This window comes from Aquarana catesbeiana, linkage group LG10 (assembly GCF_042186555.1).
Source record: "Aquarana catesbeiana isolate 2022-GZ linkage group LG10, ASM4218655v1, whole genome shotgun sequence".
Taxonomy (NCBI): domain Eukaryota; kingdom Metazoa; phylum Chordata; class Amphibia; order Anura; family Ranidae; genus Aquarana; species Aquarana catesbeiana.
The window spans coordinates 45,106,136-45,239,682 of record NC_133333.1 but is presented as its reverse complement, the minus strand read 5'-3'; the positions used below and the strand labels follow the sequence as shown (position 1 = coordinate 45,239,682).

Genomic DNA, 133,547 nt, shown 5'->3' with positions numbered 1-133,547 from the left:
ATTTTCCACCATAATTTGCAAATAAATTCTTTCAAAAATCAGACAATGTGATTGTCTGGATTTGTTTCCACATTTTGTCTCTCATAGTTGAGGTATACCTATGATGACAATTACAGGCCTCTCTCATCTTTTTAAGTGGGAGAACTTGCACAATTGGTGGCTGACTAAATACTTTTTTGCCCCACTGTACATCAATAGTTAGATGGAAGTACTTATTGAACAACATAGACATGTTGCACATTGTGTTCAATCATACATAATGACATACATTTTTGGCAGGATCAACATGAATGGAACACATTTGAACATGGTGTAGGGCAAAAAGAACCATACATCTACTTAGTATAGTGGTTAATATTAGTTATTTGAGACACAATTAGACTTAAATAGAAAATGTAGTGTAGCACTAACTCACGATGGAGCTGCTGATTTTTTGCGGGCTGTTACCGTCACCTTTTTACCTGAAATTTCACCAGTACCGGGTCTAGGGTCCCGTTGAGCTTATTATCAGACAATGTAGGCACCAGTCACTTGAGTACTTTTCCAATGCTTTAATGGGAGATAACTGGAAGAAGTAGCAGGAAAGAGGTAGAAGAAGAGTTGCAGGGAAGTTCAAATACCTTTTCTTGGCGTAGCACTAAGAAATTGAAATCTTTGGGATAAATATATCCTCAGCTCAGGATTAAATCTTTGCCTGCCCGGATAGGTCTCTCCCGCCAACCTATCAGCAGGAACGTAGCACGAACAAAAAGTCTCTGCCACAGACTTGGATGAAACAAAATTGTACGATACCCTGCCACAGGATGTAGTAGTTTTCGATGAACAGCAAACACTGTACCAGAACCTTTAAGCCGACCCGGCAGTACTTGTGCGGTAGAGTAGTTTAGGATGCGTCCTCCAATCAAGTCACCAGGCCCTTCTTAAGACCAGCCTTGCATGGTTCCTTCCAAGATGGGTCCTCCCCTGGATCTTCCTGATTTTCCGGCTTCCTCCCGCAGGACAGACAGCACAGGACCATCCCAGCGATAGCAGGCCCCAGACAGGCTTCTGGGTCCATCCGCTTGGCTCCTGCAACGCAACCCTCCGGGCCTGAGGGCCGCGAGCTAGAACTCACTAACACATGCCTCTAGGCCAGGAGGGCCACGAGGTAAAGCTTTTCGAAACATGGCGTCTGTCCCATAAATACCCTCTCCCAGAATGCAACCCGAAAGACCACCTCCACCGAGTTGTCTCCGGGACAGAAGAGCACTCATATACTTCAGCCTGTTTCTTTCCAACACCGATCCATAGTGACAACGACACCCACAGGCAGAATGTGGAACTGCACGCAACACAGCCAAACTAGAACAGAGGCTAATCTAACTGTAAATTAAATCTGAACTATATACAGAACAGATGATCCACTAAATTTACCTAGAAGCGGTAGATTGAAAAATCTACCAGCGCTACAGTAGTCACATCCAATGATATATATTCTAGCAGGATCAAGTAGTGTATATATATTATCAAATGGTATTTTAGTATTATGGCAGGATCAAATGTAGAAATACATCAACAATTTAGATAATACTTATAATGTGCAATATATCTATGCTGTCCAATGTTTACTGACATACGTTTTTGGCAGGATTGCCATGAGTGAATACATTTTTGGTAGGATCAACATAAGCAAAACACATTTAGACATGGTATAAAGCAAAGGAGTAGAAATCTGCTTAGTATAGTGGTTGATATAGGTTATTAAAGACATGATTAGAAAAAGTTCAGTCACATCAAGTAATATATATTCTAGCAGGATTAAGTGGTATATATCACACATCAAATGGTATTTTGGCAGGATCAATACAAAGCATTTCTTGTTGAAATATACTGTGCGTGTTTCTATGTTGGCAAATTTTATTGTTCCCTTCCTCCCGAGGAGAAACCTTCGAGGAAGGGTTTAAACCAGATTGTTTCATTTAAACCAGGGGGCTGGGTAGCTTTTCATCTATGAATCCACCGTGATTCTATTTGCAATAGGATTTTGTTCTAGTCCCCTCCTCTGGGACTTGCATGTACTTGGTCCAAAATTAGGAACTTTATTTTCGGAAATTTTACATCATAAACTAATGTAGTATGTCGACCAAGAGGGAGGTCAGGGTCGCATGTTTGTATACTCATTATATGTCTATATGCCCTTCTCCAGAATTCTAATTTCGTTTTGCCAACATAGAAACAGGCACAGTCGCATAGAAGCAAATAAATCACTCCTGAGGTTTTACAATTAGAAAAGTGCCTTGGGTAGAGGTTTGGCCATTTGGGAGAGTGGGATTTTTTTGTGTGAGCATGAATTTACAATAATTACATGCCCCACATTTAAAAGTTCCTTTATACTTGTAATGGGATTTATTCATCTCTCCTTTGTATTGACTGGTGACAAGCCTGTCCCTAAGAGATGTAGCCCGTTTAAAGGTGAATAGTGGCCTAGATGGAACAAACTGTCCCAGTGCTGGGTCACATTGAAGCATATGCCAGTATTTGTTTATGATAGTTTTAATTTGTTTATGCTGATTGCTATATCTGGTGATAATTCTAATGGCATTTGTGTCATTTTTTGATTTTTGAGAGTATAGCAGTTCATTCCTAGATTGTAACGAGGCTTTTTTGAAAGATCGCTTTAACGAAGCATGGGAATAGCCTCGTAACAACAGTCTTTCTCGTAGTTTGTTGGCTTCCATTTTATAGACGGTGTCATTTGAGCAATTCCGTCTTACTCTGAGGTATTGGCTGAATGTGACCCAGCACTGGGACAGGCAATTAACAGCAACAGCTGATTGGTAGGAAGAGGATTTTTATACTGATAGCCCAGCATACCGGATGTCTATCACACTCTGCTGTATGACACCGGTCTGTGCTGTTAGAAGTTTGCTCATCTTTGGAACATTCAGGTAAGACATCTCCTTTGTCCTTTGACTGTTACCACTCCACTTTTGTGCTACTTTAATGTCATACTAAAACACTATCTAAAATTAAAAGAATGCTGTTATCCTATTTTGGAAAACTAAAGTAATTGAGAGTATCATTAAGAGCATTCTACCAGGGCTCAGTGCTTTTTCATTTCCCAGTAATTGGTAACAAATTATAATAAACAAATCTACCCTGTTTCTAAAGGTTACAACTAAACAATAAACATGTTAGCGCATCTGTGATGTCTATATATAAGATTTAAAAATTTTAAAAATTACCAATTAACAGGTGATTTTTCATTTCTTGCTTTTATAATTACTCTATACACTAACATCATCAGTAGCCGGGCCGCTAAATAACTGTCAGGTATGATTTATCGTCTGCACACTAATAAATTACCTTTAATAAAATAAAAACTATAATAAAATAAATAAAAATAGTGTCTGTAATTTCCAGAAAATATGACATATTTTTTCTATTATGCCTTTTTTTGCAGGATTTGCCTCTCGGCCTCAGTGTATTCTCAGAAATACTATATCTTTACGCCCCCTACTGGCCTCCCTTCCTCTTTTTGTTGGAAGGCCAAGGGAGGATCTAACCCCTCTCCCTCACCAAAGATATTTTTGAATGAATTTTTTCATCTCAATTCTCTCCCAATACGGATACCAAACAAGTTTCTAACAACTGAAAATCATTGCTTCCTCTTGGAACCAAGAACTTCTATGGTTGACAGACCGTGTCCCAGCTCTTTGCTAAGCAGTCAACACTCAGCAAGCCCTACCGGGACAGTGCTGCATTATAATAAAGAAAGATTAATGCTGCGAGTGTTCCTTGAGTCTGTCCTTGGATTGTATTCTTAATGTGGTAAAGTTTAGCTTTAAGAATAAAGGCAAAGCTTGCATGAATGCAGATAGACATTGCCATTTGGATGGCAATGTCAAATGAACTATGGGGTTGATTTACTAAAGGCAAATCCACTTTGCGCTACAAATGCACTGCAAGTGCACTTGGCAGTCCACTTGGAAGTGCAGTCGCTGTAGATCTGAGGGGAAGATCTGAAATCAGGGGAAGCTCTGCTGATTTTATCATCCAATCATGTACAAGCAAAAATGCTGGTTTTTATTTTCTTTGCATGTCCCCCTCAGATCTACAGCGACTGCACTTCCAAGTGCACATCAAAGTGCACTTGCAGTGCAAAGTGTATTTGCCTTTAGTAAATAAACCCCTATGTATCTGTGCCAAGCAAGAATGTGTTACATGTATATAGACATTAAATCATCTGCAAACAATGATAGTTTCTAACCCCCTAGGTTCAGGTTGGGAACGCAGGCCTTTTCCATTTTATTCCAAGCCTAGATGGATATGGTGGTAAGTGGGTCTAAATGAATATCAATTTACACCCACCTGGCCATAAACTTACATCAAGCTTCTGATCAGGTCAACCTGAAAAAACTGGCAGGCGGACCTTATCAGAAAACCTATGTGAAAGGACCCCAAGGGTAACTTGTCAACTCGCTGTTGAAAAGTCCTTGCCTATGGGTATTCCATTTGTAGGCCTAACCCTCTCAAAATGCCTGTCCATCCCTTGTATATTGTCTTTTTTTTCGTAATGAAATCATTAGTAATTGTCTCTAAATGTGTCCATTGCCTTTTGTAGAAAAAAAGTTGGTAAAGTGGCTTGCATTTCACAAATATGATTCTCCAATTTTTATTACATCCAATAAAGAAGACTATAGTATAAGCCATATCTACTTTACATAGTTAGTCTGGTTAAAAAAGGTCACAAGAACATGAACGACACTCCTGATGTATAGAGACATACAGTACTTGAACAGTAAATGATCTACTAAAAAGGTCACAAGTCCATCTAATTCAACCAATAGAAAAAAAAAACATCCATATGCACAATACAATACCCAGAGGCCTATTGAAGGAGCAGTGGCTCCGAGTGCGTAGCCTTCTCTCAAGCTCTCTGCTAGCCCTCCTCCCTGGACGATCCCTCCCCTGGATACCGAACCCAGAAGCAGACGGAGGACCTGTGACGTCATGCACGCTTCACGTGCGCTCCACGCCGGCCCCTAGTCTCTTCCTGATGGCCACAGAAGGAGCTCCCGGATGGTAATCCACCTTCTGCAGCCCAGCATCCCTGCAGCGTCACCACCACAGGATCAGAGGGAACACTGAGGACCACATACTCATACAGATGAGCCTTTTATATGTTTTTATCCTGTAAGTGTGTTTTTACCTGGTGTCATTAAACATCATTTGTTAATACTACACTCAGGTGGCGCTTCCTTCTCTACCCCTCTCTCATCCATCACAGAGCCAGCTCTCTGAGGAAACAGCAGCCGCCTAGCCTACCAGCCTACTTTAACCATTACATTACCGGTTACCACTTAACCCTAGAACTTCCAGCCTGTCCCCTATGGACTAAGTTGCCCAGCCCTTTATATCTCCTGTTATATATGGACTTGTGTGTTTGCGCTTACAGTTACCAATACTCTGTACAATACAATACCCACAGTTGATCCAGATAAAGGCAAAAAAAACCCCAATAAAGCATCCAATTTGTTCTAGCGGGGGAACAATTCCTTCCTTATTCTCCACGAGAATATAACCTGGATCAACTACAGTATCTCACAAAAGTGAGTACACCCCTCACATTTTTGTAAATATTTTATTCTATCTTTTCATGGGACAACACTGAAGAAATGACACTTTGCTACAATGTAAAGTAGTGAGTGTACAGCTTGTATAACAGGGTAAATTTGCTGCCCCCTCAAAATAACTCAACACACAGCCATTAATGTCTAAACCACTGGCAACAAAAGTGAGTACACCTCTAAGTGAAAATGTCTATATCGGGCCCAATTAGCCATTTTCCCTCCCTAGTGTCATGTGACTTGTTAGTGTTACAAGGTCTCAGGTGGGAATGGGGAGCAGGTGTGGTAAATTTAGTGTTATCGCTCTCACTCAACAGGACAAGGTCCACTCAGATGATGTTGTAAAACGAAGCGTACATCGAGGCGCATCCCGGTCACATCACTTTCAGTTAATCTATACCCGGTTTTTCATCACTACGGCGGTCGAACGCACGCCGATCACCGAGCAGAGGCCTGGCTGTTGCAGACCCTCTGTATGGTGACTTTCTGCTGTTATCCCCAGTGCTGGGGAAAGGCACCTGCAAATGTAAGCAGCCACTTTTTGACACATTTTTATGTTGTTTTAAATAAACGTTATCACGCTATGGTCCTGTTTCCATCTATTTTATAATGGGCTATCGTGGAGGAGAGGAGGATATACACATATAAAGGTTTCCAGAATCATCTCCTTTGGGTTTCCAGCAAGCTTACTGCTCCACTATAAACAGTCTGGTTTGACCTTCTTTTTAGCTAAAGAGGTCATTTTTTTTGGTGAGTAGGCATTTTGCTCACACACATCGGGTGATATATTTAAAGACCTTCCACTGGTGACGGTGTATGGAATAGAGTCATATCACTAAAGAGATTTATGGACTTTGAATTTTTGCAATATTTGTTTCATCATTATCATCACAACTGAAGGACTATTACTATTGACATTTTTTGACACTATGCACTTTAAGAGGTTTGCTTAATCACGCATGTTTTTTGTTATTCCTTATATTGTTATAATAATGTTTAGTACTATTTAATAGCGCCCCCTACACCCTGTTTTCCACTCAGAAAAGGCCTCGCCATGGTTGACCAAAGAAGTTGAGTGCACATGCTCAGCGTCATATCCAGAGGTTGTCTTTGGGAAATTGATGTATGAGTGCTGCCAGCATTGCTGCAGAGGTTGAAGGGGTGGGGGGTCAGCCTGTCAGTGCTCAGACCATATGCCTCACTCTGCATCAAATTGGTCTGCATGGCTGTTGTCTCAGAAGGAAGCCTCTTCTAAAGATGTTGCACAAGAAACCCTGCAAACAGTCTGCTTGTCTTCAGCAAACTAAGGACATGGATTACTGGAACCATGTCCTGTGGTCTGATGAGACCAAGATAAACTTATTTGGTTCAGATGGTGTCAAGCATGTGTGGCGGCAACCAGGTGAGGAGTACAAAGACAAGTGTATCTTGCCTACAGTCAAGCATGGTGGTGGGAGTGTCATGATTTGGGGGCTGCATGAGTGCTGCCGGCACTGGGGAGCTACAGTTCATTGAGGGAACCATGAATACCAACATGTACTGTGACATACTGAAGCAGAGCATGATCCCCTCCCTTCGGAGACTGGGACGCAGGGCAGTATTCCAACATAACGACCCCAAACAAACCTCCAAGATGACCACTGCCTTGCTAAAGAAGCTGAGGGCAAAGGTTATGGACTGGCCAAGCATGTCTCCAGACCTAAACCCTATTGAGGATCTGTGAGGCATCCTCAAACAGAAGGTGGAGGAGCTCAAAGTTTCTAACATCCACCAGCTCTGTGATGTCAATATGGAGGAGTGGAAGAGGACTCCAGTGGCAACCTGTAAAGCTCTGGTGAACTCCATGCCCAAGAATTAAGGCAGTGCTGAAAAATAATGGAGGCCACACAAAATATTGACACTTTGGGCCCAATTTGGAAATTTTCACTTAGGGGTGTACTAACTTTTGTTGCCAGCCACTTAGACATTAATGGCTGTGTTGAGTTATTTTGAGGGGACAGCAAATGTACATTGCTACAATGTAAAGTGGTGAGTGTACAGCTTGTATAACAAAGTGTAATTTCTTCAGTGTTGTCACATGAAAAGATATAATAAAATATTTACAAAAATGTGAGGGGTGTACTCACTTTTGTGAGATACTGTATCTCTGGTGTTAATACTTTCTATATAGAAGTATCCACTATTTACATTTACTTTGGTTTGGATAGTCCATGTACAGTATTATTTTTGCCTTTGATATTCCTTATGTAATATTATCCTGAAAAATGCTACACTACAAAGTTGGACTTCCTAGTTTATGACTTTTGTGACGATTACATTATCCATAGTTCACTTCACAGATGCTCTGCTGTTAACGCATACAGGATCTGGATGCAGTTAAGCTAACAGTAGTGTCATCGCAGGTTCATATGTGTCTTCCTCTCACTCTTCATGAATATTTCAGCAGCCCATGTGTTTGTCTGGGTTTCCTCTGGTTCTTTGGCTTCCTCCCACAGCCCAAAATACACTAGTAGGTTAAAAGACCAGCCCAGGCTAATATAAAAAATGTAACTTTTCAGTGTTGAGTTGCTGCAGATTTCACCCTGACATTTATTTTGTGCTTCTGAGTTGAAATGGTTGCCATAAACTTCACAGGGAAGCAATAGTCATTTACTGTTTTTGCGTATGTAGCGCTGGTAGATTTATGATCTACCATCTGATAGGTAAATTTAGTAAATTGCTCATTAAAAGAAGTTAGATTTGCCTCTGTTCCAGCTTGGCTGACATTGTGTGTGGAAGCGTATGGATGCTCTTCTGTCCCGGAGACAACTCGGTGGAGGTGGTCCTCCGAGTTGGATTCTGGGAGAGGGTATTTATGGGACAGACGCCATGTTTTAGGGTTGTTTTACAGCCACCTGCTGGCCCTCCAGGCCGACAGGTATGCGTCAGAGTGCTACCTCGTCGTCTTCCGTTCCGGAGGCCCGCAGCGCTGCGGCGCGTGGTTGGGCCCAGAAGCTTGCCTGGGGCCTACCACAGCAGCCGAGGAATGGTCCTGAGCTGTCTATCCAGAGTGAAGAAGCTGGACAACCGAGGAGATCCCAGGGGGGACCCGTCATGGAAGGATCATGCAGAGTGCTGGTCAGGAGAGGGGCCTGGTGACTCGGTTGGAGGACGTATCCTAAAGTAACTTTACAGCATAGTGTTGTCGGGTTTGGCTTAAAGGTTCAAGCACTGTGTCTGACATTCACCGCAAAACCAATACATCCTGTGGCAGAGGATCGTACGGGTTCATCTCAAGCAAATCTGTGGCAGAGACTTTTGTTCGTGCTACATACTGGCTGCTAGGCAAGTGAGAGAGGCCTATCCAGGCGAGCAAGGATTGTGTCCCACAAGGGGAGCGCATTCTACTGTAATATTCAACTCTAAAGGACATTAGTCAGGAATCCTACAGGAAGGTATTTGAGCTTCCCTGCAGTTTCCCTTCTGCCTCTTTCCTGCTAATTCCTTCGTTAATTGTTCAATAAAGCATTGAAAACTTTCTCAAGTGTTGGTGCTTACATCGTCTGGAGGTAAACTTAACGGAACCCTAGACCCGGTGCCGGTGAAACAGAGGGAAGCAGAGTGAAGGTAACAAGCCCGCTTAAACCAGCAGCTCCACCGAGAGTTATTGCTACACGTAAATGTGGTCAGTTTAATGTAATGTTTTTAAAAAACCTTGTTTCTGTGTATAGTTTGAAATTAAATATGTACACGGGTAGCCATTAGAGATGAGCCCATGGTTTGAGTCGAACATCGGGTGTTTGTTTGTTCTAAAACGAATCGAACATATGGGGCATTCGTGGGAAATTTGAGCGCTGCGGAATGCCTCATAATGCACTGCATGATCGCAGTGCATTGCTGTATGATGATTGGCCAAAGCATGCACCTGACCTGCATGCTTTGGCCAATCACAGCGCGCTCTGCTGAGAGAGCCATAATTGGCCAAAGGCAGGGTGCCTTTGGCCAATTATGGCTCAGGGCCCCACACTATATAAGGCTGTTGCTTACACGGCGGCCGTATATTGTAATGAATCAAGAGAGATTAGGCAGCTTAGTTAGTGGCGTACAGGCAGTATATTTGATATATACAGCATATACAGTCTAATATATAGCTATATATATAGATAGATAGATATCTATATATATATATCTATCTATCTATCTATCTATATATCTATATATATATATATATATATATATATATATATATATATATATATATAGAGAGAGAGAGAGAGAGAGAGAGAGATAGAGATATATATATATATATATATATATATATATATATATATATATATATATATATATATATATATATATATATATATACAGTATCTCACAAAAGTGAGTACACCCCTCACATTTTTGTAAATATTTTATTATATCTTTTCATGTGACAACACTGAAGAAATGACACTTTGCTACAATGTAAAGTAGTGAGTGTACAGCTCGTATAACAGTGTAAATTTGCTGTCCCCTCAAAATAACTCAACACACAGCCATTAATGTCTAAACTGCTGGCAACAAAAGTGAGTACACCCCTAAGTATAAATGTCCAAATTGGGCCCACATAACCATTTTCCCTCCCCGGTGTCATGTGACTCATTAGTGTTACAAGGTCTCAGGTGTGAATGGGGAGCAGGTGTGTTAAATATGGTGTTATCGCTCTCATACTGGTCACTGAACATTCAACATAGCACCACATGGCAAAGAACTCTCTGAGGACCTGAAAAAAAGAATTGTTGCTCTGCATAAAGATGGCCTAGGCCAGTGGTTCTCAACCTGGGGGTTGAATGACAATTTGCCAGGGGTCACCGAATCCTGGGCTGTTCCTGAAGCCTGCACCACTCTCCCAGACTTTTCGCGGCCGCCCAGCAGGGCTGTCCCTGGAGCTGGTGGCTGCTGAGCTGGGCTGTTCCTGGAGCCTGCCCGCTCAGCCTCTTCACAGCCGCCCATTCAGTTCACGGCATGGCTGGGGGGCAAAGACTAGAGGTCAGCTGACTGGTGAGGAAAGTGGGAGGGGCTGACTGATGAGGAAAGTGGGAGGGGCTGAAGGAGATCCTATCTCCTGATGTTGGCATTGGTGTTACTGCTACAAGACCCCACAAAGTCGGAGACGCAGTGAATAACACTACCTGTGATTATAGTTGCCATTAAAAGTCCCTACCATTTCTCAGATCAGCAGATGACCTTGATCAAGAGCACCTAAGTTGGCTGATCAGAACTCCCCCCAGCACTGCCGTTCATCCCAACTCCCACCAGCACTGCCATTGATCCCCTCCCAGCACTACCGCTCATCCCATCTCCCCCCCCCCCCCCCCCCCCCACCAAGGAGTAAGAGAAGGAATAAAAATAGAGAATACATGGAAGGGAGAGGAAAAGAAGGGGAGGAACAAAGAAAAATGGAGAGAAAGAATAAGAGAAAGAACAAGAAAGACAGCTAGAGAGAGGGATGGGGAAAAAAAACAAGAAATTAGGCTAGAGAGAGATATAAGGGAAAGAAAGGAGAACAAAGAGAAAGGGTGGTACATCCTAAAATGTATCATAAGGGGTTTTAATACTGTACGAGTGGAAGGGACTCAGGGAGCGCTAAATGTCCATGGGTTAGGGACGCAAATTACTTGTCTTGCCTTGGGTGCTGACACCCCACGCTACAAAAATAATTTTACTGTTAGGGGTCCCCACAACTTGTGAAATTTTATCAAGGGGTCACGGCACTAGAAGGTTGAGAACCAATGGCCTAGGCTATAAGAAGATTGCCAAGACCCTGAAACTGAGCTGCAGCATGGTGGCCAAAACTATACAGCGGTTTAACTGGACAGGTTCCACTCAGAACAGGCCTCGCCATGGTCGACCAAAGAAGTTGAGTGCACGTGCTCAGCGTCATATCCAGAGGTTGTCTTTGGGAAATAGACGTATGAGTGCTGCCAGCATTGCTGCAGAGGTTGAAGGGGTGGGGGGTCAGCCTGTCAGTGCTTAGACCATATGCTGCACGCTGCATCAAATTGGTCTACATGGCTGTTGTCCCAGAAGGAAGCCTCTTCTAAAGATGATGCACAAGAAAGCCCGCAAACAGTTTGCTGAAGACAAGCAGACTAAGGACATGGATTACTGGAACTATGGCTTGTGGTCTGATGAGACCAAGATAAACTTATTTGGTTCAGATGTTGTCAAGCGTGAGTGGCGGCAACCAGGTGAGGAGTACAAAGACAAGTGTGTCTTGCCTACAATCAAGCATGGTGGTGGTAGTGTCATGGTCTGGGGCTGCATGAGTGCTGCCGGCACTGGGGAGCTACAGTTCATTGAAGGAACCATGAAGGCCAACATGTACTGTGACGTACTGAAGCAATGCATGATCCCCTCCCTTTGGACCTCGGGACGCAGGGCAGTATTCCAACATGATAATGACCCCAAACACGACTCCGAGATGACCACTACCCTCAGCTTCTTTAGCAAGGCAAAGGTGATGGACTGGCCAAGCATGTCTCCAGACCTAAACCCTATTGGGCATCCTCAAACAGAATGCGGTGGAGTTCAATGTCTCTAACCTCCACCAGCTCCATGATCTCCTCATGGAGGAGTGGAAGAGGACTTCAGTGGCAACCTGTGAAGTTCTGGTGAACTCCATGCCCAAGGGGGTTAAGGCAGTGCTGGAAAATAATGGTGGCCACACAAAATATTGACACTTTGGGCCCAAGTTGGACATTTTCACTTAGGGGTGTATTCACTTTTGTTGCCAGCAGTTTCGACATTAATGGCTGTGTGTTGAGTTATTTTGAAGGGAAAAATTTTCACTGTTATACAAGCTGTACACTCACTACTTTACATTGTAGCAAAGTGTCATTTCTTCAGTGTCGTCACATGAAAAGATATAATAAAATATTTACAAAAATGTGGGGTGTACTCACTTTTGTGAGGTGTGTGTGTGTGTATATATATATATATATATATATATATATATATATATATATATATATATATATACATACATACATATATATACACTGAATATCTAATCTACGCTAAATGCAGTCAGTACAGGCAGTGTATTTGATATATATAAACAGCCTAGTATATACTCTGCATTTAGTGTAGAATATATATTCCATTTAGAATCTATATTCAGGCAACCCTGTGCCAAATGTATTTATTTTTTTTAATCCAATTAAAAAAAGAAATGGCGTAATACATTACAGCCGCAAGCAATTTTAAATGACATTTTTTTCTTTAGAAATGTAATTTTGCTGTAAGACTGTTATGAACATGGGGAAAAATGTGCTACTTTACATGCAGACTAAGGGGACCCCCCCCCCCCCAGGCACGATATTTAACTACTTCAATACAGGGCACTTATACACCTTCCTGCCCAGACCAATTTTCAGCTTTCAGCGCTGTCGCAGTTTGAATGACAATTGCGCGGTCATACAACACTGTACCCAAACTGAATTTTTATCATTTTGTTCCCACAAATAGAGCTTTCTTTTGGTGGTATTTGATCACCTCTGCGGTTTTTATTTTTTGCTAAAAAAAACTAAAATTTTGAAAAAAATAAAAGTTTTGCTTTTTGTTTCTGGTAAATAAGTAAGTTTTCTCTTTCACTGATGGGCACTGATAAGGCAGCACTGACAGGCACTGATTAGGCGGCACCAATGAGCGGGCACTGACAATGGGCACTGATATGCGGCACTGATGGGTGGCACTGATGGGCACTCATGGGTGGCACTGATGGGCTCTGATGGGCACTGAAAGGCTGCAAAGATGGGTTCTTATGGGTGGCACTGATAGGCAGCACTGCTGGGCACTGATACGCAGCACTGATAGGCATACCTGGTGGCACTGGCAGTGGTAGGCATTGTGAGTGGGCACTGATTGGCAGCTGCCTGGGCACACATTAGAATTTCCCTGGGGGTCTAGGAGGCATACCTGGTGGTCCAGTGTGGATGGCTTCCCTGGTGGTCCTGGGTGGGATCCGAGGGGGGCTGTGCTGATAAACAATCAGCACAGACCCCCCCATCAGGAGAGCAGCCGATCGGCTCTCCTCTACTCGCGTCTGTCGGACGCGAGTGAGGAAGAGCCGATTACCGGCTCTTCCTATTTACATCGTGATCAGCCATGATTGGACATGGCTGATCACATGGTAAAGAGTCTCCGTCAGAGACTCTTTACCTAGATCGGTGTTGCGAGGTGTCAGAGTGACACCCGCAACAACGATCGCCGCGATGCGCGCCCCCGGGGGCGCGCAGTAGCTCAATTTCCTGCGGATGTCATATGACGCCCAGTTAGGTTATTGAAACCACTTTGCCGCTGTCATTCTGCTATATGGCGGGCAGCAAGTGGTTAAAGGAATATTTCATTTTTTTTGTTTCACTGATGAGGCTGCACTGATGAGCACTGATAAAGAGGCAGCTGTGATTGGAGCTGATCACATGGTAAAGAGCCAATGTCATTGGCTATTTGCCCTGATCGGTGGTTCACTGTGTCCAAGGGACACGGCTCACATACTGATCGCCGGGTGGACGTCATATGAAGTCTCCCCGGAAGGAGGAGCATCCCGCCTGCCCATCAATCTGCTATGGGCAGGAGCTGGTTAAAGCACCGCTCCCTTACTCTATCCAAAATGAAAAAAAAAAGTTTAATTTTAAATAACTGAAGTAAAAGCAAAATATAACTTGATGGACATTGTAACTTCACAGAGATGTAGTGTCTCCTGGATAGTACAGGATAGATGTCTAGCATGATGGGCCTACGTAAATACAACATCTGTATACACCCCATGCTGTTGTAAGCTTCAATCAGCACAATAAAACACCTGGACAATCTGGAACTTTCGTTGTAATTCAGCTGATTTTCAACAATGAGGCTGCAGGGGGGGTCTGGTATTTTGGCACATTCCGCAATTCCTAAAACTCCACAGGGAAAAACAAAGCAGGAGACTGATAATCTGTTGATTTATGTAATTTCATATAAGCTCGTGTTCTGGATGTTTTGAGTTATGATTAAATAGAGGATATAAACATTTTAAGAGTTGTGTTTAAAGGGTTATCCAACCCATAACTGATAATTTAGTCTTTGGTAGACGCTGGAGTGCTAAACCACCTTGTAGATTCTTCTAGTCACACTTCAGACCTCTACACCTGAGTTTCCAGATCTGCAAACTTTTGGATTAGGTGTTGTCATTATCTTATATCATGGAGACTGTAACAGGAGGAACAGGGTTGTTAGAAAGAAGTTTGCTTATTAGAATCCAAGATAAAGAAAGTCAGAGGCTTTGTTGACCTACCAGGCAACACCAATAAATATAATAGCAGTTTGAGAGGATTAACCTTTAATATGAGCATTTTACAGAGTGTATTAACCTCTTGCCAATCCCCTAATGGATATATGAAAGTTCTGCTTTACTTGTGTGTTCACAGTGCCAGCATGTAGGGTGCTGGAAGTCTGTTCCCAGTACACAGACAGAACTGTCACCAAGTTAAATGTGTAAGCAGGCTGCCATCTTTCCTGCATGTTGCCCAGGCATGCAGTTGGGCCCCATCTACAGACAGAACTTCAGGTCCATGTCACTAGTTTTAGCTCCTAAGCTCACACTCTGTACACATGATGTTAGTCCTTCCTGTCACATCTCCTGGTCAGAGCCCACATTAACCCTTTATTCCCGGAGCACTTTACTTGTAGGCCTACATTTTGCTTGAATCAGGCTAGGCCTCAGAAGTCCAACCGACTCCCCAGGGGCTCGTGCCACAAGCAGGTTAGCTCTTACCGCCAGGAGGGTGAATCCTAGTGACTAATCACCACCACCCATTCCTGAGCTGACCAGATTTGTACAGTTAACACATTTGCTTCTTCTCAATAAGGCTTAACCCATGACACCACAACTCCAATGTTCTCCAGCTTAGTCAGGGATAAGGTAACAAGTGAATTTGCTTTAAATTGTATTAAACATGATACAAACAATCCACAACACAGGGACACAGTAGGCAAGTGCCTATTGTTTGCCATTAATGTATTAATATTATTATTATGCCAATATTATTGTAATTTTGGTGCAATGTTACTTTAAATGTTCTGGCGAATGCTGTGGGTTGGGTCGTGTATGACTACTTCGGTAGTTGTGTCAAATCCTGTGTGTTTGGGGTATATTAGGAGGACTGTTCAGAGAGAAGCACATTAGAGACCTCTTGCTTCCTGTATGTACCCTATTTTAGCACAATAAGGGATTTTGCATCATACACTGGATTGTGCCATCAGCCATTGTTTTTGTTTTTTTTTTATGTTTTTTTAAATAGCTTGCAATCTATTTTAAAAATGACCATAGAATTCATGTTTAACTAAAGGTCTACTTTTATAAGACAAAATAACCCATCCAATCCATCAGAATATTATTTCAGTGGTTCACTTACAGTGAACTGAAATCTGACTGGTTGCTATTGGTTACATTTCTTTGACCATCGTCATTGCACTTTACAATGCATTTAAATAGGCCCTACATAAAACAACCAACCAACTAACAGCTGCAATCTATACTAAGGATAAGTCTAGTAGGATTACTTCCACACACTAATAATACTCTTACTGGAAACTGTATTAATCATTTTAAATTCCTTTAATCTCTTATCACACCTGACAGGAATTTACTTCTGTATTCCAGTATCAGTGTCTTAATTGCTGCATAGATAAGTTGAACAAGGTCATACAGTACAGTAGGCGCAGTTCACAAAGCTAACACCTGAGGAGATAGCTATTTTAACTGAATCAACTGCCACTTTTGTTTGAGTCCAACAAGATGGGAAAATTACAGGAAGATAAAGGTCAGGTCTTTGGGGAAGGAGAGAAATTAATGACGATTTGCAAATCATGTTGGGAGATGCTAACCCTAAAATCCAAGGAGTCATCCTGGTTTTTTCACCCCTCGCTCCATCTCCAAACATGATTTACAGGTCGTCATTGATTTCTCTCTTTCCCGAAAGACCTGACCTTCCTCTTCCTGTTTAGTCACCAGGTAATCTGAATTTCACAATACTGTTGTGATACCTTCATAGGTACCTTCGGTTCTGTTTCAAAATAAGTGCCATCATTTACATATGGGTAGTGCATAATACACATTCTTTTTTTTTTTTTAATAATAGGTCTATTTTTTTTTTTTTGCTTTTGTTTTTTTAAAAAGCTTAAGGTAAATATAGTCATTGTACTGCACTTGCAAAACTCAGTGGAGTATTGTCCATATCAGTGTACTGTATTACTTGTATAGCAAACCTGCTATTTTGTCCTTAATCGGCAAACAAAATGTCTGCTATAACAGGGACTTTGAGGTTCTATATTTTCTTTGCATTATATATCACAAGAATATTCACCTTAATCCTAAACCATGAGAGAACCAGGAATGCTGGGCTATACTGGGAATACAGGCTTACTCATCTGAACATGCTAACTGCCTGACTGCCAAGGTGAGCCTCAGGCTTAAGGACTTAGGAAACCCATTTTCTTCCATATTTATTTCAAAGGGCACCACATTCTAATAAATAAACTTTGGTTTGGAAAGGAAAAAATTACTTATCAGGTTCCAGGACACAGTTTAAATGAAATAGAAAATGTTATTACAGTTCTCAGAAAGTTAAGAACAGGGTACAATTATTTTATACAAAACACTACTATAGATATCCCCTCTCTTAGAAAGTCAGATAAAACGAGTGTCAAGGGCACTCAGAATGTCAGGACCAGGCAGATAGTGTCTTTATTGGATGAATGAAGTGGTCTTCAAACACTTAGGGCTGCACTCAAAGAGGGAAGCAATCTCTAATAGAAAACAGATAAAACAAAAAAAGGCGCCTCTAAGTGCAGAATTAAAACTTTTAATATCCCCAAACAAGATTAAAAACACTTACAGAATCAAGGATAAGAAGAGACATAACATGGATGTATGAAGCAGGTGAGGTCCCAGTGTATCACAGCTTTCCAGGGATAACGATATGCAGAAGGTCCCAGGATAACCAGCAGGTGAACACCCCAGACTCTGGGAACACTGGTGAAGCAATCGCATCATCTGAGTCAGCATGGAGCATGAATCCCTGAAATGACGTCAGCGGGCGGGGACAACAACCAGCATGGACCACAAACAGGAAATATGTCATCAAAATGGGACGCGTTTCGGAACTCTTAGAAATTCACGCACAGAAACGACAAACCCCTTCTTTATAGATTACAATATATATATTACTATATACTATTGAAATTATGAAGTGAAGTTATGAAGTGAAGTGATGACTACCAATGTCTGCCTGGGGTGTCTTCAATGTGGGTACAAAGTCTCAATGTGTTTCACAGGAAATCAAGCTTCTTCTGAAGTTATGGGGAGCGAAATTAAAACTAAAATTTAAAAACCACCATATTATACAAATGTACATACAAATTATAGGAATCTATAAATACTGTGACATACAGTAAGGCTCACCAAACTGTCAGCAGGTCCACAATCAACGGGAAGACGCATCAGCCAAAACAAGCGATAACTCCCCCTGGGGCAGGTGTGAAGACAAAAAAAGGCGATACCTTAGGCATTAGAAAAACAACAACAATATAACTGGGTGACTTCAATAAGTGTTCAGGCTACCTAACCCCAGGGCTTCAGTAATTTTAGCTTGTTATTTTACCTATAGGATATACCTGTAGGGTTGTAATACATTGGAAGTCACCTGACTCAATTCTAATGGTTTATTGTCTAAGGGGCTTGTGGTTTCCGTGGATGAATTTCTTAGTGTTTTGTTTTAAAGAATTTTACCCTGTTTTTACATTTATGAGAATTGTAATAAATTTTTCTATTTTATTTAAATTGTGTCCTGGCAAATGAAAAGTTCAACTTTCCTTTCCGAACCAATATTTAACCCATTAATGCCTGACGTTCCATTATTTGAACGGTAGTGATGTGGGAGTTATTTATACCCTACTGGCTCAAGGTCATCGCCAAGGTCTGATTTTTCACACATGTTTGCCTCCTGAGGGTACATGTTATTACATGGTGCACAGAGGTAGACACTGCTGCAGATACTGTCGAGCTGGGAGCTTGCCAAAAAATGTTGTAAATTTTGTGAAGCATATTTGAAGAACCATCCAAAGACAGGTAAATACAACTTTACTGCACAACATCCTATACTAGTAATTTTGTTTTCTATTACTTCCTTACTAGTTATGCTATTGTACTGTAAAATGCAAAATGTCAAACCCATAACTAATACAACAATAATAAATTTGGTATTTTCTTGTTCCATTTTTGGAGCACTTGGGAAAACCACTACCGCTAGGACTAATATATTTTTTTCCATTTTTTTATTTGAAATCATTTTACAAGTCTCAAGATGCGTCGAACTCTAATGCCTCGTACACACAATCGCATTGTTGGCCAACAAAACCGTGGAATTTTGTCCGAAGGGCGTTGGCCAACAATTGTGTGGCCGTTTGTATGCAAGACAAGTTTGAGCCAACAATTATGAACGTAGTGACGTACTACGTAGTTTTTCAGCTCTTTAGCGCCACCCTTTGGGCTCCTTCTGCTAATTTAATGTTAGTAGAAGTTTGGTGAGTGTTGATTCGCGCTTTTCATTTCGCACTTTTCATTTTGCGCTTTTCATTTCGTGCTTTTCAGTTCGTCTCAGATCGGCCGTTCGTCAACCAGACATGTTGTGGAATCGGAGGAGATAACGTGTTATTGGCCTTGGAGTTATTGCTTTGACATTATTTGTTGGTTGAATAATAATGATTTGATTTGGTATATTTTCTATATTTTTGGATGCATAGAATGCACTTTTTGGTTAAGTTCTATTGGCAGATAGCATGTCTAATTTTATTTGTTTTCTTTTTTTAATGCACAATAAAAAATTGTGGAGAATAATACTTGGCTATTTTTTTACTTCAAATGACAGTTTGGGAGTAGGAAGTTACATTTTAAAAAATACAATGTGAAATTGACAAGGGACACCAACATAGTTGTATCTTTGATCTTAAAAAACTATGGGATAATGGTGTTGTGGTAACTTGCCCAAATAAAAAAAAGCATAATAATATTATTCTTGATATCACTAGAAAAAAAAGCCTTTGAAAATTTGTTTGCAATAACTCCATCAGTATCACCAGTAAAGCAGCTTCATTATTATCCCATTATAGAAGAAGAGAATTGTGCTCTGCATTTGGAGATTTCATAATTTGCCACGTCACGAATGTTAATTCTCCATTACAAACACTAGTTTACAAGACCGACCGCTTCTGCTTTTGAGCATGTGTGTTTGTACTTTGGACTTTTGTCCGACGGACTTGTGTACACACGCTCGGAAAATCCGACAAAACACATTTGTCCGCGGAAAATCTAATTCTTGTTCCTTGAATTTTTCTAGGTAACATTTGTGCATTTCATTTCCTCTCCTGTTCTCTCCTCTCTTGCTCTCTCCACTCCTTTCATCTCTTGCTCTCTCCACTCCTCTCTTGCTCTGTCCTCTCCTGCTCTCTCCTCTTACTCTCTCCTCCCCTCTCTTGCTCTCTCCTCTTCTTTCCTCTCCTGCTCTCTCCTCTCCTTTCCTCTCCTGCTCTCTCCTCTCCTTTCCTTCCTTTCTTGTTCTCTCCTCTTTTCTCTTGCTCTCTCCTCTCCTTTCCTCTCTTGTTCTTTCCTCTTCCTTCCTTTCTTGTTCTCTCCTCTCTTCTCTAGCTCTCTCCTTGCCTTTCCTCTCTTGCTCTCTCTTCTCGCCTTTCCTCTCTTGCTCTCTCCTTTCCTCTCTTGCTCTCTCCTCTCCTTTCTTGCTCTCTCCTCTCCTTTTCTCTCTTGCTCTCTCCTTTCCTATATTGCTCTCTTCTCTTGCTCTCTCTTCTCTCCACTCCTCTCTTACTCTCTTCTCCTTTCTTGCTCTCTCTTCTCTCCTTTCCTTTCTTGCTCTCTTCTCTCCTTTCCTTTCTTGCTCTCTCCTCTCTTCACTTGCTCTCTCATCTCCTTGCCTCTCGTTCTCTCCTCTCCTTTCGTCTCTTGTTCTCTCCTCTCTTGCTCTCTTCTCTCCTTTTCTCTCTTGCTTTTTTTTTTTTTTTGCAATGCACAGCAACATGTGCATGTGGTGCTTTGCCATTCAATCAATTGCTATCAGTAGAGGACAATGCAAAGGCATAGCAGCATATCAAAGCACACATCCCTTGCATGTGCAAGCAAGTAATGTGTCAGGAATTCCACTGGAGGGAAACAATCAGCTGTCAGCTGACCTGCAAGTTCTCTTCTTTGGAGGAAACCCCAGGAGGTCAGTTTATGAGAAGTGTAATATGAAGCGGACTGCAGCCACAGGAGCCCCCGAGCCTCAGGAATGAGAGAGGTATGCAGAATGAAAAGACTCAGACACCAGTGATGGACAGTAATGGAGGTAAACCAACACATACGGTAAAGACATAAAGCACAAAGCAATACATATTTATAAAGGTATTTTTAATATATTTAGGCCTACACATAAAACATTTCACTATTAAACAAGCAAACGGCCACACATATTTGTAAAGATCATTTAAATTGTAATACAACAAAAGGCTGGCTGAATATTAAAGTTCTTTGCTCTCTCGCCTTCTGTTTGTCTTCTTTCCTTCTATCTCTCTCTCTCTTACACTCCCTTCTTCCCTCGATTCCCCTTTCTCTCGCTTCATCGTTGCCTTCTCTCCTTCCCTCTCTTGCTCTCCCTCTTTTCACCTCTTGCTCTCTCCTCTCCTCATTCTCTAGCCAATCCTCTCCTCTTTTGCTCTCTCCTCTCCTTTCCTCTTGCTTATCTTTTCCTCTTGCTTATCTTTTCCTCTCTTGCTCTCTCTTCTCCTCTCCTTTTCTCTCTTGCTCTCCTCCTCTCCTTTCCTCACTTGAACTCTCCTCTTCTCTCTTCTCTTGCTCTCTCCTCCTTTGTCCTCTCTTCTCTTGCTCTCTCCTCTCCTGTCTTCTCTTGCTCTCTCCTCTCCTGTCTTCTCTTGCTCTCTCCTCTCCTGTCTTCTCTTGCTCTCTCCTCTCCTGTCTTCTCTTGCTCTCTCCTCTCATTTCCTCTCTTGCTCTCTCCTCTCATTTCCTCTCTTGCTCTCTCCTCTCATTTCCTCTCTTGTTCTCTCATCTCCACTCTTGCTCTATCCTCTCCTTTCCTCTCTTGCTCTCTCCTCTCTTGCTCTCTCATCTCCACTCTTGCTCTATCCTCTCCTTTCCTCTCTTGTTCTCTCCACTCCTTTTCTCTTTTGCTCTCTCCACCCCTTTCCTCTCTTGCTCTCTCCACCCATTTCCTCTCTTGCTCTCTCCTCTCCTTTCCTTTCTTGTTCTCTCCTCTCTTCTCCTGCTCTCTTGTTCTCTCCTTTCCTCTCTTGTTCTCTCCTTTACTCTCTTGCTCTCTCCTTTCCTCTCTTGCTCTCTCCATTTCCCAGGCTCTTGTTAGTCAGCTAAGGCCTGGTATGGGTTGGGGCTGCTGTTTTTTTTTTTAGATGGTTCCAGAATGATTGTGCCCTCTTCTTCTGTGTTGCAAGCAGTAAATGGAATCTGCTCAGCCCAACATGCATTTCTGGAGGTGCTCTGACAGACTTAACCACTTCAATACCGGGCACTTTCACCCCCCTCCTTCCCAGACCAATTTTCAGCTTTCAGCGCTGTCACACTTTGAATGACAATTGCGCGGTCATGTAACACTGTACCCAAATTACAATTTTGTCATTTTTTTCACACAAATAGAGCTTTTTTTTTGGTGGTATTTAATAATGGCTGGGGTTTTTATTTTTTACACTACAAATAAAAAAAGACCGAAAATTTTTAAAAAAAATGCATTTTTCTCTGCGGGGCTCGGCGGGGAGAACTGTCACAGAGACACGCGTCTTTGTTTACATCCCGACGGCTGTGATTGGACACAGCCATCAGGTGATCAGGAGGGCCAATCACAGCGCTCATATTCTGATCTCCGCTCAGCTGGACCCTGTGATCAGAATATTCACAGGATTGAGCCGCAGCTCACCTCATGGCCGTACTATGAGCACTCGTTCTGAGTGACGTTCCTGAACGTCCACTCAGAACGAGAAAAGGACCACCCGGCCGTTTATGTGCAGTGGCCGGGTGGGAGGTAGTTAAAGGAGGTGCCTGCAGATTTTCGAATGGGGTATTTATTTTGGGCTGGAGACCCATTTGGGTTGTCTCAGTAAGTAAAAGGGTCCCAAGCTTCACTACAATAGAGAAGGATTGGGGTGATGACAATGTCATATTTTAAGCCAGTCTCTAATGCCGCGTACACACGATCGGATTTCTCGTCGGAAAAAGATATGATGGCTTTTTCGACGGGATTCCATTCAAGCTTGTCTTGCATACACACGGTCATGCAAAAGTTTGCTGAACTTACGACCGTCAAGAACGCGGTGACCTACAACACTACGACGAGCCGAGAAAACGAAGTACAATGCTTCCGAGCATGCGTCGAATTGTTTCCGAGAATGTGTAGGAATTTTGCGCGTCGGAATTGCCACAGATGATCGCATTTTCGGATTGGAACTTTTCCTGACAGAGAAATTGAGAACCTGCTCTCAATCTGTTGTGGCTGGAATTCGGCCAGCAAAAGTCTGATGGAGCATACACACGGTCGCATTTTCCGATAAAAAACTCTCATCGGTCTTTTGCGGGCCGAAATTCTGATCGTGTGTACGCGGCATTAGTGGTGGTTTTAGGTGGTACAGTTGTCTGCATGTCCTGTCTCTCAGGGCCTCTATGGTTGGCTTAAAATATCATGAATAATTATTTCTAGATTAAGGTATGCTATTAGGGTATCTGTTAGATTCATCAAGAGTGCAGTTGTTTATTGCAAAGGAAGAACTCCTGATTTGCTTTGTGTTTTTCTCCTATGAAACAACTTTTTACTGTTTTCTTTTAGTTAATGGGTAGTACCTATGCTGCAGTGTACATCTCCTGCACTGGCAGGCTGTCTTGTAGGTCTCTCTCTGTTGGTGATAGTAATAAGAGGTTAGCCACATATAGGGGAATTTCACCTCCATGTCATTCAGAGTTGGTCCTGGTGATGCTGTGGTCATCTAGAGCCCAGGGCGAACACGCCAAACTGTGTCAGATGTATGAGCATTATGTGTCCGCAAAAATCCCCTCCCCCCCCAAAAATTGAGCCCTAATCTGCATGTTTACCCTCTAAGCATAAATTCACCCTCCTCCAGTACAAATTCACCCCTCTGGCAGCTCAAATCATTTCTCCTCCCACCCCCCCAGATAAAATCTTTCCATTCTACATATGCTCCCAGTCCAATTCCACCCTCCCCCTAAAATAAAATCCCCCTTCCTAGCACAAAACCTCTACCCTTCAAATTTCCCCTCTGAACACAAATTCTTACTCCCCCCACTCCAAATCCCCCCTTCCAGCACAAATTCCCCTTCCTCAATTCCCTCTCAGCACAAATGCCCCACCCCCCATCATCCCTTCCCTACTAGCACAAATCTCCCTCTCGAAAAACATTTCCCCTCCCAGCACAAATCCCCCCCCCCCCCCATACCATATTACCTTTTCTAGCACAACCCCCCCTCCCAAATCCTCCCTCTCAACACAAATCTCCCCCCCCCCCAATCACCACTCCTAGCACACCTCCCCAAATTTCTCCTCCTAGAACAATTCTTACCTCCTGCTACCACTCAACTTCCAACTCCCAACACAAATCCTCTTCCCCCCCCAATCTCAGTGTGGTGCCCCTGCACCTCACATCATACCACAGTGCCCAGGGCAGCCACCCCTCCTGCCCACCCTTTGTCCTGTGGTGATGTATATGTTGAAGAGTTGGACTTGGGCTGCTGTCTTTTCTATCTTCACGTGCATGCCAGGAGTACCCTATTTTTTTTCCTATTAACCTTTATACTTCAGCTGTTCTCCATATATCAGCTCTTGATGATATCATAAGTTTTTCCTCATATTCTATTCTCCAGTAGTTTAGTGAACAGGCCTGTGTCCACACTGAATCGAAGGCCCTATTAATGTCTACAAAACAATCAAATATTTTCCCATATTTTGTATTATTGACATTATGATGAGGCTGTGCAGGATGTAGAAGTGATCTGTGGTGCAATGGTTTTGCATGAACCAAAGACGTTATGGTGTGTTAGGAGGGTGAGAATTCTTTTGCTTGGAATGCTGTTGAACAGTTTTGCCAGCGTGCTACTGACACCTATCCCTCTATAGTTGGCTGGATCGTTCTGCTCTCCACTCTTAAGTACGGTACACACTGTGACCAACGCAGGTGTCAGATCCCTGCCCTCCTCGCTAACTTGCGTCGAAGGACCGGCCAACCTCACACTACGCTGTGACTTACGTAACAATGCCACTCTCAGCTGCGCCCAGCACAAAGATTTTTCAGCTTGCGGGACGACAATCTAGGTGCCAGCAGCCTGAGACCGATTGTCACTGGGCTAATTACGCAATTAACCCTTTAACTGCCACCACCCCCATTTAAAAGACCGAGCCGGGGGAGACTCGTAATTTTAGCAATACCAATTATGATTTTAGAATAAGCGTCTGCAACACACACTGCCACCACAGACAGGTCTGCTCAGAGGCCTTACTCTATGACAGTAGCGCTCTTCAAGAGGCAGGTTAATTTATAGCTTTCATTAAGAGCTTTAGAGACAAGGTTAACACTTTTCAACATAAGGGTTTATTATGAAAAGGTCAAAGTTGGTGCAAATAAAACATTTACAGAAAAAAAGATGTTTCAAAGAGATAACAACAATATACAGCCACAAAGAAATAAGGTAGAATTGGGAAGGAAGAATACTTGCAATTAATGTCCAAGGGTTGATCAGAGTTCGATCGATGAGCTGAGTAATCGGTTCTCAAACTTGGCAGATGTTCCTGCTTGGATGGTAAAAGGAGAACTGACCATTGTCTTGGCCTCTCCTCTTTTCTGTCAGATCAAAGGGGTGTTGAAAGCGACCAGTGACCAATTGTCTGGTCATCTTGTTTAGGGGTTGGTTGCTGGGAGGTGTCTACACTCATGACCATGTCCCAGGAACACTTTGTGATACATATTTATATCGCTGAATCTATAGTGTTTACAGACTGCAACTATCCATATTATTGTTCAGCGTGAGATTTCCTTCAAAACAGACATAAACATGCCATGTCTCCAATGTCTAGTTTACCTAGGAGGAATAAGGGGTACCAGTGGTTTCCCATATGATCTGACATAGGGGTGCCTGGACTTGAAATGTTAAAAATCATCTGAGGAAACTAAATATGTCCATATTACGGCTGGAAGTTATGAAATATGAAGAAATTTCATACTTATTCCACTATTTAAGCTTTAAGTGCACTGAGGTATTTACGACTGGTATCTGCTGCTTTTCTGAATTGAGTGGGTGACAGTTTTACGATAGGCCTGGACATCTTGCCAGGCCAACATTAGCTGTTTTTACAGACCTAGCCTGGTTCTGCTTTCTCTGTTGCGATAACAGCTCCTTTTGAAGGATGAAGCCTATGAATTCCTGAATGTTAAACTGTTAACCTAGCTGTCATGGCTGCCCTAAGGATCTCAAACAACATGGCCACTAGCTACAGCTTTTCATGTGTCCAGTACGTGATATCGTTACACACACTATAAGAAAATTGGAAGAAGAATTCCATACGAGGCACGATTGTTCGATGTTCGTATAATGTGTACACAACTTTCCACATCTGATTCAGACTTTCCAAGCGAAAATTTCTGAAGGGACAAATGCCAACATTTATCTCGTATATGAACAGAACTAACGATTTTCGTTTAATGTGTACTGTTTTTATATAAGAAAAATCAGATGCGAAAGACTTCATGATCAGAAACAAGAAACAAAAAAGCCTTTATGGTATGGGAATTTTTGTTTTCACTTCTGCTGTGAAACATCGAGGAAAACTGGACGATCGTTTGCCCGATTTTTTTTATAGTGTGTACCCACCTTTATGGGTGAGTGTTTTGAAGCCTTGGTTCTATACCTGAGGACAGGAACCAAATTGACCTCTATATATTGCAGCATGTATTTCTGGAGAGCTATATATAATGATCTACGGTGAAATTTCATTGATCCCACAAGCTTTTTCACTTTGCAGTTTTGAATTTTCTCAGCTATTTTCTACAGTGTAATCTAGTGAGATTTTTCCTCCATAGCAATTAGTCTTGTAATGACGGGGTTTTTTTTTTTACACTTAGATCCTTTTTTAGAATGTCTTTGTGGAGGTTCTTGATATAGTTGAGCCAGATGTTACCGTTTTTGGATATGGAGGTTGCTTCTCTTGGTTCCTGATACAATATGATTCCATATTTCCAGGAAGATAAGGTTTTCCCAAAGTGCATCTTGCCTTTTTTTTTTAAATTTATAGATAGTGTTGTTAGGGTCTCTTTAATCTATGATATTTGAATTCATGAAATGTTTTGTGGCAGTCCTTTGCTGCTCTTTCCACACCTGTGGGCTTACTTCTTAGATGTTGTTGTAGAAGATTTCAAGTTGTCCTTTGATGACGTCAACTCTGTTATTTGCCTCTCTGTATTTATGGTAGACTGTTTGGACCATTTAGATGATGCTGGCAAGTTGTAAAGACCAGTTTTATTGGGTTTTGAAGATAGGTTGTTTGGAAATGTAATATAGCTTTGGTCTAACAGGTGTGTTTGTGGACTAGCTGTAAAGGCGCTGTTGTGAGCTGGCTCATATCTGTGATGGTGTAATCTACTATGCTACTGCCATATGGGAACCTGATGTTTATCTTATCAAAGAGTCAGCCTTACTACTACACACCTTTTGTTCTATTTTTGCATTCAATCCAGCAGGCTGAACAAAAAAAGAACTGAAGAGCTCAGGAGGAACTGCTGTGCTAACTATGCGATGTTAGTACACTGATCCCCCCGCTAAGCTATTGTGTAATGACATGGGAACGGCCCCCCGCCAGGACACCCCGGTCAGCGCTCTCAGCCATTTCGGTCATGCCTCATCGACAGAAGTCGACGGTCGGACCACTGCCGTACACAGGCCGAATGTTGGCCCATTTCTGTTGAACTGGCCAATGTCATCCAAAATTCGGCCCGTGTGTACTAGGCTTTAGTTCTGCCATTGAGTATGTAAACTCCTATACTCAGCAGTTTTCTTTGTTATCTTGTACTGCCATAGCAGTAGAAAAGGACTATGTAACCTCTGATGGGAACACATATACACTATATTACCAAAAGTATTGGGACGCCTGCCTTTACATGCACATGAACTTTAATGGCATCCCAGTCTTAGTCCGTAGGGTTCAATATTGAGTTGGCTCACCCTTTGCATGTTTGACCATTCTTCCAGAAGCACATTTCACTTTTACTTGCACTGATGTGGACCAGAAGGCCTGGCTCGCAGCCTCCGCTCTAATTCATCTCAAAGGTGTTTTAACGGGTTGGGGTCAAGACTCTGTGAAGGCCAGTCAAGTTCCTCCACCCCAAACTCGTTCATCCATGTCTTTATGAACCTTGGTTTGTGCACTGGTCCAAATCATTTGGTGGAGGGAGGATTATGGTGTTGGGTTGTTTCTCCAGGCTTGGGCTTGGCCCCTTAGTTCCAGTAAAGGGAACTCTTAAGGCGTCAGCATACCAAGACATTTTGGTCAATTTCATGCCCCCAACTTTGTGGGAACAGTTTGGGGATGACCCCTTCCTGTTCCAACATGACTGTTCACCAGTGCACAAAGCAAGGTCCATAAAGGACCCTGACCTCACAAATACACTTCTGGAAGAATGGTCAAACATTCCCATAGACATACTCCTAAACCTTGTGGACAGCCTTCCCAGAAGAGTTGAAGCTGTTATAGATGCAAAGGGTGGGCCAAATCAATATTGAACCCTACGGACTAATGCCCTGTACACACGGTCGGATTTTCCAACGGAAAATGTGTGATAGGACCTTGTTGTCGGAAATTCAGATCGTGTGTAGGCTCCATCACACATTTTCCATCGGAATTTCCGACACACAAAGTTTGAGAGCTTGCTATAAAAATTTTCCGACAACAGATCGTGTGTACATAAATCCAACGCACAAAGTGCCACGCATGCTCAGAAAAAAATTAAGAGACAAAAGCTATTGGCTACTGTTTATAGTCCCAACGTACGTGTTTTACATCACCATGTTCAGAACGATCGGATTTTCCACCAACTTTGTGTGACCGTGTGTATGCAAGACAAGTTTGAGCCAACATCCGTCAGAAAAAATTCATGGATTTTGTTGTCGGAATGTCCGATCAATGTCCGACCGTGTGTACAGGGCATAAGACTGGGATGCCATTAAAGTTCATGTGTGTGTAAAGGCAGGCGTCCCAATACTTTTGTTAATAAAGTTTATATATGATCCTATCAGAGGTTACATAGTCCTTTTCTATTGCTATTCTGGTATTGAGATCTCCATAATAAAAATAACCAAATGCAGCGCTATGTGATATATCATTCACTCAGGTGAATAAATATATATATCTATATAGATATAGTATCTCACCAAAGTGAGTACACCCCTCACATTTTTGTAAATATTTTATTCTATCTTTTCATGTGACAACACTGAAGAAATGACACTTTGCTACAATGTAAAGTAGTGAGTGTAAAGCTTGTATAATAGTGTAAATTTTCTGTCCCCTCAAAATAACTAAACACATGTTAATGTCTAAACCACTGGCAACAAAAGTGAGTACACCCCTAAGTGAAAAGGTCCAAAGTGTCAATATTTTGTGTGGCCACCATTATTTTCCAGCACTGCCTTAACCCTCTTGGGCATGGCGTTTACCAGAGATTCATAGGTTGCCACTGGAGTCCTCTTCCGCTCCTCCATGACAACATCACAGAGCTGGTGGATGTTAGAGACCCTGCGCTCCTCCACCTTCCGTTTGAGAATGCCCCACAGATGCTCAATAGGGTTTAGGTCTGGAGACATGCTTTGTCAGTCCATCACCTTTACCCTCAGCTTCTTTAGCAAGGCAGTGGTCATCTTGGAGGTGTGTTTGAGGTTGTTATCATGTTGGAATACTGCCCTGCGGCCCAGTCTCTGAAGGGAGGGGATCATGTACTGTGACATACTGAAGCAGAACATGTTGGCATTCATGGTTCCCTCAATCAACTGTAGCTCCCCAGTCCCGGCAACACTCATGCAGCTCCACACCATGACACTCCCACCACCATTCTTGACTGTAGGCGAGACACACTTGTCTTTGTACTCCTCACCTGGTTGCCGCCACACACCGCTATGTGCCCGGCTGGACCCCATTCTGTTACTGGGAGTGAGGTAACAGAGCTACACTGGACTAATGGAATGGGCACAGGCCAAGCACATCCCTCCTAATGCAAACATACAAGTTACAATGTGTAGTGACATGGGGACAAGTTGCTTTTTAGAGGAACTCTGCATTTTACTACTGCACACAGTGATGGCTCATCTCTAAGTCGGGGAACTGCCTTAATATTTGATTCTTCACATGACCAAATGACCACATTACCTCTGCCTGTTCCTGGGCATTGGTGAGTGTTACCCCGCATGCACGGGTGCAGTAGGCCCCCCACTAAAGCAATTATATTTATATTGCTTTTTGAGCTCAGTCACATTGCTTTGTTGCATAATGTGTAGCACCCTCCTAGGTGGGTGCTAGAAGAGAGTATAGTTTTTGATCTTTCTGCTTACCTGGAAGATGGTCAGGAAAAACTTAGAGTGCTCTCTGCCTACCAGAGAGCAGGATCTATTGGTTAGGTCTGCTCATTGTAGTCAGGTACAGCTCAGCTTGTTTTGACTGTCCCCCACTGGTCCAATAGGGAGGCATATTGGCAGAAGGAAAGTGCTGCATTGCATGGTGGGATACTGTATATAAAGCCAGAGTACATGTGTTCAGGGTGAGTTGAGCCGGGGAACAGAGTTCAGGAGTGAGGGGGCAGTTGCCCTTTCCTCCGAGGAGGCAGTTGTGCGGCCGACACAGGGGCCTAGAGATAGAGAAGCTAAACCCAGAGGTCCTGCAGAGCTGACTAGAAGGGAGACACCAGGAAGGATCTGATTCTGCGTACCGTGAGTACAGATCTCGGTCTTTTGGGCCTGTCGAGTGAGGGCTGCCCCCTTCAGCTAGAAGAGTCAGTCGATGGGTGTCAGTAAAGGGGATGCTAGAGAGTGTCCTGAAGATAATTTAGTGCATCAAGTCTGCTGCTAGTGAGAACAAGAAGACTTAATTACTCCATATGTGTAAATGTATGGTAAAGCAGTGTGTCTACTTTCACACATAATTTGGTAAGGTCAAGTGAGAGTTGTCCTTACCTATCGTGAATAGTTCCAGTTGGAGTATCCCACTCATTCCCTCTCCCATCCAAGTTCCAAATAAGATACTAAAACACAAATGCCCTGGACTGGTGATTGAGTAATAAGCAAGCGGGAGTAAGGGTGAAACAAGCAGGTACTCTAGCAACCAAGCAGGAACCCCTAGCAACCAAGTGGGAAACCCTCAGCATCTAAGTGGGAACTAGTGGCAACAACTGCAGGTAACCAGAGAGAGGCCTGTGAAGTCAACACTCAACAAGCCCTACAGTGCTACAATGTGTTTAAGAGGGTCTTTCTCTCCTCTAAGTCTTTGCTGTGTGGTGGTCTTAATGTCCATCTTAGGTCAGATGGTTTCCCTTATTTCTGTCCTCTGCATTTCTGTGTTTTTTATTTGAATGTATTGTTCCTGTTTAGGTTTAACCACATTCCGACTGTTAACAGTAAATATACTGTGAGCAAGTGGTAGGTGCAGACACAATCGCGTACCTGTACATTGACTCTTTGTTCTGGGTTTGGCAGGGTGCAGTGATTGGACACAGCAAGAGTTTGGCAGCTGATTTCAGCCAATGACTTTGGCTGAAGTCAGGTGACTGGCTGTGGCAAATCACACACAGAACTCTGTGTGCTTAGGAATAGTGATCTGGCTGTTTCTTCTCCCTGAAAAGCAGTAAGAAAAAAATAGCAAGACCGTAAAGAAAAAGCACTAAATATTACACATTGTTAGGCACACAGTTAACCCCTAGATGTTAAAGCGGAGGTCCGCCCACCCCTGCAAAAATTAAAAGCCAGCAGCTACACATACTGCAGTTGCTGACTTTTTTAATAATGGGACTCTTACTTGTCCTGGAGTCCAGCGATGTCGGCACCGCAGTTGATGTTTCCATCAGTTGTCGGGTGCTGCTGCCACCATAGCCAGTAAGGGAACCCGGTAGTGAAACATTATGGCTTCACGCTGGGCCCCTACTGTGCATGCACGAGGAACCTGCTGCGCTCTCCTACTGGCCTGGCGGCGGGAGAGGAGGGAGCCGGGCGATGACGTCAACGGCCACGGCCGAGACTCCCGGAAGTGGGGACAGGATACCAGTAAAATACAGGTATCCCCTCCGCCCCCCCCCCCCCGAAAGGTGCCAAATGTGGCACCGGAGGGAGGGAGGAGACAAATGAGCGGAAGTTTCACTATTGAGTGGAACTCTGCTTTAACCCCTTCCCAGCCAGTGTCATTAGTACTGTGTCAGTGCACAGTATTATCACTGATCACTGTATTAGTGTCACTAGCAATGTCAGTGGCAGTTAGTGACCCTCCCAAATAGTCCGCCACCCTAACACAGTCCCACTATAAGTGACTGAATAATGCCATTATAGTATAGCGTCTATAGCTGCGTAAATTCCAGTATATATACCATAGTTTGTAGACTCTATAATTTTCACACAAACCAATTAGCATACACTCATTATATTTTTTAGTTTTTTTCAACAAAGATACATTTTGGCCTCATTTTATGAAGAAATTCGATTTGTTTTTTAGTTTTTGTTGGATATGTTTTATAAGCGAAAATTTTGAAAAAAAACTGCAATATTTTCTAATTTCTGTCTTTTTTTTTTTTTTTTTGTTTATATAATAATAATAATAAAAAAGAGTTTTGTTTGTGTGAAAAAATGATAAAAAATGTAATTTGCATTCAGTGTTACTTTACGCACAACTGCCAGTTAAAGTAGCACAGTGCTGAATAGTAAAAAATGGTCTGGTCATGAAGGGGGTAAAACCTTCGGGAGGTCAAGGGATTAAAGTGTTATTAAACCCACAAGAGTAAAATCAGTCTATATATGCAGTAAAGAATGCTTGCTATACTCGCTGTGGAGCCTAATGGGTTAATCCTCTGCATTGTGTAAAAAGGCTGTTTGCTCCTGTCTCCTCTGACTGTCCCCAATATATTTCTTGATAATACAGAGTCAGGGGACAGGCTGCACATGCTCAGTTTGGTGTGCATTGCTGGAGTTCTTTTTTTCTTGGAAGGGTGCATGTGATCAGCACAGGGCCAAGCAGCGCTGTCCAGATAGAGGGTCGGGGGTCCTGCATCCTGATAGGACAGTCATTAGAGAATGCAAACCATAGGTTCACTTTAAATTCATGCATTTGGATCCTACACCCAGTGTTTTAATGTCAATGTTGTCATTGACTTGTTGCTTAGTTTAGTAACAGACATACTAGGGTTACAGACCAATGCTACTTCATAAAAGGTTCCAGCTGGCAGCAGCTTCAGAAATGATGAAGTTGCATGGCTCATATGACATAAATCTTCACTGCACACCTTAATAATATTTAAATATACCCTACTTAGAATAGTGAACTTTAATATACATGTTGGTCCAAATTTGCGAAGAAAGATAAGACTTGTTTTTCTTATTGTTTTTTTTCCATTTCTATGACAAAAAAAAAAGTGGTGATTAAAGTGGTTCTAAAGGCTGAAGGTTTTTTACCTTTATGCCTTCTGTATCCTCCCTCTGATCCAGCGATGTTCACAATAGCCTTGGCTGTACCGGGACTCTACCCCCTCATTGCCTGAGACAGCAGCAGGAGCCCATTGCTGTCAATCACAGCCAGTTAGCCAATAAGGAGAGAGCGGGGGGGCAGGGGCGAGATGCGGCTCTGTGTCTTTTAGTCCCATAGAGCAGCGGTTAGGGAGCAAGCATGCAGCGGTGCCCCAAGAGCAAGGGGTTTTCTCTTTGGGACAATGCTCGAGGGGGAGGAGTGCCGGCGGGGGGCCAGAAAAGAAAAGGGATCAGAGCTGCTTAGTGTAAATAATTAGCCATGTTCCCTCCCTGGTGTCATGTGACTCTTTAGTGTTACAAGGTCTCAGGTGTGAATGTGGAGCAGGTGTGTTAAATTTGGTGTTATCGCTCTCACTCTCTCATACTGGTCACTGGAAGTTCAACATGGCACCTCATGGCAAAGAACTAAAAAAAATAATTATTGCTCTACATAAAGATGGCCTAGTCTATAAGAAGATTGCCAAGACCCTGAAACTGAGCTGCAGCACGGTGGCCAAGAATATACAGCGGTTTAACAGGACAGGTTCCACTCAGAACAGGCCTCACCATGTTTGAACAAAGAAGTTAAGTGCATGTGCTTAGTGTCATATGTAGAGGTTGTCTTTGGGAAATAGATGAATGAGATCTGCCAGCATTGCTGTAGAGGTTGAAGGGGTGGAGGGGTCAGCCTGTCAGTGCTCAGACCATACGTCGGACACACTGCATCAAATTGCTCTGCATGGCTGTTGTCCCAGAAGGAAGATGATGCACAAGAAAGCCTGCAAACAGTCTGCTTGTCTTCAGCAAACTAAGGACATGGATTACTGGAACCATGTCCTGTGGTCTGATCAGGCCCAGATAAACGTATTAGGTTCAGATGGTGTCAAGCGTGTGTGGTGGCAACCATGTGAGGAGTACAAAAACAAGTGTGTCTAGGCTACATTCAAGCATGGTGGTGGGAGTGTCATGGTCTGGGGCTGCATGAGTGCTGCCAGAACTGGGGAGCTACAGATTATTGAGGGAACCATGAATGCCAACATGTACTGTGTAATACTGAAGAAGAGCATGATCCCCTTCCCTTTGGAGACTGGGCTGCAGGGCAGTATTCCAACATAACGACCCAAAACACACCTCCAAGATGGCCACTGCCTTGCTAAAGAAGCTAAGGGTAAAGGTGATGGACCGGTCAAGCATGTCTCCAGACCTAAACCCTATTGAGCATCTGTGGGGCATCCTCAAGTGGAAGGTGAAGGAGCGCAAGGTCTCTAACAGACACCAGCTCTGTGATGTCATCATGGAGGAGTGGAAGAGGACTCTAGTGGTAGCCTGTGAAGCTCTGGTGAACTCCATGCTCAAGAGGGTGAAGGCAGTGCTGCAAAATAATGGTGGCCACACCAAATATTGACACTTTGGGCTTAATTTGGACATTTTCACTTAGGGGTGTACTCACTTTTGTTGATAGCGGTTTAGACAATAATGGCTGTGTGTTGAGTTATTTTGAGGAGACAGCAAATTTACACTGTTATACAAGCTGTATGCTCACTACTTTACATTGTAGCAAAGTGTCATTTCGTCAGTGTTGTCACATGAAAAGATATGATAAAATATTTACAAAAATGTGAGGGGTGTACTCACTTTTGTGAGATACTGTAAGTGCTTTTGTACTTTGTTTTAATAAATGTTATACAGTTTTACTTATGAGTCGTCTTTGCTTCTGTCCTTTCCAGTGTTAAACACTTCCTGCCTGTGCACGCAGGAGTGAACGCATACGTAGGTTGTGAATGTTAGAGCGAGAGCACAAGATCTCCTCTGTAACACTAAACTGGTAACCTGTAAACATTTTAAAAGCATAGCCTATGGAAATTTTTAAGTATCTAAACTTGCGCACACTTGTGGAATGGCACCAAACTTCAAATGTGACGTTAGGTATCTATTTACTCAGCGTAACATGTTTTTTTTTTTTTTATATATTTTACCAAAAATTGAGTTAAATATTGTGTTTTGTTGCATTAAAATTCTTTAACGTGTTTGTTTTTTTTTTTTCCGAAAAAATTGCATTTGAAAAATTGCTGCGCAAATACCGTGTGACATGACAAATTGCAATGATAGCCATTTTATTCTCTAGGGTCTCTGCTAAAAATATACATATATAATGACTGGGGGCTCTGAGGGTTTTGTAGCAAAATTGTTATCGAGGAATGCCAGAATTGGTCCAGTATGATGTAAAATTTCGATTTCATTTTAGGCTGGGTTCACACTATAGCGAACTGGAAGCAGGAAAATGTGACCGTCTCTTTATGGAACAGGTTCACATATCTCCGATGCAGCTCCGTGCAAATTTGCACCGGAGCCCTGTGCGCCTTTTGGTCCGTTTCAGGTCCAAATTTAGCCCAAAATTCCTTCTGAAAGTGTGAACCAGGACACACAGGGCCCCCTGCTGGAAGCCGCATCAACATTTAGTGTGAACTGAGCCTAAAGCCTCATACACACGATCCGATTTTCGGCAGACAAAGTGTCAGACTTTTGTCCAAAGGGCGTGTGCCTGGATTTTGTCTTGCATACTAATGGCACACAATTGTCGGCCAACAAACACGAACGTAGTATGTGAAATTTCAGCTCTTGAGCGCCACCTTTTGGGCACCTTCTGCTAATGTCGTGTTTGGTGAGCACTGAGCATGCGTGTTTGTACTTTCAACTTTGGTGTGACGGCCTTGTGTACAAACGATACGAAAACCTGACAACAGACTGCTGTCCGCCGAAACTTTACTAGCCTGCTAACCAACATTTGTTGGCCCGAAAGTTGGACAACAATTGTCTGAAGGAGCGTACTAACGGTCGGATTTTAGGAAAACAGTCTGTCATCACACAATTCCCTGCTGAAAATCTGATTGCGTGTATGAGGCTTTAGTCATATTCTTTTGATTAAAATGTAATTTTAGTTTTAGTCGTATTTTAGTCATCTGATTTGTTTTAGTCATATTTTAGTCTACTAAAATAGTGTTAATTTAGTAGACAAAATGAACACTGCCGGTATTGAGGCGGTTAAAGAACATGATCCTTTATTGTGAAAAATGCCTGGCTCGAATCAACGAGGAGCCACCTGTGGGGGGTCTGGGCATGGTATAAGGATACTCCCAGGGTAGACCCCAGTTGGAGTCAAATCGAAGAGGATGGAAACCCCCATCAGACATAGACGTTTTATTATTTTTCCAAACTGAAGCCTCGGCTATGACTCCATTAGCAACAGGCAAAAGCAGACAGTATGACGGGAGTTGTCTACCTTGAAATGATGGGGACTTTTTTGTCAACGGGAAGGGTCTGATCCAGATCCTGGGCACACTATGTTACATTCCAGTAAATAAAGTTTAAAAAAAGACATTGACATCCAAGCAGACTGCCTTTGCTCAGCGTTTCTTGTTATCCCCCATTAAATCTTTCAATGCAGGTTCATTATTTCCTTCCATGCTGCCCCTTCTATGCCCTCCATTCTCTCTGAAGGTCCTCCTCTGTTCTCTCCTGAGCCTCTCGTCATGAGCTGTAGTTCCACCCTACCCATCCTTCATCCCTTGGTCTCTCCACACCCATTCATTTCTCTGCTGATCCTACAAAGCTTGTGTCAGCCTGACAGCTGCTCCCAGCCACAGACTCTGTGAACACAGTGAGTACAATCCGCCTGTATTTCTGATGTCTGCTGGGGCTCAATGTTTTGCTGCATGTTGTGTTTGCAGCCCTCTAATCTGTGTACATCTTTCTCACCTTCAAGCAGACTCCATGTTTTAGTAAACCTTTCCTTCCTATATCTGTATGGCTGATCTGTACAGTCTAGGGATTTCATGAAATTCAACATCAAACAAAGCAGCACAAAAAGAACTGATTTGCAGAGAACATCAACCCAACAATGACCTGATGTCTCCACTACAGTCAGATCAGCAAAAGATACATTGTTATTGTTGTAAATTGGTTACTGTGCTCTTGTATATTGATCTATTATCAAACACATAAGATTGTGTTATAATAATATACTATTCTGCAATATATTTTAGATTCAGGCAGCTAGCGATGAGTTGACCAGATTGGCCAAACCGAATTTGACTTATGGCCATACATCTTAATCTTCACAGAATCAGATAATAAAATCAGATTTATGAATTATTTTAAATATGTTACAGGTATTTATATGGCACCATCAGTTTACGCAGCGTTTTCCATATATATAGTACATTCACATCAATCCCTGGCCTCAAGGAGCTTACAATCTACGGTCCTTAACTACGGTTGCCACCTCATCCCTTTCAACCCGAACACATATGAATTACACAGGTTCTGAGACTAATTTAGTGCAGATAAGGCCCCAAGTGAGTTTAATTACCACCTTAATGAGCCACAGAACCTGTGTAATCAATATGTGTTTGGGTTTAAAGGGATGAGGTGGCAACCCTACCCTTAACCCACATTCATACACACACATACTAGGGCCAAGTTAGACAGGAGCCAGTTATCCCACCAGCATGTCTTTGGAGTGTGGGAGGAAACCGGAGTACCTGAAGGAAACCCACACTGGGAGAACATTGATAATGCAGGCCATAAATGGGTCGAATCCCAAACTCATTTTCTTACGAAAATCAGAAATTTTGTGCGTTTTGTGATCTGATGGTGACACCATTGATTTTGAGATTCGACCAACCAAGCCTTCAATTTCAACTCGTGTTGCTACAGAAAAGAAAATTAGTGGCTGGGAATCCTTTTTTTTTCTTTCCAGGTCCACAGCACATGCGCATTTCTTTTTCGATTATATTTCTCGCACAATTTTCCCATCAATAATTAGAAGTTTGTTTGTTTTTTCCAACATGCCCGATCACTCAAATTTGATGACCCTACACGAAAATCGGCCGTTGCTGCAACCCACTAATGGTGCGAAATTCAAACGAAAATTTTTATTTACGATTTTAGAATTCAACTCATGTATGGCTGGCTTTACTGTTTCTTTTTTAAATCAGAAATTTTGAAGGGAGGCTGCTTGGATAGCGATGAGTTGACCAGATTGGCTAAAAAGGACTTGACTTATGGTGGCCATACCGGTAGCAATCCATTTACATTATCCAATTCTGTGAAGAATAATTTATTTGATGTATGAATTATTGAAAAAGACACATACTGTGTCATCGATCGATAAGAGCTGATCAATTTCACAGCTTCAGCCCCGGAAAATTTTATCCCCTTCCTGACCAGAGCACTTTTTGCGATTCGGCACTGCGTCGCTTTAACTGACAATTGCGTGGCCGTGCGACGTTGCACCCAAACAAAATTGACGTCTTTTTTTCCCCCCCAAACAGAGCTTTCTTTTGGTGGTATTTGATCACCTCTGCAATTTTTATTTTTTGTGCTATAAACAAAAAAAAAAGCGACAATTTTGAAAAAAAGCAATATTTTTTGCTATAATAAATATCCCCCAAAAATATATAAAAAAATTTATTTTTTTTCCTCAGTTTAGGCCGATATGTATTCTTCTACATATTTTTGGTAAAAAGAAAATCGCAATAAGCGTATATTGATTGGTTTGCGCAAAAGTTATAGCGTCTACAAAATAAGGAATAGTTTTATGGCATTTTTATTATTATTTTTTTATTAGTACAGGCGGTGATCTGCGATTTTTATCCTGACTGCGACATTATGGCCGACACATTGGACCCTTTTGACACTATTTTGGGACCATTGTCATTTATACAGCGATCAGTGCTATAAAAATGCACTGATTACTGTGTAAATGACACTGGCAGGGAAGTGTTTAAACACTAGGGGGCGATCAAGCGGTTATGTGTGTCCTAGGGAGTGATTCTAACTGTGGGGGGGGGGGGGGCTACAACTCACATGACAGTGATCACTGCTCCCGATGACAGGGAGCAGTGATCTCTGTCATGTCACAAGGCAGAGCGGGGAAATGCCTTGTTTACATAGGCATCTCCCCGTTCTGTGGCTCCGTGACACGATTGCGGGACATCGAGTCCGCGGGCACCCATGCTGTACGCAGCGGGCGTGTGCCCGCTAGCCCCGCCAATTAAAGGGGGACAGGTACGCCCTTTTGCCCACTGCTGCCATTGTGCCGATGTATATTGGCGTGCAGAGGTCGGCAAGTGGTTAAACCAAATTATTCTGTCTGGTCAGAATGGAAAAATCCGATCATAAGAAAGTAGATATATCATTTTAAGTATATGGCTCATGGAATGCTCTTCACAATCTCCTAATCCCGTGGTTCTCAACTCCAGTCCTCAGGACCCACTAACAGGCCAGGTTTTATGTATTACCTTGGGCAGATGCAGACTAGAATACTGCAATCACTGAGCAGCAAATGATATCACCTGTGATGTATTTCAGTTATCTTGCAAACCTGGCCTGTTAGTGGGTCCTGAGAACAGGGGTTGAGAACCACTTGAAAATATGACCGTATATAAAATCGTTCTGTGTATGGCCAACATTAGAATGAAGCTGGTCAGATGTTGATAAAATGTGTACGATCGAATTTTAAAAAAGCTCCTGATTTGGGATAAAACGGTAAACAATTAGAAAGCAGGTTTAACTAAAAACCCACCCAGATTTATTTTTTATGTTTTTAGGTTTTTCATTTATTTATGATTGAAAGTTTAGATTAAAATTATAAAAGATGGAAGATTGCCATCGATTTAAAACCCACCCAGGTTCATTTTGCTTGCTTTTAAATTAGATGTGCATTAGGTTTTTAAATAATGTAAGCGTGGGGGATGCAGGTCTTTTAAACCCAGTGGAGTATGTAATTGGCTGTTCCGGAAGTGCAGCCTCTAACCTGAAAGGGGACCAAGCTGTGAGCCTTGTGAAGTCATTGAGCTAAGCATCGCATGTTGTTGTTCTTGCAGAGGTTTCAGCCCGCGGCTCTAGGTGGGGGTCATTAGTAGCCACATGTGAATGTTTTTCGTGAGCATCGAGCATGATGACCTAAAGCAAACATCATTTATAAAATTCTGGTGAAGTCATACCTCCCAACTTTTTGAGAGGGGAACGAGGGACACCTATTAGCAAAAGTATGTAGGGATAGGCCCCCCTAAAGGAGATTTATACAAAAAAAATGATAAGCTAAACCCACAAGTGCTTTTTTTTTTTTTTACCACTACTATTCCTTTATATTGGCTTTTGAAATTTACAAATGCAGCCATTTAAAAAAGTGTTTCTCAGTGCTAAACCTTTAATCCAATTTCTAAAGATATAAAGTGCATTTTATATACAACTATATAGATCAGACCAAAATGAGGGACAAATGAGGGGGAAAGAGGGACAGAGGGACATTGCTCCAAATCAGGGACAGCTCCTCGAAATCAGGGACAGTTGGGAGCTATGGTTACAATGTAAGTAGAAGATTATTCACCTGAAAGCAGATAGTTAAATCTGAATTGAAATCATATGACTGTAGATGCATACGCCCTGGAGAGTCATCTGACTTTACAGCTACAGTAAGAAACGAATTGATTAGTACATTGTGTATCATACAGAGACAGCTCTGTCTGTGTATATAAGTAAAGCAGTAACCGCACTACAACATGATTGCAAAGCTGCAAACTTATTAGAAAACATTCCATTAAAAGGAGAAGTCCAGCCTGAGCTTGTTTGGCTGGGCTTCTCCTCTGGGTCACAGGAGACAGTTCATTTTGCACTCCTGTGACCCATTTTCAGCAGAGAGCGGGCTGAAGTTTTAGAATGAGAAATTTGGGTATGTTGGCGCTACCTAAATATAGTTATTTATATATATATACTGGGATAGCCTAAAATATAGCATCCCCTAATCGTATTTATAGATCTTGTGAGGTGTGCAGTATATGTGAACCCCCCTTCCAGTATGGGTGGTCCCACAGCTAATAGATATGTCCCACTGCTCATATACTTTAGAATTTCTGACAAACAACAAGTGTCGCACAGCTTATTAACTCCTACAGCATCTGGAAGGGAAGCCAGAGGCTTTATCCATACTGTGCATTTATTTATAACCATATAACAATGTGATGATAGATATATATATATATATATATATATAGTGCTATCCTGATCTGATACCATATGCGTAATTGACATATATTACACTTGCATAGAACGGAACAAATATAATAGCTTAGGAAATCCAACAGTTAAATCTTCAACATGTATTGCAACAGTCCCATATGTTGATGTTATATGATATATTCAGGTTCCCACAGGTGACTTTGGTGCTGCAACAATTTGTCAGGTGACTCTCGTGCTCCCCCTTTGATTACTTACTCACCAGCTCCCAGAACCCCAAAAGGGGTATGATGCTTTATGGTGTAGTACGCTGGGTCACTTCATTTGTTGTTCCGTCTGCCAGATAGTTCTGTTGTAGTCAGCTACCAGGACCCACACCGGGGTAGTCCACCTGTGTTGGGGGATGGGTCGCCTTGCTCCTAGTTTTTGTGCTGGATGTCTCCTATGCTTTTCAATCCTTGAAGGTGTAGCTTCCCCTCATATATTGTAAGAAAAGAGAGCTTCCATAGCGTGATACAGTTTGACCACTTTATTTAAAAACCATATACACCCGCAAACCGGGGATATTTTGACATAAAAAATGAGTATGGATAAACAATGCTGGACCAGCAAGGTTGATTAAACAAAAGGTTTAAAAAGAAAAAAATATTAAAAAAAGAAAAAAATTATATATTAGAAATAAAAAGTAAAAAAATAAAAATAAAAAAAGTGAAACTAAAAAGTCCAGGCACTATTATATGATTCTGTCCAAGTAGGATAGGACAGCAATGATTGCCAAGCCAGATACAAAAGTAAAAAGTCCCTCCAATAGGCAAAAACAGCGTAGTGGAGGTGTATATGCATCAGCTGCTAAGCAGCGTCTTCCTCCCTCGTATGCCCTGGAGCAGACTGACAGAGCGTGATGCCGTTGTGCGCGCTTCGTCACATGACGTCCTCAGCAACGGGCTGAAGTTTGCCCTCTGCTGACGTCACAGGAATCAGTCCAGGCACCGCGTCATCCCGACAATAAAGTCGGGTTCCACCAGGTGCCTGGACTGACACCCTGCTCAGCCTGAGAGTCTGAGACGGTCACTCCTCACCCCTCCACAGCTCAGCGCTCCAGTGAGCGAGGAGGGAGAAGAGCGGAGAGATGCTGACTGACAGGCAGCAGCTCTCTGCTTGGAGAGCCGAGAGAACCGAGCCATTGGTGATGTTCGATTGCTTGGTTCTCAGCGCAGAGGCACCGGGGGACAGATGCAGCTTACCAATTACTCCTGAACTTCAGGTTATCTTTCTTCTTTTTTCTTCTGGTGATCCAGCTAGTAAAGCTGGCCATACACCTATAGATTATCTGCAGATTTTCTATGGTTAGATAGAAAAAGTGCAACAGATCTCTCCATGTTCACTGAACTGTGTGGATGGAGGAATCTCCCACCTTTTCCATCTAACCATAGAAAATCTGCAGATAATCTATAGGTGTATGGCCAGCTTTAGTCTGCTGTTTTTCCTTGTCAAAAGAAGTTTATTGAGTATACAATGTTATAAAGATACATAAAGTAAGTTTACAAGGATCTATAAAGTAAGTTCATTGTTTTACAGTAGGGTTTATATAGGTAAATATCATGAAATTTCAAATATTAAACATTAGGTTCACGTAAACCTAAATTAAAGATATATATATCATTTCCTTAGTTACTTTTGTAGGTATTTAAATTATTCTGCTGTTTTTCAAAAGCACACGCTCTCCAGCAGAATGTATCAGTTTACATAGATGACACAACCCACTTAAAAGCTGACAATTTTAATCAGCTTGGCCAGTGTCATTTACAGTGCTGTGAAAAAGTATTTGCCCCTTTCTTGGTTTTTAATTTTGTTTGGCATATTTGTCACACTTACATGATTCAGATCATCAAATACATTTTAAAATTACAAAAAGATAACCCGAATAAATGCAAAATGCAGTTTTTAAATGATTTAATTTATTAATGGAAAAAAGCTTTCCGCACCTGCCTGGCCCTATGTCAAAAAGTAATTTCCCCCCTAAACCTAATAACTGGTTGTGCCACCCTTGGCGGCAACAACTGCAATCAAGCATTTACGATAACTGGCAATGAGTCTTTCACATCTCTGTGGAGGAATTTTGGAGCAGGGTAGTTGTATCTCTTCAGGTAACCTGTGAGGTGTCTATTGCTGAAAAGCAAGCCGGGTGCCAGCCTTGGTCCAAAGCCAAAGAATGCGGAAAGGAAGAAGAAGGGTTTTTTTTTTTTTTGCAAAATTGTTTTAATCCAGCCACATTGGAGGGTTTTCCCGCATGAACGGGCTGTTTAAGGTCATTCCACAGCATCTCAATTGGATCTAAGTCTGAAACTTTGACTAGGCCACTCCAAAACCTTGGGTGGACTTGCTGGTGTGTTTTTTGAATCATTGTGCTGCTGCATAACCCAAGTGCACTTGAGATCAGGAACTGATGGCCAGACATTCTCCTTCAGGATTTTCTGGCAGAGCGCAGAATTCATTATTCCATTAATCATGGCAAGTCGTCCAGGTCCTGAAGCTACAAAGCAGCCCCAGACCATCACACTGCCACCACCATGTCTGACTATTGGTATGATGTTCTCTTTATGAAATGCTGTGTTAGTTTTATGCCCATGTAACGGGATGCACACCTTCCAAAAACTTCAACTTTTGTCTCATCAGTCCCCAGAATATGTACCCAAAAGTCTTGGAGATAATGAAGATGTTTTTTGGCAAATGTGAGACAAGCATTTGTGAGGCCTGCAATTCTTTAGATGTTGTTCTGGGATCTTTTAGGGCCTCCTGGATGAGCTGTTGTGCTCTTGGAGTAATTTTGGTAGGCCGGCCACTCCTGGGAAGGTTCACCACTGTTCTAAGTTTTCTCCATTAGTGGATAATGGCTCTCCCCCTGGTTCACTGTAGTTCCAAAGCCTTAGAAATGGCTTTGTTACCCTTTCCAGACTGATACATGTACATTACTTTGTTTCTCATCTGTTCTTGAATTTCTTTAGATCATGGCATGATGTGTTGCTTTTTTAAATCTTTTAGGCTGGGTTCACACTAGAACACACAGCAGCTCGCAGCAGGTGTCCAGTGCGTCTCCATTCACGGTTTCAGGTCCGATTTCAACCCGAATTTTGAGCTGAATTTGGACCTGAAACAGACCAAAAGACGCACGGGGCTCCTGTGCAATTCACACTGGAGCCGCTGCGGAGATGTGTGAACCAGATTCATAGAGAGCCGGTCATAATCTCCTGCTATGTGAATTGGATGCGGTTTTTAGGTAGTGTACTGGTAAACGCTTATCCATTTATGGGAGGGGACACGTATGGTTTATCTCTCGGGGACCTCAGTGGTGATTGCTCAGCTACAATATGCTACAGATTATGACTGTTAGGCTGGATTTACACCTCCGACGGATGGGGCTCGCAGCAGGGGTCCGGTGAGTCCCTGTTCTCCGTTTCAGGGATGAATCGGGGACAAATTTTTTCCTGAATTCGGCTCTGAAATGGAGCCAAAAAAAAACGCACAACGTTCCTGTGCAAGCCAATCCACAGCCGCAACTGAGATATGTGAACAGTCTCTATATAGAGCCGGTCACAGTCTCCCGTCAAGCGAAATGGATGCAAAGAAACATTTAAGTCATATAGGTGTGAACCCAGCCTTAAAGATATATAGCCGATATATAAAAACACAATTTAAAGCAGTTATGTATTCATTAAAGGGGTTGAAAAACGTCTTGTAGTGCACCAGAGCACTCCTTTTACTTACCTGAACCAGATCGTTCCTGTGTCGGGGATGAGCACACCCGCTCCAGCCAGTGTCTCGGGTCCTGATTGTATAGATTGAAAGCACCGCAGCCATTGGCTCCCCGGTTGCTGTCAATCAAATCCAATGATGCGGGAGCCAAGCCCTGCTGTCTGTGTTAATGGACGCAGCAGCAGGACACGGGAGCACGCCCACACGGGGCGGGGCACTCGAGAGGAGGAGGAGCCAGGAGCGAAGCTGAGGGACCCCAGAAGAGGAGGATCGAGGCCACTCTGTGCAAAACCAACTGCACAGAGGAGGTAATTATGACATGTTTGTTTAAAAAATAAAAATAAAAAAAGAACCTTTAGTTATCCTTTAATAATTCATTGAATTTACTTTTAATAAATATTTATACATGTATCTGAATCCATCTTTCTATTGGTCTCTTGTAATTACACATGTACAGCTGAAGTCGGTCTGGGAGAGGGAGGAGCAGTATACTAAGCCAATCAATTTCGGTTGCAGGGCACATGTACTGACATCAGTAGAGAGCAAAGAGATGACCTCACCAGTGCAAAAAACAGAAGAATGGGAAGGAGATCTCAGTAAATGAGCCTGGACTTGCTCTATGGTTTTACTGATACAACATCCTTTATTAAAGACATTGAAAAATATAGATTCCCTAACAAGAAAAACTACTAGGACGTACCATGGCGTGGTACCTAAAAAGTCCTAGTAGTTTTTCTTGTTAGGGAATCTATATTTTTCAACCTTACCATTGGGCTTGTTACTCCTTCACTGTCCATTCTCAGGCTGAGGCACGGAGGTGATAAACCGCTATTGGTTAACTACAGCAGAGAAAAATGAGGTCCGCAACCCGGCTCTGGCACTGTTTTGTACTTCTTGCGCTGCCTGCATGAAATTACACAAAGTTTGGCAGGAAAAATGGCTCTTTAAAAAAATTAGCTAATGAAAGGCATGTTGCCCAAAACTGTTGCCAACATGTTCTGTCATTAGTCAAAAATAAGACTTTAATGTGCTGCAAACTCTTTTTAGACTTTCTTCTGCACATTGAGCCTAAAACCCCTTTCACACTGGAGGTGTTTTTCAGGCGCTTTAGCGCTAAAAAAAGCGCCTGTAAAGTGCTTGAAAAAAGCCTCAGCTGCAATCACAGTGTGAAAGCCCGCGGACGCCACGCTGGAGGTGGGTTTCCAGCTGAAAGCAAAAAAACTTCCAAAGTCAGCCAGGGCTTTCCTCACCCTCGGGATGGTGTCACCCCTGTAGCGGGTGGCACCCGGGTGCAGACCGCACCCCCCTAGCAACGCCACTGCTCCTGCCCATTGAAAACGGCTTTTTTAACCCTTTTTTGGCCGCTAGTGGGGGTTAAAAACACCCTGCTCGCGGCCGAATAGTGCCTCTAAAACTACGGTAAAGCGGCGCTAAAAATATTGCCGCTCTACCGCTGGTACCCGTCTGCCCCAGTGTGAAAGAAGCCTTAAAGTGCCTCCACTCTGATTGAAGAAGCAACAGAGACACCTTTGGACAGCAGCATTGTCCATCTGTGTGTGTATGGGGATGGGGATGAGAGGGGGGTGTAGATGCACTAACAAATTGAAGCCAAACTACAGCTAACACTTTTATAAGCAATCACAGCAACAGGTTTTTTTTTCACTTTTGGGATAAAGGTTTTATGTGAATAAATATAAAAAGCTGATCGTTATAGGCAACTCTGTTCTGTTACAGGTTTGAGACAAACCATTTACTACTGACAGCTTTCTCTGTTAAAAAAAAGAAAGAAAAAGAAAACAAATGCAGCCATCATATCTAATGATTGGTAAGCTGCACTATAATAAATGTTTGCTTTAGGGTTTAATACCGCTTTAAGGAAAATGAATCTGATTTAATGCTATCAGCTGAACAGGCATTTGCTTTTGCCTTTATTTAATTCTATCATTCCAACATTTATATTTAACTCAATCAGGGTAATATCAGTCATGAGACGAAGCAATGGAGTGCCTCATATTGTATCATGACCCTGCACCATGTACCAGACAAAATAAAGGAGTGTTTCTCTTTGTACAGCAATCTTATTGTTGGCGGTGGAGGGAGCAGCCTGGGGAAAGCTGACCTAAGTAATGAGTAATGGTCCTCATTGTCTGCTGATGGCCTAGAGCTTGTCCTTCCGCTCCTTAGGTTTTTCTGTCCCTCAGTACACTTGTTCCTTGTGTGCTTTCTCATTCATTTGCCATTCTCAGTATTTCCTATCTACCACCTTTCTAATATACTGAAAAGTTTAGAGACCCCTTCTCTATATAAGGGCCACAATGTATATTTTACAAATATTCATGGACCGAAAAAAAATCAGTTTTATACAGTTAATGAATAAATTGTAAATTAAATATTAATTTTTACTTTCTTGGTAATAAGCATGATATGATTCAGATATGATTCAGAACAGTAGAGAAAAAAAGCTTCAGTAAAACAAAACAAAGAAATTCCTAATAAACTTGATCCCATCATAGTTACATAGTTACATAGTAGGTGAGGTTGAAAAAAGACACAAGTCCATCAAGTCCAACCTATGTGTGTGATTTATATAATCAGAGTCCCCCCTTACATCAGTGTCCCTTCTTACATCAGAATCCTTATAACAGTCCATCTTACATCAGAGGGCCAGATAAAATCTTGCAGTGGGCCATGGTTTGGGGTCCCCTGATAATAGAGAACACGCAAATGTAGGATTCCCCAAAACTGCTAAATTCTGTCTAGAATTGCTGATCAAATCAGCGTCCACTACCTAATTTCACTGCCATGGTTTAAACATATTTTTCAACCAGTTCAACCTGTGTGGGTGTATATGTTTTTGTATCGCTTCCATTTGCCATATCCCTGTACACTGTCTTTGCTAAGATGCTATCTATGAGTTTTTCCTCTAACACCACCAATTGTGAAAGGGAGTTCCACATCTTACCACTCCAACAGTAAAGAGCCCCCTGCGTAGTTAAACTGCTTCTCATCTGACTTCATTGAGTGGATTTGTGTCTTCTTGTGTGACCTGAGACTGAATAGATTTCTCCCTATGCTAGAATCACCATTTGAATATTTGTATATTGTGATCATTATTATTATTATACAGGATTTATATAGCGCCAACAGTTTACCTAGCACTTTACAACTTGAGGGTAGACAGTACAAATACAATACACTTTAATACAGTAGGAATCAGAGGGCCCTGCTCCTTAGAGCTTACAATCATATCTCCTCTTAAGCGTCTCTTCTCTAGGGAGGGAGTTTGATGTTTGTAGTCGTTCCTCATAGATGAGGTCCTCTTATCAGCTTGTAATTCTCTGGACGCTCTCTAATTCCAACACATTCTTCCTGAGGACTGGTGACCAGAACTACACACTATACTCGAAATGTGGCCAATACAGTGATAGAATTATAGTGTTATCTCATTAGTAAAGAAATTAGTGCTGGAGGTATGGAGCAGAGAGCGGCTGACTGACAGTCACTTCCTACAGGCTGAGGACTGAGAGCTGAGCGATCAGCAGTATTTGATCCTTTAGTTCTCAGTCTTATGCCCAGTACACACGATTGGATTTTCTGTCAACAAAACCATGGAATTTTGTTCGAAGGTAGTTGGCTCCAACTTGTCTTGCATACACACGGTCACACAAATGTTGGCCAACAATTACGAACATAGTGACATACAAGACGTACGGCGAGCCGATAAAAAGGAAGTTCAATAGTCATGTGATATCTCCATTACAAAAGCTAGTTTTACAAGACCGAGCGCTTCTGGCTCGTACTTGATTCCGAGCATGCGTGAACTTTTGTGCGATGGACTTGTGTTAACACGATCAGAATGTCCGACAACAAAGTTTTGTTGGCGGAAAATTTGAGAACCTGCTAGCCAACATTTGTTGGAGGAAAGTCCGCCAACAAATGTTCGATGGAGCATACACACGGTCGGACTTTCCGCCAACAATCGTACATCCAACATTTCCCATTGGAAAATCCGATCGTGTGTACGCGGCATTAGCGTTGGCTGGGGACAGCTGCAGCTGGGATCGGTGCTGCTTGAATGTTTAATTTTATTCCCATACTTGTTCTTCAACCCAAACCTCTAAATCCGGGGTGGGCAGGGATGTGGGCAAGATACAGCCCACTACAAGATTTTTTCTGGCCAGTGGCAAGTGTCAGTGACATATCCTCAATGTGCACAGATTAGGGATTCATGGTCTCTGCTTTGACTTGACATAAGGGGAAATTTGATGGGGAACCAGATGTAAGGGGGGACTTTGATGTATGGAAGATGCTGATGGGGACCCTGATATGAGGGGGGACTATGATAGAGGGAGGACTCTGATGGGGACCCTGATATAAAAGGGACACTGATGGGAATACTGCAAAGGGGGACTCGATTATTTACAAAACTGTTTTTTTTGGGGGGGGCCACAAATATTTGTACAGCTACTATGTGGCCCTCGTACTGACAAGTTTGAAGTCCCCATGCAGACACATCAACAAGTTCACTTTATACAGTAAGTACATGCAGAGTCTGGAAATACTGATTTTCTTTAAGCTCCCATAGGTGTCTGAAGTAACAGAGATGCAGAGACGTACCTTTTACTCCCAGGTATGGGAAGCAGGTTGGCAGTAAACCCTTAAATGCCTATCTCTGCCCTCAACCTAACTCCTAACCTTTAGCCTATAAGCAAATATGGTAAAAGGGTAATGGAGTATTTGTTTATTGAGGCATATGTGCAGTAAGGCAGCATAGTGGTTGTGGTGTGTTACGTCTGACTATATGGTTTGCATTTTCTGTGTTTATTCCTCAATTAATAATTGCATTTGCTGCCTTTTTCTGAACCAAGTGAAACAGAGCAGATTCAGACCACACTGGATTCAGCTTGACCTTTATCTCATCACTAGTCAACAGGCATTTTTTATGTACCTGCAGAAAATAATACTTAGCCCCCCCCCCCCCAAAAAAAATCAATAAATCTAATACAGACATCAGTTTTATGGACTGTAATGCCCTGTACACACGATCGGACATTCCGACAACAAAATCCATCAGATTTTTTTCCGACGGATGTTGGCTCAAACTTGTCTTGCATACACACGGTCACACAAAGTTGGTTGGAAATTCCGAATGTCAAGAACGCGGTGACGTACAACACGTACGACAAGCCGAGAAACATGAAGTTCAATAGCAAGTGCAGTTCCTCTGCTTGATTCCGAGCATGCGTGGCACTTTGTGCGTCGGAATTCTCTACACACGATCGGAATTTACGCGAACGGATTTTGTTGTCGGAAAATTTGAGAGCCAGCTCTCAAATTTTGTGTGTCGGAAATTCTGATGGAAAAAGTCCAATGGAGCCCACACACGGTCGGAATTTCCGACGACAAGCTCCGGTCGCACATTTTCCGTCGGAAAGTCCGACCGTGTGTACAGGGCATTAAGCTACCATATATTATAGTATATTTTAAAGTAGCCACAACAAATGTATAGCTATAATTAGGACTGTGCATCACAAGATGCATTTTAAGGGTGAATCATATTTTCTTAAAAAAATAAAATAAAAATACTGATCTGTAAGGCTAATGAGATGGACACATTTTAGAATTGGGCGTGAAATGTGGCGCTTTGGAAACACACTGGTAGGACACACAATACAGTTTCATGTTACAATATGCTACTTGTGCCCAGAAAATTCTCATTGAAATCCCAGGCACGCAGGCATTGTTCAGAGGCCCTCTGTACAGGGGGAGGGGAGAAGGTACCAGGATAAAAGAGAGAAATGTGTGCATTCTGTGCATTCCTTTTATTCCATAGTAAAATGAGTGGAGGGGGATCCCAAAACAACACTGTTCCTAGCAACGTAATAGATAACCTTGATCCATCCCTAAAGGGATTTCAATCACTTTTGTGAAATTAGCCCTTAACCTGTCCTCATGCACTGTGTACTTAAAATGTTACTAAAGGCTCATTTTTTTTCTTATTAAAATAACAAACATGTCTATGCTTACCTGCTCTGTGCAATAGTTTTGCACAGAGCAGCCCCGATCCTCTTTTTTCTAGGGTTCACCCGCCGGGTCTCCAGGCCCCTCCTCTTTGATGGGTGCTCCCACAGAAAGCTGCTTTCCATTAGAGCACCCATGTGTGCTCGCTTTTTTTTTTTTTTTTTTTTTACCATGTTCTTGTAACAGCTAACCACTTTTATTAATAACTGTGATATTATCACTAGGCTTCTAAAGTTCTTGCAGGGGCAGATGCTGAAAGCTCAGTTCCTAGGCATTTCCCCAGAACTACATCTCCCAAGAGCCTCTTCCTTACATTCTGAATGTTGACAGGCTATTGGAAGTCAAGGCAGCAGCACTATTTTGCTGGCAAAGAAATCATTCTTTGTATGCAGAGGGAAAGAAAGGGATGGAGGATAGAACATCAGTTCTGACAATGCTTGTTGGGATTTCATTGCAGCAGAGTTGTCAGCCAAAACAGGAAAATAGAATATTTTTAACATTTTCCCAGATATACACTATAAAGTTAACCTATCCCAAGAGAAACACATAGGCTGCCATTGCTGTCTGACTGCTATGCTGACCCAATGGCTTTAACCTCTTCAAGCCCAAGGTATTTTATATGACGTCCTTGACTTTGTACGGGTATATCTGATGCCTGCAGCTACAGGCATCATTCAGATATCGGCTTTTTCAGCCGCCCCTCCCGCCTCCCTCCGGTGCTTCTGCTTTCATCAGTGAGTCAGAGACAGGATCCGCCGGCCCCGGATGGTGACAATAGAGATTTCAGGCGGACCAGATGGTCGCTGGAGTCTCTATGATCGTTTGGAGGCCGGGCGCAATGTTATGACGTCACGCCCCGGCCTCTGCATTCAAATTAATGGCGCCGCCTCGGCTGGGAAGCTGAGATTGTTTTATTTATTTATTTTTTTATTTCAGGCTTCTCAGTCTAGAGGTGAGATGTGGGGTCCTATTGACCCCATATCTCACTGTAAAGAGGACCGATCATGCCATATTCCTATTACAAGGGATGTTTACATTCCTTGTAATAGGAATAAAAGTTACCAAATATAAATATATATATATATATATATATATATATATATATATATATATATATATATATTTTTTTTTTTTTTTTAAAGTGTCAAATGAAAAAAGATAAGTAAAATTAACAATAAAAAAAATAAAAATAAATTTAAAGCGCCTCTGTCCCCGTGTGCTCGCACACAGAAGCGAACGCATACATAAGTCCCGCCCACATATGAAAACAGTGATCAAACCACACATGTGAGGTATCGCCGCGAATGTTAGAGCGAGAGCAATAATTCTAGCCCTAGACCTCCTCTGTAACTCAAACCATGTAACCAGTAAAAAAAATGTAAAATGTCGCCTAAGGTGGTTTTTAAGTACTGAAGTTTGGCGCCATTCCACGAGCGTGTGCAATTTTGAAGCCTGACATGTTGGGTATCTATTTACTCGGCGTAACTTCATCTTTCACATTATGCAAAAAAATTTTGCTAACTTTAATGTTTTTTAAGCATGAAACTGTTTTTTGTTGCTGCGCAAATACCGTGCGAGATAAAAAGTTGCAACAACCGCCATTGTATTCTCTAGGGTCTTTGCTAAAAAAATATATAATGTTTGGGGGTTCTATGTAATTTTCTAGCAAAAAAATATGAATTTTAAATGTAGGAGAGAAATGTCAGAATTGGCCTGGATGGGAAGTGGTTAATATAATGAGTCACAGGCCTGGATGGAGCATGCAACAGTCATCACTCAATATATTGAAGAATAAGGGTCAGCATGACAGCCAGATAAATAGCATTTTCAGAAGGAAAAGGTCAGCAAAAGCAACTGTGTAATTTTAGCAAGTAGATATTTTTTGTTATTATGTTTAAAGGAAAAGTACAGCCAAACCTCGTTCGGCTGTACTTCTCAAGAGGATCACAGGAGTGCAGTTTGTTCTGCTAAAGCCCACTGTCGGCTAATGTAACAGAGCCGGTCCAGGTTGGAGAAAGATGGCGACCATATGGTCGGGATCCACCCAGAAGCCTGGACGAGCACCTGGCTCAGCCTCTCTGCGAGTTGCTGACCTGAGCCAGCCACTCCCGTCCCCTCCACAGCCCAACGCTCCAGTGAGAACTGGAGGGGCATCCATTGAACTTGTGAGTTTTTGGACAGTTTCCGCTTAAATATGTTTGCAAGATGTCAGAATAGCCTCCCAGAGCTGCTGTTTGGATGTAAACTGCCTCCCACCCTCATAGATCTTTTGCTTGAGGATGCTCCAAAGGTTCTCAATAGGATTGAGGTCAGGGAAGGATGGAGGCCACACCATGACTTTCTCTCCTTTTATCCCCATAGTAGCCATTGATGCAGAGGTATTCTTTGCAGCATGAGATGGTACAGAAGATGATTTTATTGCGGAAAGCATAGTTCTTCCTTCTGTACCAGGGAAGGAAGTGGTCAGTCAGGAACTCCACATACTTTGCAGAGGTCATCTTTACACCTTCTGGAACCCTACAGGGGCCGACCAGCACTCTTCCCATGATTCTGGCCCAAAACATGACTCTACCACCGCCTTGCTGATGTTACAGCCTTGTTGGAACAGGGTGGCTGTCCACCAACCAAACACTACTCCATCCATCTGGACCATCCAGGGTTGCATGGCACTCATCAGTGAACAGGACTGTTTGAAAATTAGCCTTCATGTATTTTTCTGCCCAATGCAGGGGTTTCTGCTTGTGAGCATTGGTTAGTGGTGGCTGAATGAAAGGTTTATGCACAGTTGCAAGACTCTGGAGGACTCTACACCTTGATGTCTGTGGGACTCCAGAGGCACCAGCAGCTTCAAATATCTGTTTGCTGCAATGTAATGGTGTTTTAGCTGCTGCTCTCTTGATCCGCTGCATGGATCTGGCGGAAATCTTCCACAATATGCCTTTATGTGCACGAAACCCGTCTGTGCTCTGAATCAGCCACAAATCTCTTAATAATGCGATGATCACGCTTACGTTTTCGTGAAATATCTAATGTTTTCATACCTCGTCCAGGGCATTGAACTATTTCACTATTTTCGGCAGCAGAGAGATCCTTTTTCTTCCCCATGTAGAAACTAGATATGGATAAAAGGTTTTCAAACAATAGCCCACATTAATTGAAAAACAATCGTGTAGGGAAGCAGAACAATCGGTCACTAAGCTCTGAGGTATCTGCCTGTTTAGCTTACAGGGAAGGGAACAGGAGAGTTTTGCACATTGCACTCCTTTCAAGTTGAACCCAATGGAATACACTTGGGCTTCTAAGGTTCTTATTAAAATTGTTTATTAGAAGAATTAGTCTCAGCTCTACTTTACCTTCTGCAAAAAATATTACTGCCATTCCAAGAGGTTTTGGGTGGTGAATAACTGTAATGACTCATCTAAAACACACACTGTAAGAGACTCTAATATCCTAGCATGGGCCATAAAAAGCTATTGCATGTATTCTACAAGAAAACGACTTTACAATTTCAAGACGCAACTTATATCATCTGTCTAGTGTAAAAGAGGGAGTGTTTCTTGTTTGGCCTGTCAGTATAGATACCGAAACTGAATAATGCCTACTAATGAAGCATTTCTAGGAGGAATGTTGTACTCCTACAGAAGCATTCTATTCATTGCGCAATTCATTAATTCTAGCAGAATAGCCCAGTGCATATGATCTCTCTTGGATTGGTGCCTACGTCCCACATTTCTGCTCAACATTCCTGCCCCTTGGCATTCTAAACTCAAAATCCCATAGTAACACATTGTGAATAGACTGTTTCTTTAGCAGGTGATGTACCAATCAAATGATACCAGGATTGTGCTAAGTGTCCCAAGAAAGCTGATCCATCTAAAGTAAGTAGTAAAAGCTCCATGGTCACGTGCAGGGGTGACTTTGGCCTCTTTCACATGGCCGATCTGTTCAGGTCTGCCTGTCAGTTTTTTAGGCGGACCTGAACGGACCCTCCATAGACATCTATGGAGCGTCGGATGTCAGCGGTGACATGTCCGCTGACATCCGACCCGCTCCGAAAAAGTGTAACAGAGGAAAAACCTACTTTTCCATCCGTTTTCGGATCGGTGTGCAGCGACGGACCTGTCATCTTTCTGCTCAGCGGGGATCGGCGGAGCGATCCCCGCTGAGCAAGCGGATATTCACGGGGCGGATCATCACTGATCCGCCCCATGTGAAAGAGCCCTTAGAGCTCTAAAAGTGAACATCTCACGGGAGGTAAATGGGAGTTGTCATCACAGATCTGAAGACCAAGCCTTTTCTGGCACTTTTTGTTTACAAGTTCAAATCAGTTTTTTTGTTAGAAAATTTCTCAATTTCTCCCAAACAATTTATTTTTTAGCAGAGACCCTAGGAATAACATAATGATCATTGTAATTTTTATGTCACACAATATTTGTGCAGCAGTTTTTCAAATGCAATTTTTTGGGAAAAAATAAAAAAACAATATTTTTGTAAAATATGAACGATATGAACGATGATGTTACACTAAGCAAATAGATACCTAACATGCTTTAAAATTGCGCATGCTCGTGGAATGGTGACAAACTCCATAGGCAACGCTTTATTTTTTTTACAAAATATCTGTTTAGCGTTACAGAGGAGGTTTAGCATTAAAATTATTGCTCTCACTCCAATGTTCGCGGCAATGCCTCACGTGTGGATGCGTACACAGTTTATATTCGCGTGCATGACCTACGTATGCGGTCGCTTCTGCGCGTGAGCACAGAGGGATGGGGGTGCTTTACCTTTTTTTTTTTTTTTTTTTTTACACTGTCCCTTTTAACTTTTTTTTTTTATCACTTTTATTCCTATTACAAGGGATGTTTACATTCCTTGTAATAGAAATAAAGATGAAAGGCCCTCTTTATGGAGAGATCAGGGGTCAAAAATACTCCAAATCTCTTCTTTACCTTTTTTAAAAGCAAAAGGTAAAAAAAACAAAAAAGTTGATTGTTTGCTTAAAAAAAAAATGTTTACTTCAACCCTAGACCAGAAATTATGTCACTCCGGTCTTCCAAGGCCATAGAGACAATCAAAGATGATCTAGTCTTTTAGTCTGATCTAGTCTTCTGTGACCAGCCAGCCGCACCATCGGATCGATTCTTGGGCGGCGCCGATGGGGTCAAGAAAACCCAGCAAGAGGAGGGACGTCCCCTCCCGCCGCTTCTGAAAGCCTTCCAGCAGCTCATGAGCTGCCCTGAGCACTTTCATGAGAAAAAGATACCGGGGTTATGGCTGATAGTTTCAGCCATAACCCCAGTAAAACACTTACAAACCACAACGTATAAATACCTATTGCGGTCAGCAAATGGTTAAAAATTTGGTTTGCCTGCCTGTAATGTTAATGCTTTGGTGGTTTGGCTTCTGTATATTAAAAGTAACTGACCAAGAACAGGTAAGTTAAGGAGTTACGCAAAGGACGCCTCCATAGTTTCCCATGACAGGTGTTTTTTGGAGAGAAGGTAGATATTTGCAAAGTTTAGTTTCACTTTAAAGGACCCAGTCATTCCTTGCTAGCAACAGCATCTTCTCCTTGATTTCTTCCAGGTTCTGGTTCTTTAGCCGTCCTAATTGTTTGCCACGAGATGACGTCGTACCTGCTCTTTAGCCGTTCAAATTGTTTGCCACGAGATGACGTCATACCGAGATCAAGACCCTGCGATTGATTTGCTAAAATTCGAGAGGGCAAAATCTGGTGCAGCTGCGCATGGTAGCTAATCAGCTTCTAACTTCAGCTTGTTCTATTAAGCTTTAACAAAAAAAAAACCTGGAAGCTGATTGGTTTCTGTGCACAGCTGCACCAGATTTTGCATTCTCCAGTTTTAGTAAATCAACCCCAGGGTCTTGATTCCGGGATGATGTCATCTTGTGTCAAACAGTTAAGATGGCTGAAGAACCAGCACCTGGAAGAAACCAAGGAGTAGATGCTGTTGCCAGTGAGGAATGGCGGATACTTTTTATATGTTAACTTTAGTTCCACTTTATTGTCTAACTCCAGCCAAAACTTTTTTTTTTTTTTTTTAGGTTTTGGTATTATGTTAATATTTATAATATATAAAGAAAAGTGCAGCGCTGGATATAAACAAACATTAACAAAAGAAAAGAAAAAGAAAATCACAGTGCACAATGATTCACTTGTGATGAATTAAATCAAAATCGTAGATATTGCCCATACATGTTCCAATGTAGTAACAAACTAGGGTGTTGAGAAATTCCTGTGAAAATAAATGCGCGGCTATCCCCACCGCAAAACTCTATCACACTAAATAACGTGCTTAACTTTCATATAGTATCCATAAATAAAGTGAATCCCTGTTTGGGTGAATCCGTGACTTCCACCGCAATAGACACCCATCACCATAGGAAGATTAAAAGCTTACCAGACAGCCTTTAATAAAAGGCATGAAAACCTCCACTTTTGGATGTTTTCCTTTCAGTGAATGGGTCTTGTCCGGAAGCGATGAATAAGTGACAGCAGACGGTCATTAGTAGAGGGAAGTCACTCACAGCGATGATAAGTATCCAAAAAAGAATAAACGCTCTAATAGTGTAAAAAGGTTTGACTCTCCTTTATTAAAATTTGCCAAACAGGCATCCATAAAAACAAGTTCCTTGCAAGGAGTTTAAAAGCAGCTCCAACAGATATCGAAAGTCCGCACGTGCGCAGTCCGTGCGTGTGTGTTTACCCTACGGCCGTTTCGTCAGAAATGACATCATCAGGGGCAATGTTAATATTTATTGCTGTCTCTGTGTCTGCCTGTCCCAGTAAAAATACATTCCACTTAATATTTGTCCTGTTGTCTGTGAGCTACGAATGAAGACAAATGACTCCAAGGGAGTCACAAAAATCAATATAAAAAAATTAGCAAAGATTTAACCCTTTTATGTTAACAACAGGCACAGCCTTAGAGCCTTTGGAAGTATCACGTTTATATGTATAATAAACACAAATCTGAAGCATGAAACAAGTCAAAGTTTGAGCTATAGGAAGAATATGAACCTGGGTCAGTTTGGCTGGTGTCAAAGACAAAGCTATGGGTAACTGACACCCATAACAAATTATAGACCCATATTTGCTTTAGGTGCCCACAGATGACAGGAAAAATGGCAAGAGGGGGGTAACACCAGAATAATTGGCTGAACTCATCAGGAAGGAAGTGATGGGACGGTTTAGAAAATTGGCATAGGGTGAACACAAAGGGTCAGTTCATGTTTAGGGATATGGTGGCTATGTGCATGATGCCTAAGGTCTTAGCCCTGCACATCCAACCACTCTCCACAACAGTGCACTATAAAGTTAAGGTTCACCCTAAATAAGTATTATGCCCTGTACACACGGTCGGACATTGAGCAGACATTCCGACAACAAAATCCTAGGATTTTTTCCGACGGATGTTGGCTCAAACTTGTCTTGCATACACACGGTCAAACAAACTTGTCAGAAAATCCGATCGTTCTGAATGCGGTGACGTAAAACACGTACGTCGGGACTATAAACGGGGCAGTTGCCAATAGCTTTCGTTTCTTAATTTATTCTGAGCATGCGTGGCACTTTGTGCGTCGGATTTGTATACACACGATCGGAAATTTCCGACAACGGATTTTGTTATCGGAAAATTTTATAGCAAGCTCTCAAACTTTGTGTTTCGGAAATTCTTATGGAAAATGTGTGATGGAGCCTACACACGGTCGGAATTTCCGACAACAAGGTCCTATCACACATTTTCCATCGGAAAATCCTATCGTGTGTGCAGGGCATTACTAAAAGCAAAGCTTTTTGTTTTGTTTTTGGTAGAGTGAGGGGGAAAAGTAATTGATCCTCTGCTGATTTTGTACCTTTGCCCACTGACAAATCAGTCTATAATTTTAATGGTGGGTTTATTTTAACAGTGAGAGACAGAATAACGACAAAAATATCCAGAAAAACGCATTTCAAAAAAGTTATAAATTGATTTTAATTTTAATGGAGTGAAATATATATTTGATACCCTATCAATCAGTAAGATTTCTGGCTCCCAGGTGTTTTCTTTTTTTATTGGAGCATAGAGATTATACAATCACATGATAGTATATAACAAAGTCGATGTCAGGAGGACATCTATAATAGCTAAAACAAAAAACAATACCGAAGCATACAGGGAAATTGTTAGAAAATGCTGATCCATAGTTATCTAAAGTAGGCAAAGGTCTATAGATGTTGGTGGAAGGTCTACCTGAAAGTATTACACATGCAAGATCTGGCACCCCAAAGTGGGAGTCAGTCTGGCAGTAGCAAAATATGTCTGTGGGTTTTCCATGCGACCCACCTGTGGTCAAACAGGTATATTTTATCTTGCAGGGTATACAGAATCCTCTGCATTATCATAACTGTATCTATTCTGTGCAGAATGGAGGATAGAGGTACTGAGGGGGTCTTCCAATGGAGAGCAATGGCCCACAAGGTGAATATGCAGATAGTGTAAATAAGACATACTTCCTTACGGAAGATACCTGGGATTGATGCTCCAAGCAGACACATTGAGATTGTGAGCTGTAGGGGGTACCAGATATCCCAGGTGTTTTCTATACAGGTAAAAAGTGCCCCTAATCTCAGCTTGTTACTTGTATAAAAGACACCTGTCCACAGAAGCAATCAATCAGATTCCAATCTCTCCACCATGACCAAGACCAAATAGCTGTCCAAGGATGTCAGGGACAAGATTGTAGACCTACACAAGGCTGGAATGGGCTACAAGACCATCGCCAAGCAGCTTGGTGAGAGGGTGACAACAGTTGGTGCGATTATTTGCAAATGGAAGAAAAACAAAAAAACTGTCAATCTCCCTTGATCTGGGGCTCTATGCAAGATCTCACCTCGTGGAGTTTCAATGATCATGAGAACTGTGAGGAATCAGCCCAGAACTACACGGGAGAATCTGGTCAATATTCTCAAGGCAGCTGGGACCATAGTCCCCAAAAAAACTATTGGTAACACACTAGGTCAGGGATATGCAATTGGCGGACCTCCAGCTGTTGGAGAACTACAAATCCCATGAGGCATAGCAAGACTCTGACAGCCACAAGCATGACACCCAGAGGCAGAGGCATGATGGGACTTGTAGTTTTGCAACAGCTGGAGGTCAGCTAATTGCATATCCCTGCACTAGGCCATGAAGGACTGAAATCCTGCAGTGCCCACAAGGACCCCCTGCTCTATAAACACATGTACAAGCCCGTCTAAAATTTGCTAATGAACATCTGAATGATTCAGAGGAGAACTGGGTGAAAGTGTTGGGGTCAGATGACACCAAAATCGAGCTCTATTGCATCAACTCAACTCGCCGTGTTTGGAGCAGGAATGCTGACTATGACCCCAAGAACACCATCCCCACCATCAAACATAGAGCTCTCTGCTCTGCCCCTCCAGCGCTCACTGGAGCACTGGGCCTAGGAGGGGGAGGAAGCAGCTGGTTCAGTCTCCCAGTAGCGTAGCTGAGAGGCTGAGCCAGCTGCCGGTCTAAGAACCTGGGTGGATCCTGACTGTAAAGTCGAGATCTTTTCCCACCCTGGACAGGTTGAGTGACGTCAGCCGACAGGGGGCTTTAGCCTGCTGTCTGCTGAAAACTGGTGCAGAAGGAACTGCACTCCCATGACCAGCCAACAGCAAGGTAAAGCCCACTCATCCACAGGAGAAGTATGGTCATAGTTCTGCTGTTAATGTGTCTCCCACAGTTATGCACAAACAATGATTGTAGTTTTTGAAGAATCTGATGAAACTTCCACTGTGTGTGAGGTTTTTTTTGGGGGGGTTTGTGAAAAAAACCCACACAGACAGAAGACATAAAAGGAAAATTAATGAAGTCACCAGAGTTTATATGTTCTTTCCTTTATTTTCACTTGGTGATCCCGCCAGTAAGTCTCATTTTTCAACTTCTTTTAACAGACCAAGTTGTCCAGAAAAAGTGGCAGCATTAAAACAATCCATTTAACACTGACAGAGGTGCCTACAATAATCAGCTTTTATTTATGTAAAACTTTTATCCCAAATGATAAAAACGGTTGTCCCTACTTGAAAAGTGTTAGCTGGATCCAGGCTTTAATTTGTTCATCTAAATCCATTAGTGCATCTAATGCCGCATACACACGGGCGGACTTTTCGACCGGACTGGTCCTACGAACTTTCCGACGGACTTTCGACAGACTTTTGAACGAACGGACTTGCCTACACACGATCACACCAACGCCCGACGGATGACATACGACCGGACTAAAATAAGGAAGTTGATAGCCGCTAGCCAATAGCTGCCCTAGTGTGGGTTTTCATCCGTCAGACTAGCATAAAGACGAGCAGATTTTTTGACCGGACTCGAGTCCGTTGGACAAATTTGAAACATGTTCCAAATCTAAAGTCCATCAGATTTTTGACCGAAAAAGTCAGCTGCAGGTCCGATGGAGCCCATACACGGTCGGATTGTCTGTCAGATTTGGTCCGTCGGACCAGTCCGGTCAAAAAGTCCACCCATGTGTACACGGCATAACACTACCTTCTCCCCATATTGCTGCTGTCCAAGGGTGTTTCTATGCTTCTTTATCCAGAGTGCAACCACCCTAATGCCGTGTAAACACGAGCGGACTTTCGATGGACTGAACTCCGAAGGACTTTTTGACGGACTTTCAACAGAGTTCCGACGCAACATACTTGCCTACACACGATCACACCAAAGTCCGACTGATTCAAACGTGATGACGTACGACCAGACTAGAATAGAGAAGTTCATAGCCAATAGCCAGTAGCTAATACCTGCCCTTGCATCGTTTTTGGTCTTTTGGACTAGCATACAGACGGACAGATTTTTCGAACCGGACTCGAGTCCGTCAGAAAGATTTGAAACATGTTCTATTTCTAAAGTCCGTCTGATTTTTCAACAGCAAAGGCCTGATGAAGCCCACACACGATCGAATTGTCTGGCAGATTCGTTCCGTCTGACCTTTGCTGTCGAAAAGTCCGGTCGTGTGTACACGGCATAAGACAGCAAGTGTGTTATTGGCTGGATCACCAGGTGAAAATGAAGAAAAAACATGAGAAAACTAATGGAGGCACCACATGTAAGGACTAGTAAGATGCAATGTATTACTTTTGTGGTTTTGAGTTTAATACCATTTAAACTCTTGGCCACTTCAAGGTGGGAATTCATTTTTTATTCTTTTAATTTTTTGTTTTCCTTGGCTAACCCTGTCCTATGAGTAAAATGCAAATGCAGGCTCTTGGTTGATTGCACAATTCAGTGTATGCTCAGGATAAGAAAAACAAACTCCCACGTTGCATTCTGGGTTTCTGCTGCAGTAATACTTTGCTCTGGGTATGGATGTGAATATGAACATGCATCTGCCAAAGATGTGTATAGTCAGCATGCATCCTCAAAGTGTTATGTAGTCAAACATAACCATGAAAATATCATATTGCTCCCTAAGGCAGTGTGTGAGGTATGTCGCAATAAAATTGAATAACCAAGTGTTCTACGATTAACATAAATGCTATTCCCACCCTATGTAACTATTTTCCTAATAACAAAAAATCAGACTATAAAAATACATAAAGCATTCCAAAATAAATCATATAAGATCTATATAAACACAAAGATAACTAATGTTATGTCTAGATAGATGTTAATGTCTAGATTGTAAGCTCTAACGAGCAGGGCCCTCTGATCCCTCCTGTATTGATTTGTATTGTAAGTGTACTGTCTGCCCCATGTTGTAAAGCGCTGCGCAAACTGTTGGCGCTATATAAATCCTGTATAATAATAATAATAATAATAATAATGTGCCAAAATGAAATCCCTACAAATATACAGTATATGTATAATAACCAGTGCAAATCTTCTTGCAAATATGTCTCTTATCCCAAAACCAAACAAAGACCACACATTGCCACAAAACTACAGACCAATTTCTGTAATAAAAAATGACCTTAAGATATTCTGTAGACTATTATCTAATAGACTTGCATTAATAATTCCCTCACTAATCTCCCCCTACCAATCAGGTTTCATACCTGGTAGAAAAATTACAGACAACATTAGATTAGTCACTAACATAATACAAGACGCAAATATCAACTCCAAATCTGTTTTAATTCTTAGTCTCCATATCAATAAAGCATTCGATAATGTATCCTGGGATTTCCTTGATTTAGGCTCCATTCACACTAGCGCGTTTTTTGATGCATTTTGCAGAAATGCATGGGAATTTTTTAACATGGGTTCCTATGGAACATGTTCACATCAATGCCTTTTTGTACCTCTGCATTTTTGGAAAGGGTCAGGCACTTTTTTTCATGCAAAATGCAGCATTTTGCATGTAATACAATTCAATGGACCAGCATCAAAAACGCATGTGCTCCGTTTTTGCAGCGTTTTTACAGCGTTTTTGATGCGTTTTTGCCTTTTTTTTTGTTTTTTGTTTTAATTTTTTTTTTTTTAAACTGTAAAAAAAAAAAAAAAAAAAAAACGCAAAACGCGGCAAAAACGCTACAAAAACGCTGCTCAAAAACGTGGCAAGCATGACAAAAAAACTCCAAAAACGCTCAAAAGCAACATGCATAGGTGTGAATCGAGCCTAAGTTCTGAAAAGATACGGCTTCTTAGTGAATTTCTCCACGCCTTTCACACTCTTTATCATAACCCATCCACTAGGATTAGATTACCAGGCTGTAATTCAGACTTTTTCAGACTAGGCAGAGGAACAAGACAGGGTTGTCCCCTATCTCCCTTATTATTCGCATTAGCGCTTGAACCTCTAGCTACAGCAATACTGCACAACCCAGATATAAAAGGTTATAACCAACAATAATACCTATAAATTGAGTATGTATGCGGACGATATGGTATTATTCCTCATACAACCTAATATTGCTTTACCAAATTTACTGCATACTCTTAAAACATTCGCCTCACTATCTGGCCTAACAGTGAATGTCACCAAATCTATAGGTATGCCAATTAACATCCTATCATCCCAATTAGACTCCTTACATTCCTCATTCAATTTCTCATGGTCAATGGATTCTCTCCCTTATCTTGGTATATTTCGTACACCAAATATTAATGACCTTTCCTTAAAAAACTACACCCCATTAATACAAAAAATGAGATTGATGCTCAAATTATGGAAATCTTTTAAAATATCGTTTCTTGGCCGAATTACAGCGATTAAGATGACAATCTTACCAAAAATATTATACCTATTTAGAGCTCTCCCAATCAGATTAAATAAAGTAACTATTACTAAATTCCAAACAGAAATCAATAAATATATCTGGTCAGACTCCCGTCCACGTCTATCTAGATCAGTATTACACAATCCACAGAAATACGGTGGTCTGGGTCTCCCAGATTTCTGGCTTTATTACCTAGCCGCCAGATGGTCACAAATAGCACAATGGCACATTCCCAACCCCAAAGTCCCATGGGTTAGATTTGAAAAAGACTCCATCCAACAATATTCTATCTCAAGTATATTATGGGGTAATAAAGTATCAACTCACATCCTAGACAACCTTAATCAATTAGTCTCACATTCATATCAATTATGGAAACTACATAACAAAAAATATAACTTAACCTCTAACACACCTCCACTTGCATCTTTTATCGGTGACCCAAAATTCCCCCTTTCCTCAAATGAGAGAGGAGACTTTTCATGGTGGACAAATAATAACCTAATATCCCTCTTTAATTTTTTAGAAAACAACAACTTCACTTCATTCTATAAATTGAAATCTAGACATCAGATCCCCAATACAGAGTTTAATAAATTTCTCCAAATTAGACATTTTTTTAGTACATATTTCCAAACAGTAAACTCACACCCACCATAATTTTTTGAAAACATTTGTCTAAAAACACCTAGGAGAGCAGGTCTGATATCTGAAATCTACTCTAATCTAGTCAATAATGCAGAACAATCCAAACTTCCCTATATGCTTAAGTGGGAACAAGAATGTGATTTCTCATTTACAATGGAAAATTGGGACAAATGTATCATTAACTTACACAAATGCACAAGATCAATCAAAGAAACTGCAATCAAACTTTTTACAAGGTGGTGTTATACTCCAGTAGGGATGAGCCGAACACCCCCCGGTTCGGTTCGCACCAGAACCTGCGAACGGACCGAAAATTCGCTCTAACGTTAGAACCCCATTGACGTCTATGGGACTCGAACGTTCGAAATCAAAAGTGCTCATTTTAAAGGCTAATTTGCATGGTATTGTCCTAAAAAGGGTTTGGGGACCCGGGTCCTACCCCAGGGGACTTGTATGGATGCAAAAAAAACTTTTAAAAACGGCCGTTTTTCCGAAAGCAGTGATTTTAATGATGCTTAAAGTAAAAAAAAAAAAAAAAGTGAAATATTCCTTTAAATATCGTACCTGGGGTGTGTCTATGGTATACCTGTAAAGTGGCGCGTGTTTCCCATGTTTAGAACAGTCCCGGCACTAAATGTCATTTTTAAAGGAAAAAATCTCATTTAATGTAATGTCCGGTCCTGGCAATATGGATGAAAATCAGTGAGACAAACGGCATGGGTACCCCCCAGTCCATTACCAGGCCCTTTGGATATTAAGGGGAACCCCCGCACCCAAATTAAAATAAGGAAAGGTGTGGGGCCCCCAGGCCCTATATACTCTGAACAGCAGTATACAGGCGGTGCAAACAAGACAGGGACTGTAGGTTTGTTGTTAAGTAGAATCTGTTTGTAATTTTGAACGGGTACATTTTTAACGTGTTTAGCTCCAGCCAAAAAATCTTTTTTAAGCTTTTTGGAAAACATAGGGAAAGGTTATCACCCCTGTGACATTTGTTTTGCTGTCTTTCCTCCTCTTCAGAAGATTTCACCTCACTTTTTGTCCCAATGACAAATGTTTTTTGAAAATTTGGGGTTTTTTGTGGAACAAGGATTGGAAAGCATCAGTGGAAAGGAGAAATGTTTTTCCCATATTAACTCTTACAGGAGAGAATTTCCCTTCCTAGGGGTAGATTTCATCTCACTTCCTGTTGTCTCCTTCCGTTTGCAAGTAGGAGTCGTTTGTAAGTTAGATGTTTGAAAGTAGGGGCCTGCCCTATATACTCAGCAGATATTTGGGCCTTAGGTGTTGTTGTGGCCACAAAACTGTAAGCCCTCACAGGGCCCTGCTGTGAAATATTAGATCAAGAATTGCAATTACATGCCCCTGTTGAACAAGGACAGAAAAATTGGGCCTTTGGTGGTGGTGGTGCCACAACACTAAGTCCTCACTCGCTCTTGGTGGGTGCAGAAATGGGCCCTGCTGTGAAATATTAGATCAAGAATTGCAATTACATGCCCCTGTTGAACAGGGGCTGAAAAATTAGGCCTTAGGCACTGGTGCTGGTGCCACAACACTGCAACCCCTCACAGACACTCTAGTTAGAATGCAGGAACGAGCCCTGCTGCAAAGTATTGCATCAAAAATTGTAATTACACGCCCCTGTTAAACAGGGGCTGAAAAATTGGGCCTTAGGCACTGGTGGTGGCGCCCAGAACCAAAAATGTTCTTACAAGCTATCAGCGTGATGATTGAGGAGGAAGAGGATAATTACTCAGGGATAGTCACTCAGCATCAGCATAGGCAGTCTTTGAAGGGATCTGAGACTTCAAAAAAAATTATTTGGTTACATCAGCATCAGGTGCTTGGTAGTTGGTGGTGATCCAAGACTGATTCATTTTTATAAAGGTCAGTCGATCGACCGAGTCGGTGGACAGACGCACCCTGTGATCGGTTACAAAGCCTCCAGCAGCACTGAATGTGCGTTCCGAAAGAACGCTGGATGCAGGACAGGCCAGTAGCTCAATTGCATACTGTGCAAGCTCTGGCCAGTGATCCATCCTCAAGACCCAGAGGATTTTCGGTGGGAAAGGTGTCCAAGTCAGATCTTGCCCCTAGGTATTCCTGCACCATGTAAAACAGACGCTGGTGATGGTTGCTGGAACCGATCATACCTTGGGGCTGCGGACCAAAAAATTGTCTGAACGCATCGGTCAGACGGCCACCTTCTCCACCGCTCCTTCTTTGACTGACCGAAACCTCAGCAACATGTTGTCCAGAAACAGGAGTTTGTAACCTCCCAGTCTCTGGGAACGCGTTGCACAGACCTTTCTGCAAGGCCTCCCGAAGATGTTTCATCCTCTGCTCCCTCTGCGATGGCAAGATAAGGTCTGCAACCTTACCCTTGTAACGTGGATCAAGGAGGGTTGCCAGCCAGTATTGGTCCTTCTCCTTGATACCACGAATACGAGGATCCTTACGCAGGCTTTGCAGGATCAGGGAGGCCATGCAGCATAGGTTTGCTGAGGCATTCGGTCCGGAGTCCTCTGGGTCACTAAGGATGACATGGTCCGCAGCCACCTCCTCCCAGCCACGTACAAGTCCATGTGTTTCTTGGGACTGATCCCTTAAAGACTGCTGCTGATGCTGAGTGCCAGGCTCCACCTCCATACTGACACAATCTTCCTCCTCCTCCTCCTCCTCCTCCTCCTCCTCTTCCTGTGTGATCGGCGGACAGGCAGGAACACTGTCTGGATAAAGGGGGCCTTGAGAGCTAAGGAAGTCCTCCTCTTCCTGCCTCTGTTCTGCCTCAAGTGCCCTGTCCATTATTCCACGCAGCGTGTGCTCCAACAGGTTGACAAGGGGGACAGTGTCACTGATGCATGCACTGTCACTGCTCACCATCCTCGTGGCCTCCTCAAATGGTGACAGGACAGTGCATGCATCCCTGATCATGGCCCACTGGCGTGGGGGAAAAAAAACAAGCTCCCCTGACCCTGTCCTGGTGCCATAGTCGCACAGGTACTCATTGATGGCCCTCTGCTGCGTGTGCAGCTGCTGCAGCATGGCCAACATTGAGTTCCACCTGGTGGGCATGTCACAGATTAGGCGGTTCTTGGGCAGGTTAAACTCCTTTTGGAGGTCCGTCAGCCGAGCACTGGCATTATATGACCGGCGGAAATGCACACAGACTTTCCTGGCCTGCCTCAGGACATCCTGTAAGCCCGGGTACCTGCCCAAGAACCGCTGCACCACCAAGTTAAGGACGTGAGCCAAACAGGGCACATGGGTCATTTGTCCCTGTCGGAGGGCAGAGAGGAGGTTGGTGCCATTGTCGCAAACCACCATTCCTGCCTTAAGTTGGCGTGGCGTCAACCACCTCTGAACCTGCCCCTGCAGAGCTGACAAACCTCTGCCCCAGTGTGGCTCCTGTCCCCCAAGCACACCAGCTCAAGCACTGCATGGCATCTTTTGGCTTGCGTACTTGCGTAGCCCCTTGAACGGCTACGGAGCACCACTGGTTCTGAGGATAAAGCACAGGAAGAGGCCATGGAGGAAGAAGAAGAAGAGGAGGGGGTGGAGGAGAGAGGTGTGTCACAATCATTAGCATTTTGGAGGCGTGGTGGCGGAACAACCTCCAACACTACTGCACCTTGTCCTGCATCCTTCCCAGCTGCCAGCAGAGTCACCCAATGCGCCGTGAAACTTAGGTAACGTCCCTGTCCATGCCTGCTGGACCATGAGTCAGTGGTAATATGCACCTTACCGCTGACCGCCCTATCCAGCGAGGCATGGACATTGTCTTCCACATGCCGGTAGAGAGCCGGAATCGCCTTCCGTGAGAAAAAGTGGCGTTTGGGTACCTGCCACTGAGGAACCGCACATTCCACAAACTCACGGAAGGGGGCAGAGTCTACCAACTGAAAAGGCAGCAGTTGAAGTGCTAGCAATTTTGCCAAGCTAGCATTCAACCGCTGGGCATGTGGATGGCTGGGAGCAAACTTCTTTCGGCGGTGCAGCAGCTGGGGCAGGGAAATTTGCCTGGTACAATCTGACGTCCGTGTACCAAAAGCAGATTGCCCACAAGTACTTGGCTGTGACACACCTAATTCTACACCTTCATTCCTCTCAGTGCAGGTCTCAGAGAGGACTGAAGGTATAGTGGGGTTGGAGATCTCAGCTGATGAGGAGCAAGGAGAGGTCCTCTTTGTTCTTTGGTGTGGGTCTTTTAGATACGCTTGCCAACGAACTGCATGGCAGGTCAACATATGTCTGGTCAAGCATGTGGTACCCAAGCGGGAGATGTTTTGGCCACGCGAGATACGCTTGAGACATATGTTGCAAATAGTAGCGGTGCGATCTGATGCACTCGTCTCAAAAAAGGCCCACACCAAAGAACTTTTTGAATAACGCGCAGAGACTGCAGTGCCCTGCACATGTGGAGCTTTGGGTTGTGATGCAGTCAAGGTGCTGCCCTTAGGCTGGCCCCTGGAGGGCATCCTGCCTCGTTGGTGATGTGCTGCCTCCTCCTCCTCCTCTCTCCTATCAGGCACCCACGTTGAGTCAGTGACCTCATCATCCCCTCCCTCCTCATCACTGGAGCAAACCTGGCAGTATGCTGCAGCAGGGGGAGCATGACTGCCATATTGCTGTCCTTCTTGGGCACCCCCTCTGTCCGTGCTCACGTTACTGCCTTCATCGAGCTCAGTATCATCATCCGAGCCTTCCAAACGCTGGGCATCCTCCTGGAGCATGTACCCAACAATGGTCAAACAGTTCGAGGGACTCCTCAGGAGGACATGGTGGGGCTAGGGAAGGAGTCACTGTTGACATTGAGCCAAGGGAAGAGGCCGCTGCTTTGCCAGACAAAGTACCCTGGGCATGGGTGAGAGAGGATGAGGAGGATGAGGACGGCTTGGTCATCCACTCGACCAAGTCTTCCGCATGTTGCGGCTCAACACGGCCAGCTGCTGAAAAAAAGGCCAAGCGTGTCCCACGGCCACATGCTGATGAGGATGCACCGTCTCCATGACCAGCACTAGACAGAGCCTGCTTGCCCTCTCTTATTGGCTTGTGACTGTCTGCCTCTCCTTCTTTGCCTTCCAGACATACTAATGGCCTGTAGCTGCACTAAGCTGGGAGATATATATATGTACTGATACTGCAGCTAGCAAAATCAACTGCCTGCCTGTAGTATGAGAACACCACCAACCTTCTACAGGTAGCTTTAGCTGAACACTGTAGGTTTAGCTGGACACTGTCAGGAGGACGCACCACACTAACTTGTAGTTTTAGCTGAACACTGTGAGCAGGACGCACCACACTAACTTGTAGGTTTAGCTGAACACTGAGCAGGACGCACTGCACTAACTGTAAATAGTCTAGCTGCCTGACTGTGGTAGTAATAGGATCAAAAGAACACCAGCAATTTTCTTCAGGTAGCTGTAAATACTGTAACAAGACAAGCCTGCCTGTCAGTAAGAAGATAACAAGAACGGATCTAGCTAAACTGAATACAGTGTGTGTGTGTGTGTATGTATATATATATATATATATATATATATATATGCAACACCTGGGATGCATATATATATATACACAATACACTGTAAGTGCAGCTAACTGACTGACTGTTCTGCCTAATCTATCTAACTCAAATCAAATGACACTGTCTGTCTCTCTCTCTCTCTCTCTATCTATGAACGCCGGAACACACACTACACAGGGCCGCCGTGCAGGCGGCCTTATATAGTGTGGGGCGTGTACTAAATCCCCTGAGCCATAATTGGCCAGAGCCTCCTTGGCTTTGGCCAACTACGGCTCTCTGTTCAGACGGCGCTGTGATTGGCCAAGCATGCGGGTCATAGTGCATGCTTGGCCAATCATCAGCCAGCAATGCACTGCGATGCCGCAGTGAATTATGGGCCGTGACGTGCCACACGAATTTGGCGCGAACGGCCCATATCGTTCGCAATTCGGCAAACGGGCGAACAGACGATGTTCGAGTCGAACATGGGTTCGACTCGAACACGAAGCTCATCCCTATACTCCAGGTAAAATTTATGCTATTTTCCCTGACACCCCTCATACATGTTTCAGAGGTTGCAATTCAGCAGGATCCTTTTCTTATATCTTCTGGAACTGTGATAAAGTTACTCAGATATGGAAACAACTATAACTATAGTCTCCTATTTTCCCCTGTCATCGGTCTTTCCATACATAATATGAGATTGATCCACACAATATGTGTTGCTGTACACTGGTTGATAGCATACCATTGGAAATCCCCCACAGTTCCTCTTTCACATTTGAAAACCAGAATTAACAATATTAATTTAATGGAAAAAATATTTCACACACTACAAAACACTAACCAATTCTACACAAAAAAATGGGACCCATGGTTTAACCATGCTAATCTCTTCTTTAACCCCAAATAATTCTACCAAATACTGAAGTTCACTGAAAAGAATGATATTAATATAGAGTTTAATGTACAATAGGAATACTTATATTTATATATAAATATATACTCCATTCAAGAACCACTTAATATATTTTCCTTTTCGTAGAAATTACTTTGATTGTACATTTTATGGCATATGTCATTAAGCTTTTTGTACTATTTCTTTGTACCAAATAAAGTTTGTAAACAAAAAAAAAAAAAAAAACTAGTGCAATAGTGCAAATATGTTCCAGAAATCCACTGTTCCTTAGTCTTCCAAACCAAATCATGTTCCAAAAAGCGCTCTGCAAATCAATACGTTTTTCTCACCACTCCTTTCACCTCTGACATGAGGAAAATTCACACTTTTATGTATAGAATTGGTGAAACATCACTTGATGCTTGTATCTCTGGCTTTTTCCTGGACCTCCTATTTTCCTCATTCTAAACTCCATAGGAAACTATCCATGTAGGAACCAACCAATATAGCATAAAACAGTTTATTTTAAAAGTTTAAAAACCGTGGTTTGCGATCATTTACATGCAGGCCGGGTGGCACAGCTCAATTGTATACAGGTTAGTCTCGTTGTAAGTGACTCCCCTGGTGTCTGGGCTGTTCTGGTTCTTCATACTGTACCTCCTCAAGGTTCCACGTTACTTTTACACTGGGCCTGGTCTGCAGTCACAATTTAGACTTTGTTCATAAGGCCTCAACCTCACAGTGGTTCCAGGTTTTACTCCATTGGGGATGTCTTCTAACTCCTGAGGCCCCTAAGAATGGGAACCTAGATGGTTGATGCGTGTGCCCGGGGGGAACCTTCCTGGCCATGACCATCAATGGGCCCTCTGTCACTAAACCACCATTCACTCCTGACCTGAATCAGCTCCTAAATTTCTAGTTATGACGGTGCCTTACATCTCCTAGAGATTGTGCCCAGGGAAACCTTCCTGGTCACCATCACTGACTGATCGTTTGTCAGTAAATCACCATTCGCTACTGACCCGAATCAGCTGCTAATTTTATGTCTCCAAGGTAATGCCTGTGCCTTTGCATCTTATAGATATTGTACCAGGGGTAACCTTCCTGGCCACCATTATTGACTGACCCTCCACCACTAAACCACTATTCACTACTGACCCAAACAGGCTTCTAAATTTCTCCTTCCCCGGGGTAATATTTGTAGCCCTGCATGTTGTAGAGATCTTACAACCAGTCCTGCACGCAGTATTACAGCAGCATTTAACAGATCAGGCTGCTGCAAGATTGTTACCCAGCCAAGCTTACTTCATAAGCTGATTGTCTTCACCAAACACATCAATGAGGCATTTCTTGATTGTATGCCTTTTATTCAAATTTACAATCATTGTTCTGTAAACTATTAAATAAATGTTGAGCAAACAGCAACCTAGGCTTTACAAATTACAGTTCAATGATATGAAATATCTAAGTCTAAAAATATGGCAGAATGCATTAATAATAAGGTTGTAAACTTTACATAGTTACATAGTTAATCTAGTTGAAGAAAGACATCCAGTTCAACCGACAGAGGAAAAAAAAAAAATCCAAAAACCTCCATTTACACAATTCTATACCCACAGCTGATCCAGAGAAAGGCAAAAAAACAACGATAAAGCATGATCCAATTTGCTCCAGTGGGGAAAAAAAATCTTTCCTGGTCCCCCAAGCGGCAATTGGATGTTCCCTGGATTAACTTTACCTATAAATATTCGTATCCAGTTATATTTTGCACATTTGGGAAAGCAATCTACTGATCTGAAACCAGCTCTTGAGGGAGTCCATTACACATTATCACAGCTCTTACTGTGAAGAAGCCTTTCCATATTTGGAGATTAAATCTCTTTTCCTCCAGACGTGAAGAGTCCCCCCTTTTCCTCTGTGATAACCTTAAAGTGAAGAACTCAACACCAAGTATCACTTCACATAACCAGGCTCACGGTGGTGTTCAGAGGTGATTGTCCCAATTACAAGTGCCCTTCAAGTGTCAAGTCTAAAGCCTATCCATTTTCCTGCACATGTTTACTGGAGTGTCTCCCTTACAACCCTCCAGGACCCCTCACCAAGAAAGGCAAGGCATTAAACACCTAGGAAGGCAGGTCACACTAACAGGGCAGTAGCCCCCTGCCACATCATTAGCTGTATTTTTGAGTGTTAGCATGTGCTATGTGGTTCTTCAATCCGTAAAACAATACCAGTCCTTCGTTTATGGTTCTTCAAACAGAGAGCTAGTAATCTGTCCACACTACTCATTGGAAAATATTCCAGAAGCTGGACATAATTGTGTCCAGCAAATTAAGGAGACGACTACAACAATTATCTTCTAAATTACTTTATCTCTATTGCTAGGATAAAAAAATGCCCTGCCCTTCATTTAAAGAGGGATTTCAGGCATGGAAAGTTTTACATAGTTATACCAGTCCAGCTTGGACTAATATAGCCATGTATAAACTATATTGGCCAATCCCCCTGAAAGCTGGGAATTACTCTCAAACCAAGGTTTTACTGTAACTAGGTTTGAGAGCGTTTTGCAAGACAAGCAAAATACATTTTGACTTGATATACAAGTGATGTCTTAATATAAGAGTAGTGTCATGTCACAACTGAGTATAAAAGAGAAGAGAGGCGCCTCTAACTGTAGCAATATGGTTACATTTAATGAAGGTACAACATTAAGCAACTCACATGGTTGATGAATAAAACTGGCACATCTAAGCATGCAGTCATCCGGGGTATAGCTGTCCACATAAACTGTCCTCCTCAATAGGGTTGCACCGATACTGGTATTGGTGCCGATACCGAGTATTTGCACAAGTATCGTTACTCGTGCACCAATATCTGAAATAGATACTTTCAGGCTCGGTTCTTTGAGCTGTCAGGGGGTCTCCCCAGTGTTAACGAAGTCTGGTAATTGGAGCTAAAAAAAAAAAAAAAGCAGTCGGCAATGTTTATTAACAACATCGCTCAGCCCTGAAACACAGAAATATACAAAAAGAAACAATGTTTCTTTTTATTTTAGTTTCTTCATCTGCAGATCAAAGGGATGAAAAAAAGTTCCTCTGTTTAAACCCTTAATAACCCTTAATTTACTCTAATCAGCCTTAATTAACTCCCTATTCACCTCCATTTAATTATTATTTTCCTGCTTTTATCCTTTTGTTCACGTCTTTATAAACGATAAACAATTAAAACTTTTTTGTTTGCTTTGTTAGTGAATATTTTTACACATTTCACATTGAAAAAAAATCTATTTATTTCATTTGTAAATAACTTTTCAATGCTTTGTACCATTGCTGACGGCTGAAGTTAAAACAAAACAGGTGCGGTAGGTATCGGTAATTGGTATCGGCGAGTGACAGCGGTGAGAGCCGGCGGTGCGGCGGATGGTCTATGTGGACAGCTTTACCCCGGAGGCCTGTGCCATGTGCCTATTTTAATCATCAACCATGTGAGTCGCTAAATGTTGTACCTTCATTAAATGTAACCATATTGCTACACTTAGAGGCGCCTCTCTTTACTTTTATACCCTGTAGCTCCTGCTGGATTTTTCTTCTAATCCCCTTATGGAGGCTTCCATTTGTGGATGGACATTTTATGGTTATACGACCCATCACATTGCTATAATCTTTTTATATGGACTATAGACTGAAGGACTTATGAATAAATGGTTGTGGAACAAATCATCTGAGTTTATATCAAATTCACTTTGATATAAGAGTGCTTTGGATTACAAGCATGTTCCTTGAACGAATTATGCTCGCAATCCATGGTTTTACTGTAATTGAAATAGACATTGCTACTCCAGTAATCTCCACTTGCTTCCAGGTGACATTGTCCTACCTCTCCACCTCATTCAATCAGAAAATGCTTTGTATTCATTCAGAAAGTGCAAAGCTTTCTCTGAATGGCACCTGTGCTGAGCAGCCGACCTCCTGTGTTCAGAATGCAGCGGGGCAGGCGCTCAGCATGGGACCAGAAGCTAGTGGAGATCACTGGAGTAGTGGAGTCTACTTTGGTGATTTTCAGCTGTCAGGGACATTGGCCAGATATGGTATATACAGTACATACAGTAGTTACTTTGCTCCAAGCAAGACCAGTGTAACTATATATATATATATATATATAAAATATCCATACTTGTAATTAATTTACTAATTGGCAGATAAAAAAAGAATTCCAATTCGTTTGAAGCCGTCCTATGACTGCAACACCGTATGACCAGAATGACAACTCCACCTCTTCCTCGTTTAGCTGGTCTCATTTCACCTATCCACCTCCAGTCCTTACATTGCAGTGTGATGATGCTGATCAATTGCACAAAGCCACAGTTCAGTGGAATGTCATGTCGAAAGCAGCTAACCTGACTCAGAAAAATAGTGATGTCACCAAGTTAAGTACGCAATGTGTGAAGGTTAGGTATGTGACATGACCAGATATACAGAATGACAAATCCTTATACAGAATACAAATCCTACAAACCACAGACTCCAAGACATTTGGAGTCTGTGATACTTTTCATTGGATAACATAAATTAGCCGATAAAGGGTATCACTTAAACGTAAAACTTTTTAAAACTGTAACTGATGGCTAACGTGGTCCGATGCTCCACTAAATTCTTTAGCAAGTAAACACTTCACACATATGTTTTGTATGTTTAGCTGTTTCCCCATGACTAAGCTCTGGGGAGCGGAGTGAAACGCGTTGGGGGTGTGGCCTGGTCGGAGTCCAGGTTGAGGTTGCCACTCTATCTATTGCAGTAGGACACTATAGATATGCGACTTCCAGGGGTTACCCTTGCTTTCTTGAACCTTTGCAGGAGCCAGGACGGGTTCCATCCCCTGTCCGCACTCTAGCAACAGCTGCAGATGCTCTGTCCACATACTCAATCCCTATCAACCCTGAGTGGCCCACACACTTTTCCTGATCACATATGTTTTGTATGTTTAGCTGTTTACTCAAAAATATTTACATTTTCCTTTTCTCTGGTTTGTTTTATGTGACTAACCACACTGTAAACCATTTCAGCTTAGTCATACACATGTTTAGTGGAAAAGAAGTAATTTTGCCCAATTTTCTAACCCTTTCTGGAAATTGATGAAATTTGGTTGCTACGAGCGATAGAACTTTTTAAAAAAAATGTAAGCAAGTGTGTTAAAGTGAGTTGCATTGTTATATTGTTTCTCTTAGCATGAATTGCTGTGTCTGTAAATACATAAACAAACATTTTTTGCATATCAAGTACTGATAGTCTACCGATTCACCTGAAGTTATGCAAGAATGGCAAGGGCTTGATTTTGCCTGAAACCTTTAGACCCTTTTCACATTGGGGTCATTTTGCAGGCGCTATTGCGTTAAAAATAGCGCCTGCAAACCAACCTGAAACAGCCGCTGCTGTGTCTCCAATGTGAAAGCCCCGAGGGATTTCACACTGGAGCGGTGCCCTGGCAGGACGCTGAAAAAAGTCCTGCTAGCAGCATCTTTGGAGTGGTGGGGCAGCGTGACTATACCGCCAGCATAGCGCTGCTGCAGCGCCGCTTTGCGGGCGGTTTTAACCCCTTTTCGGCCTTTAGCAGGGGTTAAAACCACCCGCTAGTGGCTGAATAGCGCCGCTAAAACTATGGTAAACCTCCGACGCACCCACCGCCCCAGTGTGAAACCGGCCTTAAATTATAAATTTAGATTGGCCATGATATCAGATAGCACCATTACCTTCCCACTGGTCCCCCTCAAACGCCTATGCAAATGATACAATGGACAACACAGAGTGCTGTTCACACTATCAAAATATGAAGCGTTAGCGTCACGTCGCTTCAAAATTGAAGCCTCATGTCGAGTCAGGATGTGTTTGAAGCCTTTCAACGCCTCCCATTCAAGTCTATAGTAATTTTTTTTTCCAAGCACGTGATTAGAGCCGGAGGCTCTAATTGGATTCAAAAAGGGTGGGCTCAAGGTGCAGAGCTCTGCGCCCCGAGCCCACCCACTTGTGTGACATTAGTGAATTAATATTCACTAATGTCTTCCTGCATCTCTTCCCTGATTGTAGGGCTGGGAGATTTTCTAAAAAAAAAAATCTGCGATTTTCTTAAAAAAAACTTGATTCACGATTCAAATTGATTTTTTTTTTTTTTTGGAATTGCTTACATTTTGAATCGATTTGACCTCTCAACTCGATTCAAGATTTAAATTGATTTTTTTCCCCAGCCCTACCTGATTGGCCATCGAGTCCCAGGATCCACTTCCTGTTCAGCCGGGAGGAGAAGCCTGTCTATTTGGCCGGGAGGAGAAGCCTGTCTGTTTGGCTGGGAGGAGAAGCCTGTCTGTTTGGGCGGGGGGTAAAGCCCCAGTTCTTCCTTAGGAGAAGAGGAGGGGTAGGGCTGCTGCTCCTCACTCCAGCCAAAGGTAAGGCCGCCTTCCCATCTGCCATCTGTGCAGGGGAGTGGGGTGGCGGCGGTGGTGCGAGTGAGGAAGGGGGGGAACAGCGGCAGTGCGAGTGAAGGGGGAGGTTTGTTTGCCGCCCCCCCCCCCGAAAATATTGAGCACCAGCAGCCACTGGAACAGGCCCTAACTGTCATAGTCTCAAGCTGGTCATAGATGGATGAAATTATGAATGAAAAATTTTAGGAAAATTTGTACGAGAATTCTCAGAACATAAAAATGTCATTTGAAAGATTTTGTTCACTTTAAACATTTTGATTTGTCCCTCAACGCCGAGAAGGCTTTCAACTCGGTGGAGTGGGGATTTCTCTTGGAGGTGATGGATAGATTCGGCTTCGGCCCTCATCTCCTCCAATGGCTTAAGATGCTGTATGGCTCCCCTAGGGCTAGAGTCCACACTAATTATAGGTTATCCAAACCCTTTCCGTTACAGAGGAGTACTAGACAGGGGTGTCCACTGTCCCCCTCCCTATTTGCTCTCGCTTTAGAGCCGCTGGCAATTCTTATTCAGGAATCTGGATCGGTCAAGGGACTGCAGGTGGGGCCGCTGGAAGAGAAGATATCCCTATACCCTGACGATGCACTTCTCTATCTGCAAGATGCAGATGGTTCCCTGAAGGCGGCCCTGAACCTGTTTAATGAATTTAGTCACTACTCAGGGGTGCGTATGAACTGGGACAAGTCCATTCTTTTTCCCCTTGATCCACAAGCAAGAACTAATTCCCCAGATACTCAGCTGGTATGGGCAGATCAATTCAAATACTTGGGCATCCAGATTCGGAGGGAACCGGCTAGATACTCCAAACTAAATGTGCTCCCGCTACTTACCCAACTTCGGGAGAAGTGTGTGGTGTGGTACTCGCTACCCTTGAATCTTATGAGTCTAATCAACCTCCTGAAGATGATCTTCCTCCGTAAATTTCTTTATGTCTTCCCCAATTCTCCAACCTGGATGCCTAATTTATTTTTTAGGGAGGTGGAGCGATGCATGGGAAGCTTCATATGGGGGGGACCCTCCTTAGAATGACTAGATCTACCTTGATTCTCCCGGTGCGATGCGGAGGCCTGGCATTACCAGACCAACGAGTGTATTTCTGGGCCACCATTCTAGTTACTGTACAATGGTGGTTCTTGCACTCACGGGCGAATGCTGCGGTATGTCTCAAGGCTGCTAGCCTGGGATCTCTGCAGGAACTAAAGAATCTGATTTACCGGGGTACCCGAGCCTATCCTGCCCCTACCTTATCCCACTAGGACTATGCTTAGGGTTTGGACTGTTGCTAGAAAGAGATTTACTTGCCTGAACCGGTGGTCTCCTTTCACCCCGCTGTGGGGAAACCCCACTCTCCCACATCTTCGCTCCATCCCTGACCCCCAGTTGTGGGCCAGGTATGGGATTAAGATCCTGCGAGATATTCTGGTAGCCGGCAGACTGCTTTCAACTGTGTTTTCTCTGCTCAGTTTATGAATGAATAGGAGCCTCTGTCTCCTGTTCATTCATCTTTAGTGCTGAGAATGGAACTGGGGAATCTGTGTCCTCAGTCCATGTGTCTGTCTCAAAGGGGAGATGTCAGGTTTCTGACATCTCACCGAAGCCCCCCCAAAAATATAAAAAAAAATGAAAAAGTGTAAAAAAAAAATAAAATAAACTTCTGACACCACTCTCCCCTGCCCTACCAACACTGTCCACTGCCCCAACCCCCTCCCCCCAAAAAGCATTGTGAAAAACAATTAAAAACAAATTAAATTGTAAAAAAATAAATTATTAAGAATAAAAAAACTACTGACACCGTCCACTGCCACATACCACCCACCCCCTTCCCCAGAAGCACTGTGAAAAAAAAATTGAAAAAGTGAAGCTCCACCTTCCTGAAATGAGTTTTTGCAGTTTTGGATGACTTGAAGATGTGTAGGGCATTTATGTGGCTTAAGCCCTACTGCAGGCATAGCATTTTTTATGTTTTAAATCTCTTTAATTACCACATTAGTGATTTTATCAATTCAGGAGATCTTTGAGCTCTATTGAGTCATTTTACTTTGTGCAATGGGCCGCACTTCTGTCTCCCTGCTGCATTGCAACAGAGTCTCTGATAGACACCAGTTCAGGTGCTGTGCCTCCGCCCCCTCACTTTTCTCTGCCAATCACAGTCAAGTTATAGGGTTGCAACTGTGTATTGTGAATGGTACAGCTGAGGGATGGAGCGGAGGCACAGCACCTGAACTGGTGTCTATCACAGACCCCGTTCCATTGCAGAGGGGAGCCAGCAGTGCGACTTCTGCTGTACATATCAGAATCACCCAGCAGAGCAATTAAGTTAGATTAGGACAGGATTAGGACAGGGAGAGGCAGCAAGAAGGAATAGTATTCTTGCCCTTTAAGGCTTATTGCCAAACAATGCAGAGGGTGTGGACCAGGATTCTCTGCTCATGCTGGCTTGCAGTGTCCCTGTACTTAGGAACATTTTTATGGCTAATTTTATTGTTTCCAGATGACTTAAGTGTTGCGTAACACAGCGTTAACACTTCTGTGTGTGGAGACAGCATACAAACATTCTGGACATACAAATGCAATAGGGTTGATTTATTAACGGCAAATAGACTGTGCACTTTGCGAGTACAGTTGCTCCAGAGGTTAGTAAATGAGGGGAAGCTGACTTCCATCATCCAATCATGTACAAGCAAACATTTTTTTATTTTTTATTTTTCTTTACACTGAAAATTCCATTGCACTCTACATATGCACTACTCCTATTGAGGCATCAGGCTTTCTTTTAACCTATGGATACTGGATGTATCCTCACATCATTCCTCGTCCCGATTGCATGCCTGCTCCTAGTTTTGGGATCCTGAACTCAGTCTTAATCTATATGCATTTTGTTTTGTAAAGAAGGAAGTTATGAGAAAAAAAACATATTGTGTTTGCCGATTTGTATATTTATTTATGTATTATATTTAAGCTCCTGGAGAAGCATTGTATCATAAAACATGTAGAGCTTGCATCTCCAAAACGCTATTCTGCTTCCACTCTGCTAAGGGATATTCCCAGTGGTTGCTATATTTACCCAGCCTAGCCCAGCAGTTAGAGTTGGTTGTGTTGATTATTGTTTGCAAAAGCCTGTATTCACTTTTTATATGCTTTTAAGAAATTTCGTAAATGTGTTATAATAAAAATATTGTTTTAATGGTGCCTCTAAATAAATTTAGTAAATCAACCCCAATGTATGTAAATAATTGTATGTGTGCGTGTATATATATATATATATATATATATATAAAATATTCCTTTGGCTAGAGTGGGGAAAGGGGAACTATTGTCCTTATAGAAAAGATCCTTCAGAAAGTAAGGAGAAATTGTCCTCTCGGAGAAGCAGAAATAAGATTTGTACAGTGATTTTAGTAGAAAATATTGTTATTGGTGCCCTATTCCCACAGCAGGGATTTCCCTTTTATTCCTGCTCAGTCAAGTAGATAAGTGTAGCGCTCTCCCCCAAAGGGGCTGCTGTAAATAGCCAGATTCTCCCAAAGTAGTACAGAGGTTGCCTGGCACAGGCACAGTTCCACGTATAGTGGTACCCCCATAGGAGCCACTGGAAAAATGACCAGGCTTTGTTTCCCACTAGTTGCCCCACAGCCAAGCACACGGTTACTCCTCTGTTCAATGAACATTCCAGGGGTATTCTATTTTGATGTTGTTTTTTTCTTTTTGTTACCTCCACCCCTCAGATGGTCCTACTGGGCATGGAATCTTCCCTGTGGCCTCTCTGTTTTCAAACCATTGTAATCCACATTTTTATACTTGCGTGCTATAGCTAGAAAATGGAAATGCATCCACCTTCCATCATTTATGGATGTTATCACGATTCTGAATGCACATTGGGCAATTTAGTGTATATTTTAAATTACAAAGTATTGGGACACCTTCCTTTACACGCACATGAACTTTAATGGCATCCCAGTCTTAGTCCGTAGGGTTCAATATTGAGTTGGTCCACCCTTTGCAGCTATTGCTCTGGGAAGGCTGTCCACAAGGTTTAGGACTCTGTGCAGGCCAGTCAAGTTCCTCCACCCCAAACTCACCCATCCATGTCTTTGCGCACCAGTGCACAAAGCAAGGTCCGTAGTCATGTTGGAACAGTAAAGGGCCATCCCCAAACTGTTCCAACAAAGTTGGGAGTATTAAATTGTGCAAAATGTCTTGGTATGCTGATGCCTTAAGAGTTCCCTTAACTGGAACTAAGGGGCCAAGTTCAACCCCTCAAAAACAACCCCACACCATAATCCCCCCTCCACCAAATGATTTGGACCAGTGCACAAAGCAAGGTCCATAAAGACATGAATGAGCGAGTTTGGGGTGGAGGAACTTGACTGGCCTGCACAAAGTCCTGACCTCAATCAGATAGAACACCTTTGGGATGAATTTGAGTGGAGACTGTGAGCCAGGCCTTCTCTTCTAACATCAGTCCCTGACCTCACAAATGCGCTTCTGGAAGAATGGTCAAACATTCCCATAGACACACTCCTAAACCTTGTGGACAGCCTTCCCAGAAGAGTTGAAGCTGTTATAGCTGCAAAGGGTGGGCCAACTCAATATTGAACCCTGCGGACTAAGACTGAATACACACAATGCAACTTTTGTTGTTCGATTTCCTTTAGATTTACCTTAAACTATGTATTGCAAGGGCCTGCCTGATTACATACTATATTAAAGTGTTTAGATTTTTTCTTTAGATTTACCAAAACCATATAATATGAGGTCAAACCTAAAGAAAATTGTATAGTGTGTATCCAGCTTTAGATGTCATTAAAGTTCATGTGCGTGTAAAGGCAGGTGTCCCAATACTTTTGGCAATATAGTGTATGTTTGCCAGAGCTCATTTTCAAATGCCAAGATTCCTGACCAATTGGAACCTCTGACTTATTGACCCCAGAGGCCCAAGTTCCTTAACATAGGCCTATCCCCATTATCTGTTCATATCCCTTTAACAGCCACAAAATCCCAGGAGACCCTGTCAAACCATCTCGCTATCTTATGTGGAGACCCCCCCTACCAACAACTCTTACTGTTTTCCAATACATTAGCATATTGGGATATTTGTGCTATTCTAATTACATTAGCATATTGTTTTATCGTATTCTTACCTACAAACAGCTCCAATAGTTTTTTTTTTTTATAAATCTTTTTATTAAATTTCATTAAACACAAACAAAATGACACAACAAAACATCATACACATTGAACCAAAAATGTAATAATACGATTTCCAAAATCTAATATAATGCCCCGTACACACGCACGATCGGATATGCCGTCAGCAAAACTCCGATGAGAGCTTTTGGTCAGAAAATGCAACCGTGTGTATGCTCCATCAGACTTTTGCTGGCCGAATTCCAGCCAGCAAAAGATTGAGAGCATGTTCTCTATTTTTCGGTCAGAAAAAGTTCCTATCTGAAAATGCGATCGTCTGTAGCAATTCCGACGCGCAAAAAATCACGCATGCTCGCAAACAATTGGACGCATGCTCGGAAGCATTGAACTTAATTTTCTTGGCTCGTCGTAGTGTTGTACGTCACCGCGTTCTTGACGGACGAAAGTTCAGAGAAGGTTTGTGTGACCGTGTGTATGCAAGCCAAGCTTGAGCGGAATTCCGTCGGAAAAAAACATCCAAGATTTTTCCGACAGAAATTCCGCTCGTGTGTACGGGGCATAAGAGTTCTTAATCCCCCAGAAAAGGAAAAAAAAAAAGTAAACCTTAATTCCTTCTTTCGCCAATGACCCCAAACATTTCTCATATGAGAATGCACTTATTATAGACAATAGCCCCCATGGACGTTTGATGCTGTATACGGTTTGCCCAGCCACTTTGCCCACACTTTATTGTACTTACTAGGGCAGCCCCTATTCATGCATATATCTCTATACAACGGAAGATTATCATTTACCAATTGCTTCCAATATGAGAGCGTAGGGGGACGAGGTTTCTTCCAATGCAACGCAATAGCTTTTCTTGCGTAAAATAATGTTATATTTGCAAACACTCGCTCAGACACTGTTGGATAGAATTCAATAAATCCACCACTTCCCCCCAAAAAAGAAGCTATATATGGGCAGGTCCAGCTCCAATAGTTGTTTTCTTGTTTTCTTACTTGTGAGCCAATATTGTCATTCACACAATTTGTATTTGCAAAAAAACTTTTGGTAAAAAAAGACAAAACAAAAAAAAAAGCAAAAAAGAAGTGGCCAAATGATAAGTAAAAAAAATGGCTGACGTTCTCTTGGAGGATTTGAATTTAAGTTCACTGGTTGCATATGCTGATTTTCTAGTCTTGTAAACGTTTAACGGAATACGTAATCAGTCAGGAATTAACTGTAACTTGCAGTTTACTGAACATGTGAAGTTAGAAACAATAATGAAAAATAAGTTTAGAATGAAATACACTGCAGAATGATATAGAACAGATAATGAAAGCTGCACAGTACAGAATGTGGCTACTTGCAATTATTCTTCTAGTGAAGTCCAGGGTAGCTTTGGTTACACAGATGAATAGCTAGAGGGATCCAAGGCCCAGGGACATGGTGAGGGGCCACTCTACTGGAACTGCACTAGTATAATGCCGCGTACACACGAGCGGACTTTACGGCAGACTTTGCCCGGCGGACTTTACGGCAGACTTTGCCCGGTGGACTTTCTGAATGAACGGACTTGCCTACACACAATCCACCAAAGTCCGTCGAATTCGTACGTGATGACGTACGACCGGACTAAAACAAGGAAGTTCATAGCCAGTAGCCAATAGCTGCCCTAGCGTGGCTTTATGTCTGTCGAACTAGCATACAGACGGCGGACTTTTCGACCGGACTCGATTTCGACGGATTAATTTAAAACATGTTTCAAATCTAAGTCCGTCCAACTTTTGAGAAAACAAAGTCCGCTTGAGCCCACACACGATCGAATTGTCCGACCAAATCCCGTTCGCTGGGCAAGGTCTACCGTAAAGTCCGCTCGTGTGTACGCGGCATTAGGGATCCCCACATTCAAGTCAAGTCATTCAAGTCAAGATGGGCATCCCCACATTAGCTGGGCCTTCTGGAGAAGCAGCATGCTAGTAGGCCCTGGCCTGGCTGCCTGCACGTCAGTACTGACCATGGAGGAGCTCTCACCTGGTTGCAGCTCACTTGCCCAGCTATAACTGCATCATCATGTGTGGCCTCTGAGGGAGATAAGATGAGGAACTTTTCCACAACTCTCTGGGCTCCTGGACATGCCCAGGGAAGATAAGGAGTTAAAAGGCTCAGTGCCTATATCTGAGCATTGTGAGTAGATGGGCACTCCACTTGAAACACTTTCTATATTTTTATTAAGACTCTAGGTTGTGGATTTTGTAACTTCTGTGGTATGCAGATAAAAAGTGATACTTAATGCATTTTAAAAACGAGCTTGTGCTAGTAACAAGTGTTCCACTTGTAGGGGAATGGATGATGGGCTTCATTCCGAACACATATTTGCTATTCTCTAACAAGCTTCTTGGCTCCACTTGTACAAAGCACTTCTGTGTTCCTCAAACAATGCACAGACTTTGTCCTCTTCTCTGCCCTGCTTGTATCGGAGAGAATGAGTCTTCTGAGAATTATCATTATTACTTGGCACGTGACAACAGTATATTTCTATTTGTGTGCTTGCATTGTTAAGAAGGGTTAATGTAGGGAAGGGGGTGCTATACTATATTTCCAAAAAGGACATTTTCTTATTTTGGTATGGTCATGTTTAAAGTATACACTATATTACCAAAAGTATTGGGACGCCTGCCTTTACACGCACATGAACTTTAATGGCATCCCAGTCTTAGTCCATAGGGTTCAATACTGAGTTGGCCCACCTTTTGCAGCTATAGCAGCTTCAACTCTTCTAGGAAGGCTGTACACAAGGTTTAGGAGTGTGTCTATGGGAATATTTGACCATTCTTCCAGAAGCGCATTTGTGAGGTCAGGCACTGATGTGGACGAGAAGGCCTGGCTCGCAGTCTCCACTCTAATTCCTCCCAAAGGTGTTGTATCAGGTTGAGCTCAGGACTCTGTGCAGGCAAGTCAAGTTCCTCCATCCCAAACTCGCTCATCCATGTCTTTATGAATATTGCTTTTTTCTTTGTGGTAATATAGTGTATGAGAACCCAGTCACTAAAATCTCATTAACCCTATAACATGCTAATATTTTTACAGGCGTCATTTCAAATCTATATGGGTTGGATCCTTGCAAGCAGCTATGGTTATTGTGCAAAAAATATATATGTGTATATAATATTTATAGTGCCTACTGTGTATGTTTAGTGAATCGCTCACACCCTGCGCACTCTCATATAATTGTGCTAAACCTCAAATAAAACAAATTAATAAGTGCTGTGCTTCACCTTCAATATAAAAATCCTCCAATTATATCACGAGACTACAATATTGGGATTAATCCCTCTGATGAAGCCACATGACCCTGTGGCGTAACACGTAGGGGGAATGGCTTTGATGATGTCACATCGCTCTCTGAGACACATCGAATGGTAAATTATACCAGTGTCAGGATCCTTTGGCTTATGTATTGATGAGGCACATCCCACATATGCATGATACAGAGTAGTGCGCTGGAAGCACCGCAAAATAGTGAGTGTATATTTGTAAATGTTTTTATAAAATACAATTTTTAATAAGGATTAAGCGATTTTTCTTTGTATGTTTGGATGGATGGGAACATCAATGCTTGAGGCAGGAAAGCCAGGATCTTATGAATGAGATTATCCCTCCAGGGAGCACATCTAGTCCTCATTGATGGGACAAACAGCTTTTTCTGACCATATGTAAAAGTGTGGGTGCACAACAAGCACGGAATTGAATGTGAGCACAGCGTTGTGGGATTCAGCAAGAAGTCACGCACAAATTTATCTACCAATTAATTAAAGTGGTTCTAAAGTCTGAAGATTTTTTATCTTAATGCATTCTTTGCATTAAGATAAAAAACCTTATGCATGCAACAGTCCCCCTCAGCCCCCTAATACTTACCTGAGCCCCATCTTGGCTGTCCGGGACTCTACCTCCTCATTGGCTGAGGGGGCACACATGCACCTGCCTCGTAACGTAGGAGCCAATGCGCATAGCCGGCGGCCACAATGGGGCCAGACATGGTGTAGATCGCTGCAAATGGGCTGTATTATCCATTTTTTTGTTCATTTTGTTTTCTATTGGTTATGATTCTATCTGGTACAGGCTCTCTGGGTCCATGCTGCTCCTGAGATGTACTCTTAGGCCAAATGTGCTCCTTCCTACTCTCATCTATCTAAACGCATACGATGGCTGCATGTGACATTCACAATTTTATTCACAATACCTCAAATTGCACTCCCCCCATATGATATTGCTACAAGAAAGGCACCTCATGGGCAGCAAACTCCTTGGTTTGAAAAGGCCATGGATCCAGAAAGCCTTCCATGCCTCTAACTCCACCTTTGCCAGGGGGAAAGATCAATCAGTAAATCTTTCCCATGTCTGGTGGAACAGGTTCACACTGAGCAAATATGTGATAGTGGTGTTCACTATATAGGGCACTCGTTATATAGTAGTGAATATATACATCCCCCCTCCCTTTTCATCAACTATTCTATACTCTATTCTGGAGAGGATAACTCCGTATTGCCCTGCAATTCTGTTACTCATGGGCGACTTTAATGCCATTCTGGCTCCGGATCTAGACAGACCTGACCCCCCCCCATTCATTCCCCCTCTTCCTGAACTTCTGGCTTTGGCATTTGGGGACTCATTGGCTCTCCCACGCTGATTTGACAAATACCATCCCGCCTTGCCTTGCAGAGTACTGGGACCTCAACGCAGGGTCCTTCTCCCCAGAAGTCACTTGGGATGCCTTCAAGGCCTTTACCAGAGGACAGTACATTTTTTCTATTGTCAGGATCCACAGAGAACAAGCCGCTACTACGACTGCCCTGCAAGACACTGTGAAAACCCAGACAGAAACCTATGCTACTGACCCCACCGACACTCACTTTGACTCCCTTAGCGCAGCAAAGCGTGACCTGCATCTCCACCTTACTGAGGTCACCAGACTAGACATTTACCAGAAGAGACAGAGATTTTTTGAACAGGGAGACTGTAACGGTCGCCTCTTGACGATGTTGGCGCAGCATGACCAGCCCCAGACCGAGATACCTAACATTGTGTCCCCTTCGGGAGAGTCGGTCTCTTCCCTACCAGATATTCTGGATACCTTTCGCCAATATTATAGCTCCCTCTACGCCTCTGTGCTGCCTTTGGATTTCCAGTCCCAGGACCTTGCGCCCTGGCTGGACCCATTGGCACTCGGTTGGCACTCCCTTCCTACTCTGGAGAAACTTTGAAATCAGTGGTTACAAGACATCCCAGACTTTGACATTGACGATTGGGACGACATATGGGACTTTCCTTTTCATTCTCCTATCTCCCTGAGGGATCGATTGACCCAGTTCAAGATGGTCCACTGTGCATATTTTACCCCACACAGACTGCACAAAATGAATCCTGATCCCCCCCACCAGGTGCTGGCGCTGTGGGGGGACTCCTGGAGACTTTGCCCATATTTTCTGGACCTGCCCGGCTATTGTTGGGTACTGGAAAGAGGTATTGACATTCATAACCCAGGTCACCACCATACCGTTACAACATTGTATGTCAATTTGTATGCTGGGATTGATAGAATTGGTCCCCACAGTAGCAGGACACACTCTAGTTGGGCTACTTCTTTTCTATGCCCGCAAGGCCATAGCTCTCAGTTGGCGCAAACCTACCCCTCCTTCTCTTTCTCTTTGGAAAAAACTAGTTAACAGCTTACCCCTCTACAAAGATACGTATGCTAATAGAGGCTGCCCTCAAAAATACGACATGGTCTGGTCCAAGTGGCTGGCGGAACCCTCCTCAGCTTCCGATGTACCCTAAAGTTAACTTTGCATTTAAGATACTTCTTATGCAGTGCAAGTCGTATACTGCTGAAAAAATGCGATATCTTGTTTCGGTTTATGCATTTAAGGCCTGTGCTGAACTCTCACCTCAGGAGCCAGCCTGTTGTAATTATCATGGTGACCCATGCTATCTGTTCTATCTTGTATACAGTAAATTAATACCAGATAATGTGTCCCTTGCAAGGGCCACCTCTTATACCCTTCATAACCAATGTATGTTGTTCTGTTTTTTTTTTGTTTTGTTTTTTTTAAAATCTGTTTATTGGTTTTGATAACACAAAAATAAAGTATACTCCAGTCTAGGGTGGTTAAGGTAGTGGAAAAAACTTCCTCAGGAGCTAGCTTCAGCCAGCTCAGTTGATTGCGTGGTGTTTTTTTTTTTTTTTTAAGCTGCATTTATTTCTTAATGCACAGACTATACATGGCTGTTAATTCCTAAGTAATAACACCATAGACAAGTGTAGCACTAACTCTCGGTGGAGCTGCTGGTTTAAAGCGGGCTGTTACCTTCACTCTCAATACCTTTGTTTCACCGGCATCGGATCTAGGGTCCCGTTGAGTTTACCTCTGGACGATATAAGCACCAAACACTTGAGTATATTTTCCAATGCTTTAATGAACAAGTAATAAAGGAAGTAGCAGGAAAGAGGCAGTAGGAAAGTTGCAGGGAAGCTCAAATACCTTTCCTTAGTATTCTTTAGAACATTCTTTGGAATTTAACACTTGTAGTTGAATGCACTCCCCTTGTAGGATTCAATCTTTGCCCGCCTGGATAGGCCTCTCTCATTTGCCTAGCAGCCAGTACTTAGCACAAACAAAAGTCTCTGCCACAGACTTGTTTGGAATAAAACCCGTACGATCCTCTGCCACAGGATGTATTGGTTTGCGATGAATGTCAGACACAGTACTTGAATCTTTAAGCCAACCCGGCAGTACTATGCAGTAAGATTACTTCAGGATACGTCCTCCAACCGAGTCACCAGGCCCCTCTCCAGACCAGCACTCTGCATGATCCTTCCATGACGGGTCCTCCCCTGGGATCTCCTCGGTTGTCCAGCTTCTTCACTCAGGATAGACAGCTCAGAACCATTCCTCTGCTGCTGTGGTAGGCCCCAGACAGGCTTCTGGGCCCACCCACACGCCACAGCGACGTGGGCCTTCGGAACGGAGGACCACGAGGTGGTATTCTTAACGCATACCTGTCGGCCAGGAGGGCCAGCAGGTGGCTGAAAACGAACCCCTAAACACGGCGTCTGTCCCATAAATACCCTCTCCCAGAATACAACTCGGAGGACCACCACCACCGAGTTGTCTCTGGGACAGAGGAGCACTCATACGCTTCAACACGTTGCCTTTCCAACACCGACCCATGGTGACAACGACACCCACCGGCACAGTGTGGTACCACATGCAACTCAGCCAAGCTGGAACAGAGGCAAATCTAACTTCACCTAACAAGTAACCCACAAGATTTACCTATCAGCGGTAGATTACAAATCTACCAGCGCTACATAAGGTAGGCAAAATTAAGCCCTCCAGCTGTTGCAGAACTACATGTCCCATGCAATGCAAGACTCTGACAGCCACTAGTATGACACCCAGTTACAGAGGTGGGATGGGATTTGTAGCTCAGAAACAGCCAGGGGGCTCAGTTTGCCTATCCCTGCAATGAGTTGATCGAGGGAATAGCTGATTGCTTAAGAGACCAGGAAGGAATCTATTCCCTTGTTAAAGCAAACTGAACCATGCTTTGAGGGTCCTTTCTGATGAGTATTCCAATCAAATCTGCCTGTCAATTTTTCAGGTGGATCCGAACAGAAGCTCAATGTTAGCCTATAGGCAGGCAGATGTAAATAGATGTGCGTTTGCTTACATTTTACTATCTCTGAGTTCTTAGCTGACAGAAGTGGCACCCGGTGTGGTCTTCTGCGGCTGTAACCCATTTGCTTCAAGGTTCGATGTGCTGTGCTTTCAGACATGGTATTCTGCATACCTTGGTTGTAACGAGTGGTTATTTGAGTTACTGTTGCCTTTCTATCATCTCAAACCAGTCTGCCCATTCTTCTCTGACCTCTGACATCAACAAGGCATTTTCCTCCACACAACTGCCGCTCACTGGATATTGTCTCTTTTTCGGAACATTGTCTGTAAACCCTAGAGATGGTTGTGCGTGAAAATTCAAGTAGATCAGCAGTTTTTGAACTACTCAGACCAGCCTGTCTGAACTTGGCATGGCTGTTGGCCCCAAAGTCACTTAAGTCCCCTTTCTTCTCCTTACTGATGCTCGGTTTGAACTTCAGCAAAACATCTTTGCCACGTCTAGATGCCTAAATTCATTGAGTTTGCTGCCATATGATTGGCTGATTAGCAATTAGGCTGACAAGCAATTGAACAGGTGTACCTAATGCCGCGTACACGCGATCGGACTTTACGGCACACTTGGTCCGGCGTACCGGATTTTGTCGGAAAATTCGATTGTGTGTGGGCTCCAGCGGATTTTGTTTTCTCAAAAGTTTGACGGACTTAGATTTGAAACATGTTTCAAATCTGTCCGACGGACTCGAGTCCGGTTAAAAAGTCCGCTTGTCTGTATGCTAGTCTGACAGACAAAACCCGACGCTAGGGCAGCTATTGGCAACTGGCTATGAACTTCCTTGTTTTAGTCCGGTCGTACGTCATCACGTACGAATCCTTTGGACTTTGGTTGATTGTGTGTAGGCAAGTCCGTTCATTCGGAAAGTCAGTCGAAAAGTACGCCGGACAAAGTCTGCCGTAAAGTCCGCTCGTGTGTACGCGGCATAAGAATGTGGCTGGTGAGTGTATGTGTATGTGTATGTATGTGTATATATATATATATATATATATATATATATATATATATATATATATATATATAAAATGTCATTTCCGTTTACACCCAACTGCCCTCCGTTCCACCTAGACGGAGATGGGTGAATCCCCTTCTGTTTTATTTTAGTGGACTGGATAGGATTTCAGGTAGGCCGGTGTAAATGGACAGAAGTCTTTTTACACCCCCAGGTCCTTTTGGGGGACTGGAGGGTCGGATCAGGTCATCCGAAAAAAACTGACAGGTGGACCTGATTGGACCCTTCGAGTGAAAGGGACCTTAAAGCATAGAATTGTTACAGTAGATACTGTGTGGTGCGTGTTTCTGTTAAAACATGTGGTGACACATTTTATTTGTGTGTGTAAAGGGTTATCCAACCCCAGTAATGATCATTGTCAGTCTGCCAGCTTTTGATTGTTTTCCAACAAGCTGGTAAATCTCCATGATGTGACAACGGCACTCTCACCTTACCAATCACAGACTTGTATGGGAATAAAACACCTGTTTGAAGTGACCAAAAGCCTGCCAACAAGGGCATTAAGGTAGTTAGGAAACTGGTACAGATAAGTAGTGACGCTCTCCAATGATATGGTGTACAAGTTCTTACATAATGGCAGGATTCTTTTAACTCCTCCAAAATACTCAAAGAATTTCACAATAAGGGAAAAAAATGCTAAACTACACAATGCAAACTTGTTATTAATATTCTAAGCACTCAAGTATACCCAGCTTTGAAATGTAGCCTCTCCATACTTTGTGTACTTTTCTGCTGGGGCCAAACATATCACATTATAAATAGAGACATTCTGTCTCTAACTCCTTAGAGAGTGTAAATCACATTCCCACCAGAAGGCTGATAAGAGAAAAAGCTGGAAGTGTGAAATACTTTCATAGAGAGGTAATAAGCTCTTCACACTCTGCAAATTGTAATTCTGCTTGTGTTCCCTTTGACCTAGGTCGGCACCTCTTTGATATCGCTAAAATGCTAGACATCTGGAAGTTCCCGGTCCAGGCCTTGGTTTTCGGAGGTAAGGATAGTTGAAAGGAAATTATTATTTTTTTTTACATTCAGTTTTTTTTTTTAAATATCATCCGGTTATCCCACCTGACTTAGACTCAAATTCAAGTGCTAGACTCTCTTAGGACAATGAAAGTTTGTGCTGCACAAACAGCCCTTCTAGAAAGCCTGGAGAGGATGCGAGCCCGGGGACCCAGTCTTTGCCTCAAGGAGAGGTCCACTTTGAGGTGCCTTTTTTGCATTCTAGGCCTGCTGCCTGGGGGAGGATCATTTTCCGAATCTAGTCCCAGGGAATTGAAAATAGGCTTATGCCAGTGCCTGGAAGATAGGACGGTAGCTAGTAAAGAGTTACACCTTCAGAAAAGATTGCTCAGTCTATTGCTGGTCTCGGCTTAAAAGAGAAGTAAAGGTTTTTTCTTTTCCCCCTAATCATACTTACCTAGGTGGATGCATCATCTGTCCCCCGGTGCCTCTAACACTGAGAACCGAGCGATCAAACACCGCTGATGGCTCGGTCCTGACAGCTCCCCGAGCAGAGAGCTGTAGATTGTCAGTCACAGCTCTTTGCTCTGCCCCTCCTCGATCACTGGAGCGCTGAGCTGTGGAGGTGGCAGAGCGGCCGGCTCAGGTTCTCAGCAGCTCACTGAGAGGCTGAGCTGGGTGTCAATCCAGGCACTTGGTGGATCCCGACGTTATTGTCGCGGTTCCTGTCTGACTTCTGTGATGTCAGCAGAGAGCGGACTTCAGCCTGCTCTCTGTTGAAAGCGGGTCACATGAATACAAAACGAATTGCACTCCTGTGACCCATAGGAGAAGCCCAGCCTAATGAGCTTTGGCTATACTTCTTTTAAAGGCACATGTGGGGAGATGCAGTTACCTAGTCTGCCACTAGGTGGCAATGAAGTAAACAGTATATATCTCAACCGCGCTCAGTTGTGGTGCCTGGGAATACACTATATTGTCAAAAGTAGTGTGACGCCTGCCTTTACATGAACTTTAATGGCATCCCAGTCTTAGTCTGTAGGGTTCAATATTGCGTTGGCCCACTCATTGCAGCTATAACAGCCTCAACTCTTCTGGGAAGGCTGTCCACAAGGTTTAGGAGTGTGTCTATGGGAATGTTTGACCATTCTTCCAGAAGCGCATTTGTGAGGTCAGGCACTGATGTGGACGAGAAGGCCTGGCTTGCAGTCTCTGCTCAAATTCATCCCAAAGGTGTTCTATCAGGTTGGGGTCAGAACTCTGTGCAGGCCAGTCAAGTTCCTCCACCCCAAAGTGGCTCCTCCATGTCTTTATGGACCTTGCTTTTTTGCACTGGTCCAAATAATTTGGTGGATGGGGGATTATGGTGTGGGGTTGTTTTTCAGAGGTTGGGCTTGGCCCCTTAGTTCCAGTGAAGGGAACTCTTAAGGCGTCAGCAAACCAAGGCATTTTGGTATGCCTGCTTACAGAAGATTGTGTCATCAGGTGCTAGGCCCCCCTTTTTATTTAGAGCCCTCCTGTAGTGATGTCATGGGTGAGTCAGTGCCCAGTTATACACCAGGTTGGGTGGAGCCCTAGTGCAGTTGGGCCATGGGAGCCAAATACCCCACACCTATGCATATGTAGCCAGGAAGTGGGGGCCCTGGCAGGGATAGAGGCTGGGTAGAGGCAGACCTGCACTCAGAAGAGCTGCTGTAGACTTCCTGACCCTTATGGAGGTGGGGGCTAGGGCAGAATGCAAAAAAGCCTTTCAGGCTAAGAGTTCCCTGGAGTGAGGCTAACCCCCTGGAGCGTCCCGGGAGAGCTGTTCCTAGGGCAGAGGTGACTGCAGAGATCCCGTTCTAGTAAGTACTAATGACTCTGGGTGGAGGGAGAGACTGTTAGTAGGAAGATGGCTTACTTCATGGGTGCTCAACCTGCGGCCCTTCAGCTGTTGCAGAACTACAAATTCCATGAGTTGTTGCAAAGCTGACAGTTACAAGCACAGCTTTCAAAGGCAGAGGCAGATGGGACTTGTAGTTCCTCAATAGCTGAAGGGCCACAGGTTGAGCAGGGCCCTGCTCAACTTAAAGTGCTGCACCTTACTTAAAGTGCTGCATGATGCTTTCACATGTGACTACTGTGAACCGTCCACTAAATGTGACTGACAATGTACTGTCAAATGACCCCAGATAGTATGTAGATGTGATGTGACTGTTTATGCCATTTTCAAGTACTACCAGTAAACTTCAGTAACCCCATTTATGTGTGGACATACCTTCCTCTGTGAATTAACGGTCAACAGCCAGGAATGTAGTGTGGAGGCCTCAAGCATAGAGTAGGGCACAATATGGCAGAGGGTACAGCCTCCGGCGGAGGGTAACTAGCAAGGAGAGGAGTGGGACAGGCACTTGCACTTTTGCCACCAGCACCTAGCTAATTGGAAAGCCCCTCTTACATAACTATTGATGAAATGCTGGTCTCAGCTTAAAGGCACCCATGGATAAATTGCTGGTCTTGGTTAAAAGGCACCCTTGGCCTTTAAGAGGGACTACATTTATTTCTATATGAGTAGAATGGATGGAATTTTAGCACTAGAGGATCTTGAAACCCTATCTTCCTTTCTCCTGGGCTCTGAGCTAATAAAACATGCAAGCAAAAAATCAACAGCATGAATGCTGGTCATTCAGTTGCTACCTCTGGGTCCTTTGGTGCAAAAGTAAACCAAGATTTCACTTTAGATTTATTTATTTTATGTAAATGTTAAAATCGCTAATTGCTTCATTTAGAAGCACATTGTTTGGTTTGGTCTGGAATGCTTTACAGGCCGAGGCTGAATTTTAGTCGCTATCCAGCCTAAGTGGAACAGTAAATCAATAGTCTGAACTGGAGAATTTCAGGCAGGTGTAGAATTTTATTAGCAATTTTTGTTTTTGTTTTTAACTTGTCCAACTGAATTGCAGCATTTCCACTTGCACCGTCAGCTACATAGACCTCTGCTCCGCCTAGTGGCCAAAAATGTTTTTTGGTAAAGCATTATAAATAAAATGTGGCAAAACCAAACCACAAATAGCCAAATTCTTTTGAATTTGTCTTTCAATTGAGATATTATTGCATTTATGATAAAACATAATTTCTGTATGCAATAAAAAATAAGTGGGGTGCAGTATTTGTCCTAAAAAAACAAATCCCCACGCTAAGCTGCAAAATAAAAATCCCTAGCAGCGGTTGACATAACGCTCCCAAGTGTTTTACAGACCCCCCATTACAAAAACATAAAAATAAAACAGCATTTCTCCTGTTTGTATCTCACTAATATGTGAAGCAATCAAAATTGTTTAAAGTGATTTATAAAGAATAAAGGTCAAAAACTTTTTTATTTGATAGAATGGGGGCAGGGCTAGACACTTTGGCCGTTTTTTTACACTTGCCTTTTTTCAGATTTTCTACATGATGCCAACAGGAAGTAAGGGAATTTTTTTTTCTTCTAATTTTTAAAGTTCTTAGAAGAGAAGGAAAGGAGGTCTGTCATTTTTACTGTCTGTGACCACAATGGGGTGGGGGTGTCATTCACTCCCTTTTCCTGAATTTCAGGCAAGATGTAAGCCTGTTGAGCAGGGGCTGGCTGAATTTTGATCCATGTATGGGCAGGCTTGTTGTACACAAGTCAATCTATCAATCGACTTGCCTGGTGGAAAATGTTCTCTCGATGAGCACTGCTATAACCGGTGGTGCTGTTGTGTGTATTCTGATGGCAGGAAAATCTCCTCGCTGTCAGAATATAATAACTAAGCAGAAGAAATCCCCCATCCACACAAACATTCCAGTTGGTTGAACGAAAGAAAAAGACTTGTGCATGGCCAGCCTAAGTCCCCATGCAGCCACAGAGGCCTCCACCTAGTGGTCAAAAAATGTTATTATTATTTATTAAGAAAATATATATCATATTTTTATCATAATATGCATATTTATAATAAAAGGTGTCAAAGCAGTACTATAGCCAAAACATTTTCTTTTCATTTTGGATAGAGTAAGGAAGGGTTATAACCCCTGTAAGGTTTATTTTTGACATCTGTGTCCCATTGGGGAGGTTTATCTTTACTTCCTGCCCCATAGCCAAACAGGAAGTGAGAGGAAATCCCTGCAAATTAGGTAATTTGGTAAAAAAATCCCAATAAGCGTATATTAATTGGTTTGCGCAAAAGTTATAACGTGTACAAACTGTGGGCTATTTTTATGCCATTTTTATGTATTTATTTATTTTATTAGTTATGGCGGTGATTAGTGATTTTTAGAGGTGGCTGCGACAATGTGGTGGACAAATCGGACACCTAACTGACACTTCTGACACTTTTTTGGAACCAGTGACATTATTACAGCGATCGGTGCTAAAAATATGCACTCTCACTGTTCTAATCAAACAAAAGATTTGGGGGGCACACCCTAAAAGATTAATGCTTTTTAAAGTTTAAAGATGGTGCAGCCATAAGACCATAAAACAGAACAAAATATTACAACACACACATGAAAAAAATGACATTTAACTCCTTCAAGGGTATTTAAAACACCTGAACATTTTCAAAAAATATGGGCATTTAGTCACACTATATTGCTATATGGTGCTTAAGCCCATTTACTGCGTCAAAGTGGGTCCTACACTATCCATAGAATGGAAGATTCTGCTTCTCTAAACCATGGGAGAAATACACTCCTCTATATGGGAGAAATAAAGGACTCCTCCTATAACACAGGTGGACACTAATGAGAGGAAATGAAGGGGGAGTGGGGTGCTCCAGCCCAAAGAGATTTGGTCAGAATCCATACAATATCCATACAAAATCCCCATATTTTTCAAAAATGTTCAGGTGTTTTAAATAGCCTTGCAGACCTTTAAATGTTATTTTTTGCATGTGTGCGCTGTAATATTTTGTTCTCACTGTTCTAATGACACTGGCAGGGAAGGGGTTAACCTCAGGGGCGATCAAAGGGTTAAGTGTGTCCCTAGGAGGTGCTTACTAACTGTGTGGGGGATGGGCTGACTGGGTGAGCACAGAGATTAGTGTTCCTGCTTAGCAGGAACAGAAGATATGTGCACGCGCCTACAGTCAGAGGCGGCTCTCTAATTAGGCGAAATAGGCGGTGGCCTCAGGCCTCGCAGTCATAGGGGCCTCGCACAGCTGGCTAGCTTACCTAATTAGAGAGCCGCCCCTTCCAGCAGCAGAGATCTCCGCCATCACACAGTCCTGTATCCCCTCACTTTGCTACAGGGAGAGATATGGGCTGCGAGTGAGACCTGTGATCGGAGCTCCGGATCACAGACAGACAGGGAGAGCCGCTCAGTAGAGCTCTGACAGATCTCCCCCCTCCCCCTGCTGCCCACACAGCCAGACAGAAGAGGAGAGAGAGCTTCTGCTCCTCCTCCTCCCGCCCTCTCCTCCTGTGTCTGCCCCGCCCACTCTCCTCGGCAGTGTTCTCTGTTCTGCCTCAGAGAAGGGGATGTGTGGGCGGGAAGATTCAAGCTGAAGCCCAGCAAAGAGAAAAGGACAAGAGGAGTCTGATCCATCCATCCATCCATCCATCCGGTCCCTCCTGCCTCCCAGTGAGTACACTGATGTAGGGGATGCTCTTCCTTCCCTTTCGTCTCCACCCCCTTCTCTTTCTTTCTTTCCTTCCTATCTATCTATCTGTCTATCTTTCTTTCTTTCCTTCCATCTGTCTATCTTTCTTTCTTTCTTTCTTTCTTTCTTTCTTTCTTTCTTTCTTTCTTTCTTTCTTTCCTTCCTTCTTTCCTTCTTTCTTTCTTTCCTTCCTTCTTTCCTTCTTTCTTTCTTTCCTTCCTTCTTTCCTTCTTTCTTTCTTTCCTTCCATCCTTCTTTCTTTCTTTCCTTCCATCCTTCTTTCTTTCTTTCCATCTTTCTTTCTTTCCTTCCATCTTTCTTTCTTTCTCTTTCCATCTTTCTTTCTCTTTCCTTCTTTCTCTTTCCTTCTTTCTTTCTTTCCTTCCAGCTTTCTTTCTCTTTCTTTCTTTCCTTCCAGCTTTCCTTCCTTCCTTCTCCACCCATCCTCCTTTTATTTCTCTCTTTGTGACAGCCTACCAGGATAGGTAGGATCTGTGAGAGCAGCTTCCCTGTGCAGCTCTGCTTGAGGAAAATATATCTTTATTATGCCCACTCACCTACCCCCTGTACTGTCCACTCCCCTATACTGTACACTCCTAATACAGTTCATTTTCATCCCTTGAATTTTTTTTCCCCATTATGGGAGTGAGTGAGGCCTCATGTCTAAGTTTTGCCTAAGGCCTCACAAAGTCTAGAGCCGCCTCTGCCTACAGTATCACACGAAATGACGTACAGGTACGTCATTTTGCGCAATAGAGCTGCCCTGCCACAGTATATATGCGGTGGGTGGTCTTAAGTGGTTACAGAACTAAAGGCAAAACTTTTTTTTTTTTTTCATTTTGGATAAAGTAAGGGAGGGTCATAACCCCTGTCAGTTTATCTTTGCCCTCTTTGTCCTATTGGGGAGATTTACCCTCACCAACTGTCCTAAAACAGGAAGTGAGAGGAAATTCCTGCAAATTAAGGAATCCCTCGGAGCCCCCCAGGTCACCAGAACTAGTGTCCCCATTGGAAGATTTCCACTGTATTACTTTTCTGGGGACAACCCAAAATTTGTGATTTTCTTTTACTCTCATTTTCCTTGTCAAAAGTTTATTGATTACACATCAAATTAAAGCTACATTACTTACTTATTCAAGGGTACAATTGATAAAGCTCTATATTGAGTAATAAAATATAAATAAATGGGTGACATGGAATGTCTTCTCAGAAGATGCACATAATGTTGGGTTGCAGGTAGTTAATGAATTACTGTTATTCATTCCAGGGTATTTACCTCAGATTTCTAACATGTTGATTTAACTGGTTTAACAATTAAGAGGTCAGTTATATTAATGGTGTGGGTGGGAATTGAAAACTAAGGTCAACCTATATTAAGAGAGAAATTCTCTAAACAACTATGAGGTAGCTTATAAATATCGCAATTGCGTATTTAGCACTTACTACCCCTTTCTTAACTTATTTTAATAATCTGATGGTCATATATTGACAACATGTAAGGTGTTATAATGCAGGGCTCAAAATTCCAAGTCCTGAGCTACTAGCCAGGCCTTAAGGGTTACTCGTTACCAGTCGCCCCACCCAACCCCTACCATGACCCGCCCCTAATCCCACCCCAATGCACACCCTCATAAATTCTCATGAAATGACACTTAATAGTTTTATGCAGAATTAAGTTACACAAATATTAACAACAACTTTATCACCCGTGCCCATCAACACAGCGTGCCCAGTGCCCACTAAAGCAGCCTCACCTGTGTCCATCATTGCAGCCTCACCTGTGTCCATCATTTCAGCTTCACCAGTGCAGCCTCACCTTTGTCTATCATTGCAGCCTCACCTTTGTCCATCATTGCAGCCTCACCTTTGTCCATCACTGCAGCCTCACCCGTGTCCATCACTGCAGCCTCACCCGTGTCCATCATTGCAGCCTCACCCGTGTCCATCATTGCAGCCTCACCCGTGTCCATCATTGCAGCCTCACCCATGTCCATCATGCAGCCTCACCCATGCAGCCTCACCTGTGTCCATCATGCAGCCTCACCTGTGTCCATCGTTGCAGGGTCACCAGGGCAGCCTCACCTGTGTTCATCATTGCAGGGTCACCAGGGCAGCCTCACCTGTGTCCATCATGCAGCCTCACCTGTGTCCATCATTGCAGGGTCACCAGGGCAGCCTCACCTGTGAAGAGGGGGCGGCCTGGATCATTATTGCGGAAGAGAGCCGTGGAGGAAGAGGAGATCTGTCTATCACAGAGTGGGGTTTGCACGCTGTAACAGCTTTACATTACAATTGAAGTCCGCGCACCGTCACACACAGCCCTGCCCTTCTGACCCTGCACCTGTGACAGACAGAACGCGCCCTGGCGCAGGTGCGGGGGTCAGGAGGGCGGGGCTGTGTGTGACGGCGTGCGGACTCCAACTGTAATGTAAAGCTCTTACAGCGTGCAAACCCCGCTCTGTGATAGATCTCCTCTTCCTCCATGGCTCTCTTCCGCTATAATAAACCGGCTGCCCCCTCTGTTTCTCCACACTTTTTCTCTGAGAGAACGGCTCTCATTCATCCTCGCCTGATGGTGGTGCTCGCCCCCTCCGCTCCCAGGCAGCCCAGCTTCTCGCCAGACCTAATTTTCCACTCGCAAAATGCTAGTAGGCGAGTGAAAAATTTGAGGACTGTTATAATGTAACCAAAAATGTATTCATTTATTGTGACTAAGGGTGATAATAGGGTTATAAGATGAAGACGGACAGGTCGTTGAATTTTCAGTCCACAGAAAACCCCAAAAGTGACCGATTCCTATACCGTGTTTTTGCAATAAGCTACTATTCTAACCATTACTGTGGTCATGAGCTGAAATTAATAGTAAACATTTCCCAGGCACCCTTAGGGAACAAGCAAACTGGGATTTAACTGGAATGTAGCACATATATTATAGGAATATAAGCCTGTCGCAGGTTATGAAAAATAGGAAAAAGTCACATGTTGACATGTGAACAACCTATAGAAGATCGATTCTATAAATGAATATGAATGAAAATACAATAGGTTAAGTCCGTCAGTCCATTGAGTCTTCCTGATCCAAAGGAGTGGAGGCGTATCGGATTCTTTTGTGGGAATTGTGGCTTTCATTCTTTCCTGCACTTTGAAGGGTGTTACCCGTAGGTGATGATGGGGCTGCTCTTCTGCGCTGTAGAGAAGTGCTTATTGTATCGTGTATCAGGTACAGTTTTAGTAGGGTCTATTGTAGCTCTTTTGCAGTTCTGCACGAGTATCTAGTGCTCTGGTAGGTAAATCTGATAGAAAAGGGGAAACCCCATTGGTATGCTATGTTATGACGTTGGAGCTCCAGTAGCTGGGTTTTTATTGAGCGCCTTTTAGCAATGGTGACCTGGGATAAGTCAGCAAATAGCTGGTAGTTGTGTCCTTGGAAGGTTAAATCTTTTTTATCTCTTGCAGCTGCCAGAATTTGTTCCTTTGACCTGTAATAATGGAATTTTGCAATTATATCTCTTGGGGGTCCATCAGATTTTTTAGCCGTGAGGGCTCGGTGTACTCTGTCTAATTCCAGGCATTCGATAGGAATGACCAGTTGGAGTTCCTGGAATAATGCTGTGATTGTAGATTGTAAATCTGTCACCGATTCAGGGAGGCCCCTTATGCGCAGGTTGGATCTCCTGGCCCTATTTTCATAATCCTCTAATTTATCTTGGAGTAGTAAATTCTCTTCTTTTAAATTTTACATTTCAGTCATATAGTCTTGTGTACTGATTTCTATTTCGTCCACTTTGAGCTCCAATGCAGCTGTGCGTTTGCCCAGTTCTCTAATCTCTTTAGTGAGACTATTTGTTATTTGCTCAGAGGTCTACTTTAATGCCTTATGGAGCATTCTTTCAAATTGCTGTAACTGCAGGGGACGCTGTAGATACTTGTGAGTAGTTCTGTGAGGAGATTAATTCCATTTCTGACTCAGCTGGTGAGTCTGACTGGGTAAGTTTCTGCCTGTGGGAGCATACTGAGACAGTGTAAGATGAGGGAGCCGGCGCCATTTTAGCAGCTGTGCACGCCTTTATGTCCTTTTATGATTTTTTGTTTTGCTATGGTTTCCCCCCAGTACTATTTTTCCAGTCCCAACGATGCCTGTCGGTTCCTGGGTATTAGCAGGTCCTGTTAGGTGCCTTTGGAGCCTGCCTTTTCCCCTTAAAGAACAGCTTTTTCTCTCGGCGGGCAGAGCTCTAGCTGTGCATGACCGTTCCGCTAGACTACGCACATGCGCCCCCCCTTTACTCTCATTTTCAATTATAATGATACTCAGAACAAATAGAGAGGGTAGATCTGGGTAGATCGGGGACACAGACAGCAATACAAACTGAAAGGGGTTCTAATCCCTCTCCACTTTATCCAAAACTAAAGAAAAAGGTTTTGCCTGTAGTTGTACTTTAAGTTAAAAGATAACATTTCCCTGTGGCATATTTCTATCCATGTATTTGGACACATTATAAATAGATCCCATAATGACAACTCCTACTAATCTACAAACAAATCTCACAGACGTCATGCATATTCCCTATAACTTGCATAATATGTTTATTTCCTATGACCATCAGCTCCCTCTAGTGGCCATAATGCTAGATTTTTCTGAAACGCCTTAATCAGGAAAAATATTGCATTATGGCCACTAGATGAAGATGATGATCATGGGAAATAATCGTATTAGGCAAATTATGTGGATTATTTATGATGGCTGTGCAAATGCTTGAGACATTCATACAATGACCTTTTTTTTTTTTTATAAATAGACCTTTTATGTGTTTGCTATAGAAACGTAAAAAGCTTACTAAGTGTTTTGTCTATTTCAGTTTCCCTTTCGGTGTGCATGCATTCGGCCTCTGGAATTAAAGTTGAAGTGATTCCAAAACACCCTAAGAAGGGAGATCCTGTCACCTTAAAAGTCTCTGACGTTTCTGGAACTATTCGATTTGCTACTTGGTATAGAGGCAAAAGCACAGATGCTGCTGACCAAATCCTGAACTATTTTCCTCAGGAAGAGTTTAAGGGGCCAAAATACATTGAAGGCTCTCATGGGCAACCTGACGGCTCCTTAGTGATCAAGGAAGTCAGTAAAGACTTGACTGGTGATTATACAGTGCAGATCCAAACCACAGATTCCCTACAACAGGCCACTGTAAACCTTGTGGTGAGCGGTGAGTCACACATGTACTAACAAATTTATTGTCAGGATAATCATTGATACAAAATTAGTATATAGGTTTTATTTCCTCCAAGAGCTGTAGTTTTCGAAGTCCGGTGCTCTGTGGACTACTTTAAAGTGGTTGTAAACCTCAGACATGAAATATGAACAAAGCAAATCCCTCTATAGTGTGTACTTGTCTCAAACCAGAGCACTAAGTGTCATTTTTGTCTATTGCTCTGTTCCTCTTCTATCAGTATGAATCACTTCTGAAAAGTTTTCCTAATACTAAGAGAAAAATAGTGACAGGGGAGGGACCTTCAGCTGATTGACAGACTCAGCTATGTTCCTGTGTGCTGTGTGAAGCTGGGTGTGTCCCTGCCCTCCAATCAGCTCTCAGAGCTCTCCTCACTGAGCTCTGCGGAATGTAACTTCAGCTCTCCATCCCCTTTTTTCTGACAGCTCAGACGAGCTTTATAAATTCTTGAACATATGGAGAGAAGAGAAAGCAGCAGATAAACAGGTACAACTTAAGTAGGATGATTTATTTCATCTCTGTGTATCGCCTGAGGCCAGTCATTTCACTGGGTATACGTAAGGATTTACAACCACTTTAAATGGTTTCTTGATTGCTTTTAGGCATTTAATACTCAGCACTGGAACTTGGAGCATTGGACCTTAGAGAACAAGTAAGCAACACATACAGTATCCCTTCAACTATCATGTATTGCTAACACATATCACAGCCTTGCACTAAGTGATCTATTTATAAAAAAACTTTGCATAGCAATTCACCGGTTGAAAATGCATGTATAGTATATTATTATATGCTAATGAGGCATCAAAACCAAAATGTTATTAGGCTATTTCTTGAGCTGGTCGAATGGCTTTCATTAGTTTAAAATGAAAAATACCGCATTAGGCCACTAGTTGGTCAAAACTAAAAATTCACCAAGTGAACTCTGTTTATATGATTTCCTATGATTTACTGTAGATATAGTTATTATTACAGTTACTTATATAGTGGCATCGATTTACGCAGTGCTTTACATATACAATATATTGTACATTCACATCAGTCCCTACCCTCAAGGAGCTTACCATCTAAGGTCTCTAACTCACATTTATCAAACATATACTAAGGCCAATGTAAACACGATACAATTAACCTACCAGCATTTCTTTGTAGTAAATGGAGGAAACCCATACAGGTGAGAGCATGGCTGGGATTCGAACTGATGACCCTACTGTCGTTAGGTGGAAGTGCTATATAATATTTATTTATTTATATATATATATATATATATATATATATATATATATATATATATATATATATATATATATATATATATATACACACACAGTGGCTTGCGAAAGTATTCGGCCCCCTTGAACTTTTCAACCTTTGCCACATTTCAGGCTTCAAACATAAAGATATAAAATTTTTTTATTTTTTGTGAAGAATCACCAACAAGTGGGACACATTTGTGAAGTGGAACGAAATCTTTTGGATTTTTGAAACTTTTTTAACTAATAAAAAAATGAAAAGTGGAGCATGCAAAATTATTCGGCCCCCTTGCGTTAATACTTTGTAGAGCCACCTTTTGCTGCGATTACAGCTGCAAGTCGCTTGGGGTATGTCTCTATCAGTTTTGCACATCGAGAGACTGAAATTCTTGCCCATTCTTCCTTGCAAAACAGCTCAAGCTCAGTGAGGTTGGATGGAGAGCGTTTGTGAACAGCAGTTTTCAGCTCTTTCCACAGATTCTCGATTGGATTCAGGTCTGGACTTTGACTTGGCCATTCTAACACCTGGATACGTTTATTTGTGAACCATTCCTTTGTAGATTTTGCTCTATGTTTGGGATCATTGTCTTGTTGGAAGATAAATCTCCGTCCCAGTTTCAGGTCTTTTGCAGACTCCAACAGGTTTTCATCCAGAATGGTCCTGTATTTGGCTGCATCCATCTTCCCCTCAATTATAACCATCTTCCCTGTCCCTGCTGAAGAAAAGCAGGCCCAAACCATGATGCTGCCACCACCATGTTTGACAGTGGGGGTGGTGTGTTGAGTGTGATGAGCTGTGTTGCTTTTACGCCAAACATATCGTTTTGCATTGTGGCCAAAAAGTTCGATTTTGGTTTCATCGGACCAGAGCACCTTCTTCCACATGTTTGGTGTGTCTCCCAGGTGGCTTGTGGCAAACTTTAGACGAGACTTTTTATGGATATCTTTGAGAAATGGCTTTCTTCTTGCCACTCTTCCATAAAGGCCAGATTTGTGCAGTGTACGACTGATTGTTGTCCTGTGGACAGACTCTCCCACCTCAGCTGTAGTTCTCTGCAGTTCATCCAGAGTGATCATGGGCCTCTTGGCTGCATCTCTGATCAGTCTTCTCCTTGTCTGAGCTGAAAGTTTAGAGGGACAGCCAAGTCTTGGTAGATTTGCAGTGGTCTGATACTCCTTCCATTTCAAAATGATCGCTTGCAGTGCTCCTTGGGATGTTTAAAGCTTGGGAAATCTTTTTGTATCCAAATCCAGCTTTAAACTTCTCCACAACAGTATTACGGACCTGCCTGGTGTGTTCCTTGGTCTTCATGATGCTCTCTGCGCTTTCAACAGAACCCTGAGACTATCACAGAGCAGGTGCATTTATACAGAGACTTGATTACACACAGGTGGATTCTATTTATCACCATCGGTCATTTAGGACAACATTGGATCATTCAGAGATCCTCGCTGAACTTCTGGAGTGAGTTTGCTGCACTGAAAGTAAAGGGGCCGAATAATTTTGCATGCACCACTTTTCAGTTTTTTAATTGCTAAAAATGTTTAAAATATCCAATAGATTTCGTTCCACTTCACAATTGTGTCCCACTTGTTGGTGATTCTTCACAAAAAATTAAAATTTTATATCTTTATGTTTGAAGCCTGAAATGTGGCAAAAGGTTGAAAAGTTCAAGGGGGCCGAATACTTTCGCAAGCCACTGTATATATGTATATATGTATATATATATATATATATATATATATATATATATATATATATATATATATATATATATATATAATATTTATTCATATATATGTGAAAATGTATTTGCCCTCTTCCTGATTTTTTGTCACACTTAAATGATTCAGATCATCCAAAAATTTTAAATATTACACAAAGATAACCCGAGTAAATACAAAATGCAGTTTTTAAAAAGAGTTGGGTCAACGGTTCGGGCGAAGCAAAATTTCGGCCCGATAATCGCCTGTTCACCTGTACGATGAACACCTGAATATGCAGGGTGTTCGGCGGGATGTTTGCTCATAGAGCGCTCCACAATGCACTGCGCGCTGCACAGTGAGTGCAACGGATGAGTCCACCCCCCACCTCAAAGTACCTTGTCCCCATGTTGATAGGGACAAGGGCCTCTTCCCCATAACCCAGGCCAATGGTTGTCAGGGTCTGCGGGCAGAGGGTTTATTGGAATCGGGAAGCAACCTTTAACAAGGGGGTCCCCAGATCCCAGTACCCCTACTCAACTCAACTGGAATCAAGTGTTTGGGATAACTGGCAATGAGTCTTTCACATCGCTGTGGAGGAATTTTGGTCCACTCTTCTTTGCAGAATTGTTTTAATTCAGCCACACTGGAGGGTTTTTGAGCATGAATTGCCTGTTTAAGGTCATGCCACAGCATCTTAGTCAGATTTAAGTCTGGATTTTAATAGGCCACTCCAAAACCTCAATTTATCTTTGTTGAGCCATTCAGAGGTGGATTTGCTGGTGTGTTTCGGATCATTTTCCTGCTGCATGAACCAAGTGCGCTTGAGCTTGAGGTCAGGAACTGAAATTCTCCTTCAGGATTTTCTGGTAGAATGCAGAATTCATGGTTCCATCAATTATGGCAAGTCGTCTAGGTCCTAAAGATGTAAAGCAGCCCCAGACCATCACCACCACCACCATGTGTGATTGTTGGTATGATGTCCTTTTTATGAAATGCTGTGCTAGTTTTATGCCAGATGTAACAAGACGCACACCTTCCAAAAAAGATCAACTTTTGTCTCATCAGTCCACAGAATAATTGCCCAAAAGTCTTGGGGATAAGGCCCCTTTCACACGAGGCGGACTCCGTTTCTACGGAGCCCGCCTCGGTCCGCCGGCTTAGCGGGAGATCTGTCCGTTGATCTCTGCTGAGCCGGCGAATGACAGGTCCCTCTCTGCTCACTGAGCGGGGAGGGGCTTGTCAGGCACCACTGCTGCCAATGGAGGGATCGGATAAAAACGGACAGCATGTCTGTTTTCATCAGATCTCACCCGATCCGATCTGCCAGCGATGGACCTGGACGTAGAGCCGTCCGTCTGCTTTTAGCGGATCGGACGGGGTCGGATGTCAGCGGACATGTCTCCGCTGGCATCCGACGCTCCATAGACTAACGTGGAGCGCCCGTTCAGGTCCGCCGTCAAAACTGACAGGCAGACCTGAACGGTCCGATCGTGTGAAAGGGGCCTAAGGTGTTTTTTGGCAAATGAGAGACAAGCCTTTGTGTTCTTTTTGGTCAGTTGTGGCTTTTTACGCGAAACTCTCCCATGGATGCCATTTTTGCCCAGTCTCTTTTTTATTGTTGAATCATTAACACTGACCTGCAGTGAGGAATGCAGTTATTTAAATGTTATTCTTTTATGACCTACTGCATGAGTCGTTGTTCTGCCCTTGGAGTAATTTTGGTAGGCCAGCCACTCCTGGGAAAGTTTACCACTGTTCTAAGTTTTCTCCATTTGTGGATAATGGCTCTCTCCGTTGTTCACTGGTGTCCCTAAGCCTTAGAAATGGCGTTGTAACCCTTTCCAGACAGATGCATGCCAATTACTTTGTTTCTCATCCAGTGGCGGCTGGTGTTCAAAATTTTTTGGGGGGGCGCAAACAAATTGAAAGATTCTAAAAAACAAACATCAATTGCAGCCTCGCTGTGCCATCAAATGCAGCCACTGTGCCATCAAACGCAGCCACTGTGCCCATCAATTTCAGCCACTGTAACTGTGCCCATCAAACGGTGCCACTGTGCCATCAAATGCAGCCACTGTGCTCATAAATTGCAGCCACTGTGCCCATCAAACGCTGCCACTGTGCCATCCAATGCTGCCACTGTGCCATCAAATGCTGCCATTGTGTGCCATCAAATGCTGCCATTGTGTGCCATCAAATGGTGCCACTGTGCCATCCAATGCTGCCCCTGTGATCCCCGCTCACCATCTGCCCGGCACTTACCCTGTCTCTGTAAGGCAGCGGGTGACAGCGAGCGGTGTCTTCCATGCATCTTCACCCCTCCATGCGTCTTCTCCCCTCCATGTGTCTCCTCCCGTCCTCCTCTCCTCCCGTCCTCTCCTATGATTGGACGCCTGGTAGGCGTCCAATCACAGCACCTGACGTTGCAGCCAATGAGGCGACTGGTAACAGACCCGGAAACCTGATTGGCTGAAAGGCAGGTCAATATTAGCTAGGCGAATTCCTTTGGCTTTGCTAACATTGAGCTGAGTGATAAGGAACGCACAGCGTTGCACCCGCTTCTCACTTTTTTGGACACCTATTTGAGTCTACTGCTCTAATCAGGTACTTCCAAAAAAACACCCCCACCGCTGTAATTCAGGTGCCCAGTGACCAAAAAGGGGCCGGACACCTGAACAGGGGGTGTCAGCAGCGACCATAGATTCATGCATTGCATAAATCTACCTATGGTGATTAGAGAGTGACAGAAGAGGGGGAGCTGCTCTCCTGCGCCCTTATGGACGCACCGCCACTGTTCTCATCTGTACTTGAATTTCCTGATTGTGGAATTATGCGTTGCTTTTTTAGATCTTTTAGCATGCTTCACTTTGTCAGACAGCTTCTATTTAAGAGCCCTTTTACACTGAGCTGCCTCGGGCGTCGGCGGTAAAATGCAGCTATTTTTAGCACACTTTACCGTTGTGTTTGCGGCGCTATTTGAAAAAGGGTTAAAACCGCCTGCAAAGCGCTGCTACAGCGGCGCTGCCCATTTATTTCAATGGGCAAGGACACTTTAGGAGCAGTGAGTTCACCGCTCCTAATGCGTTCCAAAGAAGTTACTAGCAGGAATTTTTCTGACGCCCTGCCAGCGCACCGCTCCAGTGTGAAAGCCCTCAGGCTTTCACACTGGAGTGAATGGAGCCGCTATTTCAGGGCGCTTTGCAGGCGCTATTTTTAACGCTATAGTGCCTGCAAAGCGCCTCAGTGTGAAAGGGGTCTAAGTGATTTCTTGATGCAACAGGTCTGACAGTAATCAAGCCTGGGTGTTTATGCTAAAAAACAAATTATCCTATCGTGGAAGAGTTTGTCTACCCCAACTTTGGAGGCCTGGAAATCTCTGGTCAACAAAGCAGTACCATTTTACAAAGCTACTTATCTGAGCAGGGGGGCTTTGGCCAAGTTTGACAAGGTCTGGGAGGGGGGCGGTGGATGGCACCTGTTGGCGCAGTATCGGACTAACTGCATAAACAGGTACAGCCACTGACCCTGGCATGTACTACAGAGCTGGAAATAAAATGTTTCTGGAGTGCTGGAGCAGTACTGGCTAACTCAAGGTTAATGTAAGGATCTTCTTGGTGGATTTTTTTTTTCATATGCTTAAAGACTTCAGTTTCTCCTGGTGGGAGGATTGGGTAGGGGTGAGACCGCATTAGCAGACATTCTCCTGTAGTATTGGGCAAGTGGTTACTGCACTAAATAGCTATGAAACACACCCTCTTTTTTTTTTTTTTTCTTGCTGTTTTGTTCTTTTGCTATGCCTTTTGTAGTTTTATACTGGTATGTTTTTATATTGTGTTTCATGAAATACAAACAATTTACAAAAAAAAAAAAAAAAAAAATCGGGCCTGCGTGTGGCAAGGGAAATTTACCTCCACGTTCCAAAAAATGTGGTTAATCACAGTTCATTCATGATTTAGCAAAGGGGGAGAATTACGTTTTCAAAGCACTGTATGTATATGTGTGTATATATAGATAGATATATATATCACTTCCACCTAGCGGCAGTAAGGTCATCGGTTCGAATCCCAGCCACGGCACTACCTGCCTGGAGTTTGCATGATCTTCCTGTGCCTGTGTGGGTTTTCTCCAGTTACTCCAAAGACATGCTGGTAGGTTAATTGGATCATGTTTACATTGGCCCTAGTCATAGGCGTGCGCAGCCAATTGCATTAGGGTGTGCACCCCAAAGCTCAAGCAGACAAAAGTATTGGGACACCTGCCTTTACACGCACATGAACTTTATGACATCCCAATATTAGTCCGTAGGGTTCAATATTGAGTTGGCCCACCCTTTGCAGCTATAACAGCTTCAACTCTTCTGGGAAGGCTGTCCACAAGGTTTAGGAGTGTGTCTATGGGAATGTTGGACCATTCTTCCAGAAGGGCATTTGTGAGGTCAGGTACTGATGTTGGATGATAAGGTCTGGCTCGCATTCTCCGCTCTAATTCATCCCAAAGGTGTTCTATCGGATTGAGGTCAGGACTCTGTGCAGGCCAGTCAAGTTCCTCCACCCCAAACTCGCTCATCCATGTCTTTATGGACCTTGCTCTGTGCACTGGTCCAAATCATTGGTGGAGGGGGGATTATGGTGTGGGGTTGTTTTTCAGGGGTTGGGCTTGGCCCCTTAGTTCCAGTGAAGGGAACTCTTAAGGTATCAGCATAACAAGACATTTTGGACAATTTTATGCTCCCAGTCCCAACTTTGTGGGAATAGTTTGGGGATGGTCCCTTCCTGTTCCAACATGACTGCGCACCAGTGCACAAAGCAAGGTCCATAAAGATATGGGTGTTGGAAAATTACCTTCAATGCAAAAATTCACATTATAATAGTAACTAAAACATCTAAAATTTAATGTAACGATCTAAAAAAAAAAAAAAAAAAATCCAAAGTGCTATAATGGTGGGAACCTACCAACTAAAAAGTTGTTTCACTTGAGATTAATCTGTATGGTAAATATCTGTAGGAGGAGTATCCACCATCCCTGCTAAGTTTATTTTTATACAGTATGTCTTATTTTCAGCTTGATGTGTATTATGTGAAGTTGCATATCACAGAGATCGGTATTGTGATAATATTGAAGTTTATTGAGATTTCCATACATTAGAGGGTTCCACCATTATTGTTAAGTTATTGATCAGTAAGTTAGTGCTGCACTTTTTTTTTTTTTTTTGTTGTTGTTGTGTGGGAACACCTAATAGTGCTTAGCGGCTGAAACAACAAAAAGTGTAGCGCTAAACCGTATCATAAATAACAATAAATTGGTAGGTATACAGTGAAGGGGATCACCTATGCAAAGACCTATTCATGGGTAGGAAGTCCTGATATAGGCGTTGTAACTAAAGGTAACAATGGTTAGTCCCTAGGTAGACATATTGTAAACAGGTAAATCCAATGTCCCAAAAAGGCAGATCAGCTCACTACCACCGGAAGAAAAAAAGGCTTACCAGATGTGGTGGACCCGACAGGGCATACGCCGAATTGGGTCAGATAAGGCTTGGGTGGTAAGTGGCTGTGGATGTCTGTGATGTCGCGGATTGCTGGATTCCTCCAACTGGTACCCGGGTCCTGGAAGGTGTGAGGAGTCCCAAGAATGTAGCTGATTCTGTGGATCCTAGGGGGGGGATGAGGTGTTCCCAAATTCATACGGAAGTTACATATCCAACGCTATCTCATTTCCAATCCTGTCAGAAATGAGAGGTGCGCCACAGCGGGTACAGTTCATTCTGGCCTGTCGAACCCCTCACTATTCATTCCTCCAGTCCCCATGGCACCTGCCATTAGTTTGTTTAGGGACTTAGTCCTTAAAGATCTATCCGAACTTCCGGATAAACGCACATTCCACCACTCCTTGTCCAATACTGGCTTGAAGTCCCTATGCTCACAGAAAGACCTTGTGATTCGTCCAGCGGACAAGGGGGGTGGCATTGTGGTCTTAGACAAGAAAGACTACATAACTGAAATGTACAGGATTCTCAATGAACCTGATACATATAAAATAATGCCCGACAACCCCACCAACCGCTTCAAAAGAGAGCTGTCTGCCATCGTCAAGAAGGGCTATGAACAAGGAATCCTAAATAGAAAGGAGAGAGAGTTTTTGGTGCCCTTGGCACCCAGGGTTCCAACTATATATTACCTACCAAAGGTACACAAAAACCCCGTTCAACCCCCAGGCCGGCCTATCGTGAGTGGCATAGACTCTGTCACTTCACGCATAGGCCGGTACATTGACTTTTATTTACAGCCACTTGTTAGGCGTATGCCCTCCTACCTGAAGGACACAGGGGCCACTATACGCATGCTTGAAAATTTAGAACTACAGGGTGATCACATCATTGCCACAGCTGATGTGGCCTCCCTGTATACTTGCATACCTCAAGATAAGGGCTTGGAGGCTGTTCGGTACTTCCTTGAGAGAGCCTAGTATTGCATCCTTCCAGTGCTCTTTCATTATGGAACTTTTGGAGTTCGCTATGAAGCGAAGTTACTTCTGGTTTGACCAGCAATATTACCATCAGCTGCGTGGCGTGGCTATGGGCGCTAAATTTGACCCTAGCCTCGCCAATTTGTTTATGGCCAAATGGGAGGAGGATGTCGTCTATGCCAACAGGGATCCCTCCCTAACCATGTGGGCGCGGTACATTGACGACATCCTCCTCCTATGGAAGGGTAGTGCCGAATCGTTGGATCAATTTTTCGAACATCTAAACACTAACGATCGGGGCATCTCCCTGACATATACAGCAAGTAAACAAAAAATTAACTTTTTGGATCTAGACATTGAGATCCGTAACGGTCTTTTTCATTTTCAGACGCATTTTAAAACCACGGACCGGAACAGTTTCATTCCCCCAGACAGTTGCCATCACCGGTCCTGGTTAGATTCAGTTCCGAAAAGCCAATTTCTCAGACTACGAAGAAATTGTTCCAGCACTGAGGCCTTCAAAACACAATCTGCCCTTTTGAAGGCGAAATTGTTTGATAAGAACTATGACCCCCAAATTGTCGATTGGGAGTTTCAACGTGCCCTAGAGACTAATAGGGAGTCACTTCTTGTTGAGAAGCCTAAGAAAGAGCGAGGTGAGATTTTTAAGTGGTCCCTCCTCACCGCTTTTTCTAATCAATACAAACATGTCAAAGCTATCATGTCCAAACATTGGGACATCCTCAGGAATGACCGAGTTTTGAACACTGTCTTGCCTGACAGGGCTAAAGTCATTTTTAGGGGTGCCCCTACCTTGCAAAGTAAAATTGCCCCTAACATCATCAATCCCCCTGTACACCAACCTCTTTTTCACGAAATGGAGGGTTTCTACTCATGTAGAAGATGTATAGTATGTCGTCACAATTCTGGTATAGGAAGGAAAACTACATCGTTTATTTCAACAGTTACACAGAGACGATATTCCATCAAATGATTTTGTACTTGCACCACTAGCCACATCGTTTACTTAATCACATGCCATTGTGGCAAGCAATATGTAGGCCGCACTATTCGCTCTTTTTCCATAAGAGTAGCGGAGCACATTGCTTTGATTAAGAGCGGCGATACTAAGCATACAGTTCCCCGACATTATAAGTTACATCATAATCGGGTGTTTGCGGGTACACAATTTACAGTGATAGACCGATATGTTCCCCCATGGAGGGGCGGAGCCATGACCAGAGGCGTATCACGATTGGAGACTTTTTGGATCCATGAGCTCCGTACCCTTTTCCCGTTAGGTATCAATGTGGAGTTGGATGTCAACGCTTTCATTAATAGAGCCTGACATCCACCTCTAAACAACAAACTCTCTCCCTCCATCTTCACCCCATTTTGGGGTTCCGCGATTTGCTTTCTTTTTTTGGGGTTCCGTGTTTTGCTTCCGATTTTTTGCTTTTTTGCTTATTCATACACATTTTAATTTGTTTCTATGTCTCATATATACCTATGTGGCACTTAAGTGTGCATTTTATTTTATTTTATTGTCATAGGAAGTGCCTTACATGTATGTCCACATTATTTTGTACATTTATGTATTGGCCTCTTGTATCTATGCATAGGGGCACATTGTCTTATATACTGTTTCATGGAAGCCCGCTCCACTATCCCCCCTTTTTTACACTGGCTTTTTTGTATTTTCATTTTTATTTTTATTGATTCTTCAGTGTGTTTATCTGGCGCGAGATTCACATTTTTATGTTTTTATGCCCCTCCGTGCAGCTCATCTATGCACTTGTGTTTAGGCTCCACATCCTCACCATATAGATACATCACCAGGCAGTCTCTGCACTGCTTTCATGTCTGCTTATATTCCCTTAGCACCCTTTCAGTTCTCACTGCGCATGTCACAAGTCCGCCGACAGCGGCATCTCGTTCCAAGTATCGTTCCCTCACTGCGCATGGCCGACCACAGTGCCTATGCGGCGCTCACCGTCCCACCCACGGCTTCTCATCTCAAGTATCTTTTTCCCCTCACTGCGCATGGCCAATCACAGTGCCTTTGCGGCGCTCACCGTCCCACCCACGTCACTTCCTGTTGACATACTGGAGACACCTCCTCTCCCTGCGCACACATATTGCGTAATGCGCAGTATCGGGAGCTTTCCCGATCCACAACCACTTCGCTGCACGTATTTACTGTGCACCAGTTAAAGGTTTTCTGTCAGACTCTGTCTGGCATATAGTTTCTTTTTCGTTTCAGATCGCTCCCCCACTTCCGGTTCACCTCCTAACCCGGAAGTGAGGTGTGGAACGCATGTCTGGAACGCACGCCGGTCGGCCATTTTGGGCCAATACCGGAAGTGCCGTTTTTTCAATGTGGAGCTGATTTCCATGATCATTGGAGTACCCCCTATATATATGAGTGTGGCTACAGTGGGGGTAACCCCCCAGATGACGTCTTTTTAGGATGAAACGCGTCGGGAAGGACCCCATTGTCGCCACTTTGTCACAGCGCTGTATTACACTTTGGACTTATACGTGAGTGTATCTCCTTACAGTTTTTATTAAAATTTTATATTCGGATTTACACTATGTGGCCCTTCCTTTCTTTTCTCCATATTAACACCATCACCTAACCCATGAATGCTGGTTTAAGGGATCCATACACGGAACACCTCATCCCCCCCCTAGGATCCACAGAATCATCTACATTCTTGGGACTCCTCACACCTTCCAGGACCCGGGTACCAGTTGGAGGAATCCAGCAATCCGCGACATCACAGACATCCACAGCCACTTACCACCCAAGCCTTATCTGACCCAATTCGGCGTATGCCCTGTCGGGTCCACCACATCTGGTAAGCCTTTTTTTCTTCCGGTGGTAGTGAGCTGATCTGCCTTTTTGGGACATTGGATTTACCTGTTTACAATATGTCTACCTAGGGACTAACCATTGTTACCTTTAGTTATAACGCCTATATCAGGACTTCCTACCCATGAATAGGTCTTTGCATAGGTGATCCCCTTCACTGTATACCTACCAATTTATTGTTATTTATAATACGGTTTAGCGCTACACTTTTTGTTGTTTCTTGCATATATACTTTGTTGGTTGTGTTAGCTGCTTTTTTTCTGTCTCTCTTGTGAGCAGCGCAGAATTATTTTGCATATATTAATCACGAGGGCTTAGCGGCTGGCCTTTCAATTATACTTTTTTTATTTTACCTCCAGTAGTTTATTGTAAATAGTAATGTAGTGATTACCTATTATACTAAAATCGGCATGTGGCATTAATAAACATCAACAGATTTCAGTTGTGCCCCACCAGGCCGGCACACCCTTGGACAATGTGCCTGGCTGCTGAGTTCATCACCCCCATCCCTGCACTCAGTGCACTGATTAACAGCACTGATTTACAGCACTGATAAGCAGCACTCATTTGCACTGGTGTGTAACTGACTGGCACTGATAGGTGGCACTGATTGGAAGCACTGATTGGCACTAACAGGCAGCACTGGCACTGACAGGTAACACTGATTGGCACTAACAGGTGGCACTGATTGGAAGCACTAATTGGCACTGACAGTCGGCACTGGCACTGATTGGCACTGCCAGGTGGCACTGATACTGATTGGCACCGACAGGTGGCACTGATTGGAAGCACTAATTGGCACTGCCAGGCGGCAATGGCACTGATTGGCACTGACAGGTGGCACTAATTGGAAGCACTGACTGGCACTCATTGGCACTGACAGGTGGCACTGATTGGAAGCACTAATTGGCGCTGGCACTCATTGGCACTAACAGGTGGCACTGATTGGAAGCACTGATTGGCACTCACAAACTGACAGGCGGCACCGACTGGCATAGACAGGTGGCATTAGTCGGAAGCACTGACACAGGAGAGGGGGGGTTTCCAGGGGCGTACCTAGAGCATTTGGCACCCGGGCGGATCCTATATCTGGCAGCCCCCCTACGTTAAAATGTAAAAACACCCCACTGTGCACCATTGGACCCCTTTACATTATTCAGCCCCCCTCAGCACAGACAGACCTTCCCCTTCAGCATAGACCCCCCCCCATTCAGCAGAGACCTCCCTATTCAGACAGACCCCCCCTTAGCACAGATGGACCCCTCCATTAAGCACACCCCCCCTTCAGCACAGATGGAGCCCCCCATTCAGCACAACCCCCCTTTAGCACAGATGGAACCCCTATTAAGCACACCCCCCCTTCAGCACAAATGGACCCCCCCATTCAGCATAAACCCCCCCTTCAGCACAGACAGACCCCCCTCCCCCATCCCATTCAGTACCTCAGATCAGCGTGGCACAGGCACAGCAGGTCCCCTCCCCCTGTGTACACATAAACACTGGAGGGGGAGGTGGCTTCACTTTGCTCGCTGTGCTTGTGTGACATCCAAGCAGGAACGAGCAGCTATTGAACATCAGCTAATAATTGAGCAGCTTAAGAAAGGGGGCGGGGCTACATACACGTAGCGGCCCCGCCAGACCCATCCCATTGGCTGGTATTCGGTACCTGCTCAGTCCCGCCCACCCCGACATCATACATGAATTCTGACAGGTCCTGTCTCTCTCTGCATGCAGTTATTATACGGGACAGTGTCACACTAAGCGGATCTTACGAGCCCCAATATCGGCAATGTTATACTGCCTCACAGGCAGTGCGGGGTACACATTGCACATCAGCCCAGGCAGATCTCAGGATACAGACGGCATGGGACTAAACACTGCTCGGGGGATTAGGGTGTGCCCAGGCACACCCGGCACGCCTATGGCCCTAGTATATGTATGTGGAAATACTTTTTCACAGCACTGTATATCATAGTAAATAAACAGAGATCACTAGTGAATTTTAGCTTTAGCTAGCCAGTCAATCAATGAAAAGTAACTTTGTTTTTCTCCACAAATTAAATGTAAATAAACTTTCACCATATGTGTGTGCAGTCTATTGCATTAGGGTGTGCACCTCAAAGCTTAAACACACGTGTGTGTATAGTATACGGTATATATAAATTCATATACACACACACTTGTAAGCAGCTGATGGATTATACAATTTTCTTTTCTTCCACCACAGGTAGAAGGAAAGAAAATTACTTGATTTCCCCGATCATCAGTTAGTGTTGATGGGGGAATCCCACCTGCTCTGCTATTGTATTCGCACAACGGGGGGTTTCCCCGCCATCAGAATATAATGATCACTGCTGGCAGTTATAGCCGCTGACAGTGACCATACTAGAAAGAAGGAAAGAAAGAAAGGAAAGAAAGAAGTCAGCAGAGTCCATTTTACATCAGAGTACTCACTGGGAGGCAGGAGAGAGGAGGAAGGGAGTGGATGGATGCTGCATCTTTCCTCTTCTGGCTTCAAACTTCCCGCCCCCACATCCCCTTCTCTAAGGCACAACACTCACTGCTGGAGAGTGTGGACAGGGCAGACATAGGAGGAGAGGGTGGGAGGAGCAGAACTAGCTCTCTGTCTCCTCTCCCATCTGTGGGGGGGACTGTGAGCGCTGTCACTAGGCTGTGAGAGAGAGGGACTCTCTCATCTCAGAGCCCTACAGCCGCTGGAGAGCCACAGTCCAGCTTCTTGGGTCCCTCCATGTACTGGAGCTAGCTCGGAATGCTTACAAAGTGGGCAGGTACAGGGTGAGTGGAGTGGGAGGAGGAGCTGACCGAGGCATTCTCCTCTCTTTATACGAGTGGTTGAGCGAGGAGGGGATGTGCAGGCTGGGCTTTGACAGGATCTCAGAGTCACCCAGACATGACAGATGCAGCCAGCCTATACTACTGGCGCAGGGGGGGGGATTAGGATGTGCCCGGGCACACCCCCTGCACACGCCTATGACTTTCACTGAATTACTATGCACATTTTCTATAAATACATCCCTAAAAATAAACCCTAAAGTTGGCCAAAAAGCAGTAGCATTTTGCTCAAAAGTTTGTACAGAAATTTGGAAAAATTGTTGATCAGAGCCTTCGATCTTGCCATCATTAAGTTAACTCATTCTTTTTTGTTTGAAAGCCCTTAAAATTTAATTCAGACCTGATACTTGAATAAAACCCCAGATGTACTAAAGCAGTGGTCATCAACCCTGTCCTCAAGGCCCACTAACAGGCCAGGTTTGCAAGATAACTGAAAGGTGATATCATTTGCTGCTCAGTGATTGCAGTATTCTAGTCTGCATCTCCCCAAGGTAATACATAAAACCTGGCCTGTTAGTGGGCCCTGAGGACAGGGTTGATGACCACTGTACTAAACAGGTTTTTTTTGTGCCTAGAGCATAAGCATCATATTTGCTGCATGAAAACCACATTAACAGTTAGAATTTCATTCCTTCAGTAAAAGTCTCCATCATGCTCCTTCAAAATTTTTCGGCATTATGATCGAAAACGATTATCACTTTGACCCCACTAACCTTTAGAAAATTGAAAGAACATTCTGAAAATAAAGTTTCAAACAAAATTCTACTGCTGTATGGCCAACTTTAGTCTATTCTGTGGCATTTTTGGGAATAAAATTACTTAAAAGCCCAGAACATAATATATTTTCTCAAAGCAGAGGCCTTGTAGAATTTAAAGATGGTTGTTACAATTTTTTATGTCTCACAATATTTGCGCAACTTTTTATCAGATCATATTTTCAGAAAAACTACCCTAAACTTAAATTTTGTACAAACGCACGCAATATAATACACATTTTTTGGTAAAATATAGAAGTAGGGATTGTATAGAGTAAAAAGATAGAAAACATGTCAAGTCTTAAAATTTCCTGTGATATTGTGCAAAACGGTACCCAAAATTCTCCATTGGCGATGCTTTCAAAGCCTTTACAGGTCATCAGTATAGAGTTGACCGTGACCTTAAAATTATTGCTCTCATTCCAAAATTCACAAATTAAATATGTATTTTTTTCTTGCTGCGTGGAACTCTTCTTTTTTTAGCAAAGAACATTCAAATAGGCAATGTTAATATTGATGAGCAAGCAGCAATTTTAAATGCAGCGACCCATAGGAAACTATGGAAGAGCCCTGGGGCCATCATAAAAAAAAAAAAAACTGAATTCTGACTTTCAAACTTACAATTCTGAATTTCAATCTCAGAATTCTGAGTTTCAATCTCAGAATTCTGTATTTTTTATGGAAGAGCCCTGGGGCCATCATAAAAAAAAAAAAAAAACTGAAATTCAGAATTGTAAGTTTGAAAGTCAGAATTCAATCTCAGAATTCTGTATTTTTTATGGAAGAGCCCTGGGGCCATCATAAAAAAAATAAAAAAAAACTGAATTCTGACTTTCAAACTTACAATTCTGAATTTCAATCTCAGAATTCTGAGTTTCAATCTCAGAATTCTGACTTAAAAAAAAAATACAGAATTCTGAGTTTCAAAGTCAGAATTCTGAGTTTCAAAGTCAGAATTCTGAGTTTCAAAGTCAGAATTCTGAGTTTCAAAGTCAGAATTCTGAGATTCAATATCAGAATTCTGAGATTCAAAGTCAGAATTCTGAGATTAAAAGTCAAAATTCTGAGATTAAAAGTCTGAAACTCAGAATTCTGACTTTGAAACTCAGAATTCTAAGTCAGAATTCTAAGTTTATAAATATAGTAGTCTATAGGAAGATTTTAGGACCAATGAGCAATAATGTAGTAACACCCACAGATCATCATTCTGCAGACATACATGTCTTCTGCTCTGTATATGGATATGTAAATCTATCTTAGTTACAGCACACAGTATAGGGAAGCAGGCAGTGCTGGATTCTCTGGTTCCTCTGCTGTCTTATCCTTCTCTGTCATCTGCTCCAACATAAAGAGCCATGCTGAAAACGTGTGTATTGTGTGTGAGTGGGGGGGACACAGCTTCCATAGATAACAGAACACAATGGCCAGCACAGCACAGCTCTGCACCCCAACTTGCAGGAAACATTGCACTTTTGCCCCTACATGAGGGAATTGTGAATGGCTAGAAAGCAGCAGGACAATGTGTGACTATGTTCAAAACAGATTAATCATAGCAATTACTTGTCTGGACTAATAGAGATGTTTCACATACAATTAACCTCATATTAAACATAAAAGCTAACACAAACCACAACTGAGTGATATGTATAAAAAAAATGCCCTCACCTGGACTAGAACCCACAACTTCACCAACATAAGTCTGCTGCTCTACCCACTACACTATCACTCAGTAGTGGTTTGTGCTTGCTTTTATGTTTAATATGAGGTTAATTGTATGTGAAACATCTTTATTAGTCCAGACAAGTAATTGTTATGATCAATCCGTTATGACCATAGACACACATTGTCCTGCTGCTTTCTAGCCATTCACAATTCCCTCATGTAGGGGCAAAAGTGCAATGTTTCCTACAAGTTGGGGTGCAGAGCTGTGCTGTGCTGGCCATTGTGTTCTGTTATCTATGGAAGCTGTGTCCCCCCCACTCACACACAATACACACGTTTTCAGCGTGGCTCTTTATGTTGGAGCAGATGACAGAGAAGGATAAGACAGCAGAGGAACCAGAGAATCCAGCACTGCCTGCTTCCCTATACTGTGTGCTGTAACTAAGATAGATTTACATATCCATATACAGAGCAGAAGACATGTATGTCTGCAGAATGATGATCTGTGGGTGTTACTACATTATTGCTCATTGGTCCTAAAATCTTCCTATAGACTACTATATTTATAAACTCAGAATTCTGACTTTGAAACTCAGAATTCTGACTTTGAAACTCAGAATTCTGACTTTGAAACTCAGAATTCTGACTTTGAAACTCAGAATTCTGACTTTGAAACTCAGAATTCTGACTTTGAAACTCAGAATTCTGACTTTGAAACTCAGAATTCTGACTTTGAAACTCAGAATTCTGACTTTGAAACTCAGAATTCTGACTTTGAAACTCAGAATTCTGTATTTTTTTTTTTTTTTGAACTTACAATTCTGAATTTCAATCTCAGAATTGTGAGTTTCAAAGTCAGAATTCAGTTTTTTTTTTATGATGGCCCCAGGGCTCTTCCATAGGAAACAATCAGAACTATTCTTGTACTGGTGTAACTTCAGCAAGGTACATTTTGAATGGCTTTTTAAGTCTGCATTGCAAATTAGTCCTTTGATCCTAATACTCTTTATTGAATACAACTAACAGTGCTAAAATTGGAAATCTAATCTAATATGAATCTCTTAGAATGTCACTATTTCTTTTTCCAGGTGTCATCCCTATTGCTCTGTCTCCACTCGCACCCCTACTAGGGATGCTGCTCTTTTATGAACTCAATTTTCTATGACGATAAGGCGATCAAAGTAAAGGTAAGAAGCAGTATACCACCCAAAAAATAATCAATATTCATCATGATTTGCCAGGAGTCTTAAAAGAGAATTATGGGGTTGGGGTTTTGTTTTTGTATCATACTTACCTAGGTGGAGAACCAAGCGATCAAACGCGCTGATTGCTCGTTTTTCACAGCTCCCCGAGTAGAGAGCTGCTGACTGTCAATCACAGCTCCTTGCTCTGCCCCCTCCTCGCTCACTGGAGCATGGGGCTGTGGAGGGGGCGGAGCGGCCGGCTCAGGCTCTCAGCATCTCACTGAGAGGCTGAGCTGGGTGTCGGTCCAGGCACCTGATGGATCCCGACTTCCATTGTCATGACGACGCGGAGCCTGGACCGACTTCTGTGACGTCAGCAGAGAGCGGACTTCAGCCCAATCTTTGCTGAACAAACTGCACTCCTGTGATCCACAGGAGAATTACAGCCAAACAAGCTTTGGCTGTACTTCTCCTTTAAGTAAAGTTGATCCAGGGAGCATCCAATTGCCTCTTGGGGGATCAGGAAGGATTTTTTTCCCCTGCTGGAGCAAATTAGGTCATGCTTTATTGGGGTTTTTGACTTCCCCTGGATAAATGATGGGATATATATATAAATATATATATATATATATATATATATATATATATATATACACACACATATACATATACACACACACACACACACACACACACACACACAATCCTATACCAACAGTATAGATATATAGATAGATATTGTCAGGGGTTGCTCAAGAGGGATCACCTTCCCTGGGAAAAAGGTGGTCCAAACGGCAGGTTTTCAGTAAAAATCTGACTTGCAGACAGTTTTATTTTAAAAGGTTGCATGAAAATTAAACAAACAAAACAGAAAATAAATCCTTGCCATTCAGCCACTAACTGAACATTGCAGGTTCCTAACTCAGAGGTGAAGGGCTTCTTCCAGTTGCCCACAAAACAAAGATAATGCAAACCTTTTCTTTCTCTCACAAAGCAAACTTCACATAAGCAGCTCTCTCAGGTTTTTGGCTTCCTGAGTCCCTGGCCAAGAGCAATCCTTTGTTCTAGTCCTGCGTAATTTATACCACCTATTGGTGGACACAAGTGGACCTCAAAACCTGGTCCGGAAGAGACCCTGCCAAAGTGGCTGGTAAAACCCAGACCGGATTCCACCTTAGTTCTCTACAAATGAACGCATGCGAGATGAAACATAACGTCCATCAATCATGTCGCCTTTCATAATGTCACAATATATATTTCCTTCTAGTGGTTGAACTAGATAGACTAGTCTTTTTTTTCATTCAGACTAACTATGCAACTATGTTATGTGACGTAATAAAAGGGTAAAACACCACAAAAAATATCACAGAATCTTTTGTTTATGCCTAAATGTCTTGGCCAACCCTTTAATTTTATTGCTTTTGACCTGTGAGCCTTAATTAGTGGTGATAGAACAAGGGGAAGTTCACAAGAGTGTTTCATGACAGATATTTTTAAACTAATTTAAATTCTTGACTGAGCCAAAAGTCTTATACAATCTCATCATGGGAGATGATGGGAGAGGCTCAGATAAAGTCAGACACTCAAAACTTTTAAGAAAAGTTTAGCTTGTTTTATCCAATCACAGGTATGAAATAGTGGTGCCAAAATAACCTTGGGATAGGGATTGGCAGAGGGTAAGGTGGATGGTGGCTGGTAGGTCAGGTGACACATAAAGTATAGGACAAGGCAAAACTTTTTTTTTTCAGGATAGATTAGGAGAGGATTAGTACCCCTCTTAGGTTTTTACTGCTATCGCGGGGTCTCTTATAGAAATATCCCTCCACTTGCTGTCCAATGGTTTCACCTGACAGTTAATGCAAGCAAATCGGAAACAAGGAGAAAAACAGCAAAACAATGGTGATAAGGGTATTTATCCATGAACTCATATTATTGCATATTATGTATTTCACCCAGCAAGTAGCGCTTTAGGCTCATTTATTTCGTTTTAATTAGAGAAAGACAGCATAAAAAGGAAACCCTTTCTGCTGTGCTCTTTTTTTTTAGAAAGTGTGTAATGCTCTTTAATACTAATGAACCTATGACGCTGTATTCAAATACTTATTTGTAAAATAAAGAGAGTATATAGGAAATAACTATGAAACGCTTGCTTACCTATATACTAGCAGATGTTGGCACCTTCGAAGTAGTCCCTTTGTGAAGCGATGTACTTTTCTAGATGACTATGCCACTTCGTTTTCTGGAACTCTGCACAGTATCTTTGTCTCAGCGTGCAGGATATACGGAATGTCATCAAATCTGTGCCGTTTGGCAAAAGGCAAATTTTAATTTTGGAAACAGCCAAAAGTTGCAGAGTGCCAAGTCAGGGGAATAAGATGGTTAGGTACGTTTCTAAATGGACAGGAACTTGCGAACATTTAACGCATCATGTGCAGGAGCATTGTCATGGTGGAGAATCCACTAGTCAGGCAGAGTTCCAGTCATTTCCTCCAAACAGTATCTCTGTCCACATTTGCATCTATCCTTTACATTTTTGGCTGTCCACTTCTTGTGTCCTTGTGTATATCTTCCCGACCCTCCTTAAATCGCCTATGCCATTCAAAAACAATTGATTTCTTTATGGAATGTTCACCATAAGCCTGTTGTAACAGAGCCAAAGTTTCATGCACACTTTTGCCAATTTTCATACAAACTCCCTCGTATATCTATATATCACTTTAAAAAATAACCCAAACCATTGTATCGTATTATATATCATTTTTATCATTTTTAAAATTAGATTGAAAGTAGGGAGAATGTTCCTTTTTGATGGGTGTAGACATGATAAGAAGTGAGATGATACAGTAGTTTGCTGCAGTATATACTACTACGACGGCTTCAGTCAAGATTAATGGGGTGTTTTCAGATCCGATCACAATATTCAATGGAACCTGGCAGGGCTGCCCTCTCTCGTTGTTGTTGTTCACGCTTACCCTGGAACCGTTCTTGAGTAGGGTCAGATTGAATGACGACATCAAGGGCCTATGGATGGGAAATTCCCATTATAAAGTCTCTGCATACGACTTAATCTTTTCCCTTTCAAATCCAATTATCTCTCTGCCCAATCTCTTACAGGAACTTGAGCGGTATGGCTCCCTGTTGAACCTAAAAAAAAAAAGTCTGAGGCCATGGGTGTGGGGATATCTTCCACACAACTACATTACTTACAGTGCAACTTTAAATTTAAGTGGACCTCCTTGGCTCTGAAATATCTAGGGGCATACATCCCCCCCATCACTGGCCAATGTCTTTAAACTAAAAACTTTCCTCCTCTCCTTGATATAGTACATAAACTTTTGGATAAATGGTATTGAGGCCTGCACTTGTGGTTCGGCTGATGCAACATCATAAAGATGAGTATCTTACCAAGATTCCTGTACCTATTTCAGGCTCTACCTATTCATATCCCCTCAGCCTACTTTAGACAAGTAAACACCCTTTTCACGAAATTTTTATGGGCTAATAAGAGACCCAGGATCTGAGGACGCCTTCTGATCCTCAACCAAGATATTTGGGGGAATTGCGGTCCCGGATATCTAGAAGTATCACCAAGCTGCTCACCTCACACGGATGATTGACTGGTGCAGATACGGCTACCAAAAATGATTGACCCAAATAGAACAACAATTCAGTGCCATCCCTCTTCGTAGGGCTTCCTGGTGCTTTCAGGCCTTGCCCTCGTTGCTTAAAACACACCCTACCATTGGCCCCACCCTCAGGGTTTGTAACCTTATGTGTAAAAACTTGACTATCTCCTCTGCCAAGTCCCCTTTATACCCTGTATTGGGTAAACCCAACTTCCCCTCAGGACTAAGTTGTGGGTCATTTCAGAATTTTTTGGAAGCAGGTTGCTTTCAAGTATCACATTTCCTAACTCGGACAGGTGGCCCTCCATTTATTCTCTGATGCAACCAGATGGCCGATTTGTATTAGATTTTTGGAGGGCACTGCAACTCTATCATTTTCCTCATACGCTGGGCCCCCCGACAGACTACAGAAGAACACCAACCCCATTTGAGTCCCATTGCATGGAGGGAGGCACACTACCCCGCACCCTCTCCACAATGTACTACTTACTGATCTCCCCGCCTGAAGATTTTAGGCTTCTGGGTCTCGTTAAATAGGAAACAGAATTGGGGTGGACTTTTGCGCCGGATCAGGATTGACTAATCAGTTTTCCCTTAAATCCTTTATATGCATGCGTATCCAAGAATGCAACTATTAGGTACTTACCAGATGGTGTCATACTCTATCAGATCACTGCTGGAGATGCCAGAGGGAAAGGGGGAGGCTCTTACATATATTTTGGGCTTGCCCAGGTTTAGAGACATTCTGGAAGGAAGTGCGCAGACTCACACAACAATTTAGGGACTATCCGGTTCCAGAGGACTCCGTCTTCTTTCTACTTCATTTTTCTGACATTCCCTATTCAACGTTTAAGAAATCAGTGCTACTGTACATCATTTACTTAACGCTGCCAAACACTGCATCGCTTTGCGATGGAAAGAGCCTGATCCACTGTCTATACAAATGAGGCTTAAAAAAATTAAAGACATCAACAAAATGGAGGACCTAGCACTAACTGCTCAAAATAAACATGAACATTATAAGAAAACATGGCTTCCCTGGAACATATTCATATATCTGGATGGGGGCAGATCTCTACTGGATGGCCCCCCACAGCTGCCTTAAATATCTTCCTGTACTCATCTGTATTCTTTCTCAGCTGCTTTCTCCCTTCTACCTGTTATACCAAAAACCTGTGTAAAAAACCTTGTGTACACTTAGTAGTCTTATTTTAGCTGAAATGGTAGTGCTTTTTGTCACGGTCCATTCCGTGATCTGATATCCTGTGTCTTCAATGCAACGTTATCTTGTTTGACAACATTTACGCTGTCCAGAGTTTGATGCAAATTGTTGGCTACCTTTTGTATCCTAAATAAAGAATTTGAAAAAAAAGAAGTGAGAAGAACTCTCTTCAGCCCAAACAGAAATAAAAACAATTGGGAGAGGAAGGTATAGAACATTTGTCAGGAAGCTATTTTTACTTGCGTACAAGGAAATTTGAAAAATTACAAAAATAAAGTGCCTGGGGCTGGTATTAAAACTTTGTGAATTGAGTACTTAGTTATTAAAAAAGAAGCTACAGTTAAGCTTTAACCACTTGCCTACTGGGCACTTAAACCTTCCTCCTGCCCAGGCCAATTTTCAGCTTTCATCGCTGTCGCACTTTGAACGACATTGTGCAGTCATTGCAACACTGTAAATTCTCAAAACTACACCCAAGGGAGTGGAAAATGGACTTTGTAGGCACCAATCATAAAATTCAATATGAATATTTTATTATACAAAAAGTACAAACCAAAAACATTTAAAAAAACATTGCAGTACATAGCAAGGCAATAGCTGGTGCTCTCTCACATTCAAATTAAAGCATACAGAAGGATAGCCCTAAAAACAGGGAGGAAAACCATGACCCTCTATTCAATATATGAGACAACAAACTAATATAGCTCTACATGTTTCGCAATTGAATGCTTCTTCAGGAGCCAGTTTGAGTCACCTCGATAGGAAATAGAAACTGCAGATAGCTGAACAACATATGCTGCCAAGCTAAGCCTGAAGGTGGCTAAGCCGCATTGGATAGTCAAAGGTCTTGTGAGGGGGGATGCAAGCCGAACTAATCTTGTGAACAGCGGTCACAAGCTGTTCCCTTACAAATCCACCAACGATAGGAATCAAGCAGACAGGGTTAAACTGGAATTTTATAAGTGCCCATCAATGCAGTTAAGCAGCGGTCAGATAAGGCCATCAGGCAATTGATGATAATAAGCATGACGCCCGAGAGCCGAGGCGCCATGGACGAGGGTGCAACACTGTACCCAAACTAAATTATTATAATTTTTTCACAAAAATAGAGCTTTCTTTGGTGGTATTTTAATCACTGCTGGGTTTTTTATTTTTTGCTAAAAAAAGAACAAAAATTTGGAAAAAAAAACTGTTACATGTTTTCAAAATGTTATAACAAACTATGAAATTTTTTCTCCGCATTGATGTTCACTGACACAGCTGCACTGATAGGCACTGAGACGTGGCACTGATGGGTGGTCCTGAAGGGCACCAATAGGTGACACTGAAGGGCACTGATAGGTGGCACTGGCAAGCACTAGTAGGTGACACTGATAGCACTAATCGGTGGAACTGATGCTGAGGCACTGATGGGCATTGATTGGCAGCACTGGGCATTGATAGGTGGCACTGGTGGGCAAAGGTAGATGGCACTGGTACGTGGCACTGGTGGGCACAGACAAGGCAGAGGCGGCTCTCTGTGTGAGGGACCAATGTCCCTCAAACAGAAGCCAGTGGTCGGCTTTTTTTTCCCCTTACGCTGTTAGCTGGAAGTTACAGCTGTGACTCACAGAGAGCATCACTCCACTGTCACCTCCCTCTTTCTTCTAGAACATTCTAGAAGAAGAGGAGGGGAAGAGGGGTGGAGCTGCCTGTGGTGTCTCAGGGAGCCCTGACCAATCCCCAACTAGGATTGGCAGGGGGCAGTCATCCTTGAGATACCCAGTCAGCCCAGCTGGGGAAGAGTTGTCGGGTGGAAGAACTGAGAATGGAGTACTAGGCTGTCGGGACCTTTGAGGGAGCTCCCCAGTCTGGGTGGGAGGGGGGGGTGACCTTGGGCCTGGGACTCGGGGGCAGGACGGATCCCTTCAAGAACTCATAAAGGATCTGAACAGGAGGCACAGAGAGGAGTCAGAGAGGACAGTGGGAGCTTGTGCTGCTGGGCAAGTCTTCAGGGGGGAGCCACCGGTTGCAGCCAGGAGGGCTGGTGAGTGACATGTGCAGTCGAGACTACTGGAGAGGCATGCCAGAGAGGACTGAGAGGAAACAGTCAGAGCTGGGCGTGGAGCCAGTAGGGAGGATTGCAATGTCATGGGCAGTGAAGTCAGGCAGCTGCGGCCAGGAGGGCTGGCAGGGCCTGAAGAGGACTTACTGGGAGCAGTAGTCTGCCAGTAGGACAGCTAGCACTAAAGACTTCCTATTTCTATTTTTGCTACATTAAAGGGGCCCGCCTGCAAAAGGCGGTTGCTGAAGCATGGCTGAGTCAGAGCCAGGCCTAAAATATGTGCTAGCTATACCTGAGAAGTAAGAGATGTGCTGGAGAGAGGGAGAAAGTAACAGTCTGCGAGCTGTGCTGGAGGAGACTGGAGTAACAAAGTGTATATCAATCAACTAGAGGATTATATAGCAATCAATTGGGACAGCTATATACAATCAGTCATTTCATTCTACTGGGCATCCCATAATTTCCCCTACCCATCCAATTTAAATTTCCTCAATAAAATACCAAAAACAAACGTATGGACTGTTCAATGTCTCCAAGGTGATTGGGAAGTGAATATAGGGCTAGGCAGGGTGACAGGTGGGCCACATCACTCAGCAGCCCATATGGGGGTACCGCTACATATATAATAATAAATATACCCAGAAGTAGGATATATGGGCATTTTAACTAGGACTCAGACATGAAGCTATAAGAAGGGTGGAAGGGAGGTATAAATCTTTAATATAAAAGAAGTACTAAAAGCTGAGACTTTTTTTTTTTCATGGGTATGATCATTTTAATTAAAATGCACAATACTGGTAAAAGTTTACTTTGCAGGTCATATAAGGCATTACAATTACATTTAGTGTATCAGCCTCCACCTTCTCTGGGTTCAGATGCTGATCTTCCCTGTACAGGATGGGCGGAGCCACCAGTGCATCGGCGTCATGCCTGTGCACCCATTAGGAGACTTCCGCATTTGGCGGTGTCTCCATTCATTGGGTGCAGTGTGTCATCTAAGCGGTGGGCGGGGATCGCGATTGCGTGCCGCCATCACTGGCGGGCGCATCGCGGGTCCTCCCCTTGACCGCCAGATGCATGACGTTAGGGGCGGAGGCAGCGGCGGATCTCTGGGTATATAGGCGGGGGGGTTTTGGCATGGCAAACTTTTCTTTTCATTCTGTCTCTGCAACATACATTTGAGAGGTTTAACCACACTGGTAGGTAGATCTATATTTTTGTCACACCTATTCACATTATTTCACCAGTACACTTATTTATGTTCACATGTACACCTAGTGGTATACCACTCATATCCTCTACACATCCCTTCACTCTTTCTTTCATACATTACTTCACTAGCACACTTATTTATCCCTACATATACGCCCTGTGGCACACCATTCATATCCCATACATATTTCCTTATTCTTTCTTTTTCCCTTGTTTTTTACATTATACGCCAGTTCACTTGCTTTAATTTTTTACTCTCACTCTTTTTTTTCTTTTTTTCGTTACATTTTCCACTCTTTCACTTCTCTCCTTACTCCTTTTTCACCCCCTTTTCATTATTTTTACTTTTTCATTTCCCCCCATTCTCTGCAGGACACCTATGAACATCTTGTACCAACTATATAATCTTACTCCTAGGATATTATTATTCTAGATACCTCAGATCTTGTCTGTACGATACCTTCATACACCTTGTACTCTAGTACATAATCTTATACTTTTAGGATTCTGTTACTTCAACCATTTCAGATGTACACATATACTTATATTCGTATATCTTATATAGTGATCACGCCCTGTAAGAAACATGGGAGAAGTTTGGGTCCACATCTCCCTTTTCATACCTTTGCCGTGCCTGCCCCACGCCTGGCCCCGGTCCTCCTTGCTTTGGTCTCCGTCCCTTCAGCTCCCGGGGGAGATGTCCTCCGCTGTCCCCTTCCTGGGATCAGCCTCTGAAGCCAGTCATCTGACAAGTAAGTATGGGATGATCGGTTTAGGCTTCATGCACTTGTCCCATCATAACCTTTTCTTTAATATATACTTAATTTGTGTTTACAGCCATCAGATATGCACATCAGCCCCTGAGGAAGCGAGGAAAGCTCACAAAACACGTCGGGTTAGAGATGTACTATGCATATCTGTACTATCAATTCTGTACTATCAATACTTTGTGATGTTACAAGAATATGGCTATGTTTAGAGGACCACTATTGCTTTTTATGAACCTGTCATTCATACTCATGTCCTGTGTTGGATGATATTGTTACCAATCAAATAAACTGTTACTTTTTTTATTTATGTATTTGTTTAATTGAAGTGTTCATGATGATCAAAAGGTAAAGTCCCACGGGCGATTGTTTTTTCTCTGCTATCTTCCCTGTACAGCATCTTTAAAATTATTTTTTTTAAAAACAAACATGTTATACTTACCTGCTCTGTGTAATGGTTTTGCACAGAGCAGCCCTGATTCTCCTCTTCTGGGGTCCCTCACCAATGCTTCTGGCTCCTCCTGCCTCCAGAGTGCCCCAATAGCAAGCTGCAAAGTATAGAATAAAGTGCCCCTATAGCAATGTAAAAAAAAAAACTTCTGCCTTTAGAACCATTCACTTCTTGCCCAGGACTACATGTCCCATGGGGCATTGCTCCTCACACATTCACATTCACAAGTTCTCAGGCACTTACTGACATGTATGGACGGTGTACTGAGCTGTATGTGTGCTGCACTGTATTTCTTGATATGTAAACACATAATGCATTTTGTATGAAGGCCAACTAATCGCCTGACCAACTAATCGATTATGAAAATAGTTGACAACTATTTTCATAATCGATTTGTTGTCGATTAATCGATTAGCTGTTTCGGCCCTAGATGAATTATTCCAATGTGGGAGATATGTGTATGGTTTTGTCAGAGCTATCGTATACAGTCAGGTCCATAAAATTGGGACATCGACACAATTCTAATCTTTTTGGCTAGATACACCATGAAACCCAGCCTCTGGTGATGTCTATGCGTTCCAGACTTCAGGCTGTAATTGACTACAAAGGATTTGCAACCAAGTATTAAAAAGTGAAAGTTTGATGGATGATTGTTAATCTGTCCCATTACTTTTGTTCCCTTAAAAAGTGAGGGGCACATATACAAACTGTTGTAATTCCTACACCGTTCACCTGATTTGGATGTAAATACCCTCAAATTAAAGCTGAAAGTCTGCAGTTAAAGCACATCTTGTTCGTTTCATTTCAAATCCATTGTGGTGGTGTATAGAGCCAAAAAAGATTAGAATATTGTCGATGTCCCACTATTTATGGACCTGACTGTAGATTTTTAACATTTATATGATGTCTTAAGTTATTTTTTTGCACAATTAAAATGACATATTCTTTTTATACCAATACATTTCTGTCATACTCTAACTGCGTTAAAGAGAAGGAAGAATGCCCCCTTGGGACTTTAACATTAAATATGTTTTTTTCTATGCTTTTCTAGTTTTTCTCCTGACTTGAGTTCTCCTTAACTAAAACCTAGCATTTCTTATGCCAAATCAATTTCTCAATTATTTTAAAAATCGTATTTATTGAACAGTTTTATCTATTTGCAGAAAAACTGGAACCTTATACTTGGCATAAGCTGAAGACTTCCAGCTGAGATCAAAAGACCAAATTACGAAATGACACATCTGCTTCGTCTAAGATATTTAATGGCCAAGTACGCCAAGGGACACTAATATTCATTTTTATGTTGCATAAACTGTAAGAAATCACTTGGAGACATGGAAATATCAATATTAAATTATTCCAACACATGGATAAGACACTACAGGATGGACACTAAATACGGCACCAGTAACCATCCACTGCTTCACCCTTACGTATGTCTTCAAGTATGGAAGAACTGTAAAGCACTTAAAGACATTGAAAACAGGAGAGCTCCAAGTCCAAAAGAGGATTGTTCTTTGGTATTATATAATTTATAAAGATTTAACACTATTACTGTAAAATAAATATGTTAAAATAAAGTGTTCTTTATGTGTTTTTTCCTGTACTATTCCACTACTTGGTAATGATTGATAGAATGTAAGTAAAAACACAGAACTTCTGAGGGTGCCATGTCCAAGATGGTTTGCATGGCATAAAAAGGAGAAGATCACCAAGCCAAACTGGTTTGGATATACATTTTAAGTAAGAGTTCAGCAAGGGTTGATAACCAATGGGTTTTTAGGGTAGTCAGAATTTCCTTCACGAGGATTTAGGTTTATTGTACA

The 133,547-nt window shown here is 42.9% G+C and overlaps 1 protein-coding gene across 3 annotated transcripts; it reads left to right on the top strand.

Moving 5' to 3' along the window:
* Positions 1 to 20,874: 20,874 nt before the first annotated feature.
* LOC141110646 (cell adhesion molecule CEACAM8-like) lies at positions 20,875 to 133,301 on the top strand. Of its 3 annotated transcripts, none has more exons than XM_073602113.1 (4): positions 20,875 to 21,010; positions 92,780 to 92,851; positions 103,277 to 103,621; positions 122,304 to 122,402. In XM_073602113.1, exons 1-4 carry the CDS (start codon positions 20,965 to 20,967, stop codon positions 122,378 to 122,380), a joined length of 540 nt encoding a protein of 179 aa, XP_073458214.1. In that variant the 5' UTR covers positions 20,875 to 20,964; the 3' UTR covers positions 122,381 to 122,402. The 3 variants fall into 3 exon arrangements, 2 of the variants coding, with proteins under 2 accessions (XP_073458214.1, XP_073458215.1); XR_012236312.1 differs by lacking the exons at positions 20,875 to 21,010; positions 103,277 to 103,621 and adding exons at positions 36,943 to 37,093; positions 132,885 to 133,301; XM_073602114.1 differs by lacking the exon at positions 20,875 to 21,010 and adding an exon at positions 36,943 to 37,093.
* Positions 133,302 to 133,547: the final 246 nt, after the last annotated feature.

Coding starts and splice junctions, on each gene's coding strand:
- LOC141110646 (XM_073602113.1), top strand. CDS start 20,965: ATGCAGAATGAAAAGACTCAGACACCAGTGATGGACAGTAATGGAG. Junction 21,011..92,779: donor AGTGATGGACAGTAATGGAG/GTAAACCAACAC, acceptor CCTTTGACCTAG/GTCGGCACCTCTTTGATATC. Junction 92,852..103,276: donor CCAGGCCTTGGTTTTCGGAG/GTAAGGATAGTT, acceptor TGTCTATTTCAG/TTTCCCTTTCGGTGTGCATG.